The sequence below is a fragment of the Artemia sp. Qi Xiang Cuo genome, chromosome 5 (genome assembly GCF_049724085.1).
Source record: "Artemia sp. Qi Xiang Cuo chromosome 5, ASM4972408v1, whole genome shotgun sequence".
Taxonomy (NCBI): Eukaryota; Metazoa; Arthropoda; class Branchiopoda; order Anostraca; family Artemiidae; genus Artemia; species Artemia sp. Qi Xiang Cuo.
The window spans coordinates 41,604,236-41,748,414 of record NC_142798.1 but is presented as its reverse complement, the minus strand read 5'-3'; the positions used below and the strand labels follow the sequence as shown (position 1 = coordinate 41,748,414).

Sequence of the window (144,179 nt, the reverse complement as noted above, 5' to 3'; positions counted from 1 at the left end):
TTTAACGATATCAATTCTTTTTTCCTTAAAGAATATATAAATTTCAATTTCAATTCAGATTTTTCTCAAATAGATGAAAGAATTTAAAATACTGTTCTAAATTTTTCATAGAAGATAGAAAAGTTCAAGTTCTCTTCTGAATTTCACCAAAGAACACAATTCAATTCTAATTCCTCAAAAGAAAATAAAAAGCTCTCACGTCAGTTTCAAGTTCACCAAGACATGAAAAATTTAAAGTTCACATCTAAATTTTTGAGTAGAAGATAGGAAAAGTTATACTATGATTGTGATTATTTTCCATGAATATAAAAAGTTTCACTTTAATTCTAAATATTCTTAAATTCAATTCCGACCTATCTCAAAGAGATGAAAAAATTTAAAGTTCTGTTCCAAATATTTTCCCGGAAGAAGAAAAGTTCAAATTCGATTCTGAATTTTCTCAATGAAAATGAAATAAGTTATTGATCAATTCTATTTTCCAAAAATAATATAAAAAAAATTCAGTTCAGATTTTTCTCAAAGAGATTAAAAAAATTAAAACAATCTTCAAAATTTGTCTTAGAAGATATAAAAATTCAAGTTCTCTTCTGAATTTTACCAAAGAACAAATTTCAATTCTAATTTATCCAGAGAAAATAAAAAGCTTCCACAGATTATTTTCCATGAAGATAAAAAGTTTCACTTTAATTCTAAATTTCCTTAAATTCAATTCCGACCTTTCTCAAAGATATGAAAAAATTTAAAGTTCTGTTCCAAATATTTTCTCAGAAGAAGAAAATTTAAACTTCGATTCTGAATTTTCTCAATAAAAATGAAATAATCTATTGATCAATTCCATTTTCATAAAATAATATAAAATTTTACACTGCAATTTAGATTTTTCTCAAAGAGATGATAACATTCTAAATACTATTCAAAATTTTTCTTACAAGATAGAAAAGTTCAAGTTCTCTTCTGAATTTTACCAAAGAACCTAATTCAAATCTAATATCTGCAAAGGAAATAAAAAGCTTTCACTTCAGTTTTAAGTTGAATAATACATAAAATTTTTTAATCTCAGTTCTAAATTTTTCCGTCGAAGACAGGAAAAGTTTTACTCTGATTTTGATTATTTTTCTTGAAGATGAAAAGTTTCACTTTCATTCTAAATTTTCTTAAATTCAGTTCCGACTCTTCACATATAGATGAAAAAATTTAAAGTTCTGTTCCAAATTTGTCATTGAAGATAGTAAAAGTTATACTTTGATCGTGAATATTCAAGTTCTCTTTTTATTTTTACCAAAGAACATAATTCAATTCTAATTTCTCCAGAGAAAACAAAAAGCTTCCACTTCAGTTTTAAGTTCACAAAGACATAAAAAATTTAAAGTTCAGTTCTAAATTTTTCCCTAGAAGATATGAAAAGTTATACTATGATTGTGATTATTTTCTATGAAGATAAAAAGTTTCACTTTAATTCTAATTTTCTTAAATTCAATTCCGACTTTTCTCAATGAGATGAAAAAATTTAAAGTTCTGTTCCAAATATTTTTCCGGAAGAAGAAAAGTTCAACTTCGATTCTGAATTTTCTCAATGAAAATAAAATAAGTTACTGATCAATTCTATTTTCCCAAAATAATATAAAAAGTTTCCACTTCAGTTCAGATTTTTCTCAAAGAGATGAAAAAATTTTAAATACAGTTCCAAATTTTTCATAAAAGATAGAAAAGTTCAAGTTCTCTTCTGAATTTTACCAAAGAACACAATTCAATTCTAATTTCTCCAGATAAAATAAAAAGCTTCCACAGATTATTTTCCATGAAGATAAAAAAAAATTTCCATAGAAGATAGGAAAAGTTATACTATGATTGTGATTATTTTCTATGAAGATAAAAGGTTTCACTCCAATTTTAAATTTTATAAAAGAAGTGAAGAAAAGTTCAACTTCGATTCTGAATTTTCTCAATGAAAATGAAATAAGTTATTGATTAATTCTATTTCCCCAAAATAATATAAAAATTTTCCACTTCAGTTCAGATTTTTCTCAAACAGATGAAAAAATTTTAAATACAGTTCCAAATTTTTTCATAGAAGATAGAAAAGTTCAAGTTCTCTTCTGAATTTTAACAAAGAACATAATTCAATTCTAATTTCTCCAGAGAAAATAAAAAGCTTCCACTTCAGTTTTAAGTTCACAAAGACATAAAAAATTTAAAGTTCAGTTTTAAATTTTTCCATAGAAGATAAGAACAGTTATACTATGATTGTGATTATTTTCATGAAGATAAAAAGTGTCACTTTAATTCTAAATTATTTTAAATTCAATTCCGACCTTTCTCAAAGAGATGAAAAAATTTAAAGTTCTGTTCCAAATATTTGTCCGGAAGAAGAAAAGTTCAATTTCGATTCTGAATTTTCTCAATTAAAATGAAATAAGTTATTGATCAATTCTATTTTCCTAAATAATATAAAATTTTCCACTTTAATTCAGATTTTTCTCAAAGACATGAAAAAATTTAAAATATTGTTCAAAATTTTTCATAGAAGATAGGAAAAGATATACTTTGATTGTGAATATTCTTCATGAAGATATGGAGCTCCACTTTAATTCTGAGTTTTCTCGAAGTAGTTCAAAATGTAAAAGTTCTCATCTGAATTTTCTTAGAGAAGAGAAAAAAAGTTAGCTCAATTCGGAAATTTAAAATTGAAAATGAAAAAGCTTCCATTTAAGTTCCTAATTTCTCAAAGACATAAAAAATTTAAAGTTCAATTCTAAATTTTTCCATAGAAGATAGGACTGGCTATACTATGATTGTGATTATTTACCATGAAGATAAAAACTTTCACTTTATTTCTCATTTTTCTTAAATTCAGTTCATTCATCTAACCACCAAAAACAATAGGTTAGGTTAGTTATAAATAAATATTAATAAATAATTAGAAACATTTCTACATGTTTAAGTTAGGTTAGGTTAGGTAAACTTATCACGAGCACTCATGATAAGCTAACCTAACCTAACTTAAACACGGTAGAAAGATTAAATTAGGTTAGGTTAGCTTATCATGAGCGCTCGTAATATGTTTACCTAACCTAACCTAACTTAAACATGTAGAAATGTTTCTAATTATTAATTAATATTTATTTATACCTAACCTAACCTAATCTATTGTTTTTGGTGGTTAGATGAATGAACTGAATTTAAGAAAAATTAGAAATAAAGTGAAACTTTTTATCTTCATGGCAAATAATCACAATCATAGTATAGCCATTCCTATCTTCTATGGAAAAATTTAGAATTGAACTTTAAATTTTTTATGTCTTTGAGAAATTAGGAACTGAAATGGAAGCTTTTTCATTTTCAATGGTAAATTTCAGAATTGAGCTAACTTTTTTCTCTTCTCTAAGAAAATTCAGAAGAGAACTTGTACATTTTGCACTTCTTCGAGAAAACTCAGAATCAAAGTGGAGCTCCATATCTTCATGAAGAATATTCACAATCAAAGTATAACTTTTCTTATCTTCTATGAAAAATTTGGAACAATGTTTAAAATTTTTTCATCTCTGAGAAACATCTGAATTGGAGGGTAAAATTTTATAATATCTAAGTAAAAAGTAATTGACCAAGAATTTATTTCATTTTCATTGAGAAAAATTCAGAATTAACATTGATCTGTTTTTCTCCCGAAAAAATATTTGGATCAGAACTTTAAATTTTTTCTACTCTTTGAGAAAGGTTAGGCTTGAATTTAGGAAAATTTAGAATTAAAGTGAAACTTTTTATCTTCATGAAAATAATCAAAATCATAGTATAACTTTTCTTATCCTCTATGGAAAAATTTAGAACTGAACTTTAAATTTTTTATGTCTTGGTGAACTTAAAACTGACGTGGAAGCTTTTTATTTTCTCTGGAGAAATTAGAATTGAATTATGTTCTTTGGTAAAATTCAGAAGAGAACTTGAACTTTTCTATCTTCTATGAAAAAATTTGGAACAGTATTTAAAAATTTTTCATCTGTTTGAGAAAAATATGAACTGAAGTGGGAAATTTTTATATTATTTTGGGGCAATAGAATTAATCAATAGCTTATTTCATTTTCATTGCGAAAATTCAGAATCGAAGTTGAACTTTTCTTCACTTCTTTGAGAAAATTTAAAATTGAAGTGAAACTTTTTATATTCCCAGAAAATAATCACAATCATAGTATAACTTTTCCTATCTTCTATGGAAAATTTTTTTTATCTTCATGGAAAATAATCTGTGGAAGCTTTTTATTTTCTCTGGAGAAATTAGAATTGAATTGTGTTCTTTGGTAAAATTCAGAAGAGAACTTGAACTTTTCTATCTTCTATGAAAAATTTGGAACAGTATTTTAAATTTTTTCATCTCTTTGAGAAAAATCTGAACTGAAGTGGAAACTTTTTATATTATTTTGGGAAAATAGACTTGATCAATAACTTATTTCATTTTCATTGAGAAAATTCAGAATTGAAGTTGAACTTTTCTTCTTCCGGGAAAATATTTGGAACAGAACTTTAAATTTTTTCATCTCATTGAGAAAAGTCGGAATTGAATTTAAGAAAATTTAGAATTAAAGTGAAACCTTTTATCTTCATAGAAAATAATCTCAATCATAATATAACTTTTCATATCTTCTACGGAAAAATTTAGAACTGAGCTTTACATTTTTTATGTCTTGGTGAACTTAAAACTGAAGTGGAAGCTTTTTATTTTCTTTGGAGAAATTAGAATTTAATTATGTTCTTTGGTAAAATTCAGAAGAGAACTTGAATATTCACGATCAAAGTATAACTTTTCCTATCTTCAATGAAAAATTTGGACCAGAACTTTAAACTTTTTCATCTCTATTTGAAAAGTCGGAACTGAATTTAAGAAAATTTAGAATTAAAGTGAAAGTTTTCATCTTCACGGAAAATAATCACAATCATAGTATAACTTTTCCTGTCTTCTACGGAAAAATTTAGAACTGAACTTTAAATTTTTTATGTCTTGGTCAACTTAAAACTTAAGTGGAAGCTTTTTATTTTCTCTGGAGAAATTAGAATTGAATTATGTTCTTTGGTAAAATTCAGATGAGAACTTGAACTTTTCTATCTTGTAAGAAAAATTTGGAACAGTATTTTAAATTTTTTCATCTCTTTGAGAAAAATCTTAAATGAAGTGTAAAATTTTATATTATTTTAGGAAAATAGAATTGATCAATAACTTATTTCATTTTCATTGAGAAAATTCAGAATCGAAGTTGAACTTTTCTTCTTCCTGGAAAATATTTGGAACAGAACTATAGATTTTTTCATCTCTTTGAGAAAGGTCGGAATTGAATTTAAGAATATTTAGAATTAAAGTGAAACTTTTTATCTTCATTGGAAAATAATCTGTGGAAGCTTTTTATTTTCTCTGGAGAAATTAGAATTGAATTGTGTTCTTTGGTAAAATTCAGAAGAGAACTTTAACTTTTCTTTATTCTATGAAAAATTTGGAACAGTATTTTAAATTTTTTCATCTCTTTGAGAAAAATCTGAACTGAAGTGGAAACTTTTTATATTATTTTGGGAAAATAGACTTGATCAATAACTTATTTCATTTTCATTGAGAAAATTCAGAATCGAAGTTGAACTTTTCTTCTTCCGGGAAAATATTTGGAACAGAACTTTAAATTTTTTCATCTCTTTGAGAAAGGTTGGAATTGAATTTAAAAAAATTTAGAATTAAAGTGAAACTTTTTATCTTCATGTAAAATAATCAGAATCATAGTATAACTTTTCCTATCTTCTACGGAAAAATTTAGAAGTGAACTTTAAATTTTTCATGTCTTGGTGAACTTAAAACTGAAGTGGAAGCTTTTTCTTTTCTCTGGAGAAATTAGAATTAAATTATGTTCTTTGGTAGAATTCAGAAGAGAACTTGAACTTTTCTATCTTCTATGAAAAATTTAGAACAGTATTTTAAATTCTTTCATCTGTTTGAGAAAAATCTGAATTGAAGTGGAAATTTTTATATTATTTTAGGAAAATAGAATTGATATGGGTACACACACAAAAACTCACACACACACAAAAGCTTACACACACACACACAAAAACTTACACACACAAAAAAAACTTACACACACACAAAAACTAACACACACACAAAAACTAACACTCACACAAAAACTTACACACACACAAAAACTGACACACACAAATAAACTTACACACACACAAAAAAACTTACACACACAAAAAAACTTACACACACACAAAAACTTACACACACAAAAAAAATTACACACACAAAAAAACTTACACACAAAAAAAAAAACTTACACACACACAAAAACTTACACACACAAAAAAAAAACTTACACACACACAAAAACTTACACACACACAAAAACTTACACACACATAAACTTTCACACACACACAAAATCTTACACACAAACAAACAAAAACATACACACACAAACAAACTTAAAAACAAAAATAAAATTAAACACACAAAAAAAATAATAATAGCTAAAAAAATAATACACACACACAAAAACTAAAAAACAAAAAAAAACTAACAAAAAAACAAAAAATTATACACACAAAAACTTACACACACACAAAAACTTACACACACACAAAAACTTACACAAACACAAAAAAAAAAAACACAAAAAAAAAAAAACACACAAAAAAAAATTAAACACACACACAAAAAATAAAAAACAAAAAGAAACTTACACACACAAAAAAGAATACAAACACACAAAAAATTAAACACACACACAAAAAGATAGCGCAAAAAAAATATAAAATAAATAAACAAAAAAAAAAACATAAAAACAAAAATACACACACACAAAAAATAAAACACAAATATACTAAAACACACAGAAAGACTTACACACACACACACACACACACACACATAAACAAACAAACACACACAGAAACTTACACACACACAAAAACTTACACACACACACAAAAAATTACACACACACACAAAAACTTACACACACACACAAAAACTTACTCACACACAAAAACTTAAACACACATAAAAACTTACACACACACAAAAACTTACACACACAAATAAACTAACAATCAAACAAAAACTTACACACAAAAAAAAACTTACACACACACACACAAAATAAAACACAAAAAAAAAAAATAAAAAAAAAACAAAAAATTACACACACACAAAAAAAAAACTAAAAAACACAAAAAAAAATAAACACACAAAAAAAAATAACACACACACAAAAAATCACAAACACAAATAAAACTAAATAAACAAAAAAACATTACAAAAAAAAAAATATAAAATACAAAAAAAAAAAATACACACACACAAAAAATAAAAAAAAAAAAAAAAAAAAAAAAAAAAAACACAAAATTAAAAAAACAAAAACTTACACACACACTACATACACACAAAAACTTACATACACACAAAAACCTTACACACACAAAAAACTTACATACACACACAAAAACTTACACACGCACAAAAAAAACTAACACACACACAAAAACTTACACACACAAAAACTTAAACACACACAAAAAATTACACACACAAAAACTTATTAAACAAACACTTAAACACAAAAAAAAACTTAAACACACATAAAAACTTACACACACACACAAAAACTTACACACACAAAAAAACTTACACACACACAAAAAATTACACACACACAAAAACTTACACAAACACACAAACTTACACACACACAAAAACTTACACACACACAAAAACTTACACACACACAAAAAAAACTTACACACACACAAAAACTTACACACACAAAAAATACTTACACACACAAACAAAAACTTACACACACACAAAAAAACTTACACACACAAAAAAAATTACACACAAACAAAAAATTACACCCACACAAAAAAACTTACAAACACACAAAAAATAACACATACAAAAAAAAAAAATTACAAAAAAAAACAAACTAACAAACACTAACACAAAATAAAAAACAAACAAAAAATTACACACACACAAAAACTTAAACACAAACAAAAACTTACACACACACAAAAACTTACACACACAAAAAAACTTACACACACACAAAAACTTACACACAAAAACTTACACCCACAAAAAAACTTACACAAACACAAAAACTTACACACACAAAAAAAAACTTACACACATACAAAAACTTACATACACACAAAAACTTACACACACACATAAACTTACACACACACACAAAATCTTACACACACACACACAAAAACTTACACACACACAAAAACTAACACACACACAAAAACTGACACACACACACAAACACACACACAAACAAATCAACTTAAAAAACAACAAACCATTAAACACTAACAAAATAATACACACACACAATAACTTACACGAAAAAAATAATACACACACACAAAAACTTACACACACACAACACCATACACACACAAAAAACATACACGCACACAAAAACAAACAGACACAAAAAACATACACACACACAAAAAAACTTACACACACACAAAAACGTACACAAACACAAAAACATGAGCACAAAAACACAGTTACACACACACACACAAAACTTGCACGCACACACACAAACAAAAAAAATTACACACATACACAAACTTACACATACACAAAAAATTACACACACAAAAACTAAAACACACACAAAGACTTAAACACACACACACACACACAGAAACTGAAACACACACATAGAAACTTACACACACACAAAAACTTACACACACACAAAAAAACTAACACACACACACACAAAAACTTACACACACACACAAAAATTACTCAAACACAAAAACTTACACACACATAAAAAATTACACACACACTAAAACTTACACACACATAAAAACTTACACACACACAAAAACTTACACATACACAAAAACTTACACACACAAAAACTTACATACACACAAAAACTTACACACACACAAAAAAAAAACTTACACACAAAAAAAAAATTAAACACACAAAAAAAACTAACAAACACCAAAAAAAATACAAACAAAAAAAAAATGAAAAATTCACAAAAAAAATAACAAACACAAAAAAAATTACAAAAAAAAAAAAATAAAAAAACAATAAATACCAACAAAAACTAACATACACAAAAAATAATTACACACAAAAAAAAATTAAAAACACAGACAAAAACTTACACACGCACAAAAAAACTTACACACACACAAAAAAATACACACACACCAAAAAAAATCCACAAAAAAAAATAAAAAAACACAAAAACTAATTACACACAAACTTACACACACAAACAAAATAACACACACATAAAAACTTACAAAAACACACTAAAACTAAAACAAAAAAAAAAAATAAAACACACACAAAAAAATACGCAAAAAAAAAAAATAAAAAAAACAAAAAAAAAATAAAACACAAACAAAAACAAAAAAAAAAACAAAAACATAAAGACACACAAAAAAAAAACTTACACACACACAAAAAATTACACACACACACAAAAACATACTATCAAAAATAATAAAAAATAAAAAAAAAAACTAACATTCAAAAACAAAACTTACACACACAAAAAACAAAAATACACACAAAAAACATAAAAAAAAAACCAAAATACCACATTCACAAAAAAACAAACACACTCAAAAAAACTTACACACACACAAAAATACACAAAAACAAAAAATTAAAAACATACACAAAATTATTACACAAGCATATAAATGAGAAAATTTAGATTATTTTTATAAAATATATTTGATGTGCGCACACACAAAAAAACTAGCACACACACAATAACATACACACACATACAAACAAAAACTATACGATAAGACTCTAAGATATAAACTCTAAACTCTTAACTAAAAATAAACTAAACTAGAACTATAACTGAAACTCAAAGGTAAAACATCAAACTCTTAACTAAAATTAAACTAAACTATAACTCTAACAAAAACTCTAAGCTAAGCCTCTAAGCTAAAACTCTAAACTATTAACTAAAACTAAACTAAACTAGAACTTCAATAAAAACTCTAATCTAAAAACTATAAACTCTTAACTAAAACTAAACTAGAACTCTAACTGAAACTCATAGGTAAAAAAATCAAACTCTTAGCTAAAATTAAACTAAACTAGAACTCTAACAAAAAAAAACTAAGCTAAAATTCTAAAATCTTAACTAAAACTAAACTAAACTAGAGCTCAAATTAAAACTCTAAGATAAGACTCTAAGGTAAAACACCAAACTCTTAACTAAAACTAAACTAAAACTCTAACTGAAACTCAAAGGTAAAAAAATCAAACTCTTAACTAAAATTAAACTAAACTAGAACTCTAAAAAAAAAACTCTAAGCTAAGAATAAGATAAAACTATAAACTCTAAAATAAAATTAAAATAAACTAGAACTCTAACAAAAACTCTAAGCTACGACTCTAAGCTAAAACTCTAAACTATTAACTAAAACTAAACTAAACTAAAACTTCCACAAAAACTCTAAGCTAAGACTCTAAGCTAAAAACTCTAAATTCTTAACTAAAACTAAACTAAACTAGAACTCTAACTGAAACTCAAAGGTAAAACATCAAACTCTTAACTAAAATTAAACTAAACTAGAACTCTAACAAAAACTCTAAGCTAAGACTCTAAGCTAAAACTCTAAACTATTAACTAAAACTAAACTAAACTAGAACTTCAACAAAAACTCTAAGCTAAAAACTCTAAACTCTTAACTAAAACTAAACAAGAACTCTAACTTAAACTCAAAGGTAAAACATCAAACTCTTAACTAAAATTAAAGTAAACAAGAACTCTAACAAAAAGCTGCGCATCCCTGCGGAGCATTCCTGCGGCGCATCCCTGCGGCACATTCCTGCGGCACTTCCCCCGACCCGCGGCGCATCCCCCTGCGGCGCATCCCCACAAAAACTCTAAGCTAAGACTCTAAGCTAAAACTCTAAACTATTAACTAAAACTAAACTAAACTAGAACTTCAAATAAAACTCTAAGCTAAAAACTCTAAACTCTTAACTAAAACTAAACAAGAACTCTAACTGAAACTCAAAGGTAAAACATCAAACTCTTAACTGAAATTAAAGTAAACTAGAACTCTAACAAAAAGCGGGGCACCCCTACAGCGGATCCGTGTGGCGCATCCCTTCGGCGCATCCCTGCGAAGCGTCCCCCGACCCGCGGCGCATCCCCCTGCGGCGCATCCCCATGCGGCGCTTCCCTGTCCCGCGGCGCTTCTCGGTCCCGGGGGACCTTTGAGGAATGGGGGAGGGCATTTGGGGTCTGAGGAGAGCGTTTGGGGTCCGGGGGACCTTTGGGGGTCTGGGGGACCCTTGAGGACCAGGGGAGGGCCTTTGAGGGTCTGAGGAGGGCGTTTGGGGGGCTGGGGCTCTTTGGGTGCTTGGGGGACCTTTGAGGACCGAGCGCTTCCTTCGGGGTTGGGGTGGTGGGGATTGGAACCCTTTGGGGTTGGGTAGAGGACCTCACGACACTGTTCAAATGAAACTTGTGTATTATAACGACCACAGAGTTTCACCCTCAAATTCTCTTCTATAATCTTCTTTTAGAATGTCTCTAACTGTTTCGCCGAAATAATTCCATAGCCTGTCTAAAATAGTTTCGCCCAAATAATCCCTAAACATAATTTCAGCGTGTTCCTTTTGTTTTTGTCATCTCTGCGCTAACGCATTTCAAATTAATAAGAAACCTGATTCCCGCGCTAAAACAATTCATTGCTAAGATGTTTCTTGGAGAACTGTTTCCATGGCGTTTGGTTATTAATATCTTTGGAGTTCGACCAAAAGAGTTGTTTCCGAGGCAAAGACATTAATGACTTGGATCTATTTCTGGAGAAGTGTTGACAGTACCTATCAGACATTATTAAACTTTGCCTGGAAACAATTTGATTAACGACTGACAGCACAGGTGTTCTAAATTCCCAATCGATTACGCAATCAATTTCCCAGGGGATTCTATGCCCATATATGGTGTCCCGTCAGAATTAAAAATGCTAAAAAGACCATGTGTTCCATGGTTTTCTCAGTGAGAAAGTTAAATTATTTTCATTATAGACAAAAAAGAACATGAAAACATACAAAATTTTAGAAATCTCCTGTTTTTAAAATTATCACAGACAAATCCATAACAACATCAAATAAACCGATCAGCACACATAAACCTCCATAAAAACCGACATAAATGTGACAAAATTCCTGTTTTTCCAAGTGAGAAAATTCCTGTTTTTTCATTCTCAGTGAGAAAACCATAAACCACGTGTTCTCCCTAGGGACTCTATGCCCATATATGGGGTGCAAAAAAGTTATAGGTGGCAGCAGGGGTGGGTGACACGAGTAGCACCTCCCTCTCTACTATTGTCAGCAAAATAGCTATGTCACAATTTCGATCGGATACGTTTGGAGAAAACAGGATGTCAGGAAAGGGGGGAGTTGGCCTCCATCACTTTTGACTCTTAAAAAGGAACTAGAACTTTAGATTTCTGATCAAATGAACCTCTTCTAAAGTTCACACAACCAGCCCTGCCATGACATCCTTATATACCCTCGGGCCATAGCTTACAACCCTGCCCCCAGACTTGGGGGGGGGGTCAACCCCAAAGGCCATTTCCTGTGATATTTGGAATACTTTTGAACAAATGGCAATCTCAAAATTTCTATCGGATGAATTCGGGAAAAATAGAACATGAGAGGGGGGGGGGCTAGTTGCCCTCCAATCACTTTGAATCCTTAAAAGAGCACTGGAGCCTTTGATTTCCAATCCAGTGAGCCCCCTCCGAAGTTTATACAATCACCCTTTCCACAAAAACCTTATATGCTCCCGGGGCATAACTTACAACCCTTATCCTGAGGGGTCTGGGGGAGGGTTGTCATCCTCAAAGACATAATTACTGGACCTTTCAACTACGCTGAACAAAATGGCTATCTCAAGTTATGGATTGCAGGTGTTTGGAGAAATTATTGGCATAAGGGGATGGTTTTCCTCCAGTCACTTTTGAGTAAGGCTACTACTTGAAAATTTACCCTTCGAGTCCTATCAATTTTCTTCCAGTGGAAAAGCGCTCCAAACAACAAGACTAAACTTCCATTCCTAGTATTCTGTCCTAGTCATTATATTCTAGAAATAGCACATTCCCATGAAGTCACAAGACACGATTCTGCATATTCCATGACACATTTGGTGGGATTCCAGGCTCATGTCGATCTTCTCCTGGCCAGGTATATAATCGATTACTAAACATGACTTATCACCAGGTCATTTAGTAATAAAGGTCAGAGGGGACTACAAGATGCTTAGCTTGTGTAAAGGATTAGGGATTAAAGATTCGTCCTAACAATAAATCTTAAAAACACAGACTTTGTAAATAAAAGTTTTATTATTTCAAACAAATTTACAAACAATATTAAAAACACAGACAAAAAACCGTTAAAAACCACGACAAAAAAAACTTGAAGAAAGGCGTATCGTAGTATATGCAAAAAAAAACATGTATTATAGAAAGTTGGGGGTCCTAACAGTAAATTTCAGGGGGAGTGAGCTTCTTGTTATGTCCTTTCTTATGAAAATGGTCGGTTATTGCAAAACTTAATTTTAACTAACTGAAATAGTTCATAAATTCTTCATTTTAGTCATATCGCGCATGTAATCACGGAAAATATAATATTTGCTGTCTATTTTTGAGTGTTTTCTTAGAGAAACGGACCATTATTATAAAACCTAGCATTAACTAACTGATATATTTCAGAATTTATTCATTTTAATCATATAGCGCGGCTAATCAAGGTAAACTTAATAATTTTTTTCTATTTTTGTGTCTTTTCTTAGAGAAACGGACCTTTATTACAAAACTTAGTATAAACCAGCTGAAATACTTCGTAAATTCTTTATTTTTAGTAATTTTTAGTTTTCATTGTTTTCTTAGACAAATGGCCCTGGTATGCAAATTATGCCACATTACCACGCTATTACTGTCTATGGCGCCTTGCAACTCCCTTCATTAATATTTTAAGCGTCTTCTAATGTTCAAACATCCTTAATGGATACACTTTGTATTGTTCCTATTTACCAGCGGTTCCCGACAGTGTGGCACACCATTACTGCTTTGTACCATCCCTCTGGCATCACATCTTCATTCCTAAAATACTTTTCAGACATTTCTCATTAAAGATTATACATTCAGGCCATTGATGCAAGCTTATCGCAACCCAGGTCAATCATGATAACCTTCAAAACACCCCCACACCACCCTGACATTACACGCATCTCCCCCTCTGTCTTCCACTTGGCACCAACCCTCATCCCCCCTCTAGGACATTTTCAACTTCTACCAGTGAAAATAAGCTGACGAATCTAAATTAAACAGTGTGTTTTTTTTGAACAGCGGGAACTCGTCATTTCATTGCTAGAACGTGTCCAATCCAACCAATTCATGCCACTTTGCCACCCTATTACTGCACTGCTTCAGCCTCTGGCATCCCATTCATCATTTCTAAGACATTTTTCAGACATTTCACCTCACTTAAATGTAGTTAACTTAATGTAGTTAATTGAAGTCACGCTTGAGTTCTGAATTTTCAAAGAATAAAAAGTTCAAGTTTTTATCTGAATTTATCAGAGAAAAATTAGAAGTTCGATTCAGAGTTTTTCCAAAGAAGAGAGAAAAAAATTACACTTCATTTTGAGGTTTCCTAAACAAGAAGAAGTTTCACTTCACTTCTGAATATTCTCAGTGAAGAGAAAGAAGTTTCACTATACTTCAGAATTTTCAGTAGAAGGTGGAAAACGGTATTCTTCGATTCTGAATTGTTCCCGCAGAGACAAAGGACCACTTAAGTTCTGAATTTTCTCAAAGAAGAGAAGAAAAGTTCTCTTCAGAATTTTTCCATTGAGGAGAGAAATGTTAGGGTTCATTTATGATTTTTTTCCAAAGAAGAGAAATATTTCCATCTAAACTCAGAATTTTCTAGGCGACGAGAAAAAAAAGATCAAGTTCGCTTCTGAATTTTTTAATGAAGAGAAAGAACTTTCACCTGTGAAGTTTCGGTAGAAGATGGAAAGTTATACTTCGATTCTGAATTTTTTCCAAAGAATAGAGAAAGTTTCACTTTAATTCTGAGTTTTCTCAAAGAAATGAAGAGAAGTTCAAGTTCTCTCTTCAATTTCCAGATAAGACAAAAATATTTATGTTCACTAGTGAATTTTTTCCAAAGAACAGAAAAAAATTGAATTTTAACTCTGTATATTTGGTAGAAGATGGAAAAAGTTAGAGTTCGATTCTGACTTTTCCTAGGAAGAGTGAATGTTCCACTTCAATTTCGAAGTTTCTCAACGAAGATAAAAACGTTCAAGCTCTCTTCTGAATTTTCTCAAGGAAGAGAAAAAAGTTACATTTCGATCCCGAACTTTTCCAGAGAATAGAAATAGTTCTAGTTGAATTCTGAATGTTACACTTCAATTCTGAATTCTTTGAAAGAAGAGAAAAAGATATATTCCGGTTCTGTGACTCAACAACGAAGATCAAATAAAGTTTTGCTTCTGTTTTGAATTTTTCAAAGAAAAAAAAGTTCAAGTTCTCTTCTGGATTTTTTCATTGGAGTTAAACAATATTAAAGATTCATTCTGAATTTTTTCCCGAGAAGAGAAAAAATTGTTAACTTTAATTCCTAATTTTCCAAAGAAAGAGAAAAAATGTTCCACTTAAGTTCTGAATTTTCTCAAAGAAGAGAAGAAAAAGTTCAAGTCCTCTTCTGAATTTTTCCGGAGAAGAGAAAAATGGTACACTTCAATTCTGAATTTTTTCAAAGACGAGAAAAAGATATACTTCGGTTCTGTGATTCACCAACAAAGATAAAAAATTTCCACTTCTGTTCTGAATTTTTAAAAAGAAAAAAGTTCAACTTCTCTTCTGGATTTTTCTATGGAAGTGGGAAAACGCTAAGGTTTGATTCTGAATTTTTTTTTCCAGAGAAGAGAAAAATGTTAAACTTTGACTAAATTTTCGGTAGAAGATAGAAAAAATTTACAGTTTAGTTTTTAGATTTCGTACGAGAAGAAAAATTTTTACTTTAGTTCGGAATTTCTCAAAGAAAAAAGAAATGTTCCCGCTCTCTTCTCAATTTTCTCAAGGAAGAGAAAAAAGTTACATTTCGATTACAAATTTTTTCCAGAGAATAGAAATAGTTCCAGTACAATTCTGAATCCTCTCAAAGAAGAAAAAGACGTCTCACTTCACTTCTGAATTTTTTCAGCGAAGGAAAAAAAAGTCTCACTTTGATTCTGAATTTTTTCGAAGAGAGAAAGTTCTACTTAAGTTCCGAATTTTTCTCAAAGAAGAGAAGAAAAATTCCAGTTCAAGGTCTCTTCTGAATTTTTCCATGGAATAGAAATGTTCAAATTCCATTTTGATTTCTTGAAAAAAGTTGGAAAGACCTCCCTAAAAGGCTGCAATGGGTCTTGATAAAAGTCAGAGCATCAAATACAGCATTTCAAAGAATCTTAGTATTGAGGTTTTACGTGCCTAACAACAAGAAATGTAGAATTTGTTGCTTTTTTCGATGAAAATATGTAAAAATGGAAAATTTGATGAGGTAAGATTAGTGAATGTGTGCTAGCAGTCAAGCAATTTCGTGAGGATTCAGAGGGGGGATCATAGAAAATCTTGGTTATTCACTGTATCAGTGAAAAATCCTCTAGAATTTTGCCTATAATCTAATTTTTATTCTATTGAAGTAAATTTGATATTTTGAAATTGGCGGAAAGACCCCCTAACAGGCTGCAACGGGTCTTGATGAAAGTCACAGCATCAAATATAGCATATCAAAGAACCTTAATGTTGAGGTTTAACGCGCCTAACCACAAGAAATGTAGAATTGATTGCTTTTTTCGAGGAAAATGTGTAAAAAATGGAAATTTTAACTTGTAAGATTGGTGAATGTGTGCTAGTATTCAAACAACTTCACAATTTCGTGAAGAGTCAGGGAAATCTTAGAAAATTTTAGGTATAAACTATGTAAGAGAAAAATCCTTGACAATTTTGTCGTTAATATGCGTTTTGTATGCTATTGAAGAAAATGTTATTTTTGAAAAGGAAGAAACACTCTCAAAGGGTGTAAAGGGTCTTGATAAAAGTTGCAGGATCAAATACAGTCTATCCGAGAGCCTATGTTCTAAGATTTTACGCATCTATTCACAAAAAAAACTGAATGTGTTGCTTTTTCAATTGAAGTATGCAAAAAATGTTAAATTCGACGCAACAAGCTTGATAAATCCGTGGTAGTTGTCCAGCAACTTGACAATTCCGTGAGGATTCAGAGGGAAAATCTTAGAAAATCTTGGTTATTCACTATATCAGTGAAAAATCCTGACAATTTTGCTCATAATCTTAGGTTTGTATTATATTGAAGAATATTTGATTTTTTGAAAGGGGGAAACACTCTCAAAGGGTGTAATTGGTCTTGATGAAAGTTACAGCATCAAAAGAAGCACATCAAAGAACCTTAGTATTGGTGTTTCACGCACCATTTCACGAGAAATGTAGAATTTGTTGCTTTTTTAATTAAAATTTGTAAAAATGGAATAATGCCACGGTGGTATAAATTGACATGGTGTATCACGCAGGGTTGACTTGCGTAAACTTGAATCAATGGGTTGAAGTAGGATTTTTAACAAGAAATGTCTGAAAAATGTCTTGGAGGTAATGATGTGATGTCAGAGAGTGCCACAGAGCTGTAATAGTGTAGCACTGTGGCGTGAATTGCATGAAATAACATATTCTAGCAATGAATGTCGAGTTCCCGCTGCTCGAAAACAAAAAAAACGGAGTTCAACTTAGATTCATGAGCTTATTTTCGGTGGGAAAAGTTGAAAATGTCCTAGGGGGGGGTGATGAGGGGTGGTGCCACGTGGATGACAGGTGGGGAGGTGTGTATTGCCACGGTGGTGTGAATTGGCATGGTATATCATGTAGAGATGGGTTGAGAGAACTTGAATTACCGGATTGAGGCATAAATTTTAACAAGACACGTCTGAAAAATGTCTTAGAAATGATGAATGGAGTTTCAGAAGGTGCCGCAGCGCAGTCATAGTGTTGCAATATGGCATGAATTGGTTAGAGTAGCACGTTCTAGCAATGAAATGTTGGGTTCTCGCTGTTCAAAAAAAAACTGTTTAATTCAGATTCATGACCTTATTTTCAGTGCGAAAAGTTGAAAGTCCTAGAGGTGGGATGAGGGGTGGGGTCACATGGATGACGGAGGGGGGAGGTGTGTAATGACACGGTAGTGTGGGATTGTTTTGAAGGTTATTACTATTGGCTTGGGTTGCGATAAGCTTTAATCAATGGGTTGAATGTATCATTTTTAACGGGAAATGTCTGAAAAATATTTTAGGAATGAAGATGTGATGTTAGAGGGGTGTTGCAGAGTAGTAATAGTGTGGCACAGTGTCGGGAATCGCTGGTAAATAGCAGCAATAAAAACTATATCCATTGAGGATGTTTAAACATTACAAAACGCTTAAAATGTTGATGACAGGAGTTGCAATGCGCCACAGAACAGTAATAGCGTAGTACTGTAGTGTAGTTTGCACAGCGGTGCCATTTCTCTAAGAAAACAAAGAAAAAAGGAAATGACTAAGAAATTGAAATTTTCGAAGAAAAGAAATTGTCGTGTTTTTTAACTTTTTTTCTGTGTTTTTAATATTGTTTGTAAATTTTTTTTGAGATAATAAAACTTTTATTTACAAAGTCTGTGTTCTTAAGATTTATTGTATACGATGAATCTTCAATATCAAATCCTTTACACAATTTAAGCATCTTTTAGTTCCCTCTCATAGGCAGCGCAATAGCACTGCCTAAGTATAGAACGATGTTGGCGAAATGTATTATTTTTTTTTTTTTTTTTCATACCAGGGCACTTCGTATCGAGGGAGTTGTCGTAGAAACTTGAAACTGGGCTCATTCGATTGAAAATTGGAACGGTTAGTGCCCTTTTTAATAGTCAAAGTGATTGGAAAGCAACTAACACCCCTTCCACGCCCACCATTTCCCCAAACACATCCAATCAACATTTTGAGATAGCCATGTTGTTCACCGTAGTTGATTTCCAGATAGAAATTATATTTTGAGAACACTCTCCCACAGCCGTCAGGGCAAGGGTTGTAAGTTATTCCCTGGGGGTATATAAGAAAAATGTTGGCACAATGTATTATTTATTATTTTTCCTTTAGACCAGGGCACTTTGTATCAAATAAGTTGTCGTAGAAACTCCCCCAAAGCCCTCAGGGCAAGGGTTGTAAGTTATGCCCTGGGGGTATATAAGAAAAATGTTGGCACAATATATTATTTATTATTTTTCCTTTAGACCAGGGGACTTGGTATCAAATAAGTTGTCGTAGAAACTTCGAAAAGGGCTCATTTAATGGGAAATTGGAGTGGCTTGTGCCCTTTTTAATAGACAAAAGTGATCGGAAGGCAAATAAAACCCCTTCCGCGCCCACTATTTCCCGAAACACATCCAGTCAAAATTTTGAGATAGCCATTTTGTTTAGCGTAGTTGACTTCCAAATAGAAATTATGTTTTTGAGGAGGACACTCCACCACAGCCCTCAAGGCAAGGGTTGTAAGTTATTCCCTGGGGGTATATAAGGTTTTTATAGAAAGCGTTGTCGTAGAAACTTCAAAAAATAGTCGAGAGTGATTGTCGAAATAGTCGAAATTTTTAAATAGTCGAAAGTGATTGGACGGCAAATAACCCCCCTCTCACGTCCACCATTTATGCAAACACATCCAATCAAAATTTTGGGATAGCCATTTCGTTCAAAGTAGTCGTTCAAAGTTCTGGAAATTAGGTCTTTGAGGATGACAACCCCTCACCATCAGAGCCAGGACACTCCCCCATAAGTTATGCCCAGGGGGCATGTTAGGTTTTTATTCAAAGCTTTGTCGTGGAAACTTGAAAAAGGGTGTATTCGATTGGATATTCAAAGGGTTAGTGCCCTTTTTAACAGTCGAAGGTAATTGGAGGACACCTAACCACCTCTCACGCCCACCTTTTCCCCGAACACATCCAATCATCATTTTTAGGTAGCCATTTTGTTCAACGTAGTTGAAAGTTTTGGAAATTATGTCTTTAAGGATGACAACCCCCCCCCCAGCACTTAGGGCAAGGGTTGTAAGTTATGCCCTGGGGGCATATAAGGCTTTTATAGAAAGTTCTGTCGTAGAAACTTCAAAAATGGCTTATTCGATTGGAAATTGAAATGGCTAGTGCCCTTTTTGAAAGTCGAAAGTAATTGGAGGGCAACTAATCCCCCTCTCCCGTCCACTGTTTCCCCAAATACATACAATCAAAATTTTAGATAGCCATTTCTTTCTACGTTGTTGAAAGTTCTGGAAATTATGTCTTTTTGGATGACAACCCCCATACCCCTAAGGGCAAGGGTTGTAAGTTATTTCCTGGGGGCATATGCGGTTTTTATAGAAAGAGTTGTCGTTAAAACTTCAAAAAGGGCTCATTCGATTTGAAATTGAAATGGGTAAAGCCCTTTTTAATAGTCGAAAGTTATTGAAGAGCAAGTAAACCCCCTCTCACGCCCACCATTTTCCCAAACATATCCAATCAAAATTTTGGGAGATTCTGTTTGTTCAACGTAGTTGAAAGTTCTGGATATTAGGTAATTGAAGATGACAACCCTCTCCCTCCACAGCCCTCAGGGCAAAGGTTATAAGTTATGCCCTGGGGACATATAAGGCTTTTATAGAAAGTTTTGTCGTAGAAACTTCAAAAGGGCTCATTTGATTGGATACTGAAAGGGCTAGTGCCCTTTTTAATAGTCGAAAGTGATTGAAGGGCAACTAACACCCCACTAACGCCCACCATATCCCCAAACACAACCAATAAAAATTTTGAGATAGCTGTTTTATTTAACGTAGTTGAAAGTTCTGGAAATTAGGTCTTTGAGGATGACAACCCTCTCACAGCCCTCAGAGGAATGGCTGTAAGCTATGCCCTGGGGGCATATAAGGTGTTTATAGAAAGTGTCGTCGTAGAAACTCAAAAAGGGTTCATTCGATTGGAAATTGAAAGGGCTAGTGCCCTTTTTAATTGTCGAAAGTGATTGGAAGGCTTGGAATTTTTATAGTAAAGATCGAAGGGGGTACAATTTATTATCTTGCCTTTTTTTAGACCAGGGCACTTCGTATCGAAGGAGTTGTCGTAGGAATTTCGAAAAGGGCTCATTCGATTGAAAATAGAAAGGACTAATGCCCTTTTTAATAGTCGAAAGTTATTGGAGGGTAGCTAGTCCCCCTCCCACGCCCACCCTCCCATTTGCCCATTATGTTCAAAAACTAAACGTTGCCTTAAGATTAAATAAAAATGCACTGTGTTAATGCTAATTCCCAATAAGGCATCTCAGCAGTATCCCAAGAATGACTGAGGGTATTTTGTTCAAACTTTTGGGGCTATCTGCTCTTAAAATTTAACCAAATCAAAATAGTGTAAGAGTATCCAAGCTATCAAAGAAAGCAAACAGATTTTTTTGCGAATGGTATCAATTTTTCAATTTCAGGTGAACTAGAGGAGGTATGAAACTAAATTAAACACTACTATTCGTGTCCATATTTTTAAAACGGGGCAGTTTATCAAATATTGCTGAAAATTTTTCCCCAGTATACAAATACCTGGCCAAACTATAAAGTCTTAAAAAAAAGAAAAGATTTAAACCATTATTTTCTTTTACCCTGAAAAGACTATGTCAATACAAAACGAACAGAAATTAATTAAATAAACTTTTTCCACAAAATAAGTTTTCAATGAAAAGTAAAGAACTCCTTTAGACCAAAAATGATCAAAAAATAAAATCAAATAATCTACCACTGTGAAACTACCACAAATCAGCTTCTATAAATAAATGTAACCCAAAACAAACAGAAATTACAGTAAATAACCGAGTCAAACTCAAAACGAGGAGAAATTAACGTGAGTAGGGCTCAAAACCCCTATGCCTTCCCAAGGCCAGAACATAATATGAACTTTACTGAAAAAAAAACAATTGAATGTGAATTGTCAGTTTAATATACATATACTGATATTTAGTAATCAAAATGTTAATATTATTTGATTTATTAAAGTTATGAAAGTAAAAACATTTACGTTTTTTTAGTAGAAATCTCATGTTAATTTTCCTATGGCTGTCTTTAAAATCCATGTTAATTTTCCTATGGATGTTGCAGAAATCCTATGTTCATTTCCCTATTATTATTACTTGTTAAATATCTTGACCATACTCCAATTAATCATATACACAAAATACTTGAACACTTGGAATCCTGGGAATCTTGCAAATACTAGAACAAAATTATGGCACCTGGTCACGGAAACAGGGATGCGCCGTTAAACCTTCTTCTTGCGCCGTTTTACCATTGGAAGAAAGGAGTAAGGCCTATGGGCGTTGTCGGAGGGCTTATGCTCATGCTACTTAATAGCAGCAGTAGCGGGTACATGTTGCCTTTTGGTTAGTTGAACATCCCACTCATGAGGCCCCAGAGGTTTCATCTTGATACAGTAAACCGTTCAAAAAATATTTCTGAATCACCTGTATAAGCAATCTTTATGCACAAAGTAAGTTTTGATTTAGTTCAACTTTCCTCTCAACATTTCCTCATATGTTCATTTCAAGATCCACAGCTTTGGTAGTACTCGCTACACAACCAGTAGTTTTAGTGGTAGTTGTGGTATCAGTATTAGTAGTGGCAGTTGTAGTAGCACTAGTAGTAGCGTGTCAATATTGCCTTTTTGGTCAATCGATCATCTCCCTTATCATTTCCTGAAAGTTCCAAATTAATATACTTAGTAATTCCTGAGTTACGCCTTTTTGACAACCCATATGCACATAACGGGCTTTGATTTAGTTCAACACTCCCCTCAACATTCTCTGAAAGACACACCTGAGTGTCCTTTCGCTAGTCGCCCTCCAATCACTTTTGGCTCTTGATCAGTGCGTTATAACTTTCAATTTCAATTAAAACCACACATGCCCCCGGGCCATAACTTACAACCCTTGGCCACAGGCTTTGGGGGATTGTGTCAGCCCTGGAGGCACTGCCATGTGATCTCTGGACTATTTTGAACAAAATGAAGGTAAAAATTTCGATCGGATACACTTGTACAAAAGAGGGCATGGGGGAGGGGACTAGTTGCCCTCCGATCTCTTTCGACAATTAAAAAGTGAACTAGAACTTTCAATTCCAAACAAATGAGCCTCATCCAAAGTTTCTACGACCACTTCTTTTATAAAAACCGTATATGCCCCAGGGCATAACTTACAACCCTTGCCCCTGTGCTCTGGGGATTGTGTCACCCCGAAGGCATTGTTATATGATCTTTGGACTATTTAAAACAAAATGGCTACCTTAATATTTCTATCGGAAGCATTTGGGGTAAAGAGGGCGTGGGTGGGGAGGGGCTAGTTGCCTTCTGATCACTTTTGACTTTTAAAAGGGCACTAGAAATTTAAATTTCTAGTCAAATGAGCATCCTCCAAAGTTTATGCAACCAACCCTTCCATGAAAACCTTATATGCCTCCGGGGCATAACCTACAATCCTTGCCCCCAGGCTTTGGGGGTTCTGTCAACCCTGGATCCATAGTTATATGCTCTTTGAACTATTAAGAACAAAATGGCTATCTCAAAGTTACGATCGGATTCATTTGGGGAAAAGAGGGTATAGGGCAAGTTGCCCTCCGATTATTTTTGACTCTTAAAAAGGACACTAGAACTTCCGATTTCCAATTGATTGAGGGCCCTCCAAAGTTTATACGACCATCTCTTCCATAAGAAACCTTTTGTGTCAACAATGGGCAACTAGCACGAAGAGGGTTGACATCTCCATAGATATAATTATTGAACCTTTCAACTATGCTGAACAAAATGGCTATCTCAAAATTTTAGATAGGATGTGTTAGGAGAAATGATGGGCGTGGGGGGCTGGCTGCCCTCCAATCACTTTTGACATTAAAAAAGGGTACTATAGCTTCCAATTTCCAATCGAATGAACTTCTTTTGAACTTCCAACGACAACTCCTTCTGTACGAAGTGCATCGGTCAGACAAAAAAATACATTGTGCCCAAGTCGCTCTCTACATAGGCAGCGCTATTGCGCTGCCTATGATCTTCATGTTAAGGTTTCCCCTATCTGGTTAACGCAAGAGAAATGTGATAAAGAGCTTAACTTCTTTATTTTTACAGTTTAACCTTTTATTTAAATTATTTTAGTGTCTATTCTAAGTTTAACGTGGTTCTTTTACTTTCATTTAGAAAAACTTGTTATTGAAACTACCAGCAATTGACAGACAATGCCTGTCTAGTATCTTCCGTCAAACTTGACCTCATTTTAAATCCGTTTAAAGGATAAGTAGTGTCTTCCCAACTTAACAGTTTTCAAGCAGGTACCAGAGCGTGAAAATACCCGCTATGGTGACGCATCAGCTGTTCTTTGTGGCGCTACGTCACGGTTCTTCAGTGTAATAACTAGGTTGGCAGGATTAAGGTGAAACTCGGAAATTTTGGTAAGTAAAGCCTTGAATTAGTATTACTATTAAATATATTATGTGTTTTCAGGTGTTTGCTAGTAACCATTGGTTATGGATGTGCGGCTATTTGGATTTTTTACTTGTAGTTTAAGAGACAAAATACAACAAGTAGGTCAATCAATTTCAACAACTTTGCAGGTTAGGGTTAGGAAACAAGCTGGTTCCTAGCCCTGGGCTGTTGCTAACAGACCACCGTCTTGGATTTCACCATTGATTTCGGGAACAGTCTAATTTATGTTCTGGTAAATTTTCGGCAGTTCATGTTGTTGACTTACGAATAAAGTAAACATACCACTCAATGCCTTTTTTATGCTCATTACGAATATAATGATCATTTATGTCGCAAATGAATTTTACCCCAAACCCCTATACATATACTATATATATATATATATATATATATATATATATATATATATATATATATATATATATATATATATATATATATATATATATATATATATATATATATATATATATATATATATATATATATATATATATATATATATATATATATATAAATATTCATATATATATATATATATATCAATTCAGGGTATACATTTGCACATTAGGTTGATGGGGGTAAAGTTTATTTCTGAAGCAAATGAGAGGTAAGTTTAAACTTTACCCCACCCCCTAATGTGCAAATATATATCCTGAATTGGTATATATAGGGGTGGGGTAAAATTCATTTCCGACAAAAATGAATATCATATTCGTAATGAACATAAAAAAAAGGTATCGAGTGGTATGTTTACTTTATTCGTAAGTCAATAGTATGATCTGCCAAAAATTTACCTATGTTCTGTTATGTCCTAATGCTTGGATTGATTTGCTAGCTAAACGATGAACATAGGCTGCCACTCGATGTGCCTTTTATAGCCCTTTCCAAATATGGCGTTGTCCAATCAATACCCCACGTTTCTGGATAAATTTCCTCGTTATGTTTGTGCTACTGAGCTAGGCCTATGTACTGATGTTTGATTGCGAATGTTTAACCAGCTACACATATGTTATACGTGCTTTTATTGCATTAGGCTCTATTGCAATCAGATATTGAGGTAGTTGAGGCATTGTGTAAACCTCTTACGCCTTTCATTGCCAAATATGGTGAAAGCTATACGAGCATCATGATTCAAGCTAGGCTAGTTGTTGTTTTTTTGAGAGAGAGAAAAAGGTTTTATTAAAAAAAAATACACACATTAACAACAAAACCCGAAGTTTATTAAACTTGTATGGTTAAAAATCACATTTTAAAAACCCCTAACTACACAATTAATACCCCCCAGCCTTTCACCCCCCCCCCCCCAAAAAAAGGACAAAAAATAATAAGAAGAAAATAAATAAATAAAAATAAACAAAATAAATTAATTTCTAATAATTTCACGACCCAATTGGATACCGAAGACACAAAACTAAAAATCATTCATTCTATTCTACCTCCTCGTCGCCCTCCCAAAAAAAAAGTGTCACAATCACTTGAGAGAAAATTCGCCCAGCAAGGATTAAAACTCAGCAAGGATTGTTGCTGTATTTTGGCGATTGTTAGTTATTTTCTTTGTTTGTTGTTTTTTTCTGTGTGTAATTTGTGTAGTCGGCTGGTATAAAATTATAAAACTGAAATAGACTATACAAATCTCTGCTGTCGTAAATCCTATTTAGAGTCCATAAAAGGGCCTTTAGATTGACAACCTTGCTCCTTTTTTTTTACTAGGCCTCTTAGAACTAAGAGACCTGATAAAAAAAAAAAAATATACCATTCGACTCTCCATTCACTTTTGTTTCCAAATATAATGGTCACTTCCGTTGCTATTGGGCCCCAGCTCCTCCATTCCCTAACAGGGCCAGATATAATCCTAGGCAATGTAAAAAAGTCAAAGAGTCGCTCTCTAAAAAATCATGAACAGTAGGTGGCATGTGCCAAACGTGGCGGAGCTGTGTTGAGTATTTGGGGAGTTGACCAAGCATTTAAGGAGTGGGCCAAGCGTGGTGGAACTGTGCGGCATGCGTGCTTTTCTGAGATATGCAGCAGGTGGCGGTATGCACCCCCTTCACAAAAGTTTGCAGTTTTTTTTGTTTTGTTTTTTTAATTGGTTTTATTTGACACTACGAAACAACGGTACTTGTCAATTATATAAAACACATTCGAAAAGGGAAGTTTGATGAATGCTAATGAAATAAAACAAAATTATAATGACAATATATCAGTTTGGAAACAAATTTGGGTTTTATATTTGCACATTAGGGGGAGGGGTTAAGCATAGCCTATATTAAATACGTAAGCTAAACAAACCTATTTTAACCTAACCAAACCTATTTAACCTAATGATAAAAATATGATGAAAATAGAATACTTTTGTAGCAAAATTGTGAAAACTCCAAATTGGAAATATGCTCCTAGAATGCAGAAATGTCCTCAAGAATCGCTTTAAAATGAACTCGGCCTTCTGCCTGTATTGCCACCCGCCACATCTACTCTACTAAGTATGAATGTAAATGATGGCGGAATGTACCTCGGTGCTTTTTGTTCCTCCACTTTGTGGAACCCCACATTCTATCTACTTTTTGGGTAGTGACGCCGGTTTCTGGGTCCTCAAAATTATTTTTGCGGTTCGTTTTCAAATGAGTGAAACCTGCTTGTTCTAGCTCAGTTGTGTTGTAGCCCTTCCAACAATCTGGAATGATTCTTGAACATCCATGGTGAGACACTATATTTCACTAGTCAAAGAAAATTAACCGGTGTCCTCAAGAATCGTGTTAATAATGAACTAGGTCAAGAATCGCGTTAATAATGAACTTTTCTTTGTCTTTGAGACGGTCAGCCGACGTCGAAGCTCCCAATTTAATACTTCACAAATGACCTTCACAATTTTGCTAATAAAGTATTCTTTTTTCATCATATTTTATTGTCACCAAACTGTACTTCTCGAGTGTGTTTTATATAATAGACAAGTACCGAAACAACTGTGGATGAGAAATAATCACGAACGATGATCAAACCCAAAAGGTCAGCAAACTTATATAACTCAGGACCCATTAGGGAAAGGGGCAGTGGTTGCTATTCTAGAAAAATATATTGAATAGTACATCTCTTTTTTTCTAAATTCTACTACCAAAAACATAAGGATCCATGTGTCACATTACGCTTTAAATCGCTTTTAATACTCGAAAAAAAATTTGTGTCTTGTGACACTAGCAATTAGCGGCAACTGATATATTTGGAAAAAGACACCTCAAGCGGTTGTTCATCTTTTAGCTTGCAAATCAGACTAAACAGAAAACTTGATCCAGCAAAATTCTTACATTACTTTCAAGAAACTTCGAATTATTGGATTTTCAGAGTCACTTCTAGGTTAATTTCATTCTAGACCCCCCCCCCCTGGATATAGCCCTAGGTTAAACACTAATTTTGGGGATTTTGTTGGTTGTCATACTTTTCTGTGCTCATTTCTTACTTATTTCTCAATCTGAAATTGTTGGCAAGCTTAATGTTTAGGTTTTACCCAGGTACTAGGAAGAAAGGTGAGCTGGGATACAATTAAACTGAAGGTATCTCTGAAAATCCAGTAAATAGAAATTCAGATGTCCTAAATTTACATGGTTTTACACCGAGTCTAGGCTTAGCATAGTTTTCCACCAAGTGTGGACTTCGCACAAACCATGGCTTGTTTTTGCACAAACCATGGCTTAGCTACAGTTTTTGCCAAACCAGTACATAACAGGTTTTGGACCTAATTACGCCTGCAGTTCGGACTTGGCTGGTTCTTCAATGAGTCAAGACTTAAGTCATGTTCTCTCCGCGTCACCGAAATTTCACAGCTCGGACTTTGTCGATTCTACACCGAGTCAGGACTTATTCTGTGTTTGTACCAAGTAGGGACTTATCTCATTTTTGCACCAAATAGGAACTTTGCTTGTTTTTGTGAAGAGTCAAGGCTAAGATCGTTTTTGAGCTTAATCAGTTCGTAACTTTGACTTGGCTCGTTTTGTGCTCAATCAAGATTTAAGTTGTTTTCGCACCGAATCATCGAGATTCCACAGTTTGAAACTGTATCGCTTTTACGTTAAGTCAGAACCACCTAGTGTGGACTTATCAATATTTAGCTCGGTTTTGCACCAAATCAAGACTTGTCTATCTTTCAGCACGCCTTGCCGACCTGCAGATCAATCTTTTCCTGTGCTATTTGTATATTCTTCGGCACTTGCAGCTGCAAGGTTCTGTTCCCCCTTGTGGCAGGACTTTCACTCTTCCATCGTTCTAAGTGAAATAGCTCTAGTGTTATGGGACGTTGTGAGCATACCCAGGGACAAACAGAGAAAGGGAGACAGTCTTGTGTTTTTTCAATTGCTTTTGGCCCTAAAAAGGCCGCTGGAATTTTCAATCGATTGAGCCTCCATCTAAGCGTCTAAAACCCAGGACTATTCCTAGGTTGGCTACGCCCGGGGCAAAATAACTTCAGCACCCTTCCCATTTGATTGATTTTATGCGGTCTACAAATTACTAAAGTAATCCGCCTTTAACGAAACGGTTTGGCCGTGCCGCCCCTAAGAAACGGCTTTTGACTTACTAAATGCTTTAATTTCTGCTCGGTCGAGGTTATGATATCGCTCTTACTTTTAATACTGTTTTCGGAAAAAATTTTGATGATTAATTTCTATTTCTTTTTGAATTCACTTTATGTCTATTATTTGCTAATTATAGGAATATTTGTAAAGTTGTTGAAGATTTTCGGCTTGAGAAATATAAAAAAGTCGTTTAACCCTGTGTCAGGACTTACGTAATTTTTCACTGGTTCCAGACTTAGCTCCTTTTTGCACCATGTCAATCTACAGTTTGAACTTCGCTCGTTTTTACACTGCGCCAGAGCTTAGTTCATCTTTGCATCGAATCTTGACTTCTCTCGTTGAACCCATCAAGCGAGGACTTAGCTTAGTATCGCATTGAACCAGTCTGAACCATGAACGTCGGTCATTTTATGCTGATTCAGCACTTAGCTCGTCCTTACACTGATTACGTCTGAAGCAAGTCAAGAACTTGGCTCATGTTTACCCCGAGTCAGGACCTAACTAGTTTTCTTACTGAATCCTGACTTGGCTCGCTTGTATACCAACTCTGTCCACTAATTTGTTTTTGCCATTAGATTGAGAGTCTTTGCGAGAGTCCTTACTTTGAGTTTTCAAAAGTTTCCGTGGCCATCCTTTCTAAACAAAGTAGTCGTTATTTTTAGATTATACCCTTGAGAGAAATCGCTCTTTACTTTTTCAACCCTGTAGCATTGGCTCTGGCATGATTTGTCTAACATTTTTAAAGTTTCAAGCGTTCTTTCTCCGAGATTATAAAATCCGTATTACTAAGTTGTTTTCTTTTTAGTTTGATTTGCGGTCATAGCAATTTTAACTGCAGATCTCAACTAAACTTAATAAGATTCGAGCTGATACTTCAAAAATAACAGCCGGCAAAGATCCAGGAAATCTTTGACATCATTGCGATTAGTTTTTTTTTGCTTTCTATAAATAAGTCAGTGTCATAGACGTATTATTAAATAGACACCAGAGCGCATGGGATTTTGTGAGTTCCTTGCGCCTTTTCTTCTTTGTCTCCAGTACACTGGAGGCAAATAACAGCCCGTAAAGATCCAGGAAATCTTTGACATCAGCGCGATTAGTCTTTTATTGCTTTCAATAAATAAGTTAATGTCATTTAGACACTAAAATCAGACTCCTATTTTTAGAAGGAAAGGCAGGGCTATTGCGCAAACAGCACATTATTTAGAGTTGTCGCGGGGCTAATTTTAAATAGAATCCAGTCATAGTTACGTATGGGCATTTTTGATCAAAGATGTCATTTAACTCGGAGAGAATGAAACATTGTTCACTGATTTTCTGAGGTAACCTGGGAGAGTGCATTTCAATTCCTACAGAATCTTCCAAAGGATTATTTTTTATGTGAGGATGATTTTCCAACAAAAATTTTCAACGGTGGAGGGGGGGGGGGTGGCATTTACCAGCATGACTTGAAAACGATCAGAAATTAAATAAAAAAAGGTTTTTTCAACTGAAAGTATGGAGTAGCATTGAAACTAAAACGACCAGGGATTATTATTATATAAAGGGGCTGCCCCTCTTCTACCCCTGGCTCGTTACAGTAAAATGCTTAGTGGCTATCACAAACTTTTAATCGGATTTATTTGGAAATAAGAGGGTATGGGAGTGGGCTGGTTGCCCTACAATCACTTTTGATGCTTACAAAGGGTACTAGAAGCTTTAATTTCCAATCAAATGAGCCTTTCCGAAGTTTCTACAACTCTTTCACACGAAATGCCACGGTGAAAATAAAAACACATAAGGTAAACTTAGCCCTTTTTTAGGCAGCGCTAACACTGCTAATAGTCATAAAAAGATCATTATGAAGAAAAACGCTTGTAACAATATTGTTTGATCAATAAAGGACGCCGTAATTTAATACCTGTACATTATGATATGCGCATTGGAAATTTTAACCCAAACGTACCTCCGCCACTGTGGATGTTTTAATAGGTATCACGCGACGTGTGAATGATAAAATAGGTTCTTTGCGAGCACGTCAGAAACTACCGAGTGGGACTATCTGTGAAATGGTGTTTTACCTATCAGTTTTTTTCCAAGTCGAGGATTACATTTGCAACTGTATTTAAAAACCTTCATTTGGATATTCTTTTCAACCTGCACCCTAGAATTAGACCAACTCTCATGACCGAAATACGCTAAGACAAAGACACAATACTATTTGTTGGAAATTGCAGTTTTACCACGGTTCTGTGACACAGTATTTTGCATTAGTAAACCTGGAAAGGATACATCTGGTACTTTTCAGAGCACCATCCAAATCAATTGAGGTTGCCTTCTAACTTAAAAATCTGAAAATTTATACTATGCTTTTTTTTTTTTTTTTTTTTTTTTTTTTTTTTTTTTGTAGCGGACCCAGCCACTCCGCCACTATGGATGTTCAATAGAAATCACGCTACGTGTGAATGATAAAATAGGCTCTTTGCGAGCACGTCAGAAACTAGCGAGCGGCACTATCCGCGAAATGGTGTTTTATCTGTCAGTTTTTTCCAAGTTGAGGATTACATTTGCAGCTGTATTTAAAAACCTTCGTTTGGTTATTCTTTTCAACCTGCACCCTAGAATTAGACCAACTCTCATGACCGAAATACGCTAAGACAAAGACACAATACTATTTGTTGGAAATTGCAGTTTTACTACGGTTCTGTGACACAGTGTTTTACATTAGTAAACCTGGAAAGGATACATATGGTATTTTTCAAAGTACCATCCAAATCAGTTGGGATTGCCTTCTAACTTAAGAATCTGAAAATTTATACTATGCATAATTTTTTTTGCTGTAGCGGACCACCCAACAAGCGGAGTACAAGTAAAAGCAAAGGTTTGATCTTTCCAAGGGATTTGATTAAAATGTTGATATTTTGACACATTTTGCTTAAGGAGAAGGACTAAGGGGCTCGGAAATCTGCGAAAAAATAAGTTGTCCCTGATCAGCTTGTAAGGTACAGTCTGTAATCCATTGGGCTAAGAGGAATCTAATGTATAAAAATCCATTCAGGACACGGCCTCCCCCTCCCAGGAATGAAGACTGAAAATTGACATTGCATTATTAGTGCAATTAGAAAGAAAAACGAACGTAAATTTATCGAGAATATAAACGCGTTTCCCATCTGGTCGTTGTTCTATTCAGAGCTTTTACATATTCAATTTTCATAGAGTGGCTTGAAATTATTGACCCAGCTTAATACTCCTCATGTCAGTTGTAAATAATACTAACTTATGCCCAGAGGCGTAGCTAAGATTTTCAGCGCCCTAGAACAGTGTCGGTACCTTCCCCCACCATCACTACTACAATATGAGTGAACAAAATATATTGGATTACAAAAAAAATATTAAGTGTGGTGCATCCCTAGAGGCTGCGCCTGGAGACTGCCGCCCGTCTTGCTCCCCTCCCCCTAGCTACGCCACTGACTATGCATGCCTTTATTTATGGCTTCGAATCAGCAGCCTCGCAGACATACTAGGGAGCTATATTTTCAAGCTATGAACATCACATTTTATAAATTTGCCTCTTTGTTTTGACTATATAGAGCTGATATATTGCGTGGTTAATAGTATATTCTAACTATTATCGTCGGGTGCATAAGAATATCTTGGCATATGCTTTGTCCCACCCCACCCCAGTTACTCCAGTTGTTCATTAATTTTGCAGTAGAAATCAATTCGACTTTTAAATAGCCTCGATATTTTTGTAGACACTCTTACATAGAAGTTAAGCTGGCCAAGCACGTATGGAGGAATTTATTTTGGGGAGGGGATATAAGTTCGAAAAAGTAACACCGAAATTGGCGTAATCTATGGGATTAAATTATTATAAAATTATTTCAAAAACCAATAATTCTCGAGATTTCAAGAACACGAGCCCAAAGACACTTTGGTCTAGCTGCCAAAAGTTTGTGAATCTTTTCTTCTCCCAGTATGTCTTCATTTGCCCTCCCCCCATTGACTCTCAAGTATTTAAATAGGGATATAAATATATATTTGTTTGACTGGCTGGATCAGAATGGATCGGTTTACCCGCCATCTTTTTAACTTTTTGCCTAACTCTACTCCAGCTTACAAGTATGTAACAGGTGGAGTTAGGAACGTGAAAACACTTTCTCGATCTTTGTATATCCCTTTCACCAGAGATTTCATTCACTTATTAATATCTGAAAGCTGACAGTTTCTGCTTCCACTTTTTCCTGTCATTTACAACTCAAGTTTTCAGTATTTTTTCCAATGCTAAGAAATGGATACCAAAATTGAGCACTTTTCAAATAGAAAACGTTGGGTGTAAATTTTTACCCATATCAATTTAAAAAAAGAACGGTTAAAAATCAAATTTTCTTCCTCTTCTGAGGTTTGAGGTTAGTTTTAGTTTTCATTCTTAAGCAAAGGGCGCATCTGATGCTCAGCATTTGCCTTTTAAGAAAATGTTGACTACGAAAATCAATGATAAGGGGATCCTTCTTTTAAGACAAAGCTGACAATAGCAGAGTTCACCAATGAGTGGGACACGGGTTCGCTTTCCTAGGTGATAGTCTGCAAACTGTTTCCTAGTTACTAAGATTGAGAAGAACCAAATTATTTCTTTTGATTACAGGTGAGGTCAGTAGAATGAAACTTGCTTCGTTGTATACATCAGCCTTTGTCGTTGTGTTCGTATACCTCTACTGCTACCTTATCCAGCATGTCAGAGGTGCCGAAATACCAGAATTCCGCAAGTTCAATGCAAAGCCGTCTTTCGTGTTTCCAAATGAAGAATCCATAGGGTATGTATCTCTCAAGCACTAAAATTATCCATATTACTCGACCATTACAAAGAACATCACTTAGACAAGGTTTGTATTGTCCTAATAATCCCATAAGGTAATCACTTCCGTATTTCATAAGCATTAGGAATAATGTCATATAAATCATTCTACTCGTATCATGATTTTCTTCTTTTTTTACTACTTCTTGACCAACAAAAACTTTTCTATTCATTGCATTGTTGTCAAAATTGGAAGGGGGTAATGTCATTGTTCTGTGTTATCTTTTGTAGCCAGGGCTCCCTGATGTCTGAAACCTGAGAAATTTGGAGAAGGGACATGTTGACTTGTTTCCCTCGAAATTTCGATATTTTTAGTATGTTTCTTATAGTCTAATATTTTCTCTATATTGAACCTATTTGTGTCAAGCTTTTCTAAGTTATTCTTTCATTTTTTCAAACCATGATCCACTACAGTAGTTACATCTGCTTGGTCGCCATCCAATCCTGAGTTTGACTAGATATTATGATAATATTTTCTTTGTAGCACCACCTGCTTATCATTTTCTTGTTTTGAATGATTTCTGCTTTGCATGGGTTCGTATTTTCACTTGTAAATTTATATCGCCTCTTAATTTTGAAAGCACACACACAATTGTTATGAAAAGGGTGGGCGTTAGGTAAGTGAAGTCTAGCAGAGTGGATCATAGCAAAATGGTTACAGTTCGAAGGTTTTAGACATGTTTCAAACCACCGCCCTTGGCTCAGATCTAGGTGCTGCAAAGCGACGGATCACAATGGGCCTCTTCCATGATAGAGCCGACGCATACTCTATCAGGGGGCTTAGTTGGGGCTGCTGTCATGGCTTTGTCAGGGCTCTGTCGTTGTCAGTCGTGTTAAAAGCGTGTAGGCTTGTTTGTAAAACCCTTTATTCTCTGTTATCTGTTTCAACCTGTTTAATTGTTGTTTATCACATTAAATTGTAGTTGATTGGTTTGTACTGCAGATTATTCAAACTAATTACAGTATTGTAAAAAAAACCGCAACTGAGCGGTCCTCTGCAACTTGTTTCTTTTGCATATATATATATATATATATATATATATATATATATATATATATATATATATATATATATATATATATATATATATATATATATATATATATATATATATATATATATATATATATATATATATATATATATATATATATATATATATATATATATATATATATGTCGGCATCACTTTGCCGATGACATCACAACACATTTAGCCATCCCCAAACCTGAAGACCTCCCTATCGATAGATCTTTTGGAAATGGAAAAGTGGACTGGATGTTAGTCTGTTAGTGAGAAGTTTGATGTAGCGTCGATAGCTGTTTTCTACAAGTACTTAAATTCACCTCCTTCTCTAGAGATTTCTCATATTGTGTCTTCAAGTGGCCAACCAGCAAGACAGACACGAAGGCACACAGCTCGGCCCAATTATTTGAGTCTAGCAAGCCGAAAACAGAGTACTTGTCATCTAAAAATCTCGGTAAAAGACTGCCGGCAAGTCGGATATTTAACAGTACCTGGCGCCGCGAATTTAGGAATTATTCAACCCAAGATAATGATTAAAAAGTATCCCACGAAACTGAACATTTTGACTGGATTTTCAAATTTTTCCTAAAATTATAATTGGAATCCAACATTTCACTTCTTAAGTTGAAGATATGAAAAAAAAATACTTTACAAATATTCCTACAATTAACTTATATTTCAGTTGAAAACCGAACAAATTTTAATTTTAAAAACATTACCGGTATAAAAAAAAGTTTTTCAAAGAACATAAAGAGCAATACTAAAACCTAAAACGAGCAGAAATAAAGTCATGCAGTGAACCAAACTTAAAACAAATAGAATTTACTATGAGTGAATAAATGAAACCTAAAACGACTAAAAACTATACTCAATGGCCAATTCAAACTTAAAATGAGCAGAAATTACCACACATGAAATTGGGACTTCTGCCCCCGTAAACTCTCTAATGGCTAAAGTGGTATTTGCACCGGTCATAGCCCTCACGCCTGTTGTTATAGAATATCGGGAGAGAGCTCATTTGAGGCAAATTAAAAGCCTTGAAGCCCTGTTTCGCCCGCAAAAGAGATTACAAAAGATATTTGTGATGCAGCACAACAGTTTTGTTCTGTTGAGGGACAAAATGCGATCGATTGAAAATCCGGAGATAGTCAAACAATTCAGTAATATAAAAAAAGATCTCTGATTTGGCATCAAGTCTGTGGTGCCAACTGGGGGGAGGGGCAAGAGTCCATTTTCCTCCCTCCCTAGGTGTTTTGCCCCTCGTAATAGCTTTTGGTATTTTCACTGGAAAAGAAAATACTTTTCTGATATTTTCATTTAAAAAATCGAAAAGCACCCCCCCCCCACTGAATTTTGAAAAGTAACATTTTGCGCCCGTCCCCATATCTTCGTTTACTGGTGCCACTACTCCGGGTCTCATTCTCAGCTGATATACTGGCACGCGACGGCACATTAACATCTAAACATGCATGCAATCTGTATTAAATGAGTCGTAGTTATAAAACGTTTATCAGAACTTCTGTTATCGAGCAAAAATGTTATCGAGTGAAACTTCCAAGATAGCCAATCTGCTTAGAACTATCGAAACGACATTCATATAGCTTCTAGTCTCAGAGGCTATCCTAATACATGGTGGACATGGGCTTCAATCCCCTGGCTAAATGACGCTGTCCTTTTTTGTCTTTTTGTTTTGAGATTTCTATTATACAGCATTGGAAGTGCCGATTCGACCAGGTAAGCCCCCCCCTAAAATTCAGCTTATGGGCACCCATGATGGTGGCATCTTAACCTCTACACCTATATGTAGTCTGCAAAAAAAATGAAGCTTTAGTGGGGTATGATTCCGTCTTATTTATGAAAACTCTATTTTAAATTGGAAACCACAATCCCAATCATATTTGGATTAATCTTAAATATGGTTTCAAAAACAAATATAAATTATGTTCAAGAATGAGCTTGTCTTCAAACCATAGGAAGTAAAGAGCAATGTGAGCACAATGTATTTTTTTTTTTTTTTTTTTATAAAGGCACTTCTTATAGGAGTTATTGCAGATACTTCGAAAGAAGCTTATTCGATTGGAAATGGAAAGTTCTAGTGCACTTTTCTAGGTGTCATTGATTTTAGGGCAACCCTCCCCCACACTCCCATCATTTCTCCAAACACATCCAATCAAAATTTTGAGATAGCCATTTTGTTTAACATTTTTAAAAGGTCTCCAGTAATTACGTCTTCGGGGATGACATCCCCCCCCCCTACAACCCTCAGGGGAAGAGCTATAAGTTATACTAGTTGCCTATTATTAACATATAACGTTATATGGAAGGGGTGGTCGTATAAACTTTTGGAGGAGGCTCATTCGATTGGAAATCAGAGGTTCTAGTGCCCTTTTAAAGATTAAAAAGTGACCGAAGGGCAACTAACCCCCCTCCACGTTGTCTTTTCCCCAAATGCATCTATACATTTTGAGATAGTCTTTTTGTTTAAAATAGTCCAAAGATCATATAACAAGGCGTTCGCGGTTGACGCAACCCCTGAGTCTGGGGGCAAGGGTTGTAAGTTACGCCCTGGGGCATATAAGATTTTTATGGAAGGGGTGGTCGTGCTCATTAAATTGTAAATTGGAAGTTTAATTCTCTTTTGAGAGTCCAAAGTGATAAGAGGGTAACTAGACGCCCCCCCTGGCGCACTCCTTTCCCCAAACACATCTGATCAGAATTGTGAGACAGCCATTGAGTTCAAAATAGTCCAAAGTCATATAACAATGCCTCGAGGATTGACACAGGCCCCAGAGGCAAGGGGCATGGGTTGTAAGTTATGCCCCGGGGGCATATAAGGTTTTAATGGAATTGTTGGTCGTATAAACTTCAGGGGGGGGGGCTCATTTGATTGAATATAAGTTCTAGTGCCCTTTAAGAGTCAAAAGTGAACGGAGGAATTTTGAAACAACTATTTTGCCCGGCATTATTGAAAGCTCAAGTAACTATGTCTTTGGGGACATCAACCCCCCACAGCCCACACGGCAAGGGCTGTAAGTATATGTTATTGAGAAAGTTGGGCAAGTTTTACCTTTACTTTCCACAAAGACGAAGGTCATTCAGGTGAGCCTTCAGAGAACGTTAAAGGGGGTGTTGAACTTAATCAAAATACGTTATGCGCATACGGGTTGTCAAAAGGGCGTAACTCAGGAATGACTAAGCATATTAATTTAGAACTTTCAAGAAAAGATGAGGGAGATGATCAATTGACCAAAAAGGCAATATTTGCATGCTACTACTACAGCTACCACTGCTACTACTACTACCGCACGACTAATTATGTTAAGTTGAAACTCCCAGGACTTGATCAGAGGGATGTTCAGCTGACCAAAACGCAATATTTTAATACTAATGCTGCTACTAGTACTGGTGCTATTACTGTTAATACTACTACTAGTGCTACTAGAACTGATGCTACAACTGACTACTCCTACAACTATGCCTAAGGGTGTGAAAGTGAAATTTTCAGGGAATATTCAGGAGGGAAGATGAATTGAATCACAACACGCCGTCTGTATGCAGGTTGTCAAAAGGGCGTATCAGCAATATCTTAAGAACAGTTTGGTGTGTGAAGTTGAAACTGAAATGATTTGTTGTGGGGGCTATTGAACTAACCAAAAAATAGTATCTGCATCCTAATGCTACTGCTTCTACTCATACTACTACTATTACTATTATTACTGCTGTTACTACTACTATTGCTACTGGTACTACTTCTACTACTAAAGCTAAGGGTATTAGGGCAAAAAATTTGCGGAATATTGAAACTGTGCTGAACTAAATCGGAACGCACTATGCCCATACAGGCTGTCAAGAGTACGTATCATTTATGCTTCAGGAACGGTCTATGGCATGAAGTCGAAACCTTCAGCTTGTGTTTAAGGGGATATTGAAAGAAACCAAAGGTGTTTTGTGCATACTGCTACTAATGCTACTACTCCTATTACATCTATTCCTACTACGCAAGCTAAGGGTATTGAGGTGAAGCTTTCAAGAAATATTTAGGCGGATGTTGAGCTAAATTATGCTTTGAAATTAAATGTTACTTTAAAACTAAATCAAGAGCTGTTGTGTGTATGCTGGTTGCCAATAAGACATCTCAGCAATATCCCATAACAACTGAGGGTATTAAGTTGAAACTTTCAGGGCTACTACTATTACTGCTTCTGCTCTTACAGTTTAGCTAAATCAAAAGAGTGTAAGTATATCCAAGTTGTCAATGAGCATAGGTAGTAGTTTTTGGGAATCATATCAAGTTTTTTTTTTTTAAGATCAACTTGAGGAGGTTCAAAAATAATTTTAACAATACAATTTGTGTTCAGATTTGCAAAAGGATGTATGTTGTTAAAAATTGCTGGAAAAAGTTCTCCAACATACAAATAGCAAGCCAAACTATGGATTCCTATAGAAAAAAAACCCTAAAAGATATAGAATGTTATTTTCTTTTTCTATGAAAAAGACTGTCAATAAAGAACAAACAAAAATTGATTTGAAAACTTTTTCCACAAAAAAAAGTGTTTCAAAGAAAATTAAAGAGCTCCGTTAAACCAAAAATGAGCAGAAATAAAGCCAAATTATCTTCCTAGCGTATAACTACCAAAAATCACCATAAATAAATAAATGAAGCCCAAAACGAACAGAAATTAGAATAATTAACCTAGTCAAACTAAAAACGAGCAGAAATTAGCATGGGTAGGGCTGACAACCCCCATGGCTTTTCAAGACCTGCTGTTGTAACTGGTAAAATTGGTCACAGTAAAATTGGGCATTTTATGTGTTTTACTGTAATTGTACGGACACTCGTAAAATTAGTATTTTACCTATTTTACCAGTATTTTACGTATCTTACTGGCATCTTACATATTTTACGATGCCTTGCAATTTTCAGAGCACAAAAACGCGAAGAGGCTGGCAGAAAAAGGATTGAATATGTTTTTTTTTGTGCGTGTGTGCGTGGCTATGTTCCCTGGTTTAAAAGGCGGTTTGTCTGGCTTAGGTCTCTTATTATCATAACGATAATGTGCATTACAGTACAGCTAATTGTAATTTTAAAATGGTAAAATATTAGATGAAATAAAATTACATTAGTTTTGTGAACTGTTAAAGGCAGAAATACAAGCAGGATTGACTGACAAACAAGAAAAAATATAATAACAGTAAATGCCTGCGGACAAAAAGGAAGCGAAAATGATAGAGGCAGATATTTTGTCAGGGACTTCCGCCCAGCCGTCTTCAGTGCTAAAAAAAAAGAAAGAAAACTAATCTTTTGAATTAACTCTAACCTAGCAGAAGAAAGACCAAATCAAGCATACCAAAAAACCAAGCCAGAATAAATGAAAGACTATTCACCAATTAGATTGGAAAAGAATTCTCTGCTTAGTGATTGATTTAGCTTGTATACTGATCTAATTTTCATTAAACGTGTAGTCAGATGATCTTAAATTAAACTGAGTAAAATGTTATTTGAATCCTTTAATTTTAAGTTATTGAAATTTGGGTTTATAGGAATATCTCCAGTGTCTCTATTTAAAGCAAAGTATCTATTTATGGATTTTTTTTTAATTTCAATTGCCTTCCTAAAAGAATGTGGGAAGCCATTTGCTTCAAATATTAAAGTTGCCTCATTAAAAAGAACTACATGATCTGGACTTTCAACAATGTGGAGGGACAAAGCAGAATCAATATCATTATTTTTATTTCAAATTTCATATCTCAGAAAAAGCTTGTATTCATGCCGTCTTTTCCCCGTGAGCCGTTGTTTATCCCCCCCCCCAAAAAAAATACCCCCCCCAGAATATTTCCCCTATTTTCCCACTGAATAATTCCGGATTTTCATTAAAAGGGAAATTGACATTTCTACTCTCCTGTTTAAGTCAGGGGCAATCGTATTGCACTACCTATAGTAAGGACCCATACGGGTTTAAGGTATTAATTTATTCATTTTTTCCCCAGAAGCCCTTCATGTGGAGGGGTGGTTGAATAAGCTTTGGAGGGGGCTCACTCAATTCAAAATCGAAAGTTCCAATGCCGTTTTCTAAGATTTAGCCTGCTTTTGAACGAATTGCTATCGAATGAGTTGTTACTGACTACAGTGCCTAAAAGAAATTCTTATTCTAGCTTAACGGCCCTTGGGTTTCAACGGTTGTTTTGAAAGAATCTGCGGATAAATACAGAATTAGATCTAAGGGAGAGACAATGGGAGGGTGGAGGTAGAAATTGATATATAATCCTCTGGGCCGTATCCAGGACTTTCGCTGGGGGAGGGGCTTTGGAATAAGCACGGTCTCCTGAATCAGAATCAAAGTCTGAATGAGCGGAGCTAGATTTTCAAGCAAATCCTGTTGAAGACAGTCTTAATTACTTTGAAAGTGAGTGAATGTTCTGATCTTATGATCCAGTGCTTAGTTAATCAAAGTCATCAAAGTTTTACAAACCTCTCTTTTGATTGTATTCGGTACTTTTATAAAATAATAAAAGATTAGATATATCTGATATGAGGAGTGTGGCTGAATATGGCTGTTTAAATAAGCAAGGTTGTTAGGGTAGCGTTTTCTAGGTTTAAATGCAGAAAATAAATGACTGAAAAGATTCTACTCCCAAATAATGGTAAATTTGACTTTTTTTTATTCATTTTTTTCTTTTACAAAATGAATGTCCGAAATCAGGCACTGTCCAATTGCCGATATATTAATCTAGGCACAAGATTACCAAAGGGAAAAACTAAACAGTTAATTAAATTGATGAAATTCTAGATGAAGGGGAATTACCTTTTTTAAGCCCAGGAAAATCAGAATCATTAAAAAATGTTCGTTAAAAGCTGTAAGTGATGCTTAAAAAGAAATGCTCAACTGGTCTTGTAGCTACAGGGCAACTCTAAAACACCAATTTTACCCTTTATTTCCTAGGGTGTACCTTATTTTACCAATTTTACCTTATTTTACCAATTTTACTTACCCAAGTTTTTAATTTACGGTAATTTTAAAACACTATCAAGATTAGAGCATTATTTGTACTTAACTGAATACAAAATACATTTTAAATGTTATCACTTTTTTAACCTTAATAAATCAAAATTATCGAGTCTTTAAGGAATAAGTATCATTATCAAACAGTTCGTGGTAACGAACTGTAAGTAAGGAGCGACCCGGCTCAATGGTAACCGAAACTGTAGAAAACGGAATTTTGATACCAATGGGTGCATCAAGATAATCAGATTTTAATGCTGATTTCAAATATATAAGTTTCATCAAGTTTAGTCCCACCTATCAAAAGTTACGCCCCTGAGAAAATTTAACTGATTTTTGAAAAAAGGGGGAAAGACCCCCTAAAAGTTATAACACCTTAATGAAAATCACACCATCATATTCAGCGTATCAGAGAACCCTACTGCAGAGGTTTCAAGCTCCTATCTACAAAAATGTGGAATTTTGCATTGTTTGCCAGACGAAAGATCACGGATGCGTGTTTATTTATTTTTTATTTTTTTTTCCAGGGGTGATCGTATCGACCCAGTGGTCCTAGAATATCCTAGGAGGGTTCATTCAAACGGAAATTAAAAGCTCTAGTGCCCTTTTTAAGTGACCAAAAAAATGGAGGGCGACTAGGCCCCCTCCCGCGCTCATTTTTTCCCAAAGTCACCCGATCAAAATTTTGAGAGTTCAATTTAGTTTAGCATGGTCTACAACATGAAAACTTTGTCTTTTAGGGAGACTAACTCCCCTAGAGTCCCCGGGGGGAGGACTGAAAGTTATCAACTTTACCAAATATTAACATATAGAATTGATTATTGGTAAGTATATAGACTTTTTCAGGGGAGATTTTTTCTGGTAGGGGGGGGGGCGGGGGTCAGGGGTTATGTGGGAGGATATTACCACGAAGGAAGTTTTCATGGGGGAAGGGACATTCCTATGAAGGGGGCGCCGGATTTCCCAGCATTATTTAAAAAAAGATAAGAAATTCTATATAAAAAAAACAAGTTTTTTAACTGAAAGAGCAACATCAAAACTTAAAACGACAGAAAACATTACGTATATGATTGGGTTCACCTCCTAGTCAATACCTCGCTCTTTAAGCCAAAGATTATTTAGTACTTTCATAAGAGCTATTTATTCTAATTAACGGCACTTGTGATTAAGGGGTCATTTTTAAAGAATTAGAACAAAATTCGAACTTTAGCTTAAAGAGTAAGGTATTGACTAGGGGGCGAACCCTCTAATATATGTATTAAAAATATATGAATATAGAAGTTCGTTACGTAAGTTAATTCGTAAGTTACGTATTTTTATTACTAATAAAACGTTCGTAAATAAAATTAAACAGGTTTCGAGAAAGCCATTTAATCAAATAAAAGTTAAATTAATATTCAAATTTTGTTTTAATTATTCATGTACGGTGAGCCAAAATCAAAACCTGCATTAATTCAAAACCGTTCAAAAATTAAATAAAAAAAAAACAAGTTTTTTTTAACTGGAAGTAAGGAACGACGTTAAAAATTAAAACGAAGAGAAATTATTCCGTGCATGAAAGGGGCTGTCCCCTCCTCGACGCCTCGCTCTTTACGCTAAAGTTTGACTTTTCTCACAACTCTATATTTTTTTAAACAATGAAAAACTTTAGCGTAAAGAGCGAGGCGTTGAGGAGGGCACAGCCCCTTTCATGCACGGAATAATTTCTGTTCGTTAGTAGAGAGGGGGTCCGACTCCCGTACGTACCACGTGGTTTATGGTTTTCTCACTGAGAATGAAAAAACAGGAATTTTCTCACTTGGAAAAACAGGAACTTTGTCACATTTATGTCTGTTTTCATGGATGGTTATGTGTGTTGATCAATTTATTTGATGTTTTTAAGGGATGGATATGGATGTTTTATGGTTTTTGTCAGTGAGAATTTGAAAAACAGGAACTTTCTCACATTTATGTCTGTTTTTATGGATTTTGTCAGTGAGAATTTGAAAAACAGGAACTTTGTCACATTTATGGATGTCAACAGCAATTTATGTTCCTGTTTTATGTCTGTTCGTTGTCAGTGAGAATGGACATGCTCGATGCGAATGTTATGAGATTGTTTGGCTAACCTAACCTGAGAACTTGATTTACATAATCGCTAGGGGAAATTATTGATTCACGAAGGGGAAATTAAGAAACACTCTGGCTTCTTTAATCTTAGGTCTGAGGGATAAACGTTCTTTAGGTCAGAGAGAAAAATTAATATTCTATTTTTAAATAGGGCTTCATCGATCTTTAGTGTCAGGAATTATAAATGACATCACTTGTTATCTTGGAATTATGCGGGAGTCTAAAGAGATAGAAATTCTATTTTTAAATACGGCTTCACGGAGCTTTAAGTCGGAGAGATAAATTGATATTCTAACGAAACCATAATAGTTTAGCTAGGAACATTTATGAGATGAAGAGATTAACGTAGGAAAGGGTTTCCTAGGAATTTGAAATGTGAAAGAACAGAGATGCCAAAAAACAAAAGGAACACACAGAAATTACTTTTAGGGGATTATTTGGACGAAACGGTTTTAGACAGCTTCTGGAATTATTTTGGCGAAACTGTTAAAGACCTTGATTTAAAAGATGATTTAAAAGATGATTTTAGAAGAGGTTTTGAGTGTGGTCGTTATAATACACAAGTTCCATTGAACAGTGTTGTGAGGTCCCCTACCACAACCCCAAAGGGCCCCGATCGCCCTACCCCGATCCAAAGGGTTCCAAGCCCCATACCCCACCCCCGAAGGAACCCCCCGGTCCTCAACGGTTCCCAGGGCTCCCACCCGGACCCCGGACCCGCAAAGGCCCACCCCGGGCCCCCCAACGGCACTACGAGCGACCAAAAGCCCACCGGGGTCCCAAAGGCCTTCATCCGGTCCCCAAATGTCCCTCAGGCTCTCAACCGGCCCCCAGGACCCCCAAAGGCCCTCCACCGGTCCCCAAAGGTCCCCCAGGCTCCCAAAGGGCCCCCCACCCTCCCCTCCCTCTCCCTCTCCTCCCCCCCCTCCTCACCGTCCCCTCCCCCCTCCCCCTAATCCCCCTCCCCTCCCCCTCCCCTCCCCTCCTCCTCCCCCTCCCCTCCTCCCCTCCCCATTTTTTTAATATTTTTTGTGCATTGAGACACAGAAGGGCAACCTCCCCCAAGGGTCCCCCAAACACCCTCCCCGGGCCCCCCCAAGAGCCCCCGCTCCATTTTTTTAATACTTTTTTATGGCTTTATTATATCTTTTCTGAACAAGATCCATTCATAATGTCATTCCTAAACCCATTTTCCAAACACAAAGAGTCCCCTCCCCAATTCGTAAATACTTTCTTAAATTTTTTAACATGGTATTTTTTTAACTTTTTACGTATCTTAAAATGACATGAAATATGCTTACGGCTCTACCAATCGTACTCTGTGCTTGTTCATTGACACGACGTGGCTTTTGCACTGGTAATCTATGGCAGGTTATCGACACTACCAAGTTTATTGCATGCATTAAATCAGTATTTTTTACGCAGTGGAAGGATCAACACACAATTCATATCTGTAAAAAGTGAAGATTAATTATTCGACGAAAGTATGTGCAAATGAAAAAATCATTGTCGTGTTGAACGCTGACAAGGAGAAATACCTGAGCTATGAAACGAGTGCAAGTGGAGATCTTATTGGCAATGTATGCATACGTTGTCATGACAGTGAGGAGTTAAATTCCTTTGGTGTACCCAAGAATTTCCATCATGCAAGTGGTGGATATGCGAGAGTAACATTACCAGAGAAATTAGTAGTCGAAGAGAATGCCAACTTAAAAATAATAGTTGATGAAGAGGGACAACTTCTAGCTAATGGTTCTGGTAGCATGTTAGCCGTTGATAGATCTGATCGCAATTCTTCCGGTGTTAGCATTCGAATGAAAGCAAAAGGAAAAAGAAGACATGCATACAGCTGCATCAACATCATAAATCATATCATGTCATTGTGCCAAAACTGCTATCTATGTAATAATAATGTGACAATAGACAGTGAAATCGCAGGCAGAATAAAAAGGACATTAGGAGACAATATCATCAATGAACATAAAGATGAATTGACGGAAAGTGAAGCGAAAGTGTACTAATAATGTATAATAATGTATTTAACATATTTTTATATCAATATTCTCCATGTCCTTATTACATTAAAAATATCTTATGCATTATTTTGTTAAGTGTTCATTATTTTTAGGGTATGCTAGAACGTCAAACGTTCAGAATATCTTAAAAAGGTCAGAGATGTAAGAAAAATAATTTTAGAGATAATGATACTACTAGCAGGCTCAATTTTTCATAGAAGATAGAAAAGTTCAAGTTCTCTTCTGAATTTTACCAAAGAACACAATTCAATTCTAATTTCACCAGAGAAAATAAAAAGCTTACTCTTCACTTTTAAGTTCACCAATACATAAAAAATTTAAAGTTCACTTCTAAATTTTTACGTAGAATATATGAAAAGTTATACTATGATAGTGATTATTTTCCATGAATATAAAAAGTTTCACTTTAATTCTAAATTTTCTTAAATTCAATTCCGACCTTTCCAAAAGAGTTAAATTTAAAGTTCTATTCCAAATATTTTCCAGGAACAAGAAAAGCCCCAAGACATAAGAAATGTAAAGTTCATTTCTAAATTTTTCAGTAGAAGATAGGAAAAGTTATACTATGATTGTGATTATTTTCTATGAAGATAAAAAATTTCACTTTAATTCTAAATTTTCTTAAATTCAGTTCTGACCATTCTCAAAGAGATGAAAAAATTTCAAGTTCTGTTCCAAATATTTCCCCGGAAGAAGAAAAGTTCAACTTCGATTCTGAATTTTCTCAATGAAAATGAAATAAGTTATTGATCAATTCTATTTTCCCAAAATAATATAAAATTTTCCACTTCAATTCAGATTTTTCTCAAAGAGATGAAAAAATTTAAAATAATGTTCCAAATATTTCTTAGAAGATAGAAAAGATCAAGTTCTAATCTGAATTTTACCAAAGAACACAATTCAATTCTAATTTCTCCAGAGAAAATGAAAAGCTTCCACTTCAGTTTTAAGTTTACCAAGACATAAAAAATTTAAAGTTCAGTTCTAAATTTTTCCTTAGAAGGTAGGAATAGTTATACTTTGATTGTGATTATTTTCTATGAAGATGAAAAGTTTCACTTTAATTCTAAATTTTCTTAAATTCAGTTCCGACCTTTCTCAAAGAGATGAAAAAATTTAAAGTTCTGTTCAATATATTTTCTCGGAAGAAGAAAAGTTCAACTCCGATTCTGAATTTTCTCATTGAAAATGAAATAAGTTATCGATCAATTCTATTTTCCCAAAATAATATAAAAACTTTCCACTTCAGTTCAGATTTTTCTCACAGAGATGAAAAATTTAAAATACTATTCCAAATTTGTCATAGAAGATAGAAAAGTTCAAGTTCTCTTCTGAATTTTACCAACAAACACAATTCAATTCTAATTTCTCCAGAGGAAATAAAAAGCTTCCACTTCAGTTTTAAGTTTACCAAGACATTAAAAAATTTAAAGTTCAGTTCTAAATTTTTCTGTAGAAGATAGGAAAAGTTATACTATGATAGTGATTATTTTCCGTGAAGATAAAAAGTTTCACTTTAATTCTAAATTTTCTTAAATTCAGTTCCGATTTTCACATAGAGATGAAAAAAATTTAAAGTTCTGTTCCAAATTTTTCATAGAATATTGGTAAAGTTATACTTTGATCGTGAATATTCAAGTTCTCTTCTGAATTTTACCAAAGAACACAATTCAATTCTAATTTCTCCAGAGAAAATAAAAAAGCTGCCACTTCAGTTTTAAGTTCGCCATGACATAAAAAATTTAATGTTCAGTTCTAAATTTCTACATAGAAGATAGGAAAAGTTATACTGTGATTGTGATTATTTTCTATGAAGATTAAAAGTTTCACTTCAATTTTAAATTTTCTCAAAGAAGTGAAGAAAAGTTCAACTTCGATTCTGAATTTTCTCAATGAAATTGAAATAAGTTATTGATCATTTCTATTTTCCCAAAATAATATAAAAATTTTCCACTTCAGTTTAGATTTCTCTCAAACAGATGAAAAAATTTAAAATACTGTTCCAAATTTTTCATAGAAGATGGAAAAGTTCTTGTTCTCTTCGGAATTTTACCAAAGAACACAATTCAATTCTAATTTCTCCAGAGGAAAAAAAATCTTCCACTTCAGTTCTTTATTTCACAAAGACATAAAGAAATTTAGAGTTCAATTCGAAATTTTTCGGTGGAAGATAGAAAAAGTAATGCCATACTTGTGAATATTTTCACGGAAGATAAAAAGTTCTAGTTCAATTTTAAATTTCCTCAACGAAGTGAAGAAAAGTTCAAGTTCTCTACTGAATTTTATCAAAGAACACAATTCAATTCTAATTTATCCAGAGAAAATAAAAATCTTCCATTTAAGTTCTTTATTTCACAAAGACATAAAGAAATTTAAAGTTCAATTCTAAATTTTTCAGTCGAAGATAGAAAAAGTAATACCATACTTGTGAATATTAACCCGAACGATAAAAAGTTCTAGTTCAATTTAAAATTTTCTCAACGAAGTGAAGAAGAATTCAAGTTCTCTTCTGAATTTTACCAAAGGATACAATTCAATTCTAATTTCACCAGAGAAAATAAAAATCTTCCACTTAAGTTCTTTATTTCACAAAGACATAAAGAAATATAAACTTCAATTCTAAATTTTTTGGTGGAAGATAGAAAAAGTAATACCACACTTGTGAATATTTTCTCGAAGAGATGAAAAATTTAAAATAATGTTACAAAATATTCACAGAAGATAAAAAAGTTCAAGTTCTCTTCTAAATTTTACCAAAGAACATAATTCAATTCTAATTTCTCCAGTGAAAAAAAAAATCTTCCACTTTATTTCTTTATTTTACAAAGACATAAAGAAATTTATAGTTCAATTCTAAATTTTTCGGTGGAAGATAGAAAAAGTAATACCATACATGTGAATATTTTCCCAGAAGATAAAAAGTTCTAGTTCAATTTAAAATTTTCTCAACGAAGTGAAGAAAAATTCAAGTTCTCTTCTGAATTTTAGCAAAGAACACAATTCAATTCTAATTTCACCAGAGAAAATCAAAATCTTCCACTTAAGTTCTTTATTTAACAAAGACATAAAGAAATTTAAAGTTCAATTCTAAATTTTTCGGTGGAAACAAGAAAAAGTAATACCATACTTGTGAATATTTCCCGGTAGATAAAAAGTTCTAGTTCAATTTAAAATTTTCTCAACGAAGTGAAGAAAAATTCAAGTTCTCTTCTGAATTTTACCAAAGAACACAATTCAAATCTAATTTCACCAGAGAAAATAAAAATCTTCCACTTCAGTTCTATATTTCACAAAGACACAAAGAAATTTAAAGTTCAATTCTAAATTTTTCGGTGGAAGATAGAAAAAGTAATACCATACCTGTGAATATTTTGTCGAAGAGATGAAAAATTTAAAATACTGTTCCAAATTTTTCACAGAAGATAAAAAAGTTCATGTTCCCTTCGGAATTTTACCAAAGAACACAATTCAATTCTATTTTAACCAGAGAAAATAAAAATCTTCCACTTAAGTTCTATATTTCACAAAGACATAAAGAAATTTAAAGTTCAATTCTAAATTTTTCGGTGGAAGATAGAAAAAGTCATACTATACTTTTGAATATTTTCACGGAAGATAAAAAGTTCTAGTTCAATTTAAAATTTTCACAACGAAGTGAAGAAAAGTTCAAGTTCTCTCTTGAACTTTACCAAAGAACACACTTCAATTCTAATTTCTCCAGAGAAAATAAAAATCTTCCACTTCAGTTTTAAGTTCCACAATGAAATAAAGAAATTTAAAGTTCTATTCTAAATTTTCAGATGAAAGAAAAAAAAAGTAATACTATGATTGTGATTATTTTCCATGAAGATCAAAAGTTTCACTTTATTTATAATTTTTCTTAAATTCAGTTCTGATTTTTCTCAAAGAAATGAAAAATTTAAAGTTATGTTCCAAATTTTTCATAGAAGATAGAAAAAGTTATACATTGATTGTGAATATTCAACATGAAGATAAGGAACTCCACTTTAATTCAGAGCTTTCTCAAAGAAGTGCAAAATGTTCAAGTTCTCTTCTGAATTTTCTTAAAGAAGAGAAAAAGTTAGCTTAATTCTGAATTTTACCAATGAAAATGAAAAAAACTTCCACTTCAGTTCATAATATCTCAAAGACATAGGAAATTTAAAGTTCAGTTCTAGATTTTTCTGTAGAAGATATCAAAAGTTATACTATGACTGTGATTATTTTCCAGTGAAGATAAAAAGTTTCACTTTAATTCTAGTTTTCTTAAATTCAGTTCCGATTTTTTGTAAAGACATGAAAAATTTAAAGTTCTGTTCCAAATTTTTCATAGAAGATAGAAAAATTTATACATTGATTTTGAATCTTCTACACGAAAATAAGGTGCATCAATTTAATTCTGAGTTTTCTCTAAGAAGTACAAAATGTTCATGTTATCTTCTAAATTTTCTTAAAGAAGATAAAAAAATTAGCTCAATTCTGATTTTTTCCAATGAAAATGAAAAAAGCTTCCACTTCAGTTCTTAATTTCTCAAAGACATAAAAAATTCAAAGTTCTCTTCTAATTTTTCAAAGAAAATAAAAAGGCTCCACTTCAGTTCTGTTTTTTTTCTCAAAGAGATGAAAAATTTAAAGCTCTTTTATAATTTAAAATTAAATTTTAGCTAATTTTGTCATATGGATTTACCCATCAAATTTTTAAATTAGAGAAAGAGTGACTCGTTCTGTTATTAAAGACACTAGTTCAAACTGATTGATCTCACCTTCAAAAAAATATTTTAGGTTAGGTATAAATAAATATTAGTAAATAAATAGAAACATTCCTACATGTTTAAGTTAGGTTAGGTTAAGTTAACTTACCATGAGTGCTCATGATAGGTTAACCTAACCTTTTCCGGCGAGTATGGTTAGGTTAGGTTAGACCAGATTAAGTTAGGTTAGATTAGATTAGGTTAGGTTAGGTTAGCCTACGTACGCTTCACTTAGGTTAGGTGAGAGACATGCAAAAAATTAGGTGTATGATTAGGTTAGGTTAGGTTAGATTAAGTTAGGTTAGGTTAAGTTAGGTTAGGCTAGGTTAGCCTACGTACGCGCGCGTGCGTAGGCTAACCTAGCCTAACCTAACTTAACCCAACCTAACTTAATCTAACCTAACCTAATCATACACCTAATTTTTTGCATGTCTCTCACCTAACCTAAGTGAAGCGTACGTAGGCTAATCGAACCTAACCTAGTCTAATCTAACCTAACTTAATCTGGTCTAACCTAACCTAACCATACTCACCGGAAAAGATTAGGTTAACTTATCATGAGCACTCATGATATGTTAACCTAACCTAAGCTAAACATGTAGGAATGTTTCTATTTATTTATTAATATTTATTTATACCTAAACTAATCTATTGTTTTGAAGGTTAGATGAACGAGTTTGAACGATTGTCTTTAATAATAGAACGAGTCACTCGTTCTATTATTCATTTCTAAGTTATTTTTCATTTTCTTTGAGAAAAATCAGAACTGAATTTAAGAAAAATTATAAATAAAGTGAAACTTTTGATCTTCATGGAAAATAATCACAATCATAGTATTACTTTTTCTTTCTTTCATCTAAAAATTTAGAATAGAACTTTAAATTTCTTTATTTCATTGTGGAACTTAAAACTGAAGTGGAAGATTTTTATTTTCTCTGGAGAAATTAGAATTGAAGTGTGTTCTTTGGTAAAGTTCAGAAGAGAACTTGAACTTTTCTTCACTTCGTTGAGAAAATTTTAAATTGAACTAGAACTTTTTATCTCCCGCGAAAATATTCACAAGTATGGTATTACTTTTTCTATCTTCCACCGAAAACTTTAGAATTGAACTTTAAATTTCTGTATGTCCTTGCCAAATAAGGAACTGAAGTGGAAGATTTTTATTTTCTCTGGTGAAATTAGAATTGAATTGTGTTCTTTAGTAAAGTTCAGAAGAGAATTTGAACTTTTCTTCACTTCGTTGAGAAAATTTTAAATTGAACTAGAAATTTTTATCTTCCGTGAAAATATTCACAAGTATGGTATTACTTTTTCTATCTTCCACCGAAAAATTTAGAATTAAACTTTAAATGTCTCTATGTCTTTGTGAAATAAAGAACTTAAGTGGAAGATTTTTATTTTCTCTGGAGAAATTAGAATTGAATTGTGTTCTTTGGTAAAATTCCGAAGAGAACTTGAACTTTTTTATCTTCTGTGAAAAATTTGGAACAGTATTTTAAATTTTTCATCTCTTCAAGAAAATATTCACAGGTATGGTATTACTTTTTATATCTTCTGCCGAAAAATTTAGAATTGAACTTTAAATTTCTTTGTGTCTTTGTGAAATATAGAACTGAAGTGGGAGATTTTTATTTTCTCTGGTGATATTAGAAATGAACTGTTTTCTATAGTAAAATTCAGAAGAGAACTTGAATTTTTCTTCACTTCGTTGAGAAAATTTTAAATTGAACTAAAACTTTTTATCTTCCGGGAAAATATTGACAAGTGTGGTATTTCTTTTTCTTGTTTCCACCGAAAAATTTAGAATTGAACTTAAAATTTTTTTATGTCTTTGTGAAATAAAGAACTTAAGTGGAAGATTTATACTTTGTCTAGAGAAATTAGAATTGAAATATGTTCTTTGGTAAAATTCAGAAGAGAACTTGAATTTTTCTTCACTTCGATGAGAAAATTTTAAATTGAACTAAAACTTTTTATCTTCTGGGAAAATATTCACATGTATGGTATTACTTTTTCTATCTTCCACCGAAAAATTTAGAATTGAACTATAGATTTGTTTATGTCTTTGTGAAATAAAGAAATGAAGTGAAAGATTTTTGTTTTCACTGGAGAAATTAGAATTGAATTATGTTCTTTGGTAAAATTCCGAAGAGAACTTGAACTTTTTTATCTTCTGTGAAAAATTTGGAACAGTATTTTAAATTTTTCATCTCTTCGGGAAAATAGTCACTAGTATGGTATTACTTTTTCTATCTTCCACCAAAAAAATTGGAATTGAACTTTAAATTTCTTTATGTCTTTGTGAAATAAATAACGTAAGTGGAAGATTTTTATTTTCTCTGGTGAAATTAGAATTGAATTGTGTTCTTTGGTAGATTTCAAAAGATAACTTAAATTTTTCTTCACTTCGTTGAGAAAATTGTAAATGGAACTAGAACTTTTTATCTTCTGGGAACATATTCACAAGTATAGTATTACTTTTTCGATCTTCCACTGAAAAATTTAGAAATGAACTTTAAATTTCTTTATGTCGTTGTGAAAAAAATAACTTGAGTTGAAGATTTTATTTTCTCTGGATAAATTATAATTGAATTGTGTTCTTTGATAAAATTCAGTAGAGAACTTGAACTTTTCTTCACTTCGTTGAGAAAATTTAAAATTGAACTGAAACTTATTATCGTAAGTGAAAATATTCACAAGTATGGCATTACTTTTTCTATCTTCCACCGAAAAATGTCGAATTGAACTCTAAATTTCTTTATGTCTTTGTGAAATAAAGAACTGAAGTGGAAGATTTTTGTTTTCTCTGGAGAAATTAGAATTGAATTGTGTTCTTTGGTAAAATTCCGAAGAGAACAAGAACTTTTCCATCTTCTATGAAAAATTTGGAACAGTATTTTAAATTTTTTCATCTGTTTGAGAAAAATCTGAACTGAAGTGGAAAATTTTTATATTATTTTGGGAAAATAGAAATGATCAATAACTTATTTCATTTTCATTGAAAAAATTCAGAATCGAAGTTGAACTTTTCTTCACTTCTTTGAGAAAATTTAAAATTGAAGTGAAACTTTTATTCTTCATAGAAAATAATCACAATCATAGTATAACTTTTCCTATCTTCTATGTAGAAATTTAGAACTGAACTTTAAATTTTTTATGTCATGGCGAACTTAAAACTGAAGTGGCAGCTTTTTATTTTCTCTGGAGAAATTAGAATTGAATTGTGTTCTTTGGTAAAATTCAAAAGAGAACTTGAATATTCACGATCAAAGCATAACTTTTCCAATATTCTATGAAAAATTTGGAACAGAACTTTAAATTTTTTTCATCTCTATGTGAAAAGTCGGAACTGAATTTAAGGAAATTTAGAATTAAAGTGAAACTTTTTATCTTCATGGAAAATAATCACTATCATAGTATAACTTTTCCTATCTTCTACAGAAAAATTTAGAAATGAACTTTAAATTTTTTATGTCTTGGTGAACTTAAAACTGAAGTGGAAGCTTTTTATTTTCTCTGGAGAAATTAGAATTGAATTGTGTTTGTTGGTAAAATTCAGAAGAGAACTTGAAATTTTCTATCTTCTATGAAAAATTTGGAATAGTATTTTAAATTTTTCATCTCTTTGAGAAAAATCTGAACTGAAGTGGAAAATTTTTATATTATTTTGGGAAAATAGAATTGATCGATAACTTATTTCATTTTCAATGAGAAAATTCAGAATCGAAGTTGAACTTTTCTTCTTCCGAGAAAATATATTGAACAGAACTTAAAATTTTTTCATCTCTTTGAGAAAGGTTGGAACTGAATTTAAGAAAATTTAGAATTAAAGTGAAACTTTTTATCTTCATAGAAAATAATCAAAATCAAAGTATAACTTTTCCTATCTTCTAAGGAAAAATTTAGAGCTGAAATTTAAATTTTTTATGTCTTGGTAAACTTAAAACTGAAGTGGAAGCTTTTTATTTTCTCTTGGGAAATTAGAATTTAATTGTGTTCTTAGGTAAAATTCAGATAAGAACTTGATCTTTTCTATCTTCTAAGAAAAATTTGGAACAATATTTTAAATTTTTTCATCTCTTTGAGAAAAATCTGAATTGAAGTGGAAAATTTTATATTATTTTGGGAAAATAGAATTTGATCAATAACTTATTTCATTTTCATTGAGAAAATTTAGAATCGAAGTTGAACTTTTCTTCTTCCGGGGAAATATTTGGAATAGAACTTTAAATTTTTTCATCTCTTTGAGAATGGTCAGAACTGAGTTTAAGAAAATTTAGAATTAAAGTAATATTTTTTATCTTCATAGACAATAATCACAATCATAGTATAACTTTTCCTATCTTCTACGGAAAAATTTAGAAGTGAACTTTAAATTTTTTATGTCTTGGGACTTTTCTTGTTCCGGGAAAATATTTGGAATATAAATTTAAATTTGACTCTTTGAGAAAGGTCGGAATTGAATTTAAGAAAATTTAGAATTAAAGTGAAACTTTTTATCCGCATAGAAAATAATCACTATCATAGTATAACTTTTCCTATCTTCTACGGAAAAATTTAGAAGTGAACTTTAAATTTTTCATGTCTTGGTGAACTTAAAAGTGAAGAGTAAGCTTTTTATTTTCTCTGTGAAATTAGAATTGAATTGTGTTCTTTGGTAAAATTCAGAAGAGAACTTGAACTTTTCTATCTTCAATGAAAAAATTGAGCCTGCTAGTAGTATCATTATCTCTAAAATTATTTTTCTTACATCTCTGACCTTTTTAATAGATATTCTGAACGTTTGACGTTCTAGCATACCCTAAAAATAATGAACACTTAACAAAATAATGCATAAGATATTTTTAATGTAAAAAGGACATGTAGAATATTGATATAAAAATATGTTAAATACATTATTAGTACACTTGCGCTTCATTTTCCGTCAATTCATCTTTATATTCATTGATGATATTGTCTGCTAATGTCCTTTTTATTCTGCCTGCGATTTCACTGTCTATTGTCACATTATTTTTACATAGATAGCAGTTTTGGCACATTGACATGATATGATTTATGATGTTGATGCAGCTGTATGCATGTCTTCTTTTTCCTTTTGCTTTCATTCGAATGCTAACACCGGAAGAATTGCGATCAGTTCTATCGATGGCTAAGATGCTACCAGAACCATTAGCTAGAAGTTGTCCCTCTTCATCAACTATTATTTTTAAGTTGGCATTCTCTTTGACTACTAATTTCTCTGGGAATGTTACTCTCGCATATCCACCACTTGCATGATGGAAATTCTTGGGTACACCAAAGGAATTTAACTCCTCACTGTCATGACAACGTATGCATACATTGCCAATAAGATCTCCACTTGCACTCGTTTTATAGTTCAGGTATTTCTCCTTGTCAGCGTTCAACACGACAATGATTTTTTCATGTGCACATACTTTCGTCGAATAATTCATCTTCACTTTTTACAGATATGAATTGTGTGTTGATCCTTCCACTGCGTAAAAAATACTGATTTAATGCATGCACTAAACTCGGTAGTGTTGATAACCTGCCATAGAGTACCAGTGGAAAAGCCGCGTCGTGTCCATGAACAAGCACAGAGTACGATTGGTAGAGCCGTAAGCATATTTCATGTAATTTTAAGATACGTAAAAAGTTAAAAAAATACCATGTTAAAAAATTCAAGAAAGTATTTACGAATTGGGGAGGGGACTCTTTGAGGTTGGAAAATGGGTTTAGGAATGAAATTATGAATGGAACTTGTACAGAAAAGATATAATAAAGCCATAAAAAAGTATTAAAAAAAAGGGCGCGGGGCCGCTTTGGGGGGCCCGGGGAGGGTGTTTGGGGGACCCTTGGGGGAGGGTGCCCTTCTGTGTCTCAATGCACAAAAAATATTAAAAAAATGGGGAGGGGAGGGGGAGGGGAGGGGAGGAGGGGGGAGGAGGGGAGGGGAGGGGAGGGGGATTAGGGGGAGGGGGGAGGGGACGGTGAGGAGGGGGAGGAGAGGGAGAGGGAGGGGAGGGTGGGGGGCCCTTTGGGAGCCTGGGGGACCGGTGGAGGGCCTTTGGGGGTCCTGGGGGCCGGTTGAGAGCCTGGGGGACATTTGGAGACCGGGTGAAGGCCTTTGGGACCCCGGTTGTCTTTTGGGAGCTCGATGTGCCTTTGGGGGGCCCGGGGTGGGCCTTTGAGGGTCTGGGGGCCGGGTGGGAGCCCTGGGAACCTTTGGGGACCGGGGGGTTCCTTCTGGATTGGGGTATGGGGATTGGAACCCTTTGGATCGGGGTAGGGCGATCGGGGCCCTTTGGGGTTGTGGTAGGGGACCTCACAACACTGTTCAATGGAACTTGTGTATTATAACGACCACACTCAAAACCTCTTCTAAAATCATCTTTTAAATCAACGTCTCTAACGGTTTCGCCGAAATAATTCCATAACCTGTCTAAAACCGTTTCGCCCAAATAATCCCCTAAAAGTAATTTCTGTGTGTTCCTTTTGTTTTTTGGCATCTCTTTGCTTTCACATTTCAAATTTCTAGGAAACCCTTTCCTACGTTAATCTCTTCATCTCATAAATTTTCCTAGCTAAACTATTATGGTTTCGTTAGAATATCAATTTATCTCTCCGACTAAAAGCTCCGTGAAGCCGTATTTAAAAATAGAATTTCTATCTCTTTAGACTCCCGCATAATTCCAAGATAACAAGTGATGTCATTTATAATTCCTGACACTAAAGATCGATGAAGCCCTATTTAAAAATAGAATATTAATTTTTCTCTCTTACCTAAAGAATGTTTATCCCTCAGGCCTAAGATTAAAGAAGCCATAATGTTTCTTAATTCTCCCCTTCGTGAATCAATAATTTCCCCTAGCGATTATGTAAATCAAGTTCTCAGGTTAGGTTATCCAAACAATCTCATAACATTCGCGTCGAGCATGTCCATTCTCACTGACAACGAACAGACATAAAACAGGAACATAAATTGCTGTTGACATCCATAAATGTGACAAAGTTCCTGTTTTTTCAAATTCTCACTGACAAAAACCATAAAAACATACAAAAATGTGAGAAAGTTCCTGTTTTTCAAATTCTCACTGACAAAAACCATAAATCATCCATAATCATCCATGAAAAACATCAAATAAATCGATCAACACACATAACCATCCATGAAAACAGACATCAATGTGACAAAGTTCCTGTTTTTCCAAGTGAGAAAATTCCTGTTTTTTCATTCTCAGTGAGAAAACCATAAACCACGTGGTACGTACGGGAGTCGGACCCCCCTCTCTACTTTCGTTTTAAGTTTTAACGTCGTTCCTTACTTCCAGTTAAAAAAACTTGTTTTTTTTTTATTTAATATGTATATTAAACTGTCAATGCCCATTCATTTCTTTTTCAGTAAAGTGCAAATTATGTTCTGGTCTTAAGAGAGCATGGGGGTTGTCAGACCAATAATATTAATTTCAGCTCGTTTTGGGTTTCATTTATTTTTTTATGGTGATTTGTGTTAGTTTTACGCCTAGAAGATTATTTGACTTTATTTCTCTTGTGTTTGGTTTAATGGAGCTTTTTACTTTTCTTTGAAAAGCCTCTTTGTGGAAAAAGTTTTTAAAATTAATGGCAAGACAAAGCGACCTTAATACTTACAGCAGTTTATCTGGATTTTTAACACTTTTAAAAAAGCTTCCTATATTAAACGGTCCTTGTGTTTCAGGGTATCGTTCTTAAAAAAATTGGGGCGAACAGTCAACCTTTAGCGCAAAGAGCAAAGTATTGAGGAGGGGGGCAACCCCTTCATATATGGAATAATTTCGGTTCGTTTTGAGTTTTAACGTTGCTCTTTACCTTCAGTTGAAAGACCTGTTTTTTTATATATTTAATTTTTGATCGTTTTGCAAATAATGCCGGTAAATCTTGCTCACCCCTATACTCCAACCCCCTCACGGGAAACCCATCCTTGGAAAGTTCTTCCCACGTAAAATACACCCCCCCTCCCCGTAAAATTTCCTCCGGACGATCCCATCCCTGGTGAAAATCCCCCCCCCCCGTAAAATTTTTCCTGCGGACCATTAAGCCGGAAAAATACTCCTTAGCATATTTTCATTTGAAAATGACTTTAATTTCTAATCATTTTTTCGACAACTCCTGAAATCCCCCTTCCGTGGAATTTTTGTCCCGGAAATCCAAACCCGCTGAACATTTCCCCTGGACAATTCTTCCGGAACATCTCCATATGCAAAATTGAGTTGGCAAAGAGAAAGTAAGACAAATAAAAGAATTTCGTATAGGAATACTGCCAAAGTCCCCTAATGTAAAATTTCCACTCGAAAGTTCACCCCCTGAAATTTCCCTTCCCACGAAAAATTATCCCCATGGAAACCACCCAACGCACAAAATCCACCCCCCTCCCCCCAAAAAAATGTCTGTATACTTCCCAATAGTAAATACTATACGCAAACAATGGGCAAATTTCATAACTTACAGGCCTGTCCCCACGGGCTGTGGGGGTCATGTTGCCCCTAAATGCATAGTTATTGAATCTTTCAGCTATGCTGAACCAAATGGCAATCTCAATATTTTGATCGGACGACTTTGGGGGACAAAGGGGCGGGGGAGGGGGGCTAGTTGCCTTCCAATCTTTCTGGTCACTGAAAAAGGGAACTAGAACTTTTTATTTCCGTTTGAATGCACTCTCTTCCAATCTCCTAGGAATTGAATCTGATGGTGATGGATTTTCATTAAGATACCTTGACTTTAAGGGGGTGTTCCCTCTTTTTCAAAAATCAGGCAAATTGTGGCAGGCTCGTAGCTTTTGATAGGTAGCACTAAAGTTGATGAATCTTACATATTTGAATTCAGCATAATAAACCCATTCTTTGATGTGTCTATTGATATCAAACTTCTGTTTTTTAGAGTTTCCGTTTCCTAAATAGTGACGAAGACCACACTGCCTTTCCATCATAAACAACAAGTAAAACAATAGGGGAATTTTTTATATAAGACAGTGGAACACAACTTTAAATGAATATTTCGACCCTATATCCAAGGGCCGTCCTCAGAAAAACAAATGAAGAAAAAAACGAATATAAAAGAACTCATATTAAAATACAATCTTTTAAAACTGAAATATTTTCAAAACAGCCCTAGCATCATTACTTCAAGGAAGTTCAACCAGGACTGCTATGTCAAGTGAAATTAAAAAAGACAATTTATTCAAGTAAAATAAAAAACAATTACAACCAAGCTCTTAAAGCTAATCTTGCCTTTTTGGCAGCCAACCTAGAAGGTCTATCCGTAACAGGTTGAGTGGAATTGTTTACTTGTTTTTTAATATAATTAGTTAAATAATCTTTAATTAAATTTGCATATAAGGCATTAAGTGAAAATATCCTCAAATCCCTATTTAAAGAAGTATTACTATTTATTTTGATTCTAATTTCAATTGCCTCTCTAACAACCTGTTTATGCCTAAATCATTGCAATAAGGGAAGTTTCTTCTAAAAGTATTTTATGGCTAGGGTTTTCAAAGATATGACTGCTTAAAGCAGAATCAAAAGAAATACTTGTACTATTAGAATTTAAAGCTTTAGTTATGTCGTCTTAGTGCTATTGTAGGCGTTTTTCTAAATTTTATGTGTTCTACCAACATAGTAGTTGCCACAGTCACATGATATTTGATAAACTCCTCTTTGGCGAGTAACTGGGGTTGTATCTTTACCAGAGTTTAGGAAGTTCATGATTTCAAAATTATTGGTAAATACTACATAAAAATTATTTTTATGCAAACTTTTTTTTTAAATTTGTAGTGACTTTTGGAATATATGGAAGGTAAATTATATTTGTGGGCTTCAAGGGAGCTTCGTATTGTAAAAGACCCTTGATTTTACGAGAGTGTCTTGCCAGTCTTCGGCTAATTGTATTATTAATAAAGACAATAGGATAACCGTTTCCAAAAAGTATGTCTCTAATAAAGTTTAGTTCATTTGTGATGTGATTTTCAGAGCAAATGTTTAGGGCACGATCGAAAAGAGAGGTAGCAACAGCTCTTTTAACTTGTGGGGGTGATTAGACTTAAAATGTAGATATCTGTTGTTTTGTGTAGGATTTCTGTAAATTGTAAAATCCAGTCTATCAATGCTACGAATAATTAATACATCCAAAAACGGTAATTTATTTGCACTTTCAATATCTAAGGTAAACTGGAGATTTTGGTCATCTGTATTAAGGTGATCTAGAAAACCCCTAAGTTCATTTCCCCCATAATTCAAGAGTGATATTACATCATCCATGCAACGCCCCCAATATATATATTTTAAAAAATATGAATTTCAGGCCCAATTTTGAAGGTGTTCCGCATAAATATTCTCTAATAACCCGGATAGAGATGCCTGGATGGGAAGGCCTTTTATTTGTTGATAAAAAGAATTACGAAAATGAAAATACATTGAATACTTATTACAGATTTTGACTAGGGACATTAAAACCTCGCAATCTATTCCTGTTGTTGAAACATCAATTAAATGATAATTTTCTTCTATTTTATTTTTTTATAATTGCTCAGGTATTGCTACATCAGTATTAGTATACATAGAAACTATGTAAAAACTGCTTTATTGTATTTTCTAAAATGATTGCATTCTTAAGTTTTTCCATTAGATCTACCGAATTACTTATGTACGATTTTTGGGAATAGAGCAAAGGTTTGAAGGCTGTACATAACAATTTTCCAATATTGGAAACAGGGCTTTCGTACATGCTACAATAGGCCTTAAGGCTTTTTGTAGCCTTACTTGTATTTTTAATTTTGTAGCCTAAATTTATTTTAAGAAGATTGTAGATACCGTTGAAAAACTTTGTGACTCTTCAGACACTCTCGACATTAGAGGAGCAGCTCCATCTTTGTTGATTTCAATGTGGGATTTCTCATTTTTGTGCTTATTATGTTTATGGATTACTGTCCTTGAAGAAGTCAACCACACCCAGAACTACCTGCAAATTGGTGAAATAAGTTTCGAAAAGTGCCTCATCAAAATTAGGAGTTTAAAGGCATTTTTGAATGATAATAGAGATGGTCTTGTGGAAAAGGCGATGGAATTTGCAAAAGCTATTGGTGATGAGATGGACATTCCTCTAGCCAAACTAAGAAATATTAGAAGAAAAAAACTGATACCCGTAGAAAAAGCTACAGACGAGCCTCTAACTTTGGAAGAAGAACTAAAAATGTCGATGTTAGAGTACATTGACACGTTTCAACAATAAATCAACACGTGTTGCCGTGGCACGGAAGGAATATCACTTCGATCTGCTATCTTGGAGACCAGGAACTTGCTAAAGAGTTCAGAAACTGAAGTGCTAAAATTGGTGGGCTGTTTAGTTGAGAATTACGAATAAATATCTTCAGGAGACGTGTTAAACGAAATCCCACGCCTTAGGAGGTTTTTATACGCGGCAAACGTTCCCGAAGAATAGCTCTGAAGCAGAGTTCTTTGAGGTTACTGCAGTTTATAGTTGAATATGAGCTTCCAAACTCTATCTGGATCTAACTTTAGTGTGTAGATTTTACCTGATATTACGTGTCCCCTTTGTTTCCTGCGAGAAGAGTTTTCCCAAACTCAAGTTTATTAGAAGTTATCTCAGATCTACTATGAGCCAAGCTTAGCCATGCTATCTTATGAAAATAGTGTAACAAAAAAGACAGATTTTTATCAAGCTATTTCGAAGTTTGCAGAAAACAAGGTTAGAAAGAAGAGGTTTTGACTAGAAACATCGTTTTTAAATGCATAACATTTTTTCGAATTTGTGCAGATAAACACACACACACATATATATATATATATATATATATATATATATATATATATATACCATTCATTCACCTGGGTATTTGAAGTCAAAGTACAAAAAACATGGATAGGTGTATAGAAAAATACGAAAGCTAGAGCTATTCTTACATTTCCTCTTAAAACGTTTATAATAAAAGCCCCTGCCCATTTTAGCCTTCCCTAATGTAAGCCACGAATTAAAATGGTGTTGTTTGATACTGTATTAATAATGTTAATATGTATAAAAATATTGTATTTTGCTTAAATTTATGTAAGTTAATTACATTAAAATGTTTACATACCAATGTTATGCAGCACGCAATTTACTTTTCCTGTCACTCTTTAATTTAAACACTTCAAATAGCTTTCTTTAATTGTATGTTTCCACCACAAATAAACATGACTCAGCTATGTTTAAATGTCTGTTGGGTGGGGGTTGACAAGTTGAAATTCCGCCCAGGGTGTCACAAGACCTTGCTATGCCACTGCGTTATGCCATTGTATCCAGAGCTGAAGATTACATTGGGGATGGGAGTTACGAACACTGACCAATTACTACAATTAAGATTTGTGTTCTCTCTGCGATTGTAGTGTCATGTGATTTTACGACAAGCCACCAGCTGTAACTTCAGCCGAAAGGACAAGTTGCTTATGTGATCGGATTTGTTCGTTTCATATCTATCCATTTACTGAGCCAGATTTGTGATTTCCTCGAGACTATTTCTTAGAAAACTGTTTAGACTTACTCTTAAAAGCCAAATTTTGTTTTGTTTTAGTGATTTTCGACTAATCGTTAACCTATTTTTCAATGTGAAAAATGTACAGAGTGAATTTTAAAAATGTACTTCGGTAGAGGGATAAAGCTAAATGTAAGTCATCGAATATTATAAAAATGTTAATCCTACGTCAAAACATAACATCCTGCAGAAAAAAAAGAATACAAAACTTTTACAAGGAATATAAAACTTAAATGTTTTGAAATGTAAAATATATATCACAGGCACAAATTAATGTAGGTGGCCATTCATGTGCTGCAATTAAAATAGGTTGTTTTTTGTCTTATAAATTATTTCAAATATGCTGAAAATGAATTTTTTTTTTTCAGATAGTTCAGAGTGTCGCAACATGCCGAGCTCTTCTTGAATCAATGCCAAGTGTGAACCAATTTAATATTTAAGTATATATTATTGTATATTTAAGCGCTGAAATAAAAGTATTTATTCATATTTTAGACGAGTAATTAGTGGTCCTCCACCATTGAACGCAATTCTTTCCGATGTTCGCTTGCAACCTTTGGAGTTCAGATATCATAACTATGATGACCTAACACAATATTTACAAGAAATCAATGCGCAATATCCCCATATCACATCGTTATATTCGATTGGAAAGTCAATTCAAGGTTAGTTATTTTGTTAAAAGAATGTTAATATAGACCGAAATGTGTACCTAGCGCTATTGAAATATAATATTAAGTTCGAAATATTTTTCCGACCATGCAGAGGGTTATGCAGACACATAGCTGAGTTTAGAGGAGGAGGATAAGAAAGCGATTTTTTTTTCTTGGAGAGAAGGGGGGAAAAACCTAAAAATAGTTCATTTCTATGTCATCACTTTTACTACTACTACTACTACTACTAACAACTCATCGCAGCACCAAGCCGCCTGAGGCCAACACAGCTACGCACGCTCCTCCTCCACCCCAATCTATTCAAAGCCTCCCTTTGTACACCCGCCCACGAAGTTTCCATTTCCTTTAAATCTTTCTTTATGACGTCCTCCCACCCCAGGCGGGGACGACCTGCCTTCCGTTTAGCCCTAGATGGTTGGCCGAAAAGAACAATCTTCAGCAATCTGTCATCCTTCATCCGCACAACATGCCCTAACCACCTCAACCTTTCTTTCATTATAGACCTAGAAAGCGGTATTGAACCTCATTTTTCGTATAGCCTATTGTTTGAAATACGGTCAGTCAGCCGGGTACCCAGAACAATCCTTAAGCAATTTCTCTGGAAAATATCTAGCAAATCTTCGTCCGCTTTTCGGAGCGTCCATGCTTCAGAGCCATATTTGACCACTGTCATCACTGTAGCTTCTAATAATCTGATCTTGGTTTGCAGACTTATCTTCCTATTCTTCCAGACTTTTTTTTTAACTGTGAAAAAACACCCTGACCCTTGGCTATTCTACTTTTAACATCTTCACTGCTCCCACCATCTCTACTGATAATACTACCAAGGTAAGTGCCCACCTGATCAATCTTTTTATTACCAAACGTCACCTTTTCATCTTCACTTATTCCTAGCCATAGCGACTTAGTCTTCCTAACATTAATTTTCAAACCAATACTAGCACCCTGGACTCGCAAAACCTCTAAAACTTCATTCATTTTGCTCACACTTTCATCTAGGATGCTTAAATCATCAGCATAATCCAAGTCCAGGAGACTTTTTCCTCCCCATTTGATTCCGTGGTCTCCCATTGCCTTTCCTGTGCTCCTTAAAACAAAGTTCATCAAAATAATCCATGTAAAGGGGGATAGAACACATCCCTGCTTAACTCCTGATTTAATACAAAACCAGCTGCTAACCTCATTTCCTACCTTAACGGCAGCAGTGTTATTCTCGTACGTAGCACTAATCACTTTAATGTATTTGTCTTGTATACCATACAAGGATAAAATCTTTACTAAAGCTCCTCTATCAACAGAATCAAAAAGTGATATTGATTTTTTTTTTTTTTTTTTATCTGCTCTTTTAACGATTATAGATCAGCGTTAAAAAAAAAAAGGAGAAGCAAAAAGAGTCCAAAATGTGATTGTGCTGCTATAAGTCAACCAAGAAACTTTTATTTTTTATTCTAAAGAAAGGTTTTGGCAGCGGGGCTGCTTGCTTGCCTGCTTGAGCAGAGCTTTCGCTCGGACGCAGAAGCATCATTCGAAGAAAAGAAATCTTGGTGGAATAACTTTTTATAGTCTTCTCTGACATAAAAAAAATCACATGATTTTTTCAATGAAAATAAACAGGGATATTAAAACTTTGGAAAAACTAGAAATTATTTCGTACATGAGGGGGACTGTCTCCTCCTTCCTCCCCCACTCTCTACGCTAATGCTTTACATTTCATTACTGAAAGCATTTATGAGTGCAACAAGCAGTCGACATACTTAGTTGCTAATTGCAAGTGTTTGATTTGTCAATTGCCTTTTAAAAAATTTGAACTGCAAGTATCAACACTAGAAGTGAAATCTGATTCTTTAAATTAGTCAAGTGAAATCCTTCACAGCCATATTCATCTGAAAGAATTAGGGAAATCTGGGAACTTTATTTTTAATGAAAAAGACCTCCATATGCAGTTATGTAGTACGCTCTGTACGGTTAACGAACGCCAAGTTTGAAAATAAGGAATGTGTGTAAAAAATCAGGAGAAAATGAGTTAAAAAAAATACCATCGTGGAACTATATAAACTGTAACTTTTCTGATTGCTCTAGAAAAAGACAAACACTCCATTACTTGCCAGTAAACTGGGTAAAAAAAGAAACAGTGATTGAATGATTACAATTATGTAAGAATATATCCCTAACATCCTGTTACCAAATAAAAATTAAAAAAAATGTATATATTATTGAACAGCTAAATATCTAAGCTATGCATTAATATGTTTATTATTCACAGTAGCCTATATTTGTTCAAAAGCGAACGGTTGTAACGCTCTATTGATGTTTGTAATGCTCGACTATAATATGCAGGTAAATCAGGCGTTACAACCGTTCTGTTAGGCTTCTTATGTAAACAGGAAAACATTCCACTTGTTTCATTTCACGGTTCAGTGGTGCAACAATGGAGAAAACTTGAATGGCGAAAAAAATCTCATTAATTGTGTAACAAATAAAAGAAAAAATAAGAGAAAATCCCGGTTTCCAGGTATGAATAGACCTGAGATAAAGCCCGGGAGAAATGTTTTCAATTTTATGAAATGTTTTCGGTTTCCAGGTATGAATAGACCTGAGATAAAGCCCGGGAGAAATGTTTTCATTTTTATGTCCCTGAAACCTTAAAGCATTCGGGACAAAAAGTTAAACTTTAGCGTAAAGACGGGAGGGGGGGGGGGGGCTTAGAAGGTGGCAGACCCCCTGATATACGAACTAATTTCATTGCGTTTTGTTTTTAATGTCTTATCCTGTCTTACTCTAAATATGAGAAGGGCTACCGCCCTCTCAAACCCCACTCATTAAATAAGTGTTTAACTGTTGCTGAATAATACTTTGAAGCATAATTTTCTAAAATAAGCTATCGTTTTTACAATAAGTGTGGACCTTTCGCATCCTCAGTTGCCAAACTGCATCCTTCATCCTGTATTCACCCAAATATATAAATATATTCTTCTTAATAAAGGGAGTTCAGAGGTTAAATCTGCAGTCGTCCGAATGTTTTTTTTCAATTTATCCGAAGAATGTCTCATAGATAGTTTGAGACTTGGGTCTAAAATAGTTTTTTGGGGTTTAGTACCCTCTTTCCCGTTAGAGAATCCATTGAGCAGCACCCTAAAAAATTGTGTGCAGCCATGCAATACTCAATAGCCATTATTTTTTGTTTGTTTTTTGGAAAAGTAGTCTTTAGTCACGTTTCCTTTTTTCATGGCATAGTACAGGCCGGTGTGGTCTCTGAGAATTCGAGAATTGAGAATTTTTATTCGAATGAACCCTCTTTCAATAATGTACGACGGCTGACATGATATTATCACCCTAGGGTGAAAAACTAACACGCATGCGTGACCATTTTCTTCTAGAAATACAAAAAAATTCATATGGTATAGATAGTGGTTTTAGGGTTCTTATACATGTTGAATTTTATTTATAATTTTCGTTAATATTGTACCCCTTTGTGGGGAAGTTTAACCGCTATTTTCAATATTATGATCTTCATTTGCTAATGCCTTATGATGAGCAACTCTAAAATTGAAAAATTTTGCATGTTTCGAATCAACAAAAATTATAGATTTTCTTTCTACATATATTGTAATCAAAACTCTGTTTTTTAAGATTTTGGTTTCTATTCACGGGGTTGAATTTTTACTTACAGTTTGTTCCTACGAACTGATTGATCAAAGGTTCCCTTTATTGTGAGCGGAGCTACCACTCCCTCCTTCGACTTGCTTTTTTACCTCCGTGATCAATATTAGTAGAAATATGATTCGAGAATGATAATCATCCCTGAAAAAGTACACTCCTTAAAATGTTTCTCAGGACTAGTATAAAAATGAACTATAGTGAACAGACATAATGAGAATAATAAACCGACATATTTATGTCTGAAATATAAATAATGACCTATTGGGTCATAATTGCCAAGGTTTTAAGATGAGTCCTTGGAACAAATATTTTTTTATACGGATGCCCTCATAGACATAGGTGGCGGAGAAGGGAGGGTCAGGGAGAAATACTCCTGGAATCCAAAAGACAGCATAAAGTCTATATACAATGGAAAATGAAAAATATTCCAATTTAAACTATAGTAAAAACAAAGCTCCTGTTAACACTGATGAATTACCTGGCGGTGTTCGTGATGCCTGCGCCACCCCCACCCCCTTGCCGCCGATAAGAATATTTCCAATACTTAAAGTTTTCTAAACCGTACGATAGTCGAAGTTTAGTACCATTGTTATAGAATGCTTTATGTTAACACCCTCAATAGCAGAAATATTACCTTTTAATGCATACCGATGGTTTAGGCCACAAAGAAAAGTCCTTAGTTGAGCAGGAAGGACAGGACAGGAATATTGATAGTCGAATTATGGCAAAATGTGTTTGTCCTATGGTTTTTTAAAATATATAGGAGATGTTGGAGTTTCACCAAACGCTAGATCTGTCCTAAGAATCCTTCAAACCCTTTTGATCTGAAGTGCCAGCTATATTAACATCTTTTATCAATTTACTAACAACATTTAAATACAAAAACTATCTTTCTTTCCTGCTTTAAGTGCCATTATGTCTGCCTTGTTTAAATCTATTTTATTTCTTGCCAGCATAGACATTCGAGAATAAATATCTTTATTGTTCGCAAAAATCAATCGTTTGCAAAAGCCAAGATGTGTATATAAAGATATATTTATATAAGTCCTTAATTTTTCTGAAACAGAGGACATCCCATAAGACGAATAAATAGCCTCTAAATTTTGTAAATTTGTTATATGAGGATCACTGTTTATATTATTTATTCTATGGATCCTTGAACCATGTTTTCCCTGTACTGAAAATCATTAAAAGATTGACCTAATTTTAAATTGTCTATTACAGGGACAATATCGACTAGACAATGGCAGGAAGAAATAATGCGTTAGCTTTCTTAGTTTTTAAAAGCAAGAATTGTAACATTGGTGTCTGTCCTTTTGTCTCAAAGTTTCAATCAAACCAGAAGGCTCTTCGCTGCATTTATTTTATGTCTAAATTCTTTATCCTATATAATTCAATAAGGTTCTTTCATCAGTGTGTCTGCACAACACTCTCTATTCGTCCCTAACAAAGTAAATTCATCATTATGATTATTTGTTGCTAACTAAAGCGTTTGGAAATTGTCTGTATATTTCCAATAATATCCTCAGGCTATTATAAAATTCAAAAATATGTTGGAGAAAGACATCTCAAATTTATCAATGTTAAGAAATCATTTGCTTTGACATCAATAAATTTTTTTAAATTAAATTTCTCTCTAGGCCGAGACTTATGGGTTCTTATGCTATCTACTGAACCAAATAAGCAAGTCGTGTTGAAGCCAAATGTGAAGTATGTTGGTGGAATACATGGGAATGAACCAGTCGGAAGAGAATTGATGCTACATTTAATTCAGGTAGATCTTAAAACGCATGTTTTAATATACTGGATAGTAATGTTAATCTTTGCAGTATAACACTAAGCATTTGCTTAGTTAGTGTTAGGGTAAGAGCATTGCCTCCTAGGAATCTCAATGCCTTTCTTGCAAATCTTCAAAAGCGAATGTTAGCCCAAGTTTTGATGAAGCCGTTAAACTACCCCACCCACTAGCCAGTCGGTTGCTCTCCTATGAAAATTTTTTACCGATGCCCAAGCTTCTAAGGCAAATATTGTTTTTATGAATAGCATTTTATTTCGTTCGAGGAGAAGGATCCTGCAAACCCTTTTTCATAAGACTGAATATCTGTTTCACTAACTGTAGTCCAGAAGAAATAAACTGATGTACTCTTCCTCTAGTTTGGGCGTCAAGCTGCATTGAAATTTTAATCAAATATTGGTCAACCCGTGTTAATTCGCCTACTGCGTATATAAAATTCTTGAAACATATTATTGAAAATAATTTGTACATTTGATCGATAAAAAAAGCTTAGAGCAATCCTTACAAGGCTACCGTGTAAAAATGAAAATTGACCGCAACAAATCCTATTTAAAGTTTAACATTGAACAAGTAAAATAAACAATCCAACAATATATTTTTTAATTATGACTACTAAATAAAATAGAATACTGGCTTGTATTCAAGTGTTATGTTCAGATATTGAAAAACTGATAAACTTGCTAATTAATTTTTGTTTCTTTGAAATTGCCTGGGTTAATAGATTTCAATAGATCTTTTCTTGTCCGTTGGTGGGACAGTGAGTTCGATCTCAGCTTGGTAATACGGGACCCAGAGTAATTCGAACCCAACTGTTGTAACACACTGTAGGGTCGGAGCAAGGACCTTAGTAATCAAGAACTGTCGTTATTCCGTTACTACTACTACTATTACTACTAGGCCTCTCTCAAATTGCATTTGAGAATTGAAATTGACGGTAAAATCCAAGAAGAGACTGAAAATGAGATCTTTCAAATTGCAATGAGAACCATTTCAAGGTTTCGTGTAAAGATTGACGAATGTGCCAAAGATAATCTTTGCATTTAACAAATCTTCTGTAGAAGAGTAGTTTTAGGGGATACAAAATAATCCACCAAGAATTTTGTTAAGTTTGGTTGAAATATATTGTATTTCTTTCAACTTGATTACCTTCTTTTCAAAAACACCTATAAATGAAGATTTTTTGAATATACCATTTCAAGTGTTCCTCTCCATCTGAAAAGCACATAACCGGCCCCTTGGTCTGTAGTCTAATGACCTGTAAAAATGTGTCTTTCCAATTTCTCCATTAGGCTACTACTTAATTTTAAGAAAAGATTGGAGTTGATTTTGCACCTTAAGTTTGATATGGGCTTTCTAGTTTCAAAAATTTCTGTAAATTTATGTTTTGTTTTGTTTTTTGTGGTTGTTTTTTTTCGCAAGGAAGAAAACAAATCATTATGTGGGCCACAAGGCTGCTAGATGACCCACATGTCTTATGTGCTTGTCCTGGTTTGGTTTTGAAAGCAGATTTAAATTCCTTTTGTGAATCTATGTCAAAGAAGGTGCAAACATCCATTTTGTTAAAAAGTGGATAGTGAGAAGGAGAGGAGGGTCCTAGAGGGGCCATGAGCCCACTCCTTGCTTCTAATTATACAGATTAAAAGTTATTTCGCTTGACAAGGTCTTGAGACTTCATAACTACGCGAGCTGTATTCTCAAGATGTACTCTTATGCTGCATAAGACCAACCCAGTAGACATTTTGTTTTAAAAAAATAATATATACTAAGTCTTAAAGTACCAAGGACAGTGAAAATGAATTCTGATTGTTTCTATTAAAATTTACACAGCCAAATGCTTATATCTTAAGAAGTTAAAAAAAAAATTAAGAATTCAATTTCAGTCTACTTGGTATGCAGTTAAGCTGTTTTTGGTAGTAGTTGGTGCCAGATTTAAAAAAAAGACGTGGGAGAGAAAAATAATCCAAAAATAAGCTAAAGAAAATATGGTATCAAATAGATTAAGAAGGGCTTTCCTTTGAAGGTGTAGATGTGTTTCGGAACCGACAGATTGTTAATTTAAAAATTCTTACGGATGAAAAGTGTTGTCAAATTTCCTTAATCGGTTCTGTTTATTTATTTTTACAGTTCAACGTGGTGACACTGATGGTGACATTTGGTGACGTGGTGACATATGCTAGCGTCCTAAAAACTATAATTTTGAAATAACCAAAAGAAAAATCTTAGAAAATTGGGGTTTTCAAGCTTGAGTAGACCTAAGATCGGTCTAGGGGCTAAACTGTTTGTTTTGAAGTTTTTGGCACTTTAAGTGACAGATCTACTCATAGTCTAGTCATACATTTTTTCTGTACCAACCAAATTGATATTCCTTTCTTATATGGTTTTCTACAAAGGAAAGCTAGAAATTTGCGGTTAGGCATTTGGGTATTATTTCTTTCTTTCTTTTAAATTATATTCATTCACTCGTTCTGAATTTGGTATTTATACTATTTCCTTATTTCATTTTTATGAATCATTTTATTTCCTGCTTATCTCACTCGGCTTGTTTATTTTTCGTTCAAGATTATATATTTATTGATGCTAGCATATCAACTATTTATTGCGTAATGTAGCAATAGGTCTCACAAGTGGAGGGGAGGGGGGCTGCACACCTTATCAGAGGACTATTCCCATGGCCCTCGGACGTTGTAGTGATGACGACCAAATTACCGATTCTGAGTAACAAATTTATAATGTGACATGTAATTTCAAGGTCTATAAAATGTAATGTCTATATTTAGATTATAAGGTGCTTTTATTTCCGACGCAAAAAGCTGATTTCCTCCTATTTGAAATGAATCTCAGGATGTGTTATTAATAGAAAGCTACGTTTTTAACTAAATAGTCTGGAAGCTGATTCTGGATGCTGCCAAAGTATTGCATTTCTTGAACATTAAAAAAGTTTTGCAGTCAAAATACATTATTGCAGTGTTTGGGTAGCGCTTGTATCCTTGTTTTTGTGATTTCTCTTTGATCTTTAGGACTTCAGTGAACTGATTTCAAACTTTTGGTAATAAGGGAAAATTTATATTTTATTGAAAAACTGAATTGCTTACGCAGTTTTACAAAAACACACACACACACACGCACAAAAGTTGTAAACACTCATGACAAGAGGAATCCTAAGATATATTTGTCTGGTTAACTATTTCGTTAAAGATTTTTCTGTTTAATTCACTGTTTCGTTATTTTACATTTTTGAATGTTAAATATACAAGCAAATAACTTCTCTAGTTCTTACTCCAGTGTTGCTTCCAATCCGAAAATCGGTAATCATGATTATTTATAAAAGTATTTTTGCGTTTGTGTTCGTAAGGTGCATGGAAACTGCGCTTTTGAGTTGTTTTGCAAATCTGTAAGTATATGTACAGAATATATTATTGTTTATAAAAATAAGTTTAAATTGTATTTTAATTATTATCTTTTTTTAGTACTTAGTGGTTAACTACCAAAGTGATCCATATGTACGATGGTTATTAGATAATACACGCGTTCACATCTTGCCTGCTATGAATCCAGATGGATTTGAAGTGGCAAAGGAAGGAGACTGCCACGGGGCTCAAGGAAGGTAGTAACATAATCATATTTATTGATTGATCCAATGCCCATTTCAAACATCTTCAAAGTAGTTTTGAAGCAAATAATATCTACAATAGTTTGCTTGATACAGCAAGTTCTACAAAAAAGAAGTTGATACCAAAATAAAAGAGTCGAGTTAAAGCTTAGAATACCTAGAAACTATTTGTGACGAAGAAACCACTGTGATTTTGTCTTATTCAGATTTATTATTCAAAAACGATGTTTATGCTCTGTTTTGTTTTAAATATCTTTTTTTTAGACACGGTATTTATAAAACGATTTCTCTCTAGTTGCCTTTAAATAAAACTAAATCTATGTCTTTTTGTAAAAAATAGGTTTTTTAAAGCATGTATTCTTTAACTAAAATCTAAAAAGTATTTTAACGACAAAAATTCATCTCACTGAACATATTATATGTGACTATTTTATACTAAGCTTCAAACTAAATCCTTACGCTCATCTTCAGCAATAACAGTTTTCTATGTTAAGACAGCAGAAAACACAAATATTGCAGAGATATCAATCATATAACAGTCGTGCTGGTGCTGGAAGGGAGGGGTGCTTGGTTCTCCTTTTGCGATATCTTCTTGCTAGTTCCAGTTTATCAGTCTCTCGTATAAAGAGGTGTCAGGATTGCTCTGTTTGTCTCCAGACTTACTGTATAGTCACAAACACGGCATCGATTCTGCTGAGTCAACGGACAGTAGGCTATAGCATGGAAAACAAAATCTGGAATCTGAAAAAAATTTGCATTTTTCGTCTTGGATGTCGTCCCTGACAATCATAACTTCTGTAGTAGCTTGTTATGGGAGTGACTGAAGAATTAAAAGTGCACACAATCGCTTTAAACTCTTTTTAGGCAGTTGCCCAAAGTCCAGGAAGATTTTTCCAGGCATAGTCCTGGACCTTATGGCCCAGGTGCTAGCAGGCTTCAAATTTACATAGCTCAAGGAATCTATCAATTTTGAAACTTTGAGGTCTGCTACTAGATCGTTGACGTCAGCGGTCTAAAAGCTTCTTGAGAGATGTCTCTGTGAATATAACCGTATGCACACTAAATTTCATGTGGATTTGGCAATTTTGTCCTGGCGGTGGGTAGAGCTCTGAAATGGGGTATATACCAGAAATTCTATATTCTCTGTTCCTTTAGCCAAAGGTACTTGTCCTATAAGTTTTAGGTAGGTCCAAGCCAAGGACGCAGAAGGGCTGTGCGCCTCTTAAAATTATTATTCTTGTGTTCCCCTAGCACCAATTACTTGCCCCTCCTCCTGTCTCCCTTTTATTATAAGATTGGTTGTGCGGGTGGGAGTAATTTTGGAGGAGCCTTGGACCCACTTGAGGCCTCCAATCGTATAGATTAATAATCTTTTCATGATTCCGGTTCGAACAAGTTACAATACGCCTATTTTACTTCAATAGAGTTCGCAATGGGTTGGAAGCTTAGGGATGTTGGAGGGGACCACTGGTTGAAAATACTTTCTGGATTCTGGTTCCGACAAGACATAAAACGTCTACTACTTCACTAAAAAAGGTACGGGGTGTTGGGGTAGGGTCACAAGGCCTACTCCTACCTCTATTAATGCCATAAACCCAATATGTGCCTTCAGTCATACAGATTGATAATCATTGTATGTCTCCGATTTGAACTGGGTGCTACTTTCCACTATTCTCCTAAAAGGTGAGGCAGTGAGAGTATGTGTAGCTTGCATTTCGCTCATTTTTAGATCGATTCAGGACTTCTGTCCTTTTTGTAGGGGGTCAGGACTTTACTTGTTTTGTACTCTGTCACTAAAATTCTGACTTAGATATTTTTTGGGCCAAGTTGAGGTTCAGCTCGTTTCTACGTCGAGTCAGGACTTAACTCATTTTAGTACAGAGTCAGAACTTGACTTTTGTTTGTATCGAGTTGGTCTGTACTTTCTTACTGACTTAATCCTCATGCTAAGGTAGTGTTGACAGCGTCGTCAGCCTTCTCCATGAGAGGCGATCTGCAGCAATGGCCTCTGCATCAGCCAGCAAAATTCCAGCTTGGTCCTGGATATTCTAAAGACTATAAAAAAATATGATTGTGGACAATGACTTTTAGAACATACTCCTTACGACAGGCGGGATTGAACCGTCTCACCTACGTTCAGCGAGCACGTCTCTAACCGCAGGACTGTCGTAAGGTTTGTAGTTGGTCTGTATGTTGGACTTAGTTTGTTTTGTACTGAGTCAGAACTTAGCATATTTTTGCACCGTTTCAGCAAAATTTTCTTTTTAAGAATGACCTCATCTTTGCACCGAGTGAGTTCGTAGCTTGAATGCAGCTCTTTTTTTGAACTGAGTCGGGACTTATCTCGATTGTGCACTGCGGCACCGAAAATCTACAGCATGGAACTTAGGTCGTTTTGCATTGAGTCAGGACTTGACTTGTTGTAAACAATCAGGATTAGACCGTTTTTGGACCAAATCAGTTGGGAGATCTGCTATAAAATTCCACAATTTTGAGTTAGAAGATTTTCTAACCGATTTAGCCTGCTACTTTGATTTAGCTTGCTTTGCAAACAAGTCAAGATTTGGCTTATGTTTACATCAAGCTTCCTCGGGCCTCCTTTTGTCTTCAAATAATGCAAAATGATAGACCTGACAATAATCCAGTTTAAACAATATGTAGTTTTCATCAGATCTTTCATCAGAAAAATCTGATGGAGGAGGAAAATGGGGGCTGGTGTTGAAGTAACACGGTTATAATTTGTACCCTTCATCATACAGATTTAAATTCATTGCACGGTTCCTGCTACTGCTGCCAGATTGACAATGTTTTGACCTCAATCCAAAACAAGTTTTGCCTTGTTTGCTTGCCATTATGTATCGGTCGGACGGAGTGGTCCATTGCTTAATTGCGTTCTAGCATGGCGTTGAGCATTAGCAAAAAAATTATTTCGAATCTTTGACTTTGCACACTGAGATTTCCACCCCTCGATTCCTAGCGTAGACCTCGAAGCCTGAGCAAGCCTAAAAATAAACCAAACCTGAGTCTTTCAAATTCTTGAATCTAGAAATTCAAGATTCTTTAAATTTTGAAAATGAATTTGTATAGGAAGTGATTTATTGATTCAGATAGAGTATTGAATGATAAGATAGAGAATTGAATAATAAGATAGAGATTGAATGTATCAAATGGTATGTTTATTTTTTAGCTAACACATAACAGTCCTACAATATAAATTGACATTGCTTTCCTTATAAAAGTAATTGGCAATTTGTTCGTTTTATGGCATGAAAAGCATCGTATTTAAATCATGTATGGATTGCTAAGAAAATAATTTCTTCCTGAAAAAGCAGGCTACACCAAAAAAGTAAGATTAAAAAAAATTAAGCCAAAAGCTAGTTGAAACAATGTTAACGCCAGTTGTAATTAAAATAAGCCTCGTTGGCGTACTATAAACCAGTGTGGCAACATTGGTTTTGGTTTTAACAAGGTGCAACATGCTCATATTTTCCTTTAAAACTTATGTTCCAGGAACTGGCCATCTACGTTCTTTTTCCGGGAGCTAGTTTTCCGGGGACTAGTATTTTTTACTAGAGTCAGAATTCGTGGGCGTCATATGAGTCCGCTGTCTGGCTTGGGGTCATCCTGAATAAGCATTTCTGAATCCTAAACTGGTTTATCTTTCGACAAGATTGACTAATTTGTAGATGGATCTTCACTGGGTCATATCAGTTTGCATTATCAAAATTTATAACATTGAATCATCAGTTGAATTCGAAGTAATACTTTTCCATCGCAAAAAGTATGTGCTAAACGCCATCTAAAGCATCATCATTATTGCCGTGCTATTTTAATAGTGTATTAATGACATCTGAATTGTCAATTAAACTGTATACGCCCCCCCCCCCTTATTGCCTATTTACGCCAAAGTTTGACTTTTCCTCTAATTCCTCAAGAATCAATGCTCTAACACAAGAGCAATGAGATGAACCGTTTTTTCTACAAGGTTTCAAGAATGGGAGAGTTTTTCGATGCGTATTTTCTTTCGATGTTTATTTCTTTTCGATGTCTATTATCAGTTAGGATATCCAATTTAATTTGGCTTCAAATTCAAAAATCGAACTCAGCTCAATTTTTAAAGCAATTTTTATCTTTTATTATTACCTGAAAAACTTAATACAGCTCAAACTTCCAAGATTAATTTTGATATCAGTATATTTGCAACAATCCGTTTAATTTGATTTGTCTAGTATGTAACATATTTTCATCAATGGTCTCTTCCTTTTAAATCCATTCCCTAAATGTATAGACAATCAATTGGCCATATTAAAGTCGCATTTTAAGCTATTAAATTTTTTTTCTGTAAAGCACAAATGGCTCTCTAAACTTTCGGTTGGTTTGAGGGGGTTGCAACAGCACATTTATTTATGATAAAATGTATTGAAGTAACATGTTTGTTAATTTGTTGTTTTTTTTGCTGCTTTAAAATTATAATTTTTGTAGTTTAGATTGTGATTGTTCTAGGGTTATATCCTGAAGTTGTGGTCTTAGACATTATGCTTAATAGTTTTTGTAGTATTAAACCCATCTTCCTCCTTAAAGATACAACATACGTGGATATGATCTCAATAGAAACTTTCCAGACTACTTCCGTCAAAACACTAGGGAAATTCAGCCCGAAGCAGAAGCAATTCAGAATTGGCTAAAGCAGACACATTTTGTCGTCTCTGGTGGCTTACATGGAGGAGCTTTGGTTGCTTCCTATCCTTTTGACAACAAACCTGCTCAAGGTAATATTTTTTTTTTCTATAAATATATAGTTGTATTACATTCATATTATTAGGACTAACTTTTCTCTTCGTTTTTTTTATATTCACTATTATTGTTTTGTTTTTTTTAGTTTAGCCATGAAAAAAATTGCTGAATAGCTCTACTGTCCAAAATCGGAACCCATTCCTTTTAGAAGTAGCCTAATTCTCCGAACTATTGCAGTTTCGAGCTACTTGATCGGAACAACAATTATGGCGGATATTATATTTTTAGCATGGATAAAAAAAAGGATAAATATCATGATTTACAAAACGTTACCAAACGATAGAGTAGAGCGTATAACCATATGTAGTTTAACTAAACCAAAGTTCTTTTTGCTTTTTTTTTTTTTTTTTTTTTTTTTATGGGAGGAATTTTGATTTTGGAAAGCCGAGCTAGATTGGCAACTTAGCTTTTATAGGGAAATCTAATCGTATACTTGCATCCTTACATGACATGTGTGCATTTACATTGAAGCAGTGCTGCCATACACTGACCACCTCCGAACAAACGTAATGCGGACTTTGATACGGTGTGATATTGTTTCACTTTGACCTAAGGCTTCTTCCGTTCTACTATAAATTTGATACGTCCCTTTTGTAAATTTATAGGTTAAAAAAACAACAACAGAAACTCTTGCTTGTTTTGCCGGGGATACGCGCCTAATATTAGCATTTATCTGAAAATCCTTTTACAACAATATTGAAAAGACGGAGCTTTGAAGAAAAATAAAAGCATCAAGGTGTTGGTGAAAACTCTGCTGCCCTCCGTCACGTAGATAAGAAAAGGAGAATTTCTGGAATGGGGCTGCCCAAGACATGAGAAACACGCTGAAACTTTCTTTTCGCAATAGGTTGAACTACCATCGGAAAAAAAAATGAAAAACTTAGTCCTTGAACATATCAGGTGTAATGAAAATAAAATAATATTCAAAGTATGGGGCGAACAATTTTTAGTTCAAAGAATAATATGTTAAAATGTTTCTGGCTTTTTCAGTGATTAAAATGGAACTTCCGTTTTATCCGGCCGTTCATGCAGGGTTGTAATGTTTTGTCATTGACTGAAATCCTATCAACAAAAATATTCCTTTCTAATGTAGACTACTATTAGGTAAAAGCAAAATAACGCTATTCTTATAAGCATTCTCTTTGCTTCGACTGTCTCGGGAATGCTTATCTTACACCAGGCTCTCTGCTCAAACTCTTGCCAACCAGAAAAATGTGGCTTCCACCCCTTACTCTCCTTCTGAAGAATCCGATTTTGCAAAGAATAAATTTCAAGCTACATATTTATTATGTTTTTTTTCAAATGTTGGGCATCCTCCCTCAGGAATGTTGTCTGATCCCAGCTGAAGCAAAGTTCTGTATAGGTTCTTGGCCCTACCGATCACTTATCAACCTTAAGAAGCCACGATCCCTATGATTACTCATGTGTATGGTAATCATTGGTCGTCTTGAAATTTTCTGATGGTCTGGTAGCTTTTAGATTTGGGTCGACATTATATCTATAATATTTTACTCTCTTGTTATTCTCTTGTTACCTTTAAGTTTCTTTCTTCAACTAAATGGTTTCTCGCCCACACTACTTTGGTGCCCTTCCAGAGCACTATCCTTTACTAAGTTAGAATTGCTTATGATACATAATTTAGCGTTAAAAATTAGAGTTTTTAAAAACTGTCATCTTTCATTACCTTTTTTTTCTATTCTTCTGATTTCATGGACTACAAAATGACTCTTATGGGTTTTTTGCAATGATTGAAGTTTAGGATTTCATTTTTTTTATTATTTCCATTTTCTCTGGATTATATTTTTTCAAAATCATATTTTGATTGGGCTAGAGATGGTCTTGTTTCTTTGGATATTTTGATAGGGTTACCAAACCTAAGGAATTGCTCTTGTAAAATAAAATATCTGAAATGATATATAACTCATTTTCAATATACTTCTGAGGACATATATATTGTTAGTCAAAATTAATGAAATATTTGTGAGATTATTGCCAAATTGGCTCAGTAACGTCCCATCCAGCAAATAGGACTATGATTAGAGTGAGAAGACATTAGCCTACTTTTAATATAAAATTTTATCTATGGCGATTATTGTGAAAACAAAAATCTTAGATTTCTTGAGCTTTTTATTAGAATTAGGAATTAATTTTGAATTAAAGACGAAAATCCTGTAAATTGGTTTAATACAATTCAAATCTATGAAAATGACGGCGTCCCCTTATTTTCCTCTTGAACCATCTGAATTTTCTTTCAAAATCAACCAAGTTGACAAACATAAGCATCTGCCTTGTAAATTTTGTTCTTTTTATCTGAAACCCTAGAACAAGTAAAAAAGTTAATTTATTTGAAATCATAGCAAGTAATTGTGATATTATTAAAATAAGTGATTATCATAAAAAGATGAAATGAGAACGTGTTGGTTAGCCATGCTAGCTAAAGAGAGTCCATTGAAATGTACGAAAGAGTGGAAATTTGGCCCCTGAAACTTAAAGGATTCAAATCTAAAATTATGTTCACATTCTTAGCAGCGCAAGTCTAACACGTAGCCTTTACCTTAATATAAAAAAGTAAAATAAAAACTCATCTACAACTATTTTCCAAATTAGAATCTTTTCCACTCTAAATTTATGCATACTTCTCAAATATGAAGTCCTCTGTACAACAAAAAAAAATTGTCTTTTTTCTCTGGGTCACAGATGTGACTGTATAGATTTTTCTCAGTAATAGTAATGAACAACAGAGTTAATAAAGAACTAAGTTCCATCATATTTTCTATAACTACTAAAATTTTGGTTTAGTTGTTTCGAAAATATTGTTTACGTCCAACACAATGTTTCAAGTTCACTTATCCAGACCGAGATAAAGCCATTAGTTATGGGCTTTTAAATAAGAAGCTAAAATTGTATCCTAAACTTGGTATGAGTTTGACTACACCAATTTGTTTGATTAACTACATATTTAACTAAAATAACTGGTGAACAAATTAAAAATCAATAATTTTTCAGTCCTTGAAGCTTTTGGTTCGTATTCATCATCTCTGACGTCTGACAATGACATATTTGAACATCTAGCCACGACGTTCAGTTTTAATCATCGTACTATGCACTTGGGTAAAGCTTGTCGAGGTGACAGGAAAGGCTTCACCAATGGAACAACCAATGGAGCTGAATGGTACTATCTTACCGGTAAGCTACTGATATTGTTTACTTTTCTAGGCTTGGAGGCTCTTCTCGTGAAGATAATTAGTTCAAACCCCGATGCTTTCGGCTCAGTAAATATTGGCTATTATCTTCAATTATATAAACAATTTTTAGTTTGAAAATTACATTACAAAGCGTTTCATTACTCAAGCTTTTCAGAATCGACTCAGGTAAGAATAAAAATCTACTGCCGTATAGAAGAATAGAACATGTTTATTCACCACAATAGCTTTAAGCTAGCAGGATCACGTTAATTATTGCAAATTCTCAGTCTCTACTATTGGAAGTATAAAGTGAACTCTCGGTCACTCCAAAACCCCTCACTTCTCCCATCGGTAACTCTTTAGTAAAAAGATCGGCGTTTTGTAAGTTGTTTGAATCGGTATCATAGAAGAATTTTCAATCTGCATGATAGAAGGACTAAGGTTGAGATATTCCCTCCGAAAACTATCCTCGGATCTCCCCCTCCTCCCACCTTCAGTTTTTTAGCAGAAAGATAGGTATTTTACTCCTGGTCTAAATAAAAAACTTGCATGACCTTTTCTCCCCACCCACTTTTTAGCAGAAAGGGAGGCACATTGCACCTTGTTTGAAAAAAAAAATGCGCAAAATCAAAACAAAATACATTTTAAATGTTTTTATTTTAATAAATAAAAAAATATGAAAACTTTAAGGAATAAATATTAGTATATTTTTAATTGACAATCCATGGCCATTAGTTATTTTTCAGTAGAGTGCAAATTATGTTTTGGTCTTGAGAAGGCATGAGGGTTATCATCCCTACTCATGTTAATCTTTGCTTGTTTTGAATTTGATTCGGTTATTTATCGTAGTTTCTGTTCGTTTTGGGTTTTATAATAAGAATGATAATAATAATAACATTTATTCACCCACCATCTACAAAAATAGATTATAATGGAGCACTACAAAAAGAAAAAAGAAAAGAGAAAGAAGCCAGCTTCCAAAAAGATAAAGATGACACTCATTGGAATTCGCGGCACTAAAATAAATGCAGGTGAGAAATGTCGTTTATCTAATTTAACTTTTAGCACTGAATTATTTCAAATGCTAGACCATTGTTTGGATGGCTCTCTAAGACCATATTTTTCAAGGTGGGAATTCCTATGACCCTTGAGTATGTACAGTAGAAATTTTGCATATTTATAGTAGCATTTTTTGACGTTTTCAGTGTCTCTCACTGACAGCAAGTGGGATGCTCCGGCGAGGTATGTTATGTGTGGTAAGCACACTGAACAATAAATCAAAGCAAGAGATTTCCTGAGTAGCATCCGTGATTCGGCACTACAGACGCATAAGCACATTTAATGGTGGTAGTTGTTTGCTTAACAATTACTTGTCTAGTTTTAATGATTGTTTCTGCAATCATAATACCAAGATATCTCAGCTCTGATACCGTAGGGACACCATGATTTCCGAGAGTGACAGAATCACTTTGCGGTGCATTAAAGGACAAAAATTCACACTTATCAATGTTGATAAAAAAAACCAATAGATCTAAAGTCACTTAGGAGTCGATTCAGGTTGTCTTGTAAGTCTATTTTGGATCTATTGAGCCGAAGGACGTCATCAGCGTATGCCAAGTAAGATAGGTCAGTACCATGCAATACAAGAGAGGGCGAGATACGGTCCAGAATCTTGGAGATTGCATGTTTGAAAATAAGAGGACTAAGAACACTGCCTTGCCTCACGCTTCTTCTGATTTTGCAGGATCTAAAATTGTACCTTTCCATTGGCCAACACAGTCAAATTTTCGTACCAAAATTTCAGAGTCTCACTATGCTCAAACTTACTCCATTGTGCAGTAGAGCATTCATTGCTTGCATGTGATTGACGCTATCAAACGCTTTCGATATATCAATGGTGCACATATACAGAGGCGACCTATTTCTTTCCAAGTCCTTGAGTCCGTTAGCCAGAAGGCCGTGAGCCTCTTGGCACCCGAGACCTTTCTGGAATCCAAGCTGATTTTCCCCAAAGTGTCCAGTATCAACCTCAGAGAAGATCACATTTTCAAATACTTTGTTCAAGATGCACGAGACGGCTATGGGGTCTATAAGATTTGCATTCGTTTGAATCTTTTCCTTTTTTGGCGACAGATGAGATGACCCCTTTCAGAAAAGAATTTGGAACAAAACCCCTGATGATGCACATCTGGAAGATAAGCTGAAGATGGGAATAGAAGCATTCAGGTAAGTGCTTGAAGTGTTTATTGAAAGACCGTCGATGTCCATCCCATTCTTTACTTTGGAAAGTACTTTTCTGACAGCTAACTTGATCTTCTCAAGAGAAATGGGAACAACACAATGCTGCCCGAAGAAACATGCAAGCCAGCTGTAAACTTCCGTTTCATACTGATTGGTTATAGTAAGATTCTCATCTCCACACATCAAAGGATAGTAAGAGTACCAATCATGTAGCGTCAGCGAAGTACTAGATGGACGATCGTCTAGTCTGATTAGGCTGAGCCATGATTTTGTATTTTCAGTAAACTATTGCCCGATAATTCGGCACCTATTCATTTCAGCCTTATATTTGTGTTTTGTGCTCCGTTTCAGCTCGAATACAGTCCCGCGTGGCGGTCTACCACAAACAATCAAAATGTTTAGCCACGTTTTTGCATGTCGTTTTGCCGACTGGAGTTCAGTGGATTCGAACCGCATCGGTTTTTCTGTCCCAATTTCAGCTCGTCTTGTAGGAACCGCTTTCGCTTCGGCAACTTTCAGAGCATGGATGACTTGATGGTAATAAGTGTTAAATCAACCTTGGTTGATAAATTGGAAGGGCCAGAGCAGAGTAGATGAAACGTAACTGTGATGCAGCTTAGGACTGAAGCAACAGTGGTGACATAAAGTGGAATATTGCATTTCTCCCAATTTTGCTTGTAGACCCACTTTCTGGAACAAGCGTAAATAGTGCTCTGTAAATGACTGCATCTGAAAAGATAGTCCGGAACGGTCACTAATCAGATTATCAGTGCAAATTGTAACCGGAAAACTAGAAATGTATGTGCATGAAAGTACTGGACAGTATTGGAGGTATGACTACTAGTATTGGTGTACGTAAAATCCAGGGACATCGGCCAAATCTTAAAAGTTTTGGGGGGGACAATTCATAAAAATATCAGATAGAATATGATCTTTGTATGGTCACAGTTGAGGTCACCGGCAATTAGCCACTTACACCCACGAAGCTCAAGAGACTCGAAATGTTGTCTTAGGGCATCTGCTGCTCTTGAGAACTTTGTCAGAGAGACAGTATTGTTGTAGTTAGTAGGCATGCATATGTTAATGAACTCAATTTCCTCAACAGAGACGCACTAAAAACTACTGCTTCTTATAGTCGGCTTAGCCAAAAGCTCTTTCCTTACGTATATTGCCTAGCCTCCGGACGGACGCCCTGCTGTAGATCTCGCCAGCTCTACTAAGACATCGTGCGACCGCGATCTGTTCATGAACTTTATATTCATCCCAGAAAGCATATGCTCCTGGATTAATAGCACGTCATAAATTTGAAGGAGACCATCTATGTTTTTTTCTTTGTTGCGACAACCATTGATATTGAGACTAAAAACTTTAAGAGGTCTATTCATTGGTTATTTTTGTTTCTCAGAATCTCTCTTAATTTAGGGCATCTTAGGCTGAAGCAGACATGAGGTCTGTCCCAAGAAGGGCATTTGAGGTCTTCGTTCGCGGTGTATCTTTGTTACTAGAGTGTGGTCCGGAACATCTGGCGCATCTGGGACTGTTTTAGCAGTTTTCAATGAGATGGTCGATGCTCTGGCATCTGAAACACCTTCGAAGGGCCTCCATGTGCTTATATACCCGGAAAAAGTCCTATCCAAGCTTGATTCCGTTAGACATTGCAGAAGTTCATGGTCTGTCTATTTTTGAAAGTCTGTCTGATTGTTTTAATTTGTCCAAAACGGAAAGCTTCCTCGACGAGGCCTGGATTATGTTTGGCCAGTTCGCTAGAATCCACTTCTATAGGAAGTCCTCTTATTATGCCATAACATTTGTCTTCCCTGAGCTTGCATTTGATGCTGCTGCCACTTGGCAAATTTGCCGGAAGGACACTAGGAGCGTCAACACAAAAAGCTTTTGCTTTTACAACATCGCTGAATTTAACTGGGAGTTTATTGTTTCTCAATCGCCTGACCTCCTGAATCCCATCTTTGGACTGAAGTTGACCAAGTGTTTGTAGTCTATTGAGGAGATCCATCGATGGAGCGTCTTCTAAGATTACAGTACAAGTCGGAGGCTCGTTGTTCGTTAGGGCTGTAGCTCCAGCATCTAGACAAGTTGTCAATATAACACCCATCGTATACTGCTTTATCACGGACACTGAGCTCTTCAGATCCCGAATTTCACCTAGCTGGATAGAGAAGTTGGTGTCGGGGACCTGTGGAACTTGAGATGGGTCAGTGATGACGAAAGTTGGAAGTGGGATATTATTCCTATCACATTCAGCTAGCAAACCTAATATTTCTGATGTTGCTGAGTCTTTTGTGCGGCTTCTTGCGGCTATAGCTACTCTTTCAGGAAATGCTAGTTGAAGGAGTTCGAGTTTAGCGTCGCTTAATGCTGTTAAATCAATGAAGTCGCATGTCATTTTCGACAGCAACGTCAGATCCAACTTTCTGTTTGACTGGAGAAAGCTCAGGATTGATTTGAGATATAAAGACGTCTGTGCCATGTTGAACACCGATAAGCAAGGGAAGCGTAGGCCCCTCGCTACCTATTCCCTGCAATTTAAGGGACACTCCACTCCCGGCAGGTACGATGGCTTGAAACAAGTAACCTCCCCTCTTCTGCTTGCTTATTTGGGCCGATTGGAAAATTGGCAAAAATAGTCGTTAAAATTTTTGATCTGGGCTTTTCTCTTTTTTTCTGAAAATTCTACAGAGCAAGGGAAGCAACGATCCCCGTTCACCTAACCCCCGAAATTTAAGGGTGGTCCTTCCCGGCGGGCAAACCGGCTCTTGCGACGGGCAACCGTCCCTCTTCTGCTCGCTTTGTAGGAAAATCATCGTTTTTCGTCTCAAATTTGGGCACATCGGAAAAAGCACTGACGATGTTATATTGACAACACTGCACCGACAGCCAATTATTGACAGCGTCGCAATGATAATTCAAATCCTCTGGGAATTCAATTTAATTAAATTTATTTACAAGGACAAAAAGTAAATCGCGCATACTTGGTCCATTTCTGGACGCCGAAAACCACAATCAATATCATTTCAACATAATACGCAGAGTGGTGACCGCTCTTACTCGCAGACACAACATTACCTCTCATTAACAAAAAAAACCATAACCGTCCTGCTCCTTTCCCCAGGGGAAGTCACCCCATCATAAATAATAGAGAAAAAAAAATCATACTTTAGTAATTTATATTTTAATCTTAAACTTTTTATTTATCACACTTTACATTATTTATCACACTCTACTTTAAATTTTCTTTTGTAATGCCAGTAAATGATTTTTTACTCTTTTTTTAAATGATGCAAGGGAGCTCCTGCCTCTCAGTTCTTCCGGAATCAGATTCCACACCTTTGCGCATGTTATGTTTTGAGCAAAATCTGATCGTACAGTCGGGGTGAAGGGTATGCACAGGTTGGATGACGATCGAGTAGGCAAATTATGATGGTCCGAGATAGGCTAGATTAATGTTTTAAATGGAAATGACAGCTCATGAGCTAGAAATTTAAACACAAAGGCCAAGCATGACAGTTGATGCAGTGACTCTAGTGACAAGTGCTCTTCATTTTTTCGAATGAATATGAGACATTGTCTATGAATAGAATTAAGTTTTTACAGATGAAATTTAAAAGTTGACTGTCAGATCAATGCACAGTACTATAAATGGGGCTCTATGAGGGTGTTGTACAGAGGGACAAGTGCTTTTTGCGACAATCTGTGCTACTGTTTTTTTATTATTCCAAGATTCCGGGATAGCTTCAGCTCTAATGCATGGATGTGATACAGGAACGACAGATTCTCATCAAAGGAGGATTCCCAAGTATTTCGTGAAGCGCTTTTCTGGCCGACTAATCAGACCTCTGGAAGTTTGGATACCATATATCTCTGGATGGACACCTCCAATCCGGGAAAAAAATAAAACCCAAGACTTATTAACGTCAATGACCAGTCGGTTAGCATCGCTCCAGAGATATGTCTCCTCCAGAACATCCCTTAGCTTATACATGAGCATTGTCTTATCCTTTTCACAACAGCCAAGCGTCGAATCATCGTCAAAGGCCACGAGCTCATCGTCATTTTCTTCGGACTGAAAATAATCTCCATCGTGGCATAGGTTACAGCAGCGAAGGTTAGTGCGTGTGGGACTTGGCACTCGACTTAGATCGTTAACTTGGATAATGAATAGTAGCGGGCCTAATATTGAGCCCTGGGGGACACCACAGTTGACGAGTACATCGTTCCTTGGATCTTCTCCCATAAAAATTCTGCGTTCCCTAAGATAAGATCTGAACCAATCCAGAGCTTTGCCACGTATTCCTACATCTTCCAGTCTCCCGAGGAGAATTGAGTGTTAAATACTATCAAGTGCTTTTCTGATGTCAAGCAGAACCGTTCCAGGTAGCACGCCAGAATCCAGAGCTTTGTTTATCCATAAGCTCAACGCTGTAAGTGCATCTTGGGTGAAGTGCCCTGGTCTGCACTCAAACTGGCGATTACGTATAAAGAAGCCCTTTCTTCTCCAGAAACAGGAGTAGCTGCTGCTGCATAGGCTTTTTAAAAAAACTTTTGAAAATACTGAAAGAACAGAAATAGGTCTGTAATTAGCCGGGTTAAGTCGAGAACCTCCTTTGTGCACTGGAATTATTCTAGCTTTCTTTTGTAAATCTGGGAAAGTACCCTTTTGCAACGACAAATTTATTAAGTAAGTAAGGGGCTCAATGAAGATTATAAGTCTATTTATGGGGGAAAGGGATATAATTCACAGGTAAAACACATTTGAAAAGACACGTTTGGGTGTTTTTGAAAAGACACATTTGGGACACATGCATTAAACAATTAGTCGTTTGTATTAGAACAGGAGTGCGTAGTTTTATCTTGATTTTAACCAGTAGTCTAAATTGTCTAATAGCAGCTGCAGAAGAGTGCTTTAAATGTTTCGTCTTTGCGATCAATTATGACTATGATCTGACTAACAAGTTTTACTATGTAAGCCAAACAGTGCTCCATAAATCCAGCAATTTTAATAGGAATTGCAGTTGATTTTGAATTGAAGTTATCAAGTATTTTGAAGTAGGTTGCATATGGTTGCATCAAGACATGGCTAATTGTAGACAGAGAAAAGCCAAGACAGATAGTTCAAGTAATCGAGAGGCAAATGTTTAAATGGCTGGGGCTGTACGGGTAAAAAGACACATTTGGGTGTTTATTAATCACTTGTAATAAACAAAACCTAGGAATAATTTTTTTGTCTCACAATAATCCATTGTTGAGTCAATCCATTGTAATCCAGTCAATCCATTGTAATAGTAATCCATTGTTGAGTCAATAATCCATTCTGTTATTTTCACTGTAACTCATGTATTTGTTAGATGGTAAAATAATTTATTTAGTTATGGTGATCTGTTGTAGTTTTATGCTTGGAAAATTATTTGACTTTATTTATGCTCATTTTTGGTTTAATGGAGCTCTTTACTTTTCTTTGAAAAGCTTGTTTCGTAGAAAAAGTATTTTTTTTATAATTTCTGTCCGTTTTTTATTGACATTTTTTTTTTATGTACAAGAATATTTTTCATCTTTTCGATTTATTTTCAAACAGTTCGTCATAACGATCTGTAAGTAAGGAGCGACCCGGCTCAATGGTAACCGAAAATCTAAAAAACGGGATTTTGATACCAATATATACATCAAAAGAATCAAATTTTAATTCTGATTTCAAATATATAAGATTTATCAGGTTTAATCTTACCCATCAAAAGTTACGCGCCTGAGAAAATTTGGCTTATTTTTGTAAAAAGGGGGAAAGACCCCCTAAAAGTTATAGAACCTTAATGAAAATCACACCATCATATTCAGCGTATCAGAGAACCCTACTGTAGAGGTTTCAAGCTCCTATCTACAAAAGTGTGGAATTTTCCATTTTTGCCAGAAGAAAGATCACGGATGCGTGTTTATTTGTTTATTTTTTTGTTTTGTTTTTCTTCTCCCCAGGAATAATCATATTGACCCAGTGGTTCTAGAATACCGTAGGAGGGCTCATTGGAACGGAAATTGAAAGTTCTAGTGCCCTTTTTAAGTGACCAAAAAAATGGAGGGCAACTAGGCCCCCTCCCACCCTCATTTTTTCTCAAAGTCAGCCAATTAAAATTTTGAGATAGGCATTTTGTTCAGCATAGTCGAAAATCTAATAAATATGTCTTTTAGGATGACTTAATCCCCCACAGTTCCCAGGGGAAGGGCTGTAAGTTATGAACTTTGCCCATTGCTTACATATTGTATTGGTTATTGGGAAGTATACAGACATTTTCAGGAAGGATTTTTCTGGTGGGGGGGGGCTGGAGGAGGGGGTTACTCGGGAGAATCTTTCCATGGAGGTTATTTCTTTGGGGTAAGGGACATTTCTATGAAGGGGGTGCCGGATTTCCAAGCATTATTTAAAAAACGACCAGAAATTAAATAAAAAACAAGTTTTTTCAACTGAAAGTAAGGAGCAACATTAAAACTTAAAACGAACAGAAATTATTAAGTATATGAGGGGGTTCTCCCCCTAGTCATTACCTCACTCTTTACGCTAAAGTTTTTTTTTGTGCTTTCAAAAGAGCTATCTATTCTAACTAAACTGCCTTTGTGATTCAGGGGTTTGTGAATTAAATTTTTTTTTAACTTTTAACGTAAAGAGAGTGGTATTGACTAAGGGGAGAACCCCATCATATAAGTAATAACATATACGTAATAAAAAAAACAATAAAAAAAAACAAGCGATACGGCTCAATAGTAATCGAAACTTTTAAAAACGGAATTTTGATGTCAATAAATGTATCAAAAGAATGAGCTTATAATGCTGATTCTAAATATATAAATTTTATTAACTTTAGTATTACTCATCAAAGGCTACGAGCCTAAGAAAATTTACCTGATTTTTTAAAGAGGGGGGAAACATCCCCTACAAGTAAAAGAATTTTAATGAAAATCACACCGTCAGATTCAGCGTATCAAAAAACCCTATTACATAGGTTTCAAGCTCATATCTGCAAAAATCTGCAACTTTGTATTTTTTGCCAGAAGAAAAATATACGAATATAAAAGTTTGTTACGTAAGTTAATTTGTAAATTACGTCAGAACCAAATTTAGAGACAGCCATTTAGCAAAAGAAAAGTAAAATTTTTATGCAAATTTTGTTTACTTATTCAATGACGGTGAGCCAAAATAAAAGCTGCATTAAATAAAAAACGATCAGAAATTAAATAAAAAAACAAGTTTTTGAAACTGAAAGTAAGGAGCGACATTAAAACTTAAAACGAACAGAAATTATTCCGTATATGAAAGGGGCTGTCCCCTCCTCAATGCCTTGCTCTTTACGCTAAAGTTTGACTCTTTCTCACGACTTAATTTTTTAAAACAATAAAAAACTTTAGCGTAAAGAGCGAGGCGTTGAGGAGGGGACAGCCCCTTTCACATACGGAATAATTTTTGTTCGTTTTAAGTTTTAATGTCGCTCCTTACTTTCAATTTACAAAACTAGTTTTTTTTATTTAATTTCTATAAGAATCCATAGCTTGGCTTATTATTTGTATGTTAGAGAAACGTTTTTCACCAATATTTAATCCTGACACCAATAGTAGTATTAATTTAATTTTATACCTCCTCAAGTTCAGTTTTGCTGTAATATCTAACTAATATATTCTTTTACAACACTGATCTAATAAGTAAATCATTGGATTAACAAAAAATTTGTAAACTTTACTGAAGGAAGCATGAAAGTATTAAAAGTAAATTGAAGCAAGAAATCGCTTATTGTAGTCCCGCTCTTGTGACAATGTGTCTTTTTTTTTTTACAGCCCCTTGTTTCAGAGGGCCCTTACTGAAATACAAATGTTGAAACACAGTGTGTTTACAATACTGTAATTTTTTTTATATATCATATTTATACTTTTTTGTTTTTCGTATTTTCCCCTCACACATGCAAAAAAGTCTTGCTTACGTTTTTGGCTGCAACCTAAGCCATCCGAGGTTGAAGGGTCTAAAATGTGTTTTGAAAAGACTTTTCTGATTTACTAAGTAAATTTACTGGATTTAAAGTACGTTAATACTTTTCAGTTAATAGAGACTGTTCAGTTGTGGTTGCAGTTCACTAATATACTATTTATATTTTATTCATAGGAAACAATGAAATCTATCCTTGTTCTAGGTGGTATGCAAGACTTCAACTACATCTGGCATGGTGTTTTAGAAGTGACGTTCGAGCTTTCCTGCTGCAAATATCCACCTGCCAGTCAGCTTGAATCTTTTTGGGAAGATAATAAGAAGGTAACATTTTTTAGTAATGTATTACACCAATGTCCAGCTATATATTCCGGAGGGAGGAAGGCTCACGCCCCTCTCCACCCAAGATTTTAACGTTTTTTGATGTTTTTCGATTCTTTCCTAAAGCATCTTAGATGTTTTAAACTATCTTTTTCTGTTTAGAAATTTCTCTTGTTAATGGACCTCTAATATATCTAAATCTCCTTTTTTCTGTAATTTCATCGGAAAGTACCTTCTTTTTTTAGTATTTTCATTGGAAAAAAATGCCTCTCCCCTAGATTCTGAAAAATATATTTTTGTGATACCCTCTCCCCCCCCCTATATTTTTTAGATTGATGCCTCCTATTATTTCTAGGTCCAACTCATTACTAGCTGAGCCTGTTGCTGTATTACGATTGATGAAGCTAACTTTTGATAATACATTAGCTATAAAGTTGCCGATTGTTTGGTGAAACCTATGTAGGCTAGTTACTAAATTATCTTTATAATTAAATAATCACTAAATCTTTAAATTCGTCCAATATAAGTCACCTGTAACTGCTCATCTATTTCTTTAATGTTCAAAAGGCTCTAAAGACGGATCTACTCCTCTTTTGTTCTTACCTGATTGTTGAAAGTACCTAGAAAAAAAACCCAGGTTTTATTAGGAACTATCTGCATCACTTCTTACAGCTCTATGTAATAATTCTCAGACTCTTTCTTGTTCTAGTGACTGGCTCAGCTTAGTGCGAACTAGCACCAATCTAACCACAAAGTAATTTGTTAAAATTTCACATAACATATAGCTGTTACTTGTCGCCTTCGTTCTTAAACACGACATGTTAGCTTTTTTATTCAGCATAATACCTACATCATAAGTGTAAGTTTTATGACACTTAAAGTCATAAGTTTTGTATCATTAGCCTATGTTAAAGCCATTACTTACTATGTCTAACACGTTAACGAGTCTGAATCTTTAGCCCATAACCTACTGTCAAAGAGCTACAGTTTAAAAATTAATTTGCATATTTTATAAGGTTTCAAAGTGCGAGCCTTAAAGATCATGCAGAATTCCCCATTTGTTGGCAATGGGAATTGGATCCCATCCTCTAGCTTGGGTCCAGCTGGACGGCTTGGATTATCTCGCGCTCTAATGAATTTCACATGCTTAACGGCTGAACTAGTGGACGATCAATTGTCAGATGAAGATGACTCCCGACACATTATCATGGTCATGGCGGGGGTCAGGCTGTTGGCCAATTTTCCTGTATCGAGCTGCCATTCCTGCACAATGCAACTTTGAAATTCGTTCAATCCCTGCTATAGCAACGCTAGAGGAAATTCTCATAAGCAACTTGAAGGCTTGAAGAGGAAATATGGGTTTTGCCAAGCCGTTTTTCATTTGTAAGCATGCTTAAATAAATCCCAAACATATTGATAGGCAAGGGCTATCCCTCCTTTATTTGCCTATATACGAAGATCTGTTTTACTTTCGTACCATGCTAATATTTTCTTTAAAACATTTTTTTAGGCCTTATTGCAATACCTAGGAGAAGCTCATCGAGGCATACGTGGTATTATAAGTGATGAAAATGGACAACCCATTCCGAAGACCTCCGTAAAAGTGAGTATATATATTTTTTCAAATACTTTATTTCTGTTTATTTTCTTGTGAAAGTTTTTGCAATGCGAAAGTACTTTAGCTTTTCATCACTATCATACCTGTTTCTTTGTTTCAAGATTAGTAGTAGTATTACCATCATAGCTACTACATTTTCTTACACAAAATGTCTTTAAGCTGTATAGAAAGGTAATAAAAAAGTGCTATGGAGAGGGATAATACTGTGTTGCGTAAAAAGGGCTACTAATTTGATAATTTTATGTCTATGCTATCATTCAAGCACTACAGTAAAAGAATTACAGGAAATTGGGGAAACTATAATTAAACTAATTTTTGGAAAACAAGTTTTTTCAACTGAAAGTAAGGAGCAACATTAGAATTTAAAGCGAACAGAAATTATTACGTATATGAAGGGGTTCGCCCCTTCGTCAATACCTCACTCTTTACGCTAAAGTTCGAATTGTGTTCCAATTCCTTAAGAATGACCGCTGAATCACAAAGGCCGTTTAATTAGAATAAAGCTCTTTTGAAAGTACTAAAAAAGCTTTAGCGTAAAGAGCGAGTTATTGACGAGGAGGCAAATCTTCTTATACACATAATGATTTTCTGTTGGTTTTAAGTTCTAATATTACTCCTTGCTTTCAGTTGAAAAAACTAGTTTTTTTGTTTATTTGATTTCAGATCTTTTTTAAATAATGCTGGGAAATCCAACGCCCCCTTCATGGAAAATTCCCTTCCCCCATGAAAATTTTCCCATGGAAAGACTCTCCCATGTAACCCCCTCCTTTGACCCCCCCCCAGAAAAAATCCCCCCTGAAAACGCCTGTATACTTCCAAATAACCAATACTATATTTAAACAGTGGGCAAAGTTCACGACTTGCAGCCCTTCCCCTGCGGACTGTGGGGATTAATTCATCCTCAAAGACTTAGTTATTAGATTTTCCGACTATGCTGAACATAATGGCTTGCTCAAAATTTTTATCGGATGACTTTGGGGAAAAAATGAGCGTGGGAGGGGGCCTAGTTGTTCTCCAATTTTTTGGTAACTTAAAAAGGGCACTAGAACTTTTAATTTCTGTTTGAATGAGCCCTCTCGCGATATTCTAGAACTACTGGGTCGATATGATCAACTGTGGAAAAAAAAATGAAAAAAATAAATAAACAAGCTTTCTTTCTTCTGGCAAAAACTATAAAATTCCACAGTTTTGCAGATAGGAGCTTGAAACCTCTGCAGTTTAATGCAGATACTTTAATGCAGGGTTTTTAGTTTAATGCAGGGTTCTTTGATACGTTGAATCTGATGGTGTGATTTTCATTAAGATTCTATGACTTTTTGGGGGTGTTTTCCTCATTTTTGGAAAATAAATTTTCTCAGGCTCGTAACTTTTGATGGGTTAGCTTTTGATAGAAAGATTAAACTTGATGAAACTTTTATATTTGAAATCAGTATAAAAACTGGATTCTTTTTATGTATCTATTGGTATCAAAATTCCGTTTTTTAGAGTTTCGGTTACTATTGAGCCGGGTCGCTCCTTACTTCCAGAACTGTTTGATTCCTTTCTGTTAGCTATATTCATTGGTTCTGTAACCACTCTGTTTTGTCTTTTTCGTGTTTTATTGGTATCCTTCCCAAGCAAGACATCAGTGTAATTTGCGCATTTGATTCTCGGTTCTTAAACTATGGTATTTTCTTTATCTCTTCGTTTTCGAAAAATTAAGCAAGAAAAAAGGGTTTTAATTTTTATAAAGCAGTGAATACAATAAAATAAACACTTAATGAAACAAACATACTCCGAATATTTCGGCCCCACGTCCGGGAGCCTTTCTCAACGAAAAAAAAAGAAAAAATGAAACAAAAAATGTTCTTTTTAAAAAACTTAACTTACATCAAAACAAAACGTACTAAACGCATAAAGAGAAAGAAAAAAATATAAATAAATAGGAAACAAAACTCACATATTAAATAAACACTTCCATGCACTGGCGTTTAAACGAAAAATTAAAAAACCCATTTTTGCTCGTTTTTCTTTCTTTATGTGATTTTTTTTCTTTATGTGTTTAGTATGTTTTATTTTGATGTAAGTTAAGTTTTTTTTTTTAAACATTTTTTGTTTCATTTTATCCTTTTTTCCGTTGAGAAAGGCTCCCGGACGTGGGGCCGAAATATTCGGAGTATGTTTGTTTAATTAAGTGTTTATTTTATTGTATTCATTGCTTTATAAAAATTAAAACCCTTTTTTCTTGCTTAATTTTTCGAAAACGAAGAGATAAAGAAAATACCATAGTTTAAGAACCGAGAATCAAATGCGCAAAGTACGCTGATGTCTTGCTTGGGAAGGATACCAATAAAACACGAAAAAGACAAAACAGAGTGGTTACAGAACCAATGAATATGGCTAACAGAAAGGAATCAAACAGTTCTGGAAGTAAGGAGCGACCCGGCTCAATAGTAACCGAAACTCTAAAAAACGGAACTTTGATACCAATAGATACATAAAAAGAATCCAGTTTTTATACTGATTTCAAATATAAAAGTTTCATCAAGTTTAATCTTTCTATCAAAAGCTAACCCATTAATACCCAATAATAGTATGTTTGTTTAATTAAGTGTCTATTTTATTGTATTCACTGCTTTATAAAATTTAAACCCGCTTTTCTTGCTTAACTTTTCGTAATTGGAAAAGAAATGTGGTCTAAGAAATTACTCTTCGTTTTCATGTCCAGCCCTTACATTTTACTTCGCTCTTTGTCTTAAGTTATTTTCTTGATACATCTTCTGAACTAAATGTTAAAATTCATCTGTAGTATAGAGTATATCCTGATTCTTTTAAATTCAGTTTTAAAACTTAACAGTTTGACGAAAAATCCGTTGTATCAGTTTTGGAAACAGAATTTGGCAATTGAACACACTTTATTTCTTTGAAGTAATGATAACGTATGAAAACTAATTTCAGGGGAACCAGTGTAGTATTTCTTGGGCGAGGAAGGAGGGGAAAGATTCCATAATTTTTCATTGCCTAAGCTTAGAAGAAATTAACCTCATTTTTTTCTCTATTTTCAAGAATCAAGATTTCAGAAACTTTGGAATCCCGGAAGATTTTAAACATCTTCAAAAAAAAACTCTAAAATCTATGTGATGCATAAATTTAAAACTATGGACTTTCTGACTTGGAATTTTGCTTGTAATTTGCTTTTTTAATTTGTTAGTAATCTTTAATTTATAAAAAGTAATTCATTTCTTAAAAATTGCTTTACAGAATTTTTACATTTATTCCGTGAATACTAATTTTTGGGGAAATGCCAGAAATAATCCTAGAAGAGTCTATAGCTTTAACGTGTTTTAACCTTTACAGGTATCAGGTCGTGACGTAGGAATGCAGACAACGCCTCTTGGTGAATATTGGAGGGTGCTGCTTCCTGGGAGCTATCTTCTCGAAGTAAGTAATACATTCTTTTTCATATTTGGGAATAGCCTCTAATGTCAAGACACTAGCAAAAAAATTAAATATATGAAAATCAAAAAGACTATTATTGTCAAACTAAAATAGGTGGTTCATCGTAGTGTTGATGCCCTTCCGATCTAAAGTTGAGGAAATAGCTCGCTAATTTGAATACCTCACATAATAAATGAAATGATAATCATATGAAAATATTTTCACAGATATACGAATTCCTGCCTTACGTGCCTGCCTTTCGACGGCATAGTTAATAGTTTAGTTCGGTATGTTATAAAAATTCAATTCAGTAATATAAATTGAGGAAAACCGGGGATATTTTTTCTTGGAGGTATTACTCTCTAATTTTAAGAAGAACCCGACCATAAGATAGCTTTGATTCAGTTTGAGAGGTAAGCGTGAATAAAGAAAACCCAACTATCCAAATTTGGATCGGTATTTCTCATATTCTCTATTTGTATTTATTGATAAACAAAACAGTTACGAAAACACAAGCATAATATCAGCTACTCCGAATGGACAAATTGAACTAGAAATGTATTGAAATATTATTGTTTGGAATGGTTTTAATTTTTCTTTGGAATTCCTCATACTCAGGCCACGAATCTCCTAACATAACTCTTTATTCTGAACACTGATTGACTGAGATTTTTCAATGTAGATTATATGCTTCAAATATTATTCTTCTTCCTTTTTTCAACTTGTTTCGCATGTGAATGTAAATGTGTTCAAATTCGAGAGTAGAGAAAACATGCTTTTTCTTGAAATCCAGCTCTAATAAAGTTGTGTGACTTTCCAAGGGAAACGTTATCATTGACCATGTTAGGGGCCAAAAAATTCTTCACTCAGTTTATCGTGATTTTAGGAGAGTAAGATCTGTGGACACTACTTTGATCTACGCCTATATGAAATCACAAAGCTGACCCAACAATGTTTTCCTGTAGTTTTAATAATACTAGACATAACTTGACCCTTACTTTGTAAAGCAAGTTTAACAGAATATTAAATAATGTAATATAGAAAAGACAAAAAAAATGAGCTTATATTATTGACTTTCTATTAGAATAGTTTTTAAGGTTTGAACTGTTTTTACTTTGTCCTGTGGGCTTTTATTTGAAAAAAACATTCATTTTGTCATGCTTAGCCAGAGTAGTCTCGTAAATATTAAATCCCAGTCTAAATTCCCCATCCTTCCTACAAGAATAAATTGATTTTCTATTGCTTAATTTTATTATTCTTAACCTCGAAACATGTCCGTATCAAAAATGTCTAACTTCGTCTTTCAAAATGTCGATACAGCAATTTCCAGCACAGCAACTGTCACATTTTTTTTAATATCTCATTGTTCAAAGCATTAAGGCATTTAGTTTTTGTTTTTGTTTATTATTACCTTTTATATAACCTTATTATTACCTTCATGACTACCCTATTATTAGGCTACCTCATTTTTTACCTTTAAATTATTACCGTTAATGCCGATTTTTACCAACCTTAAAAGTCTCATACCAATCTTTAACGAAGTTTGTTCTACAGGGGTATATCACAATGACTGATACTCTGGAATTCCTCGTCATAAAGTCTGCGACTATAATTCTATTATTCACTCCCTGTCTAAATTTCCCATCCCTTTCCCCGAACAAATTGACTATGTATCGCATAATTCACATTCCCAGCCTGCCCATGTCAAAACATCGAATTTCGTCAGTCAAATGGTAATACAATAATTATTCTTTCATCATTACAAAATTCTGTGTGGCGGTTTTGTATTATTTAGAGCGTTAGGACCCCAAGAAAAGTCCCACCAGTTCATGCTAGGGATCAGTAACTCCTTCTTAAATCTGCACCAAGTGCTTGTCAGCTTATGACAAGAGGACACGAAGTTCCCGGGACCTCCAGTCACCAAAAATCCAGTGCATTGCTGTATGGCTAACTAATCTGTAATTTACTCTTAAAAAGTGGCCCCTTAGCCACTTTTTAAGATCGCCCTGTAATACTGTTTATAGTCATGGTTCTAGTTAGGTAAGCTTGTGAAAAGTCCGCTTGACGCCTCTATGAGGTCACGCAGGTAAGATCTCTCTTGCGGGAATAGGGATAAAAAAGGATCTTATTTGGAACCCGAAACCCAGAACACCAGAACAGATCTAGCAACGTTTTTTCTTTTTGTGTCAGTCTTTCATACCTTCATTTTTTTCATTCCAGATTTATAAAGAAGGATTTGAGCCAAGAGAGATACCGTTTGCAATTCAGGAGGGTGTTCCGGCCGTTTTAAACGTCACTCTAAGACGTGACCAATCGGTAAGTTGCATTCGTTGATTCTTTATTTTACCAAGCCTGATTTTTTCACTCTATTCGTTTTATTTCGTTTTAACTTTAAGCAAGAAATTGACGAAATTACGTTTGACTTCTATGAAAAGTAGTTTGATTTACACTAAGAACGGGACATTTAAAAAATTTTTATTTAAAAAAAAGTTTCTTAAATGTATTGTATTAAAAAAGAGTATCTTAAGCATATAGAGTTAATTTTTTAAATATTCAGTGTCGGCTTTTTGTCTTTTGATTAGAAAGGGTACTAACTAACTTTAAAGTCATGGATGAAAAAGCTATATAGCATTTACCTATAACATGCTAGACGTGATAATGTCTTCGTGGCCTACTTTAATATTATAAAAATCACTTTGCTCACTTATTAAATTGCTTGCTTACTTAATATTCATACCGACTGGTTAGTGTAAATAACGTCGCCAACTACCTCTAGGAAAGCCAATTTGCAGCATGATATGTATTATGCACGGTATTTTTTTAAAAACTAAAACGAGTGGAAATCATAGGCAGCGCAACAGCGCTGCGTAAGTAATGAGCCGTGTGGGCACAAAGTATTATTATAATTTTTTTTTTCTTTTAGACCAGGGCACTTCGTATCGAAGTAGTTGTCGTAGAAACTTCAAAAAGGGCTTATTCGATTGGAAATTGAAAGGGCTAGTGCCTTTTTAATATTCAAAAGTGATTAAAGGGCAGCTAACCCCCTCCTACGCCCACCATTTCCCTTACATATCCAATCAAAATTTTGAGATAGCCATTTTGTTCAACGTAGTTGGAAGGTCCAGAAATTATGTCTTTGAGGATGACAAACCCCCTACAGCCCTCAGGATAACGGTTGTAAGTTATGCCCTGGGGGCATTTAAGGTTTATATAGAAAGAGTGAACCTATAGCTCTTGACTCGATTGGGGTGAAGGGTTCAAGTCTGGAGTGGTTTTCATCGTATCTACACAATCGGTATCAGATAGTTCAGAATGGGTCATCTTTATCTTCAAAAAAGAAAGTAGAGTGTGGGGTCCCACAAGGGTCAATCTTGGGACCTCTACTTTTTATTATTTTCATTGATCGAGTGAAACATTACCTGCCAGAGGCTGGTTTCATCCTGTTTGCAGATGACACTTTGCTTTTTCTGGCAGCGCCTTCACTTGATGTTTTATATAATAAAATTCATAATGCGGTTTCTGAATTTCTAACTTTTTCTCAGCAAAATATGTTAACCCTAAACTTTTCTAAAACCTTTTTCATGATATTTTATAGACTTTCTTCTAGTGCTGGAAATGACCATATCACGGTTCAAGAAAATGTGATAAAGAGAGTAGCAACAACGAAGTATTTGGGGTTTTTAATTGATGAAAACCTGTCATGGAAAAACCATTCAAGTACAATAGCTGAAAAATTAAGAAGAGGACTTGGGGTGATTCAAAGAATTAAAAATCTAGTCCTAAAAAAGATCCTGAAAATGATTTATTTTTTTTTATTTTACCCATATATTAGCTATGGATGCTCTATATGGGCAAGTAATTTTGTAACATGTTTTAAAAGAGTACAAAAACTTCAGAATAGAGCTGTAAAATTATTATCTGAATTTGATGATTCTGATGAGGTTCCTGCTTATGAGCATTTTAAAAAGAATAAGTTAATGGATGTATCCCAAATTCGAGATTACCAAGTCGCGATTTTCTCGTATAAATATTTGAATCAGCTGCTCACCCCTGCTTTTGAAAATATTTTTACTTTTAATAGAGACCGTCATGATCATAATACAAGAAAAGCTGATAACTTAACTCATGAGTTTAGGAGCACCACTCGGGCATCTTTTGTCATTCGCCATTATGGTCCCCATGTTTGGAATATATTGCTCGAGTGTGTGAAAAATGCGCCTAGTCTTCCGGCTTTCAAGTCACGGGCAAAGAAGTTTCTTTTATCTCGTGATTGAATTTGGTGTTATGCCCACTCCAGGTTGTAATTCTATTTAAGGTATTTCCCCGATTTAGCTTGCTTTTTTTTTCTTTTTTTTTCTATCTAATTCTTGTCTTTTACTCTTTCTCTATTTTTTAATTTATTCATTCACCCGATAAGTTTCTTGTGTTTTGAATATAAAGGTATGAATTTTATTTTATTTAGCTGAGAGTGATAACCTCGCTTGCCCTTTCAAGCTTATTGTCTTTCTTGGCAGGCGAAAGGCGAATAGTGTTTGTTTTCTTTTTTAATAAATGTATATCTCATATCTCATCTCATATAAACTTTAGAGGGAATTCATTGGATTGGTATTCAGAAGCTCTAGTGCCCTCTTTAATCTTCAGAGTGATCTGAGGGTAAATACCCCCCCCCCCTCACATATCTCGTGTTTTCCCGAAATGCATCTGATAAAAATTTTGAGATCCATTTGTTGTCGTAGAAACTTCTATAAAGGCTCATTCGATTGGAAATTGAAGGGGCTAGTGCCCCTTTTAATAATCAAAAGTGACTAAAGGGCACCTACACCCCCCCCCCCCCCAACCACACCCACCATTTCTCAAAACCCATCCAATAAAGATTTTGAGATAGCGTTTTTGTTCAGTGTAGTTAAAAGTCCAGGAAATTATATCTTTGAGGATGACAACCCCCCGCAGCCTCCAGGGCAAGGGTTGTAAGTTATGCTCTTGGGGCATGTAAAGTTTCTATCTCAGAATCAGAAGTTCTAGTACTCTTTTTAAGATTCAAAGTGATCAGAGGGTGGATAACTCCCCACACATCGTATTTTCCTGAAATGCATCTGATTGAAATTTTGAGATGGCCATTTGTTGTCGTCGAAACTTCTAAAAAGGCTCATTGAATTGGAAATTGAAGGGGTTAGTGCCTCTTTTAATAGTCGAAAGTGATTAGAGGGCAACTAACCCCCCTCCCACGCCCACCATTTCCCCAAAAACATCGTAAACATTTTCTAAAAAGGCTCATTCGATTGGAAATTGAAAGGGCCTTTTTCAAAAGTCAAAAGTGATTGGAAGGCCACAAGACCCCTCCCCCCCACACCCACCAATTCCCAAAACACATCTAATCAAAATTCTGAGATAGCTATTTTGTTCAGAGTAGTTGAAAGGTCTGGAAATTATGCCTTTGGTGATGACAACCCCCCCCCCCCACAGCCCTCAGTGCAAGGGTTGTAAGATGTGCACCGAGTGCATATAAGGTTTTTATGGAAAGAGTGGTCGCATAAATTTTGGAGGGGGCTCATTGGATTGAAAACCAGCTGTTCTAGTTTCTTTTTTAAGAGTCAAAGTGATCGGGGGCAACCGATTCCCCCCCCCCCCTCCCCCTACGTTGTATTTTCTACAAATGCATCAGATAAAATTTTGAGATAGCCATTTGTTCAAAAATAGTCAAGAGATTATATAAAAAGGCCTTTAAGGTGGAGCGAATCTCCTAGAGTTTAGGACTAATGGTTGTAAGTTATGCATCAGGAGTATATAAGATTTTATGGAAGAGGTGGTCAAGCGAACTTTAAAAGAGGTTCATTTGATTTGAAACGTATAGTTTTAGTTCTTTTTTAAGAGTCAAACATGATGGAGAGCGACTAGCCCCCCCTCCCTGGCATCCTCTTCTCCCAAAACGCATTCGATTTAAATTTTGAAATAGCCATTTTGTTACCAATAGTCCAAAAATCATATAACAATGTCTTAGGGTGGACACAATCCCCCAGAGCCCATGGTCAAGGGTCGTAATTCATGCTAGGTGCGTAAAAGGTCTTTATGGAACGGGTGGACATATAAACTTTGGATTATATGGATTTTATTTGATTGGAAGTTGAAAGTTTTAGTGCCCTTTTTAAGAGTCAAAAGTGAATGGAGGGCAATCAGTCCCCTTCTCTCAAACCTATCATTCCCCAAAACATATCCGATCGAAATTTTAAGAGAGCTATATTGTTCAGCCTTGTTGTAAGGTCCAGTAATTATGTCTTTGGAGATATCAACCTCCCCACAGTCCTCAGGACAAGGGCTGTAAGTTAGGCAATTGATTCATTGTTACACTTAGTATGTTATTGAAAAAAGTATGCATGTTTGAACTTCACTTTCCAAGAAGACGAAGGATATTCAGGTGAGACTTTCAGAGAATGTTGAGGGGAGTGTTGAACTAAACCGAAACACGTTATGTGTATATGTATTGTCAAAAGGGGGCAACGCAGGGATAACTGAGTAGGCTATATTAATTTGGAAAATTCAGGAAATAATAAGGGAGATGATCAAAAAGGTAATATTTGCATGCTACCAGTACTACTACCACACTACTCCATTTACAGTATAAAGGGGAAATTTGAACTAAATCAAAAGACGCTATTTGTATGTACTTTGTCAAGATAGCGTATTTCAGGAATTGATCTGGGTATTAACTTGGAACTTTCAAAGAATACTTAAAGGGGAAGATCATCTCCTAAAAGGCAATATATGCACACTGCTCCTAATACTACTGCTACTGCTATATTTACTACTACTTCTATTGCAACTACTTGTAGGGCTAAGAGCATTGAGATGAAAACTTCAAGAAGTATATGAAGATACAGGTTATCAAAAGGACATATCAGCAATGTCATGGAAATGGCTAATTATGTTAAGCTTAAACTTCCAGGACTTGAATGGAGGGGTGTTCCACTGACCAAAAGGTAACAGGTTAATGCTACTGCTGCTAGTAGTATTACCGCTATTCAATACTACTGCAAGCAGCACCAATATTGCTACTATGGCTGCTATTACGTCCGGGCCTAGGGGTATGAAGGTGAAGTTTTCAAGAAATTTTGTGGGGGGAAGGTGAACGAAATCAGAACACGCCCTTTGTATGCAGGTTGTCAAAAGGGTGTAATAGCAATATCTTAGGGACAGTTTGGGGTGTGAAGTTGAAACTAACAGGGCTTGTTGTTAGGGATGTTGAACTAACCAAAAAAACATATTTGCACCCTAATGCTACTGCTTCTACTCATACTACTGCTACTGTTACTATTATTACTACTTCTTATACTACTACTGCCACTAAACCTTAGGCTACAACAATTTATTTTACTGCTACTATTACCAATACTGCTATTAAAACTAAGTATTAAGGTGGAAAATTTGGGATACATAAAACCTGTACGGAACTAATTCGAAACACACTATGCCCACACAGGTTGTCAAGCAGACGCATCAGAAATGCTTCAGGAACGGTTATTAAGCTGAAACTTTCAGCGTGTGTTGAAGGGGATTTCGAAGAAATCAAATGTGCTATACACATACTACAACTAATGCTACTACAACAATTGTTACTGCGCAAGCTAAGCGTGTTAAGGTGAGGTTTTTAAAGAATATGTTGGTGGGTGTTGAACTAAATCAAAAGAAAGTATGGGCATGTGCACTTTAAAAAAGGTAGGAATGCAATATCTAAAGGGTAACTTATATTATTAATTTAGGCCTTTAAGGACAAGTTATGGGGGATTTCTAATTAGCTAGAAGACGCTATATGCAAAATATTAATACTACCACTACAGTTACAGTAACTAATGACGCTAAGGGTATTAAGACGAAACTTCTAGGGAAAGCTTTGGAGTTTCAATTGAACGAAAAAACTGTATGCATGCAGGTTTTCAATGGAGCATATAACCAATATCATAGGCGGCACCACTCTGTAATAGCTAGAAATATCATTGAAACTTTTAAAGGAGCTAATTCGATTCAAAATTGAAAGCTCTAGTGCACTTTTTAAGAGTAAAAGAGACTGGAGGGCAGCCCTTCTCTCAAACCCATTCATTTTCCAAACGCATCCAATCAAAATTTTGAGAGAGCCGTTCTGCTCAGAATAGTAGAACGGTCCAGCAAATATTTCGTTAGAGATATTAGGCATGTCAACCTCCCACAATTATGCAATTGGCCCGTTATGCTTGAAGACTAAATTTTGCTTTAAAATAAATCAAAAGGCATTGTGTTTATGGTTGCCAATTAGTCACCTCAGCAATATATTGAGAACGACTGGGGGTATTAAATTGAAGCTTTTGGGGATGCTACTATTACTAATTCTGCTCTAAAAAGTTTGATAAATAAAAAGAGTGGAAGTGTATCCAGGTTGTCAAAGAGCATAGGTAGAATCTCCTGGGAATGATATTAAGTTTTATTTTTCAGGTCAACTTCAGAAGCTATCAAGTTAAATTAAAAAATACTATTGGTGTCAGGATTAAAAATTGTTAAAAAGTTTCTCCAACATTCAAATGGCAACCCATACTAAAGATTCTTACACATAAAACTGAAAAGATTTAAAATATTATTTTTTCTATTAAAAAGACTATGTCAATAAAAAACGAACAGAAATTAATTCAAAAAACTTTTTCCACATAACAGGTTTTCAAAGAAAAGTAAAGAGCTCCATTAAGTCAAGAATGAGCAGAAATGAAGTAAAATAATCTTCCAAGCGAAAACTACGAGGAATTACTGTCAATAAATAAAACAAACTCAAAACGAACAGAAACTACAATAAGTAGCCGAGTCAAACTCAAAACGAGCAAAAATTAACATGAGTTGGTCTGAAAACCCCCATATCTTTTCGAGACCAGAGCATAATTTGTGCCTCACTGAAAACAAAACACGTTTTAAGTGTTTTCACTTCTCTTACTTTAATAAATAAAAAATTATCAAAACCTTAAGGAATAAATATCAGTATATGTCAACTTAATTGACAATCCACGGTCTTTTTTTTTGGTGTTTGTTTTTTTTTCAGTATAGCGTAAATCATGTTCTGGTCTTGAGAAGGCATGGGGGTTTTCAGCCCTGCTCATTTCAATTTTTGCTCATTTTGTGTTTGACTCGGCTATTTATTCTAATTTCTGTTTGTTTTGTGTTTTATTCATTGATCGATGGTAATGTGTGTGGCAGTTTTACGTTTGGAAGATTATTTGACTTTATTTCTGCTCATTCTTGGCTTAATGGAGCTCTTTACTTTCTTTTGAAAACTTGTTTTGTGGAAAAATTTTTTAAATTAATAAAGAAATAAAACGATATAATAACCAAAACGGAAAATGAAAAAAATTACTATGAATGAATTAACGAAATTTAAAACTTATAGAAATGAAAATGAATAATCAATTCAATCTTAAAAATAATAGGTATTACTGTAAATGAATAAATGAAACCTGAAACGAAGATAGATAAAAGGGGATAATCAAGTTAAACTTAAAACAAATAGATATTACCGCCAAAAAGAGTGGGCTACCCAACGCTTCAGCTCTTACAGGCTGCAGCTGCCGAGTCAAGGCCTAGCTAGTAATCTCCCCCTCCCACGTCTGCCAGGGCCTAGTCTTCTTTTGCAACAAGCCACTCTGCAACTTTATTGTGTTTCTCAGCTCAGTTATGGCTTTGCATGGTTTTCAAAAATACTGTTCATTCATGAAGTTAGTTAGTTACAAAATGGAGAAAGCAGTGAAATTTATAGGTTGCTTTAAGGTCATGAGTGTAATAGTTTAAATTTACCCGTAAAAGCAACAAGCTACTAGCGCTTTTCACAACACTCATTGATTTTCAATTGAAATTTGACTGATTGCTCAAAGAGCAGAAAGACGTAAGAGAGAAATTAAAGAACATTTATGGAAATATTCCTTGTACCATTATACTAAAGGTTAAATATAGATTTTACCATTATTAGTGGGGAAAGACAATTAATATCATAAATCAATAAAATTGAAACCAATCAAAGCTAGTTGAAAAGTGAATAGTAGGAGAGCATGTAAGTATTTATTTCCGGAAAATAAAATTCTAAGAATTGGAAGTAAATTTAGTGTTAGTGATATAGTTAGGGCTGGTAAAACCAAGAGTGACTTTGAGCAAAACTGTCCAAGACATTATGCAACTGATTTTTTTTCAAAGTATAGGTTTAGTCAGCTTAATAATGAAATAAACATGGAAAAATAGTTATTAGTTGTTCTTTTTAAGAATAATTATCAAAGGGAAATCCTTGTTGATAGGGTGTTACTATATAAAATGGATGTTAAGGAATAAAATACATTACCCAATGATGTTATTTAAAGTTTTGAAAGTGAATGTATAAGAGAATAAGCTACTGTAGAATAAGTGGAATTTCGGGGATATATCGAAGAAATGAAATGTCATTGTTCTCAATCAGGGGGAGGGGAAACGCTTATAGTATTGAGGACAGTGAAATGAAGTTTGATTGTTTGAAGTGACTAAGTGAAAACGTTCCACAACCATGTATATCTTTAAAAACTTGGAAAAATCTGGGATTCAATTTTTAATGAAAAATACATCGATATATAATAATGCAGATTTTGAAAGTAGCGGGTACCAGATCTAAAAAAAACGTGTAAGAAAAATCAGCCAAAAAAAAACTAAAAATATGTGCCCTGAGCAACTTAAGAAGGTGAGCGCCTTTGAAGGTGTTGTTGTCTCTCCGAATCAACATGTTGTTAATTTTGAAATTTTGATGTGACAAAAGTGTTTTTTTGTAAAAAAAAACAAATTTAATTAATTAGTTGTCCTTATTTTTACGGTTAAATGTGGCAACACTGACGAAAATGTGATGCTGTCCTAAACTTTTTATATTTTGGAAACAATCAATTTATAAACCTTATGAGAACGTAGTGTTCAGATATGAATAGACCTAAGATGGTCCGAGAGGGAATTTTTTTCTGATGTTCTTGTTACTTTAAGCAATTATTCAGAAAATGAAGGATCAGTACACTCCTCTGCACCTACTTTTTATTTGGAAAAACAGGATATATTGATGAAACCTTCAGAAGATTGCCATTTGTTTATGCTTTTCATGCATTATGACAAGTCAATTTTCATTTTTCTACGCTAGATCCCAATAAGCTTAATCATGTGTGAATGTGGAATAACGTAAGACATACTAATTATAATTATAAAATAACATAGCTGTTGTAGTTATCAAAATTGATTCCAGTTCTTTATGGCGAATATGAATTTTCATCCCACTTCCGATTAAACTGCTTGGGATTCTTGGCTTTTCTTGATTTTTGACTATTCAGACAAAATTAAGAAGCCAAGGAAGTTGCACAAAGTAAAACTGTTATACTTTCTTTGCCATTTTAAAATTGTTTGAAAATAGCTTCAGCTGGAAAGTAGTTAATAACTCTTTCACTTAGACATCGTTTTTTTTTGTATCCAGTAAAAATAAAGTTGTTCCGTCGAAGAAAAACTAAAGCTTCTTATTTCACGGTTACTTTTTGGATGTTCAATATTAAGAAATTACGAATCAGGAACAACTCAAATAATCCCTCTTGTTTTTATTCTGTTGATAAAACTGCTTCTTTTTGACTGATTTTCTTCTGAACATGGTATAAATTCAAATTTTGTGGAAGAATTCTGAATTGTCATCTCCGATGCTAATTGGTAAGGTATTTCATAATATGTTGAACATTACAGAAGCTCCGCTCTGCAAATTAAATTGCAGGTAAATAAAATACTTGCTTGCTTCCGGAACTAATTTCTTCTGTTGATTCCCTCCTCGTTAAATTTCGACGAAAGGGTTGGGCACTATCTTTTCAACTATGACATTTATCTTCGATTTTGCTCCATTTTATTTGAAGTACACCTTTGACTCTCCTGCCTCAGTTCCGACTCTGTTGCCTCGGACATGGTGTGCGCGTTGAAAAAAATCTCAACTCTTTAACCTTAACAATGCTCTTTAATTTAAGTTTCATTTTAGGTGGAATCTCCTTCAGCAGTTCAAAAACTATCTTCAATTCAGCCCCAAGAACCTCATCGAACTGGAAATGGTTTTTTCAATCGATTCTTCAGCTTCTTCGGATAAATACTCTAGATAGTGATTTTTATTTTAGTTCCCGATGCGACAAGTATTATTACTTATCTAGTGTGACAAGTATGATTACTTAACCAAGTACGGTTATTTAGTTTCTCAAAATGAATGCGGGTCATGCCCGACAAGTATGGTGTCGTATATTGTCACTTAAAATTGACAATATCTAGGCAACCTTACTCAGAACTTGGCTAAACCCTCCAAAGAAGAGAGTGTTTCTTCACTAGTTTTGAAATTAAACAGAAAATTGGATTAAGTAGAATTAAACAAAATATTTAAAATCAAATAAAAGTCAACAATTAAATACAAGTGAGCCCTTCACACTTTAAAATGGGTGTAGTGGAAATTCAAAACGATTACTACCAATAGGTTTGAACCGCTATTCGGCAAAAGTAGAAACAATTCAAAATTAGCTTGAATTTAGTTTAACTTCAACATGTTAAAATTATATTTCAATTAATCGTCTTAGTTTTGGGCCAACCAGAAATTCATAAAACTAAGTCAATCTTCTTCTTTTTCAAACTCTTTCCTGTATTACAAACTCTAAAGGCTTGGCTAATTTTAAGAATCATATTTTAATTAATATATTATAAATAGATTAATTGCAAACATAGATTAATTGCCCACTTTTATGGGAAAAGTAGGAATTTTGTCTCTGGTCCGAACCGATGTAAAGCAAAATTTAAAGTAAAGCTTGGTAAAATAATTATAATCAAATATTTTTACACTTTCGTTTATGATTAATAATATTTTAGACCACTCTGCCCTTCAATTTATAAATAAAATGAAAATATTTAATATATATGACGGTCAAAACTTTTAAGGTTCGAAAAAAAATGGTTTTATTAAAAGTTTTTCTTGTTATTTATGTATCTTTTTGCTTTGTTTCTTACAATGAGCTTCATGCTTTTTCTGGGTAGTGCAAGATGGCGTTGGTTATTTATTTTTTCTCTGAGAGAAACAGGAGTTTCCTTTCTTATTAGTGTCCCTTTGTTTTTGGAGCAGACTTCATCAGTACAATTCTAATTACTAAAAGAAACAACGTGGCTTATTGAACTGGGCATTTAGAGTGATAGTCAGAGATTGGTCCAATCTCTTGAGTTGACAATAATCCTCGCTTGCCTCTCATGGTGTTTACTGCTATGTCTCCCGAAAACATGGTGTGAAGCCTGTCACACATTCTGTGCTTGAAAATAATTAATAGAAAGGTTTCCGAAATGATTTATGCTTTATGTAGACCTTATTATGTAGACCTAAGATGAACTTGAAATGGTATATTTTGAGTAGGGTTCTCAAAACGATTTTTTTTTCTTGGTGATTGGGCTTTCGCTTCCAAAGAGATGAAAACTCTCGATATTTGTTAAATAATCCGATTGTCTGAGACTTTTGTCTTGGAATCTTCATTTTAAACTCTTTTGAACTTGAACTTTTTGTTTCTACATTTGTGCAATTTTCTTTCTAGGCGATTGGGCTTTCGCTTCCAAAGAGAGGAAAACTCACGGTGTTTGTTAAATAATCTAATTGTCTGAGATTTTTATCTTGGAATCCTCATTTTAAACTGTTTTGAACTTGAACTTTTTGTTTCCACATTTGTGCGGTTCTCTTGATTAAAGGGGGGTAAAATTTAGTTTATTTGTTGAGATTTTCAGATAGTATTTACATCTGTTTTATTTATATATTTTGCCTATTTATATTGTCGTATTTGATTTACAATAAATGTTTGCTAATTTTATAATCTGTATTTTGACAATTTAGGAGATATCTAAATATGGTGGGCTCCACATATATTCAGGCCGAAATTAATTTCATAGTCCGATACTTTATTGAATTGGATATACATTGAAATATTAGAACACAGCTGCCTGTACTTGTTTCAGTTACTATATATATATATGTATATATATATATATATATATATATATATATATATATATATATATATATATATATATATATATATATATGTATATACATATATATATATATATATATATTGACCTGAGAATATAGGCCACCTAAGACAGCGCTATGGCTTTGATTCCTTCTGTGCGATTTTGAAAAATTAAATTAAAAAAACAAGTTTTTTTAACTGAAAGTAAGGAGCAACATTAAAACTTAAAACGAACAGAAATTATTCCGTATATGAAAGGGGATGTCTCCTCCTCAACACCTCGCTCTTTACGCTTGTTTTAAAAAATAAATTTGTGAGTCAAAGTCAAAATTTAGCGTAAAGAGCGAGGCGTTGAGGAGGGGACAGCCTCTTTCATATACGGAATAATTTCTGTTCGTTTTAAGTTTTAATGTTGCTCCTATTTTCAGTTAAAAAAAACTTGTTGTTGTTTTTTTTAATTTAATTTCTGAACGTTTTCGAATTAATGCAGCTTTGATTTTAGCTCACCGTGCATGAATAATTAAAATGAAATTTGCATTTTAATTTTACTTTTTTTTGGGCTAAATGTCTTTCTCAAAATTTTTTTCTCACGTAGCTTACTTAACGAACTTCTATATTCGTATGTTTTTATAACGTTTATTAGGGAGTTTGCCCCCTATTCAATGCCTCGCTCTTCATGCTGAAGTTCAAATTTTGTTTAAATCATAGATCCTTCAATCACAAAGGCCGGTTAATTATAATAAATAGCTCCTATTAGAGTACTAAAAAAACTCTAGTGTTAAGAGCGAGGTATTGACTAGAGGGCAAACCCCCTAATATACGTAATAATTTTTGTTCGTTTTCAGTTTTAATATTTCTCGTTACTTTCAGTTGAAAAAACTTCTTTTTTTTAATTCAATTCTGATCGTTTTTGTTAAAATAATGCTGGGAAATCCGGCACCCCCTTAATAGAAATGTTCCTTCCCGCAAGGAAACATCCTCCATGAAAAAATTCTCCCCGATAACCCCTCCTCCGACCCCCCCCCCTACACCAGAAAAAAATCCCTCCTGAAAACATCTGTACTGTTTAAACAATGGGCAAAGTTCATAACTTGCATCCCTTCCCCCGAGAACTGTGAGGGATTAAGTCATCCTCAAAGACATGTTTATCAGATCTTTGACTATGCTGAACAAAATGGCTATCTCCAAATTTTTATTGGGTGACTTTGGGGAAAAAATGAGCGTGGGAGGGGGCCAAGTTGCCCTCCAATTTTTTTGGTCATTTAAAAAGGGCACTAAAACTTTTAATTTCCGTTGGAATGAGCCCTCTCACGATATTTTAATACTACTGGATCGATACGATAACCCCTGGGAAAAAAACATAAGAAAAATCAAATAAACACGCATCCATGATCTTTCTTCTGGCAAAAAATACAAAATTCCACATTTTTGCAGATAGGAGCTTGAAACTTCTATAGTAGAGTTCTCTCATACACTGAATGAGAGAACTCTCATGGTGTGATTTTCATTAAAGTTTAATGACTTTTAGGGGTTGTTTCCCCATTTTTTCGGAAATAAGGCAAATTTTCTCAGGCGCATAACTTTTGATGGATAAAACTAAACTTAATGAAACTTATATATTTAAAATCAACATAAAACTCTGATTCTTTTGATGTATCTATTGGTATCAAAATTCCGTTTTTTTTGTGTCGGTTACTATTGAGCCGGGTCGCTCCTTACTTACAGTTCGTTACCACGGACTGTTTTATATTAATTGATGTATTCGTGGAACGGTCCCCTATAATTTGTTAGTTTGTTACTGATAGTAATTTTCTGAGTAAAACTATACCGTTTGTATAGAGACATTTGCTGCCAAGTTTTTCTGCTGTAGGATTTTGGATTTATTATTTTAAAAAGCCAAAAAAAGTATCTTCAGCCAAAAATTTTTTCCAAAACTCAATAAAAGTCTAAATCATTGTAGTCGGTCAGTATTATACAACACTACCTTGCATGAAAAGGAGGCCTTTCATATTTAAATTCTGATTTTTCTTCACATTGTGAGGAATTAGAGCTTCACTGATAGGTCTATAAGATTTACATTCATTGAGGTCTTTTCCTTTCTTTGCAATCGATGTTATAATTCTTTTTAGGAAATTGTCTAGAACAAATAGTGAAAAGAAGTTCAAGGTGAAAATAGAAACAATCAGGAAAGTTTTAAGGTGCATCGTTGAAAGGCCGTCAGCGTCTATCCCGTTCTTAGCTTTAGACAGGGATTTTAAAAGGTGATTTTAATTGGCGACTCCAAATAAAGGGTTTTCAGAGACTTATGACTATTATGTTCACAGGACTTGCAGGCGATTAGGCAACTGCGATTGTTCATATTATATGAGCTTTGCCTACAGGGAAAGCCCACTGGAATTGTAATGGAAATTACCGAGATTACGTCTCTAAGCTCCTCATTTAGACTTTTCATCGAAGAGCTTTAGTAAAATACTCGGCCAAAGATTTTGTGGCGTTTCCCAGGATTCTTCCGTGGTATTTGTTTGGCTTAAAGTATGATTTACTGCCTGATTCCAAGGTAAAAATTTCGAAATATTGATTGGTGCTTGCTACATATTAGTTGGCCCATATCCTTCTTAATTTCTTCCCAATTGTGCTCGAAATTGGTTTGTTTTGTCACATGTTAAACCTTCATTCTGTATCTTTGTGTGACATTGTGCCGAATAGTGGTTTGATCTGCCACAGTAATGACAATTGAAATTGTTTGATTTGGTCTATTTTGATTGGTAATTTTATGTCCTCCCCAGGGTCTATAGCTATTTCTACATATTTTCGACCTATCGATATTTGCCCTATTATTGTCTGCAGGAGGAGGAGGCGGGCGTCCACAATGATTGCTGTTCCAAGCGATTAATGACCTAATACCATGGGATTGGTACTCAAACGAGGATAGATCTGTCCAAGGAGATGGATTTAAGTCAAATGTTTCCGTCAATTCATTGAAAATTGTTTATTTGCCGATAAATTCATCGACATCATAAAATTCCGTGTATTCATGTATGATTTTTACCATTTCAAGAACCACTGTAAGGGAAGTTATTGTGATTCCCCTCTCTGACAAGGCCAATCTTGATTTAACTTTTAACCTTATCTAATCTTTTCAACTCAGTTTTTGGTCTGCCACCAGATGTAGTAAAGTAACCTGGCTAAATCCACCAGATGTAGTGACGTGAAAAGTTTATAGGCACCATATGGTGCAAAGTGGAGTGTTTGAGGCGAGACTTTCTACCTCTATGGTCGCACCAGGTAGGTTACCTAATAATTATGGGTAGCAAGGTAGCCGAAACTAGCAGAGACGTACTTACTAAGCTTGTAGAAGACAGACTTTAAATAGTGATTACTTTTATTGACTTCCTAAAGCGGACAACTTTACCAGACTTCTAGGTCCTTAAAGGCAACCGAACTTATAGACATCTAAAAGTTACACATGGAAATAAATTATCGATCCATAAACGAGAGCGCCCCCCCCATTTGAAACAAAAGTCCCGTAAGCACCTTTAACGGCGACGGTTGTATGCTTCACCATCGTTTTCCTGGTTTTGTGGAGCGTTTCTGTAATCATTAAACTGAGGTATTTTAATTCTGACACTCGTACTGTTCAATGTTAATAAAAAGTCTGAAAGACCGAAATTCACTTTGCTGTCTCTTCTGGCTATCTTGTAAGTCTGCCTTTGATCTGCCTAGACGAAGAACATCATTGGCGTGAGCTATGTAAGATAAGTCGGTATCGTGAAGTAGAAGAGATTAAGAGATGAGGATCAGAATCTTAGGGATTGCATGTTTGAAAATGTCTGGACTAAGAACACTGCCTTGCCTCGCGCTTCTTTTGACTTTAATTGGTTCGGAAACTGTGCCTTTCCAGTTTTCAGATGCTGTCGAATTTACGTACCAAAATTTTGTAGTTTTGATTCACTTACGTCACTTTGCAATAGAAGTTCAGGAGACTGCATGCGATTAATGCTATCGCAGGCTTTTGATAAATCAGATGACTTTCGATAACTAAATCACGATAAATCGAAATTCTGCCCCAGGGCAGTCAAAATCTTTTTGTAATCAAAGCTGTTTATCTCCAAAAGACCTGTGTCTAGCCGGAGAAAAATAGCATGTTCTAATTTTTAAATCAAAATGCAATAGACAATGATAGGTCTGTAAGATTTATAATCGTTGGAGCCTGTCTCTTTCTTTGCCTTCGATGTAATAACTCCTTTTAGTTAACTGTCTGAAACAATATCCCTGATGATGCAAATGTGGAAAAGAAGTTTGTTGGAAATAGAAACAATCAGGAAAGTTTTTAAGGTGCATCGTTGAAAGCCCGTCAGCGTCTATCCTGTTCTTAGCTTTAGACAGAGATTTTCTTACTGCAATTTTAACCTGTTTCATTCATATGGTGACAACGCAATCCTGTTCCAAAAACATCAAAGCCAGCTAGAAACCTCCTATTCATAATTTTTGCTTATGCCATGATTTTTGAATTCATACTGATATGCAATAAGAATCGAAATCATCCATAGTCAAAGAAGAACTGGGTAAACTTCCATCAGTTTGGATTATAAAAGGAACAGGGTCAAACGAACGATACAATAACTACATCATAAAAAAAATAAAAAAAATAAGAGAACGCTGGAAAAACATCAGACAAATAAGTACAGAACTAGTTTGAAAAGCTTGAACAGCAAAGCGAATTTACTGTCAATTAGGTATTGCTTTTCTGAAATGTGTCATAATAACAAAAAACAATTCCATGTTAGTTACAGAACTGCACTTTATTCTTCTGTGGTTCTTAATAATACAGAATCAGTCAACCAAAAATTGACAAATTTTTATTCTAATATTAAGCCCGTAACGTCCCCATTTATAATGAACTATATTTACTTTTAAAGTGAACCGAAATAATAGTTACCAATGCCCTTTGCTTTAGCTGCCCATGTTGGTCTAATCTTACATGATGGTCCAGATTGTAGATTTATTAACTGCTCAGGTGGTGGGACAAAAATTTTCTTTTTCTTCCCACGAATTATCATTTATAATTTGTTTTAGGATACTGTCTCATTTGATTGTCCAGGTTGTTGATTTTTACCCATTATGAATTTAATGCCAATGTCCTTTGCTTTAGTTGGCCTTATTGATCTAGTATTGTAGGACGGTCCAGGCTGTAGACTTGTTAATTGTTCTGGTGGTGGGACAAAAATTCTTTTTCTTACATAGAATTGTTATTTATAACACTTGTGTATTTTCGTTTTTGAGGTCTATTTTTCATACTTTTTGGGGTCAGTTTTTCATACTGATATGTCTTTTCATAATGCAGTCTTTTCAAAGATATTTGATTATTGAAGCAATTCCAATTTTTAACAACGATTTCTTCTAAGCTTCAAACTTTGTGTTTTGTCTTTTAAGGTTTAGAATTGTTGTAATCCCTTGTTAAAAACATAGACAAATATTTTTGCAATTACCATATTTTTGCTCTTTGTGCAATTTAATGCCTCTTCTTACTACGTCTTTTCAAAGATATTTGATTATTGAATCAAGTCCGATTTCTAACAACGATTTCTCCTAAACTTAAAAGTTTTGGTTTACTTTTTTGAGGTTTTTGAATTGTTTTAATCCCTTGTCAAAATATATAAAATATTTTTGTTCTTTAAACAATTTAATGTAAACTTTTCCATGCATAAAAATCTTCAATTTTTCTACATAAGTGTGACAACGTGATTGCAATGCTGATGTATATAAAAATTACGTCACTCACATAGTTATATATTTTCAAAAATTAAGGCTCTTAATGAATTTTTTCAAACTTCTGACCTATCTAGATGATTTTTTTTAGGCCAGAATATATCAGGAAGCCAATTTTCCCGAAAAAATATTGAGCTGTTTTCGAGAAAAATCAAATAAATGAATACATACATACACAATTATTGCTCGATTATAAAGATTAATTTAAAAAAAAACTTTTTCCACAAAATAAGTTTTTCAAAGAAAAATAAAGGACTCCATTTAAAAAAATGAACAAAAATAAAATCAAATAATCTACCAAGCGTGAAACTACCACAAATTAGTATAGATAAATAAATGAAACCCAAAACGAACAGAAATTTCAATAAATAACCGAGTCAAACTGAAAACGAGCAGAAATTAACATAAGTTTTGGGCTCAAAACCCACTATGCCTTCCCAAGGCCAGAACATAATTTGCACTTTTCTGAAAAATATATAAATGTTTTTACTTTTATAACTTTAATAAATCAAATAATATTAATATTTTGATTACTAAATATCAGTATACGTATATTAAACTGACAATGCACATTCATTCAAAAAGTTTTTTTTTAATTAATTTCTGTTCTTTTTAAATTGACATAGTCTTTTCAGGGAAAAAGAAAATAATACTTTAAATCGTTTCGTTTCTTTAAGACTTTATAGTTTGGCCTGCTATTTGTATGCCTGAGAAAAAAATTTCAGCAATTTTTAACAACATACACCCTTTTAGAAATCTGGATACAAATAGTAGCGTTTAATTTAGTTTCATATTTCCTCTAGTTGACCTGAAATGGAAAACTTGATACCATTCGCAAAAAATTGGTTTACTTTCTTTGATAACTTGGATATACTTACGCTATTTTGATTTGGTTAAATTTTAAGAGCAGAAGTAGCCCCGAAAGTTTGAACATAATACCCTCAGTCGTTCTTGGGATACTGCTGAGATGCCTTATTGGGAATTAGTATTAACGCAGTGCATTTTGATTTAATCTTAAGGCGGTATTTAGTTTTTAAACATAATGGGCAAATGGGAGGGTGGGCGTGTGAGGGGGATTAGTTGCCCTCCAATCACTTTCGACTATTAAAAAGGGCATCAACCCTTTCTATTTTGAATCAAATGAGCCCTATTCGAAGTTCTTACGACAACTCCTTCGATACGAAGTGTCCTGGTCTAAACAACAACAACAAAAAATCATACATTATACCCACATCGATCTTTCCTATAAAAATTTCAAGCCTTCCAATCACTTTCGACTATTAAAAAGGGCACTAGGCCTTTCGATTTCCAATCGAATGAGCCCTTTTTGAGTTTCTACGACAACACTTTCTATAAGCACCTTATGTGCCCCCCAGGACATAAATTACAACCCTTACCCTAAGGGCTGTGAGGGTGGTTGTCATCCTCTAAGACCTAATTTCCAGAACTTTCAACTACGTTAAAAAAAACGGCTGTCTCAAAATTTTGATTGGATGTGTTTGGGGGAATGGTGGGTGTGGGGGGATGGCTAGCTACCCCTTAATCAATTTCGACTATTAAAAGGGCACTAGCCCTTTCAATCTCCAATTTAATGAGCCCTTTTTGAAGTTTCTACAACATTGCTTTCTATAAAAACCTTATATGCCCCCAGGGCATAACTTACAACCCTTGCCCTGAGGGCTGTGGGGGAGTTTCCTCCTTAAAAACATAATTTCTATCTGGAAATCAACTACGCTGCACAAAATAGCTATCTCAAAATTTTGATTCGATGTGTTTCGGGAAATGGTGGGAAGTTGAAGGGGTGTTAGTTGCCTTCCAATCACTTTCGACCATTAAAAAGGGCACAAGCCACTCCAATTTCCAATTGAACAAGTCCTTTTCGAAGTTTCTACGATAGCTTTTTCGATACGAACTGACCTGGTCTAAAGGAAAAAAATAATACATTTTGCCAACATCGTTCTTATATGCCCCCAGGGCATAACTTAAAACCCTTGCCCTGAGGGTTTTGGGGGAGCGTCCTCCTCAAAAACATATTTTCTATCTGGAAATTTACGACGCAAAACAAAATGGCTATCTCAAAATTTTGATTGGATGTGGTTGGGGAAATAGTGGGCGTGGAAGGGACGTTAGTTGCCTTCCAATCACTTTTGACTATTGAAAAGGGCACAAGCCACTCCAATTTTCAATCGAATGAGTCCTTCGAAGTTTCTACGACAACTCCTTCGATACGAAGTGCCCTGGCCTAAAGAAAAAAAAGTAAATAAATAATATATTGTGCCAACATCGTTCTTTACTTAGGCAGCGCGAAATTAATGAAAAGGAAATTAATGGAAATTGAAAGCAGCGCGAAAGTCTCATTAATGGACTATCAAACAGTTCGTGGTAACGAACCGGCTCAATAGTAACCGAGACTCTAAAATACCAATAGATACATCAATAGAATCATATTTTAATGCTGATTTCAAATATGTAAGTTTCATCAAGTTTCATCTTACCTATGAAAAGTTACGCGCCTGGGAAAATTTGCCTTGTTTTCGAAAACAGGGGAAACACCCCCTAAACGTCATAGAACTTTAATGAAAATCACACCATCAGATTCAGCGTATCTGAGAACCCTACTATAGAAGTTTCAAGCTCCTATCTGAAAAAATTTTGAATTTTGTATATTTTGCCAGAAGATACATCACGGATGCGTGTTTATTTGTTGTTTTTTTTCCCAGGGGAGATCGTATCGAACCAGTGGTCCTAGAATATCGCGGGAGAGCTTATTCGAACGGAAATTAAAGGTTCAAGTACCCTTTTTAAGTGACCAAAAATAGAGGGCAACTAGGACCCCTTTCACGCTAATTTTTTCCCAAAGTCACCCGATCAAAATTATGAGATAGCCATTTTGTTCAGCATGGTCGAAAAATACAATAACTATGTCTTGGAGGATGACTTAATCCCCCACAGTCCCCGGGGGAAGGTCTGCAAGTTATGAACTTTGCCAAATGTTTACATATATAGTATTGGTTATTGGGAAGTATACAGAAGTTTTCAGGGGGGATTTTTTCTGGTAGTGGGGGGGGGGTGTTAAGTGGGAGGATCTTTCCATGGAGGAAGTTTTCATGGGGAAGGGACATTGATATGAAGGGGGCGCTGGATTTTCGAGCATTATTTAAAAAAAGATGAGAAATTAAAAAATACAAAAAAAACATTTTTTCAACTGAAAGTAAGGAGCAGCATCAAAATTTAAAACGAACAGAAATTATTACGTATATGATTAGGTTCACCCCCTAGTCATTACCCCACTCGGAATGAGTTTCCAGTGTGAACAAGGGGCAAATTTTTATCCGGAGGTAGTTTCAGGTGAACACATAATCAAGAGTACATGTCTCAAAGACACTGAATCACCAAATAATTTAGTCCACGTTTGGCCGCTTTGAGGAGCATAACTGGGTGGATAAGGGAATCAAAGACGCACCTGATTTCGTGACTAGCAAGAATTAGACATTCTCCTGAGGATTTGGTATCAATTAGGGTATTGGCTACAACTGTAAGGGCATCAGCACAGCCTATTCCCCGCTTGAACCCTAACTGGTGAGGTGGGGTTTAATATGTTTGTTCAAGGTCAGATAAAAAAAACAAGCTCGAAGACTTTCCAAAAGGAAGTTGCAATCGTAACAGGTCGAAATGACGAACATTCTGGGTTCGGTTTTCCTTTTTGGAGAATTGGGATAAGATCTTCAATCAAAAAGAAAAGGGTATAATTCGCTATGTAAAAATCATCTGCATTAAAAGTGCCAAGTCTTGGATTCTATCAACCAATGATATAACTGTTCCCTTTTTATTAAAATTGGGTGACATGAACGAAAATTCAATTATTTGTCATTATGAGTTGGTTTTCTATAGATTGAAAAAAGAAAGCCATTATAAGTAAGCATGATGTATAACAGTGATTACAAACAAAAAATGAAAGCCATTATCTCAGATGAGGTTACTTATAAAAAAAAAATGGGTTTTGATCCCAAAACATGAAAGAAACAGATAATCTCTTAAACCACATTGGCCTGACATAACATAAAGAAAGAAAAACGAGCAAAAATTAGGTTTTTAAAGGCCAAATGAAAATACTGAAAAAACACAACAAAGCGAATATTTCGAGAGGACAAACGCCTCTCTTCTTCACCGCGAAACGAAATAATGTATTTTTAGTGTATTTTACAATAATGTATTGTAGTTTCCCAGGAAAGTGCCGAAGAAAAAAACAACAAAAAACAAACGCGGAAAGTTTCTTCAGCTTCTCTGTAGTGCTGGACAATACCTTTGTCCAAAATTGAACAAAATAGTATTGTCTGGTTTTTCAAAAATGTGCTCTGCAAGGGCAGAGTCAAAATTTTCTGGTTTTTTCCGTTTTTTAAGTGTATTATTAATTGAACTAGAGTGCTGAGTTAATCTATCCGTGAGTCGCTGATCAGTTCTTCCGGTATACCAAAGACCACACGAACAAGGAATTCTGTAGACACCGGAGTTTTCACCTATCGGAATAGGGTCTTTATCTTGATAAATTTTGGACCTGATAGTTTTTCTGGGTCTATAATAAGTGTAGGCTAAATTTTATTTTTTCTTAGATTTTTTGAAATGTGGTCTGAAACCCCTTTAACGTATGGGACACCAAGATAAACTGAATTTTCCCTTTGATTTGTGTTTTCTGTGTAACTATCTGATAATCTTTTAATGCGTTTTACAATTACAGAATTTATTAAACTAATTGGATAACCATTCCCAAATAAGATATCTCTAAGGTGGTTGAGCTCTAAATCCAAGAAGCGTGTTGAACAAACTTTCAATGCTCTATCAACTAGAGAAGTAACAACTCCTCTTTTCACAGCAGGAGAATGATTAGAGTAATAATCTAAGTAACGGTCATTATGTGTGGGTTTTCTATAGACACCAAACTTGAAACATGTATCATTTCGGTGCACCAGAACATCTAAGAAAGGAAGACGCCTCTCTACCTCTGATTCCTGAGTAAATTTAAGTTTTGGATCCAAGGAATTGAGCAAGTGAAGAAAAGAACACAGAGACTCGTCATCATGTTCCCACAAATAAAAAATATCATCTTTGAAACGAACCCAAAATTCAGGTTTACAAAAACTTTACAAAATAGCCCTTTCTTCAAGGTTTTCCATGAAGATATCAGCCGGTATTAGGGAAACGGGGGCACCGACGGAAAGCCCATATTTCTGTCTATAAAAATGACTCTATGATGGAAGTAAAAAGAGGTTCTGTTACAAAGGGCTGTAAGAGAAAGAAATGTCTGATTCGAAAGAGTCGATTTTTCTGATATAGATGGATTAGAAGTAAGTTTATGCGCCAAAATCAGTTCGGCCTTTACAGGATCACAATTGGTATACAAGTAGAAAGACCTTATTGACTCGTGTCACCCACCCCTGCTGCCACCTACAACTTTTTTTACATAATTTATTCAAGGATTATCAATCGAGTCTAATGGGGGCCAAGGTCAATCGATCTGTTGTTGTTTGGACACGTGTAATGACATGAGGGGTGATTTACATAATCGCTAGGGGAATGTATTGATTCACGAAGGGGAATTAAAAAACAAACATGGCTTCTTTGTTGTTTGGCTAGCCTAACCTGAGAAATTGATTTACATAATCGGCGGGGGAATGTATTGATTAACGAAGGGGGAATTAATAAACAAACATGGCTTCTTTGTTCTTTAGGCGAACCTAACCTGAGAAATTGATTGGCATAATCGGCGGGGGAATTATTGATTCACGAAAGGGGAATTAAGAAACATTATGGTTTCTTTGATCTTTAGGCTAACCTAACCTGAGAAATTGATTTACATAATCTGCGGGGGAATTATTGGTTCACGAAGGGAGAATTAAGAAACAAACATTATGGCTTCTTTAATCTTAGGTCTGAGGGATAAACGTTCTTTAGGTCAGAAAAAAAAATTAATATTTTATTTTTAAATCGGGCTGCATTGATCTCTAGGGTCAGAAATTAGAAATGACATCACTTGTTATCTTGGAATTATGCGGGAGTCTAAACAGATAGAAATTCTATTTTTAAATACGGCTTCACTGAGCTTTAAGTCGGAGAGATAAATTGATATTCTAACGAAACCTTAATAGTGTAGCTAGGAACATTTATGAGATGAAGAGATTAACGTAGGAAAGGGTTTCCTAGAAATTTGAAATGTGACAGCGCAGGGATGCCAAAAACAATGGATGCCAAATAATCACAGGGATGCCAAAATAATCACAATCATAGTATAACTTTTCCTATCTTCTACGGAAAAATTTAGAAGTGAACTTTAAATTTTTTATGTCTTGGGACTTTTCTTCTTCCGGGAAAATATTTGGAACAGAACTTTAAATTTTTCACCTCTTTGAGAAAAGTCGGAACTGAATTTAAGAAAATTTAGAATTAAAGTGAAACTTTTTATCTTCACAGAAAATAATCACAATCATAGTATAACTTTTCCTATCTTCTAAGGAAAAATTTAGAAGTGAACTTAAATTTCTTATGTCTTGGTGAACTTAAAACTAATGTGTAAGCTTTTTATTTTCTTTGGAGAAATTAGAATTGAATTGTGCTCTTCGGTAAAATTCAGAGGAGAACTTGAACTTTTCTCTCTTCTATGAAATATTTGGAGTACAACTTTAAATTTTTTCATCTCTTTGAGAAAAATCTGAACCGAAGTGGAACATTTTTATATTATTTTGGGAAAATAGAAATGATCAATAACTTATTTCATTTTAATTAAGCAAATTCCGAATCGAAGTTGAACTTTTCTTCTTTCGGGAAAATATTTGGAATAGAACTTTAAATTTGACTCTTAGAGAAAGGTTGGAATTGAATTTAAGAAAATTTAGAATTAAAATGAAACGTTTTATCTTCACGGAAAATAATCACAATCATAGTATAACTTTTCCTATCTTCTATGGAAAAATTTAGAAGTGAACTTTAAATTTTTTATGTCTTGGTGAACTTAAAACTGAAGTGGAAGCTTTTTATTTTCTCTGGTGAAATTAGAATTGAATTGTGTTCTTTGGTAAAATTCAGAAGAGATCTTGAACTTTTCTATCTTCTATGAAAAATTGAGCCTGCTAGTAGAATCTTTATTTCTAAAATTCTTTTTCTTACATCTCTGACCTTTTTAATAGATATTCTGAACGTTTGACGTTCTAGCATACCCTAAAAATAATGAACACTTAACAAAATAATGCATAAGATATTTTTAATGAAATAACGACATGTAGAATATTAATAGAAAAATATGTTAAATACATTATTATACATTATTAGTACACTTGCGCTTCACTCTCCGTCAATTCATCTTTATATTCATTGATGATATTTTCTGCTAATGTCCTTTTTATTCTGCCTGCGATTTCACTGTCTATTGTCACATTATTTTTAAAAAGATAGCAGTTTTGACATATTGACAAGATATGATTAATGACATTATTGCAGGAGTATGCTTGTCTTCTTCTTGTTCTCTTTAAAATTCTAATACCGGAAAGATGATGATAGGATGTATCAACAGGTAATGTGTTACCAGTAACAGTAGCAAGGAGTTGTCCCCGATCATCGACAATTATTTTTAAGTTTGCATTCTCTTTGAGCACTAATTTCTCTGGTAATGTTACTCTCGCATATCCACCGTTTACACGATTGAAATTCTTGGGTACTCCAAAAAAATCTAACTTCTCGCTGTCATGACAACATATGCATACATTTCCAATAGTGTTACCACTTGCACTCGTTTCATAGTTCAGGTATTTCTCCTTGTCAACATTCAACACGACGATGATTTTTTCATGTGCACATACTTTCGTCGAATAATTCATCTTCACATTTTACAGATATGAATTGTGTGTTTATCCTTCCACTGCGTAAAAAATACTGATTTAATGCACGCAATAAACTAGGTAGTGTCGATAACCTGCCATAGAGTACCAGTGGGAAAGCCGCGTCGTGTCTATGAACAAGCACAGTGTACGATTGGTAGAGCCGTAAGCGTATTTCATGTCATTTTAAGATACGTAAAAAAGTTAAAAAAATACCATGTTAAAAAAATTCAAAAATTATTTTTAAAAAATGGGGGGGGGGGTGATGGGGTTCCGGTGGTCTTTGGGGGCTCGATGGGCATTAGGGGGACCGGGGGCCGTTGGGATTGGGGTATGGGACCTCACGACACTGTTCAAATGGAACTTGTGTATTATAACGACCACACTCAAAACCTCTTCTAAAATATCTTCTAAAGTCATCTTTTAAAATGTCTCTTTTAAAACTGTTTCGCCGAAATAATTCCCTAAAATGTTTAAAACGGTTTCGCCCATTTCAACTTGTAAAATGGGTTTAGGATGAACATTAAGAAAATAACTTGTTCTGAAAAGATATAATAAAGCCTTAAAAAAAGTATTAAAAATATGGAGGGGACTCTTTGGGGGCCCGGGGGGGGCCTTTGGGGGGCTGGGGGGCGGGGTGGGAGCCCGGGGAACTTTTGGGGACCGGGGGGTTTCTTCAGGATTGGGGTGTGGGGATCGGAGCCCTTTAGGTCAGGGTAGGGCGATCGGGGCCCTTTGGGGTTGGGGTAGAGGACCTCACGACACTGTTCAAATAGAACTTGTTTACTATAACGACCACACTCAAAACCTCTTCTAAAACCTTTTCTAAAATCATCTTTTAAAATGTCTCTAACTGTTTCGCCGAAATAATTCCCTAAAATGTTTAAAACCGTTTCACCCAAATAATCCCCTAAAAGTAATTTATGTGTGTTCCTTTTGTTTTTGGCATCCCTGCGCTGTCACATTTCAAATTTCTAGGAAACCCTTTCCTACGTTAATCTCTTCATCTCATAAATGTTCCTAGCTACACTATTAAGGTTTCGTTAGAATATCAATTTATCTCTCCGACTTAAAGCTCAGTGAAGCCGTATTTAAAAATAGAATTTCTATCTCTTTAGACTCCCGCATACTTCCAAGATAACAAGTGATGTCATTTCTAAGTTCTGACAATAAAGATCAATGAAGCCCTATTTAAAAATAGAATATTAATTTTTCTCTCTGACCTAAAGTACGTTTATCCCTCAGACCTAAGATTAAAGAAGCCATAATGTTTGTTTCCTAATTCCCCTTTCGTGAATCAGTAATTTCACCGCAGATTATATAAATCAATTTCTCAGGTTAGGTTAGTCTAAAGATCCAAGAAGCCATAATGTTTCTTAATTCCCCTTTCGTGAATCAATACATTCCCCCGCAGATTATGTAAATCAATTTCTCAGGTTAGGTTCGCCAAAAGATCAAAGAAGCCATATTTGTTTCTTAATTCCCCCTTCGTGAATCAATACATTCCCCCGCCGATTATGTAAATCAATTTCTCAGGTTAGGCTAGCCAAACAACAAAGAAGCCATGTTTGTTTCTTAATTCCCCTACGTGAATCAATACATTCCCCGAGCGATTTTGTAAATCACCCCTCATGTCATTACACGTGGCCAAACAACAACAGATCGATTGACCTTGGCCCCCATTAGACTCGATCGATAATCCTTGAATATATTATGTAAAAAAAGTTGTAGGTGGCAGCAGGGGTGGGTGACACGAGTCAATAAGGCCTTTCTACTTATACATTGAATCTGCATCAAAACTGCCAATTCTTGTATTTGGTCTAACCGAAACTTTCTTTACCTTGGAAATGAAATCAGCGGAATTTTTAATATAGGATTTTTGAGCCTGAATCAGTGGGCGAAATACAACTGATAAGAATTTCCCTATTTTTGCTGTAGGAGAATTAAAAGAAGAAACAATGGGTCAAAGTGGATTACCGGGCTTATGAACTTTAGGAAGACCATAAAACCGAGGGGACGTGCACCCGCGTGGGTAAAGCCTTTTGTACAGTTGGTCTGTGATTTCACCTTTTCCTTTTAGATAAGAAAATTCTTTTCGGATTTCTCGGACAAATTTTTCTGTGGGATCGGTAGCTAATTGTTCATATGCGTTAGAATCATTTAAAATTTCTCTGACTTTCTTGTCGTAATCATCTGAATCTAATACAACAACAGTATTGTCTTTATCGACTTTCGTAATAATCATGGAATGATCTTTATGTAGTGCTTGTAAGACCAAGGGTTCATTTTTACTAAACATTTTTTAATTTGGATTATTAACAGAAGGCAAATCCAACACGGTTTCAACAAATTGTGCTCTAACCTCAGCAATCTCTCCAATATCCGCACGAGAGTCATAAAATGCCCCAATACAGGCTGATATCTTCATGGAAGACCTTGAAGAAAGGGCTATTTTGTAAAGTTTTTGTAAACCTGAATTTTGGGTTCGTTTTAAAGACGATATTTTTTTGTTTGTGAGAGCATGGTGACGAGTCTCTGGGTGCACCTTCACTTGCTCAACCCCTTGGATCTAAAACTTAAACTTGCTCAGGAATCAGAGGTAGAGAGGCGTCTTCCTTTCTTAGATGTTCTGGTGCACCGAAATGATACATGTTTCGAGTTTGGTGTCTATAGAAAACCCACACATAATGACCGTTACTTAAATTATTCCTCTAATCATTCTCCTGCTGTGAAAAGAGGAGTTGTCACTTCTCTAGTTGATAGAGCATTGAAAGTTTATTCAACACGCTTCTTGGATTTAGAGCTCAACCACCTTAGATATATTTTATTTGGGAATGGTTATTCAATTAGTTTAATAAATTCTGTAATTGCAAGACGCATTAAAAGATTATCGGATAGTTTCACATAAAACACAAATTAAAGGGAAAATTCTGTTAATCTTGGTCTCCCATACGCTAAAGGGATTTCAGATCACATTTCAAAAAATATAAGAAAAAATAACATTTACACTTATTATAGACCCCGAAAAACTATCAGGTCCCAAATTTATCAAGGTAAAGACCATATCCGGGTAGGTAAAAACTCAGGTGTCTACAGAATTCCTTGTTCGTATGGTCTTTGGTATATCGGAAGAACTGATCACCGACCCACGGATAGATTAACTCAGCACTCTAGTTCAATTAATAATTCACTTAAAAAGCGAAAAAAAAACAGAAAATTTTGACTCTGCCCTTGCAGAGCACATTTTTGAAAAACCAGACCACACTATTTTGTTTAATCAAGCTAGCCTAATTTCGCATGACAAAGGTATTGTCCAGCACTACAGAGAAGCTGTTGAAATTTATAAATACCGACATGTAGGTCTAGCTTTGAACAGGGATTCCGGTGATTTAAAAATAAACGAGTCATATTTTGGTTTTCAAACAGTTCGTGCGTAACGAACTGTAAGTAAGTAGCGACCCGGCTCAATGGTAACAGAAACTCTAGAAAACGGGTTTTTAATGCCAATAGATACATCAAAAGAATCAGATTTTAATTCTGAATTCAAATATATAAATTTTATCAAGTTTAGTGCTACCCATCAAAAGTTACGCGCCTGAAAAAATTTGGCTCATTTTCAGAAAAAGGGGGGAAAACCCCCTAAAAATTATAGAACCTTAATGAAAATCACACCATCATATTCAGCGTATCAGAGAACCCTACTGTAGAGGTTTCAAGCTCCTATCTACAAAAATGTGGAATTTTGCATTTTTTGCCAGAAGAAAGATCACGGATGCGGGTTTATTTGTTTTTTTTCCCCAGGGGTGATCGTATCGACCCAGTGGTCCTAGAATATCTTGGGAGGGCTCATTGGAACGGAAATTAAAATTTCTAGTACCCTTTTTAAGTGACCAAAAAATAGAGGGAAACTAGGCCCCCTCCCACGCTCATTTTTTTCCCAAAGTCACCCGATCAAAATTTTGAGATAGCCATTTTGTTCAGTATGGTCGAAAAAATGATAACTATGTCTTTTAGGATGACTTAATCCCCCGAAGTCCCCGGGGGGAGGGCTAAAAGTAATGAACTTTACCCAATGTTAACATATAGTTTTGGTTATTGGGAAGTATACAGACGTTTTCAGGAGGGTTTTTTTCTGGTACTGGGGGGGGGTCGGGGGTTATGTTGTAGGATCTGTCCATGAAAGAAGTTTTCATGGGGGAAGGGAAATTGCCATGAAGGGGGCGCCGGACTTGCCAGCATTATTTATTGGTTATTGGGAAGTATACAGACATTTTCAGGAAGGATTTTTTTCTGGAGGGGGGGCTGGAGGAGGGGGTTACTCGGGAGAATATTTCCGTGGGGGATGTTTCTTTGGGGTAAGGGACATTTCTATGAAGGGGGCGCCGGATTTCCAAGCATTATTTAAAAAACGATCAGAAATTAAATTAAAAAAAACAAGTTTTTTCAACTGAGAATAAGAAGCAGCATTAGAACTTAAAACGAACAGAAATTATAACGTATATGAGGGGGTTCTCCCCCAAGTCAATACCACGCTCTTTATGCTACAGAGTAGAAAGGGGGGTGCCAGTCCGAACAGGACCACGTGGTTTATGGTTTTTGTCAGTGAGAATTAAAAAACAGGAATTTTCTCACTTGAAAAAACATGAATTTTCTCACTTTTATGGATGTTTTCTTGGACGGTTATGTGTGTTGGTCAATTTATTTTATGTTTTTCATGGAGGTCAACAGTAATTCATGTCTTTTTTATGGCTTTTGTCAGTGAGAATGAAAAAACAGGAACTTTCTCACATTTATGGATGTCAACATCAATTTATGTCTGTTTTATGGTTTTTGTCAGTGAGAATGAAAAAACAGGAACTTTCTCAAATTTATGGATGTCAACAGCAATTTATGTCTGTTTTATGGTTTTTGTCAGTGAGAATGTACATGCTCGACGCGAATGTTATGAGTTTCCAGGAAACAGTTAGATCACGTGTTTCCTTCTCAGCCAATCAGAGGGCTCGCAAACATATTAACGGCGGAGGGAATATAAGGAAAGGATTTTTGCTATAGTTTTATTAGTCTGTGAATAGAATTCAAAGGAGTGAGAAGAACAGTTTGACTTTACTCATTTGGATATATATTTGTGTTGATGGCGATGAGTGGTATGTTTACCCTATTAGAAGTTGATAGTGGAGTTGATGATAATAATACAAGAGCACCAAACATTGCGGTGGAAATCACGAAAGGATCACGTCTTTCTCTGGAATGGGATGCAGTATATGCAAGATATGTGATATCCTTGAGCAAATTTAAAATGGAGGATCAATTATGTTTTGCCGCTAAAGTTGATATAGCACATGTGAATAGACTTCAATGTGCTTTAAGTGCATTGGTGAAACATATCGAAGACAATAAACAGTATCGCTAATTGTACATGCATAGTATTATTGTTGTTATAATTATTCAATAAAATTGTTTCTAAATCGAAAATGTTCCCTTTCTTTTCTGGTCAGGTTAGACTAGCGAATCAGGATCAGTCTAGAGTCAGCAGTCGGAGTGAAAGGATTGAAAAATGAATAAATTTGAGAAAGAGAGAATTAGATCAAATCTAGTGTTTATGGAAAAACATTTGATTTTGGATGACGATTTTCTCGAGTTATCTCTTACACGCAGGATATTCTCTTGTCAGGGAACACTTGACAATATAATGAGGAGTGATTCTCCCCCATTGGACTATTGTATGAAAATTTTAAAATGTGATTCAAGTGCTTATAGTCAATTTATTGATATATTAATTGGAACAAAGCAGAATCATATCGTGGATATACTTTTGAAAACATTGCCAATGGATTCAATGTAGATGGCTCCCCCGCCATTTGAAAGAGGTAAAGTCACAGAGTTACTCCTCTTCCCCATTCCTCCACCTTGAATTTATCCATCGGCAGGAACGATCAGTTTCGTTTTAGCTGTGAGTGAGTCAAGTGACATTGGAAACCAAAAAATGTTCTATATATGCCCATTGTGCATATACACTCTTGACAGTTGGATTCAATGTGAGCCTTGTACAAATATTGATGACTATAGTGAAAAGTGTAAATTATGTAATCCTTGTAAATTACATAGAGGCTATGCAGTACAAATTAAAGGATGTAATTCATGTCTTGAAGAGGTGTGTGACTCGCACCCTAGAGGGCACCTGTGCTCCAATTGTCACTATGATAAATGTGATCAGTGGGAGAATACTTACCCCGCTATGATTGGAAAGAATCCTAAACGTGATTTTAGTTTATTTCTACGAGATTGGTATCGTCGTGGATTTAAATTATTCTGGGAAGAGGAATCTGGTCTACGATTCAACTGTTGGGGTAACAAGACAATTTGGTTTCTACGTCATCGTTGTGACGACACCACCTACTATGACTATAAGCCAAGTGATTTTTATTGTGCAGTTACCGAATGTGATTCACCATTTGAAAACATTGTATGTGACATTGCTTCAAATAGACAGATTGAAACTCGTGAATTTCATAATATGAATGCAAATAGTATCATTGACTATACAAAGAGATATGTCAAGAGTGAAGTTACATTGTACTGTAGAAAATGTGACCCTGACTTTGCAGTCAATAAAGATCAATATACAGTGAATCCAAATGATTTACCAGCATTAGTGGTTCACGACAGTTGCCTATACATCGAAGAAAAAGAAATCTAAAGTGGAGATTTAAAGACATTGTTGTATATATATATATATATATGAATTTTATTAATAAAAAAATTCACAAACATTTTTTTAGCACTTTACTCTTAGGACACTGAAATCAATACTGTATAGGTCTGAGAGGATATTTTACACTAGAAAGTCGTTCAGACGAGGATTGTCACTATAAATGTGGAGAAACTGCTTGTAAGTATAGCCACGACATCGGAACACAAAATATAGTAGTGCATGGAAGCCGCAGCTTTTAGTCGTTAGATCCTGCACCCTCTTCCGATTTTGAATAATGGTTTCCCACTGCTTTCAATATAGTTGCTGATGTGGGGTGTGTAGAATGTATAGGGTAGACCAAGAGGATCAAAAAATTCAATCGTCTTCATTGTTTGAAAAATGCACAACCAATGACCCGTCAGCACAGTCAACGGATTGCTATTAAGAATAATTAGGGTATTGTTGACACTTTGAATTTTTCCAAGAAAGTCCGAGGGTAGACAATAGGATTTGTACTGGGACATGTAGGGGTCCATATTAAATACATTGATTATTTGACTGGTGTTCATGGCGCCAAGTCTAGTAGAACACTGCCTTCGGGAGTGATTTCCCAATAGGTTTCATATTGATTTAGTGAGATTAGTGCAATACTCTAAGCCAATGGGTCGGCAAATGTACACTCTAAACGCACACTCCCTGTACGTACTATACTCATATCCTGTGTACCTGACAAATCCAGTACAATGATACCATGTGTTTTAGCAAACATATCTTTGGTTATACCATTTTCAAATAGTTGCGAATCATGATCTAGGGTTTGCATGGTCAACTCGTACAATGTTCTATAAGATTTATCAAAAGATAGATTTTAGAGTGGAATGCCGTTTACTTTGCACACAAGAGATGAAAGTCCAAACATCTCGAATTTATGTGGGAATTCAGTCCATGATCCTATTGCACTGGCGCTTTTTACAAATGCCAAAGCGAGTTTTGACGGAATTTCACCATTGATAAAGGATGAATCGGTGAAGGTGCTTGAGCCCATTGCGATATGACGTTGATTGGTGATTGTATGAGGAACAAGTAGTTTAATATTGTTGCCATTGGCTCTCAGTTTTTCCACTGCCAAAGCAACAGAACTCATGACCTGTTGTTTGCGTACATGAAGTATTGCCGATGTGAGGGAGAGACTTACATCAGGATTGGCAGCAAGTTCTTTTCTCAATATGAAATTGGAGGGTGCAAGTATCAATTTTATATCCACTTTAACATTGGGCGGTAGCCATTGGGGTATATTAAATATTTCATGATATATTTTTAAAACTACATGTAATTCACTAGGTGTAGCATTTTTAAGTGCATCTGTACTATCAGTATCATTAATATATTCATATCCATTGGAGGTTCCTCTCAATTCCTTGTATGACTTGGGTGTCATCAACATCAATTGCACATAGCTTGTATAATTTAAAAGATTGTTCCTAGTGCTCACTAGTGTACCATTGATGTAGACACTGATTTGATGAAATAGATTATGCAATATACAATTTTCATAGGATATTCCATCGCCCCGAATTGGCATTGTATTATCGGATTTCCGGACTTTCATTTGCAAATCTATAAATGTCGAAGACATGTCCATAAAGTAGTCTTCATTGGAATAAATTTGAAAGTGGATATTATCAGAGAGGGGTTGTTGAGGATAATATTGTTCATAGTATCCATGCTTGACACTCACATCAACATTTTCAGCATTGAATAGATTCAATGAGGCGGTGATTGAAGGTTGAGAATCCTTATGCGGTAGGTAGGACATTTTAGGAGAAGAAATCTAGTTTCGATCTAACAATTTTCTCCCTGGGGCTTCTTCTTCTGTTTACACTATGTGTCGGCTTTTTCCTTCTTTTTTTTTGACAAGAGGGATGATGTCTTTCGTTTCCGACCTGAGTGGAGACTGATGAGTGATGCATTGTTTCTTGACCTTTTTAAGACTTTACCATTTTGTTTTAATCTCTCGCCAAGGGTTCGCGCACTGGACCTAAGATTTTCCGAAGCACTTTTTTTAAAATCCTTGCCAGAGCCCCAATCGTATAGTGTAGAGGATGCAAAATCTGTCGCAGCCGGTACAAGATATTTTCTAGCCAGTGGTAGTGAAGAGCGAAACAGCTTAGCCAACCAACTGCCAAGACCATAGCCAGACATTGACGAGCGACCCTTGTAATAATCCATTCCATTGCCTTGTTGTCTTGGGCCAAGAGTATTAACATAGCAGTCAATATCAGGACAAGTTAATACCACTTTTTTTATTAGACATCTTGCTGTTGAACGATGGATCGAAAATGACATGTAATCACAGCCAAACCTTTTGAAATTGCTATGGGATCGCCCAATTCTTAGTGTTAACTGACAGAGTTCCAAATAGGAAGTGTTTACGGGAATATACTGAAGATGCTTTATATTGTAGTGGTGAATATGTTCTTGATTGGTTTTTCGTTCAAGAACTCGTAGGAGGGGAACATTTGAATTACCAACTCTCGATGTTTCCACAAATGAGGTGTAGAGAAATAAACAAGTGTCTGTGGAGAAGGCAGGCGGGTAGTCAGCAAAAATGAAATTAGTGTTTCCGGCACTTTTGCCATTGATTATATTGAGCTTAAAGCCAAGAACATCCTTTAGACTATCATTGAGAATAACCTTTTCACTGGCAATAGGTGAACTAATATAATTCTTACCCTCCTCCTTTGAATAGTTGAAATGAAAAGCTCCTTTTTTACGAGCGGAAATTCTTTTATTAATAGAACGACATAAATCATTCAGACAGGTGAGTTCCTCGTAGGGTAATTCGCTATATGTATAATCCATCCAATTGATTTTTTGAATTTGCTCTTGATCACTTGACGATGTTGGTGGCGGCCAGTCAAAGGGTCTAATTTTTATTTCAGATTTACGATCCGTTGTCTGGATGTCATAGGTATTTTTGAGAATACAGTCCACAAGAGCCACTTCTTACCTTCAATCGTCTTTGAATTTGATGGTGGAAGAGAGTTTGGTCCAAAAATCACTTGTTCTGTTCAGGTCATTGTAGAGAGGATCGGAAACATTGGACATGAAGGTCACATAGAAGTCATTGGGCATTGTTAATATCTTCAGCACTGACCCAAGAATCAAAATCTGAGTTGTATCCTAGCCAGTCAACAAGCAACTGTCTCTTGCCCCTTCGAGTACGACTCTTTAATATCTTTTCAATTTGATAAATTTCACTAGTGTTTCTAACTTTTTGCAGTTAGAAACACTAGTTTGCAGTTCATATTCATAAAAACCGCCGAGAATCTTATCATCTTTGGTGTCTCGCAGTCGATGTGTCGTGGGTTCAGTTTCCATGATTTGTGAGACTTTGAAAAGTTCAGTGCTTTATAAAGAAGTCACATTTTATAAAATGTTGGCGGTTCTGCGATTTGGAACAGTATCAACAACATTGAATTTTGTCTTCACATTTTTTTTTTCTTTGCCACTATTGGAGTATGGTCTTAGTAAAGCACCAAGTGTATTTTCCGTGTAGTGAACTTCCCGACGGATTCAGTTGGACAGAGATCGATGAGGTCGATGGTTGTATATTTGCATGATTTTATCTAAATCATGAATAAAAGCCGATGTATTTTTCAGTGTACAATATCTTGAAATTAATAGACGAATCGTTCTTATTAATCGTTCAGCCAATGAAGCCTTTATCGGGCTGTGACTATAATAAAGTGTTGTATTATATTTCAAAAGAACCTTTTGCACATAGGGATTAACAAATTCACTGCCACGATCCGATTGAATTTTTCTATACGAATCCTGTTCAAGAATACTTTCAGCGGCCCGAGCAACTTCAACACCTCTCTTTGATCGCAGTGGAATGGTATAGGCATAGCGACTAAAGACACTGATTGCCACCAGAATATATTTGTAGGGTGCATTGTGACTTTGTTGAACTGCGTCTAAAGTTAAAAGATCCGTTTGCATTATATGCAGAGGGAAAAAGGCTTTAGTTTGTCGATATTGTTTGCTGCGAAGCCTGTGATTCCGATGCAGTGTCAAACTCGGTTCATTCTCTAGATACTCTTTTGCTTTTTTCAATGGGGTGATGCCGGAGACAGCTTTAGAAATCGTTTTGGGAGAACTTAAACTTCCCACTTCACCAATATTTTCATAGACACCTTTCAGAACTTCATCCATTTTTAACGTAAACACGTAGTGTAATGTCCACTCCCCTTTTGCACACTGGAGGGTGAATCAATTCGTCTTCGCTTTTGACTAGCAGCCACAGGTGTTGTAAAATCATTGCTGCTGCTACTGATAGTATTTTCAAATATTGAATCTTCTTCTTCTTTTTTAAATGATGTTGGTGTTGGTGTTGGTGGAGGACTATATTCTCTTAGTTTCTTTAGAATTTGCTTATTGCCAATAAGACTTTTGGGGAAGTTTGATACACTTAGAAAGGTGTATAGATTATTGTCAAAGGATAATAGTCCTTTACGATTCGTCACCATATCACAAATTAAATCAACTAGATTATAACTTTTTCCCTGAATTCTAATTCGTTTCCCTGTGCTATCGACTTGAACTTGATGTTCATCAGCAGTTTCCAACATGAGATATGATAATACTCTTTTACTCTGTTCTTGATAAGTCATTGGCAATAGGTTTCCAATTTTCGATACAATTGAATTCGATTCCTTCTCCTTTGATTGCAGCGCTGCAGAATCTTGAGGAGATGTTTCCTGTTTAGAGGGATCGGTGACGGCAACGGTGGGTCTCTCACGATGAGGCTTATGTTTGCCCACACGTCGCAATGCATCTTGAAGTAAAAGCAGCTTTTTATCATCGGTAATATTCTGATTATTATTGAATTTGCTCAGAATGTCTTCAAAATGTTCGACGGGCGAGAGGACAAGTTCAAATGGTGTCAATTTATAGGTTTTGGCCATTTTCTAGATAAAACTGTTTACAAGTCCTGCAATTATTGACAATAGAAGCGTGAAAAAACTACCACCCGCTTGAAGGAGCCGTTTTCCTTTAAAAAATTTTACCTTGTTTTTAAAAGCCAAGGCGCGTACAGTGGAACGATGTTGCTTTGTCTGTTGTCTAACACCTTCTGGCAGTTGAACATTGCCCTCAGTCAAATTTAAACAAAGTTCAGATATTAGATTAATGAAATCATTGTCAACACCATATTTGAGTATGGCCTTCCTAAGCAAGGGTTTTGAAGTGCTTAAAACGGAAAATAAATGCCATTATTTATGTAGCTTCTTCAATGTCATAATGGCGACTAATAGCCTTTTCTACTGTTCACCGGAAGATATACTGTAATTTCTTTGTTGAAAATGTCGGTGACTACACGTAGATCCTCGGGTCTGCTCTGATTAAGATCCAGCAAAATGTAACCGTAGGGCTTGCTAGCCGCCTGAGTGTACGCTGAAAGCAAAACTTTTGGGGCGCCAGGGTATATCTGTTTATTAAGAGTTATGAGCGAGCTAAAATCACGAACAACTCGATAGATAATATAGATAGTGCAATTCAAAGCAAGGGTTTGCATACATTTGCTCTGATGAAACAGATTGTGTAGAACAAGGGTTATGGAAATGTGTTCATGATGGGAGCGAACAGGGAACAGTTTTAACATTTCGTTTGAGAACTCTTTAATGGATTAAGATATATTATCAATAATGAGCCAAGAGTTCGATTCAATACTCTTGTAAACATCAAGTCCCCGCATGAATGGTATTGTTCTGGTTGTGGCAAGAGCTTTTATTTGATCATAGGACTCTTGCCATATATTAGAGCAATAGTAGATTTCTTTTGGTTTTTCCAAAAACATTTTATCGCAATTTTTAATTATTTTAGTTAAGAATGTTGTTTTCCCCGACATTGAGGGACCACACAGAAACGATCTGAAGGGTGTTTTAAATTGATACATGTTGCTGCTGCTGCTGCTGCTGACAACAGTTGGACTACAACTAACTGTAAATCATACGTGTCCAATGAATAAGTAGTAGTAATAATTTTCCCATAGATCTATCTAGTACTGGTTAACAACAAAAAACAATATTTCATGGCATTATTTATTTCGTCAACATGAAAACAAATATTTGCTCAAGGTGAACTGCAATGATAAAAATAACACTTTATGTTCAACAAGAACAGTTGACAGCAATATTTCATGGCAGCATTTATTTCGACACTGCATGAAAACTCTATTTGTTCAACATGAACTGCAACGATATGAATAACACTTTATGTTCAACAAGAACAGTTGACAATATTTCATGACATCATTTATTTCAACACTGCATGAAAAATCTATTTGTTCAACTTGAACTGAAACGATAAAATGACACTTATTGTCTTTAAACACTTTTTTTTGTACAATAACATCAACAGCAACACTTATTGTCTTTAAAAACACTTTGTCCATCAACAACAAAAACAACACTTTATTTACATTAGTAGCAAACACACACTTTTCTGTACAAAACATGAGCACTTGAAAAACAAACTTGAAAATCACGGGATAGCACAGTTGAACATTATGAATTTAAAGGTGGGCCCCCCCCTGGGGTCGCGGGGCCGAAGGCTGGCCAGCCGCGGGCGGGGCCCCCCACCCCCACGGGTGGCCGCGGGAAGGGCCCCCTCCCACCCCCCGGGAACCACGGGGCGAAAATGGATTGTACACAATAGTTGTCGTCACTGCTGCTGCTACAGGTTAGTTGATGTTGGGTTAGTTGAGGTTGTGTTAGTTAATTTATGAACGGGTTGGGTTAGTTAATTTATGAATGGGCTGGTGATGGTTAGTGCTTGGGTTAGTTCAAGTTAGGTTAATTTATCCAGACCAAGTTTATTGCGATAGTCTATGCATTCAACTCGATCTGAAATACGGTAGTGGCCATGAGGCAGGACAGTCACACCAGTTTCGAGCACATAGACTATGTCGGATATACACGACATTGCATTCATTTCCAATCTCACAGTATAATTTCTATACTGTAGAGAGCGAATTGCAAGCACTTGTGCTTTCGGCACTAGGCTACTTTCTACACAGTTTTTGTACATACTCATGTTAAAATTATTCTTTACAAAGTGTGTAGACATCCCTTTACATACCTTGTTTTTTTCCTCTCTATGTGTTTTAGTACACTAGACTATTGGACCCGGGAACATCCCCCTGAATATAAAAGCACTCGCCATCTGTGATTTTAACATTAATAGTTGGTTCGGGGCTTGACGTTTCACCAACTCGGGGTAGAGTGATGGATTCCAGTTGGTGAAATCCATCCGCGAGCTGATGTGTTCCCCCTTTTCTAAATCACCCAATAAATCTTCGGTCCCATTTACCTTTAGCAGCAGAGAATCTGTATCCCCATAGTAAACTTGAACCTCCCCTCCCGTGGCCAATGCACCTTGCACACATTGTAAAAAAACGACAACATGAGCTTTTTTGAAATTTATAGTACTGAACTACTGCCTGCAATATTCTTGTTCCGTACCACATTTCGCTTTCGCCTGTGTAGAAGAACCATGCCAGCCTCTATGCGCGTGAATGATGTAAAATTGGGATCGGCAATTATTCGTGCACACTCTAGAGGGTCAGTCACGACGTCACAGCGAGATCTGTTACGAACGCTTTCACACATTTTGCCAAACGCTGAATTTAGGATGAGTTTGTACATTTCCTTCTCCACCTTTGAGTTTGCCCTAGAGCGTTTATCGACAAAAGTATCGATAAACGTTTTTAAATATGGTCGCTGATTGAACTGTAGGACCCTGTGTATTTTGGTGATCTTGAAACCAATGCTCACCATCCAGTGCAAGAGAAAATAGTGAACAACGATAGTCTCTATAGGCTCTCAATCAGCAATCAGTTTTTGTTTGGAGGGGGTCCAATGCATCCCCATATCCTCAACCAATAAACGATTGTAGGGACTCAGAGAGTCCCTGCTCATCGGTCGATTGATACAGGGACAAACAAAATCTTTGACTGAGTCGTGAAGCGCCAGCGGAATGTGACCGTCAATTTCAAAGAACCATCCTTGTGGCCCATTGTCCTCGACGGTGGTAATGTCGGGGAACTCACAAGGATTCTCAAGCCATTGATAATTCCCACACGGCAAAGAGTAGTGGGACATTGCCGAGGGGTACAATGAGTTCATGTCCAAGAACACTGCATTTGACTTTGCACCGGTGCTGTTTTGTCCACTCGGATCGGTTGACAAGACGCGGTCCCCATGAAAAACATACCCTCCCCTCATTGAACGCTCTACAAAAAGGTGTTGATCTACATCTGTGATTAGGCCTATTTCCTCCCTACTAATTTTTAAAATAAAATCCATCACCAAATGGGGTGTTGAAAATTAGTATCCTATATCTAACCCGAACTCTGAATAGATTTGGTTCTTTGTTCTTACAGACTATATTCAACAGAGTTAAAACGTCACTGGTCAAGCACAGTCTACGATAATCCCACCTATTTTTACAATCCCCCTTAGCCCACACCTTCTTGGCAAACTCATACTCCTCGGCTGTGCATTCACTGGTCGTCAGTGAATTTTAAAAAGCTTCAATTGGAGGTAGTTTCACCTCACTTAAGCGAGCGCCAGAACAGTAATAATCGTATGCATATACACCTTTGCAGGTCAACAGGTCATACATTTCACTGTCTGGAAAGTGCTGTTTAAGCAAAGGAAAGCTATCAAAATTGTCACTTTTCTGCACTTGAATCAATTGACTCAATGCCTTGGGGAAAAAACTAAAGGAATCTAAAAAACAGATTTTATTTCAACACGTATGCCCATTATCCACTGCCTGCCATTTCAGCTCGAGAAGCAACAACTTTTCGGCAGATTTGGGAATAATGTTATAGGTAAATGAACTATTTACCCATGGACTATCTACTCCCCCTCCCTTCCTGGGCATACGTGCCAGTGCCGGTAAAATAAATTTTCAGTCATAATTAGAGTTGTGGATAAAAACAGGAATAAAAAACTGTTGGCTAACATTTAAATTACACGATTGATGCGCAACCCCCCGAAAATTACTACCCCGCCCCGAGGATATTTCCTGCCACAAGTGATTATGATCTCTGACTTTCCCCCTCCCCCCTCTTTTCCCTTTAGTCCCCTTATCCTCCTCCTCTTCAAACTCCGCCTTACAAACCCAACATATTTTTTTATCTTTAATCGCAAGACGGTCCTCTGCAGACAGCACCATTGGATAATGCGTATTTCCCAAACGAGAAATAGCACCATGAGCCGTGCCAATCAGTTTAGTCAATGCCTTGACCATTCACTTCACTTCGTCTAACGTTTCTACTATTTCTAACAACCGCATGGTGTTAGAACTATCTCTTTGCGCGTGAGCATAGGACACTGCAATAGCCTGGTGTTCTTTGATTCGGTTTGGAAATCGGGGATCGTTCACCTCCACCAGCTTAGCTTCACAGTCTAAAGATATTTTGTTGCACTGGAGAAGGGTGTTCTGGAAATTTTTGAAGCGTAAAATAGCCCTATCCCCTGAAACCCTTTCCACTGTCTGGTAGCCATGCCGGCTACAATGCCTCATATGATCCCGTAGTTTTATATCACTACGGAATTGTGATAGACATGTTGGACAGTAGAAACGTACCCCTAGATCCCTACCACCCCCAGAACTCTACTGATGTTTGTAATAGGGTTAAAATGGACAAGTGTATTGGGTACACTAGATGGCGGTGTATACAACAACCAACCCCCGTGGCTGAAAAAATCAATTACCGGGCCCTTTGCAGGGAAGACCACTCCAATATCTTTATAGTGAACCTAAACTTCAAATTCATTTTCATACCGGGCCACAGCAACGCCAATATTTGAGTGGACATTAGCCTTTTCAAAAATATCAATAAATCGTAGCGTTACTGGGATTTCCCCTCTAAACAAGAAAAATCTACAATGGGGAAATCGGACCCTTCCTTCCCATGTACAGCCCAATTGTCTAAATTCGTCTTGGTAGCGTCACGTGCTAGAAGCTTGAATGCTGATATGAGGAAAGCATACCTGAAACACTTTTGACCTGTTTCAAAACAAATCCACTGGACACCCTGACAACCTACTAGATCTGGATTATAATTTAAAACTATATCCCTTTCCCCAACCCCTCTTAAAATAAAATATTTCCTAAATTTAAAAATGCTTACACTTAAATTTTCAACAAAAATAACTAGAGATCCACTACCATTTTCATTAAAGTTCTCGAGATTCGTTATAATTTGATCTAACCAATCCATGAAAACACCCTCAAAATTTTCTAAATTCGAATAAACCAAACGCATCTCGGAATGTACATAATGATAATAAACTTCGCTTTTCCCCTCATTTAAATAGAATACCTTTAAAACAATAGAAACCTTAATTGAATACCTCCCCCAGAATTGAATTTGTTTCTCCAGAAGTGCACGAATTTTATCTACATACTCGTGCACAATTTCTACGGGGTCAAAAACAAATTTTCCCCCCATAAGTGAATTAAAAGGGTCTCCAAAAGTCGCAGTGTAAACAACTATTGCATTTAAAATTGTGTTGGTCAATTGAAAGTCTGGAAAAGTTGTACCCCCCTCCCCCTCTTGTATATTAACCCCTCCTCCAAGTTGTTCAACAATATCTGGGGTATGTATATGCTTCACTTAAGGTTCTTGAAGTGGACTCATGAGGGTATCACTTGCTGGTGAAGGCGAAGACCGAGGGTTCCCAGTTAATTCGTTTTTGAAATCCTCCAATAACCGTAGCGTATTTTGACTCAAGTCTCCTAACTTAACTGTGCCATTATCTACATTAAAAAAATCATTTAAATACTTATCAATATTATCAGGTATTTCATCGGAATTAGCGATATCGCTTCGTGGCGAAATATTGTTGAAGAGCTTCTCACCTTCACCAGCCGATGAGTGGGAGGACAAAGAATATAGGATCAATGGTAGTCTAGTCTATGAATGAAAAATATCTTATTTCATATTGCTCAAATCACCCCTACTGCTTTTAAAATATTTAGTATTATTTACAGTCTGTTCGGAGTAGTTGCAACAATAGCAGTATTCGCAAATGAAATTTTTTTTAATTCTGCTGAAAGAGATTCCAAATTACTATTATATAAATAAGGTATGACTCATTGCTTTACATGAAGGGCGGCGATAGGATTTTATTCCAAAAAAAAATAGTTCATTTACAAAGTGTTCAAATAATCCCTACTTTCTATTTATTAATTTTTTTTTCGCGGCGCTTCTCGGGCCCGCAGCACATCCTACGGCGCATCTCGGGTCCGGAGCACATCCCGCGACGTTTCCCGCAGCGGCCTAACCGCTAATGATAGAACAAGACAGGAAAAGTGGTGAAACAGATCTATTTATATGCTTGTGCGGAGCTTTAAACCAAAGATTAAAACTAGGGATATTCTATTGTGAAAAAAATAGCATTTTAAGTTTCAAAGGCGGTGATTATTAATTGACTAGAAATTACATAAAAATATTCGCTTATGAGATATCGAAGCGATAGCAACAGAGAAAATAGCAAAGATTAGAAAAAGGGGAGTGGTTTCTTTGCAAAAAAATTACATTAGATATCTCCGAGGGAGGGGGAGAAAACAATGTTTGGGGGGCGAGGGGTTAATATTTTAATATTTCGCTAAGATAAGTTTATATTGGGTTGAAAAATAGTGAAAAAAAAAGACTAAAAAACATTGGAAGAAATAGATATATATATTTATATAATATAGGTAGGAAAAAAATGCTCATATTTCAACATCCTGGCTGCACTTGGGTGCCAGATGATTCAGGTAGTGCGTTTTAGATGGCAGACGGGGTAGCAGCGATATGTTCTTGCACAGCTGGGCCAGTAATGGCATGGGCTTGCATAGATGAGCCAGCGAGGTTCACCATCCTTATGGCCCATTTTCTTTTTGGTTTATGCCCAGACTGTATGGGGGCTGGCACTGAAGGGGCTGCCTCACTCTCTTCTGCTCTCTTACTAGGTGGCGGCGACGGGCATTCTTCACAATTTGCCTTAAAGAAGGGAAAAAAGTTAGTATCGAAATAATTTCCCCCTTTTTACAGAAAGAAAATTAGTATCCTCATCCACATAATTTTGTCTATAAAAGTATTTATCACTTAGAAAGGTCCCCTGCGCCAGCGTTTTCAGTAAAGCAAAAAGAAAAAATATAGGGAACTCAGAAATCAATTGCTATTTTAATTAATTAAAAAAGGCTTATTCATAGACATCCCAACCTAACCTTACTTTTCCTGAAAATCTTTGTTTTCATTTTACAATATTGGTGATAGAATTGAGGCATGTCAATCCCCCCCTCCCCCTTTCATCACTGTCCTAAATATATTGTTAGTAATTATTTTTTGAAATAATCACGTTTCACCGATTCTCCAGCAAATACAGGTTACGAATCCACAATCTTAATAAACAGCAATCTCTTTTTGCTTAAAACCGTTTTAATTTGATAAAGAGGGAAACAAATCCTTTTTATCATTTAAAACTTTTGGTTAAGTCACTAACGTAAAGGATTAATAAGCAGCATGTGCATTTGTGGGATTTCAGCTAATTATCACCTGTTTAAATCATTGCAGGAAAATGTTTTAAGTCAAGCAAGCGATGGTTGTGGCGTAAATGGAATCGGTTTATTAATAGCTATGGGATAGACAGAAGTTGATTGTCTCTTTTTGATAGGCTTACAGAAAGAATAAATTTATTGAAAAAAGAGAAATATTTCTATTGGCAAGAATTATACTTGTAAAAACAGTGGGGTGGGGGGGGGGGGGGTTGAGGTAATAAAAAGAACATATTTTATGCTTCCTAGTGAGTATAAAGATTGCATGGTGGGTCGGTTTGGGGGGGCGGGGGCACTTACCTAAATATACTAGAGGGTGACCAAGGAAAATAATTTATTTTGAAAATAAAAAATGTACTAAATCAGAACTTACATGGTAAATTGAAGTTGGCATGGCTTCTAATTCATCAA

General features: G+C 34.9%; 1 protein-coding gene across 2 annotated transcripts; it reads left to right on the top strand.

Moving 5' to 3' along the window:
* The first annotated feature begins 24,491 nt into the window (after positions 1-24,491).
* Positions 24,492-110,660, top strand: LOC148952152 (carboxypeptidase D-like). Of its 2 annotated transcripts, none has more exons than XM_089089597.1 (12): positions 24,492-24,600; positions 33,824-33,992; positions 64,016-64,185; positions 69,495-69,628; positions 73,117-73,253; positions 77,841-78,028; positions 81,060-81,239; positions 91,660-91,778; positions 93,286-93,378; positions 96,730-96,813; positions 99,031-99,126; positions 108,824-110,660. In XM_089089597.1, exons 2-12 carry the CDS (start codon positions 33,838-33,840, stop codon positions 108,926-108,928), a joined length of 1,461 nt encoding a protein of 486 aa, XP_088945723.1. In that variant the 5' UTR covers positions 24,492-24,600; positions 33,824-33,837; the 3' UTR covers positions 108,929-110,660. The 2 variants fall into 2 exon arrangements, with proteins under 2 accessions (XP_088945723.1, XP_088945724.1); XM_089089598.1 differs by lacking the exon at positions 24,492-24,600 and adding an exon at positions 24,642-24,732.
* The last annotated feature ends 33,519 nt before the right edge of the window (positions 110,661-144,179 follow it).

Coding starts and splice junctions, on each gene's coding strand:
- LOC148952152 (XM_089089597.1), top strand. CDS start 33,838: ATGAAACTTGCTTCGTTGTATACATCAGCCTTTGTCGTTGTGTTCGTA. Junction 69,629..73,116: donor TGATGCTACATTTAATTCAG/GTAGATCTTAAA, acceptor ATCTTTTTTTAG/TACTTAGTGGTTAACTACCA. Junction 93,379..96,729: donor TTCCGAAGACCTCCGTAAAA/GTGAGTATATAT, acceptor TAACCTTTACAG/GTATCAGGTCGTGACGTAGG.